The sequence below is a fragment of the Plodia interpunctella genome, chromosome 24 (genome assembly GCF_027563975.2).
Source record: "Plodia interpunctella isolate USDA-ARS_2022_Savannah chromosome 24, ilPloInte3.2, whole genome shotgun sequence".
Classification (NCBI taxonomy): Eukaryota; Metazoa; Arthropoda; class Insecta; order Lepidoptera; family Pyralidae; genus Plodia; species Plodia interpunctella.
This window is the reverse complement of record NC_071317.1, coordinates 6,102,175-6,246,353: the sequence shown is the minus strand read 5'-3', so window position 1 is coordinate 6,246,353 and position 144,179 is coordinate 6,102,175. Positions and strand designations below refer to the sequence as shown.

General features: G+C 34.0%; 2 protein-coding genes across 10 annotated transcripts; one reads left to right on the top strand and one right to left on the bottom strand.

The window, feature by feature from the left end:
• Nucleotides 1–27,261: 27,261 nt before the first annotated feature.
• LOC128680377 (octopamine receptor beta-2R) lies at nucleotides 27,262–135,786 on the bottom strand. 7 transcript variants are annotated; one of them, XM_053763474.2, is made up of 7 exons: nucleotides 135,540–135,786; nucleotides 88,326–88,484; nucleotides 84,605–84,663; nucleotides 40,769–40,982; nucleotides 38,452–38,637; nucleotides 35,444–35,705; nucleotides 27,262–33,533 (listed from the first exon to the last, which is right to left on the bottom strand). In XM_053763474.2, the coding sequence occupies exons 4-7, from the start codon at nucleotides 40,834–40,836 to the stop codon at nucleotides 32,802–32,804; spliced, it is 1,248 nt and encodes a 415-aa protein (XP_053619449.1). In that variant the 5' UTR covers nucleotides 40,837–40,982; nucleotides 84,605–84,663; nucleotides 88,326–88,484; nucleotides 135,540–135,786; the 3' UTR covers nucleotides 27,262–32,801. The 7 variants fall into 7 exon arrangements, with proteins under 7 accessions (XP_053619449.1, XP_064292871.1, XP_053619452.1 ...); XM_064436801.1 differs by lacking the exons at nucleotides 84,605–84,663; nucleotides 88,326–88,484 and adding an exon at nucleotides 134,900–134,974; XM_053763477.2 differs by lacking the exons at nucleotides 84,605–84,663; nucleotides 88,326–88,484 and adding an exon at nucleotides 111,580–111,614.
• LOC128680378 (uncharacterized) lies at nucleotides 96,388–105,643 on the top strand. 3 transcript variants are annotated; one of them, XM_053763480.1, is made up of 12 exons: nucleotides 96,388–96,484; nucleotides 96,644–96,676; nucleotides 97,330–97,365; nucleotides 98,149–98,172; nucleotides 99,210–99,239; nucleotides 99,736–99,759; nucleotides 100,288–100,323; nucleotides 100,997–101,011; nucleotides 101,180–101,200; nucleotides 101,877–102,000; nucleotides 102,773–102,915; nucleotides 103,575–105,643. In XM_053763480.1, the coding sequence occupies exons 1-12, from the start codon at nucleotides 96,403–96,405 to the stop codon at nucleotides 103,814–103,816; spliced, it is 810 nt and encodes a 269-aa protein (XP_053619455.1). In that variant the 5' UTR covers nucleotides 96,388–96,402; the 3' UTR covers nucleotides 103,817–105,643. The 3 variants fall into 3 exon arrangements, with proteins under 3 accessions (XP_053619455.1, XP_053619458.1, XP_053619457.1); XM_053763482.1 differs by having other exon boundaries at nucleotides 96,402–96,515; XM_053763483.1 differs by lacking the exon at nucleotides 102,773–102,915.
• Nucleotides 135,787–144,179: the final 8,393 nt, after the last annotated feature.

Below are 144,179 nucleotides of genomic sequence, written 5' to 3'. Positions count from 1 at the left end.
CACCTTTTTTTATTACAACATCCACACATTCGCGTCGGCATGTGTCCGACTTCGGCGATAGCGTAGAGCTGGCATTGTGATATATATGGCTTCTATAGCTAATTATTACTCGTATAGCTGTGATGGATAAAAATGGCGAATGCTATAGTTCTCATATAAACTGAATATCATAATATAATAGCATACAACTTGTGATATTAGACATTGCATGAAAAACCACAATGCCCAAGGCTGTACATCTGCATATATGTATAAATAGTTATCCGCAATACCGCCCGCTCTATTCAGCTGAAGACGCCCGCAAACACTTTAGCTTAGCAAACCTGAATGTTGCTCCACTACATATTGTACAAAATTTCTTTGAATATGTGCACTTTTTTTCCCTTCATACTCGTATTCCTCATGGCCAATTGTCGTGGTCAGTGATGACAATGATATGTGAATACACGCAACGACTTTCTTGGCACTATATTAATGGAGCTGTATGTCATTGCTTTCTGCATGAGTTTATATACCAATCTAACTGAACTGTTCGTTACGGAACTAATAGGTAGTTAAAATAAAATACTTGGAGCTAAGAATTAGATAATTATATTTTTCTTTGTCGAATCGAATCGAATGACAGGAAAAAAACAATAGAAAAAACTAGATTTGTAGTGCGCGCGCAGGAATAAAATTTAAATTGTCGTGTTCGATAGCCATTGGCTGCCGCGCGAGGGGTCGCGGGCGGGACGTGCCTAGTGTTGTGGTGTACTGGCGTAGACATATATTGTAATTTTCACCAACTGAAGGAAAACATGGCAAGGAATCCTGTTCACTGGTTGTTTATTAACTTGTGTGCGAAATGGAGAAGGCAACTGTATACCGCTCCATTAATAGTGCCAAGAAAGTTGTTGTATGTGTATTATTCGTTATGAGGAACGTTCGTCGCCATGAGTTATGAGGAATACGACTATGAAGACCACATTGTAAAATATAAAACTTTATTATGTCCTTTCTAGTATTGTAGTTTTGCGTAATTTGTCAAGATCATTTTTAATATTTCGCTACCAAATAAAATGTTTATGTTAATAATAATTATGAATGTTAAGTTCTGTTATTTGTGATTGTACATTATTAAATAAAATAAAAAACAAAATGACAATTCCACGGCGGCGCTAGTGTGCGGCCAGATACGGCCTTAATTTTCCTCATGTCATATTTAAATACCAAAATTAAAGTGGAGCATACATCGTAGCGGTTGTTCGCACCTTCCATCTCACTTCAAGTTTGAATACATTTTGAGTCTAGGTCAAAGTTAAAAACGTACATAGTTACCCCAAGGTGAGACGTGTAGCGGAACTTGATGTTAATCTCGGCATTCTCTTATTTCTTCTTTTAGCTTAATAATATTGGTGCGGTGCGGAAGCAGTGGTGGTGTAACGGTTAAGACGTCCGCCTGTGGATCGAAAGGTCTCAGGCTCGAATCCTACTCTATTCTAATATAAACCTTAGAACTCTAGAACTAATATAGACCTTAAGACAACCTGTTACTAATATTAGCGCCACCTAGCGGCTATTTGATGATCTGGTATGTTTTCAATTGTTTATATTGTTAAGATTTATCTGTGATTTTACGTTTGCTTACATACTTTTTTATATGTTACTAGCTGCGTTCCGGGGCTTCGCTTCCGTGGGAATTTCGGGATAAAAAGTACCCTATGTGTTATTGAAAGTTGTATTCTATGTCTACCAAATTTCATAACAATCCATCCATTAAATTTTGCGTGAAAGAGTGACAAACATACATACAAACAAACATATTTACATACATACAACTTTCGCATTTATAATATTAGTGGGATTTAAATCGCATTATAACTATTTGAAGTAAAACGTAAAATAAAGAAAAAAATATTTATTTCAAGCATTCCCCATAGGTAAGGAGTTAGTACCTAATAAAAATAATATTGTCTGCAACCAGTTAAAGCTATAACATAAAAAAGATACGTATACATACATAGACTAACGATCGACAATATTTTGTAAGATTATTGTATATTTTATGAATAAAAATGCTAATATTTTTCATATTTTCATCCAACTGTAATGGTTATTCATATATTTTCTTTATACATATATACTTGTAAAGGTGTATACCTCATATAATTCACCGGCAATTTAATATAAGCGGAGTACGGTGCAACCATTAGTCTCAATAATAACGCGAGAATGTAAATGGCGGGCGGCGCGTCGACGCCCGAGCACAGTATCTACAAATTGAGCTTTCGAACAGACACACTGGGACTTTTAGATGCTGCATGTATAGTTTTTGAGATAAAAGTGAGTTTTGTTTGAGAATTTTGTTTGAGTTTGAAAAGTAATTAAACGCACCTACAATTTGACAGTTGTCTATGTCATAGATATATCTCGCTCTTCTAGCTTCGGCCATTACGCTGTGTATTGTGTGCGCTATTCAAATCTAAATAAATCTCGGTTCATCCTGTGGCTACTTTTTATTTTCATCCATAACCCTTCAGGTTATGGGCCCAGCACGCTTCCACTGCGCTTATTTATTATATATTTAATATTATATTATATTTAGTATATATCCTTTCGTAAAATATCGTAATTCGCTTATTTGGCTTTCACAAAATGTAATTCCAAATTTCACAATCCTTTTGAAATGTTCACTAAATCCCAAGCATAATTTCATAGAATTTCAAGAACCACGCACATGCAACCATGTGCGTGGTCTGAGGACCACAAGTACAACTACAACTAGTAGAGCAAATAAAAATTTGCTCTACTAGTTGTTCCAAAAATGCTATCCAGTTTGAGATTCATAATCAAAATCAAAATCAAATCATTTATTCAGAAATTAGGCCTTCACAGGCACTTTTTCACGTCATATTCTAAATTAAATGATGTTTACCAAAGCTACAAACTACTAGCATTTCGGAACGACCACTGCTGAGAAGAAATGCCGAAAGAAACTCATTCAAACAGTGTTGGTCCCTATTATGCCAGAAGGGCTTACCATTTTTTAAATATAAATTTATGTATAATTTTTTATCAGTAATATAACAATGTAAGTACACAATAAAGTACATGGTCAAAAGGTATACTGAAACATATAATGATTGTGATCAAGTGCTGATGTAAGGAAAATATACATAATATATATATATATATATATATATATATATATATATATATATATATATATATATATATATATATATATATATATATATATATATGTATAATTAACCAAACAAAAAAAACTTTTAATAAAAGATCGAGCTGACCAGTTCCCCCGGCAGCACCCGTTCACGAGTAGACGCGTGAGTCAGCCATCGCGAAGCTCAACCACAAAACACAGAACGTATTCTCGACGGCCTTGTAAAATACCAAAAAGTCGATAAATAGACGTAATACGTTGGTGGTGGAGAAGAATATTGGAATCGACCATGGGACAGAAAGCGTCCAGCAGCAAGATCACAAATGAGATCGAAATACTGGCAGCAACGGGATCTTAATTGACTGACGTCTGTGGAACACTGTTTCCAAAACTGAATGTACTAACTGTTCCATCCACCCAAACTTTTGAATGCAGAAAAATACATCTCTCATATTCGGTAAGTCGGTCCTTATTACCCCCAAATGGGGCTTGTAGGTGACCAATAAGCGCTCCAGGGTAATAATGTAACTAGAAAAGCCCTAGGGCGGTAAGTAATTTAAACAAAACACTTCACATAATACTGACAATAGACATCATGCATTCAGCCCAATGACCTAAGCGGTCGCTTCCCTATTCAGCTTTGTCAAGGCGCTATTGAGCCTTGAATACGTATCGAAAGGCGAAACTCAATTTGGTTCTTGAAAAAAAAAAAAATTAAAAAGTTCTTTACTTGGTTCTTTTGAGGATGACAACCTCGGTGGCGCATTGGTAAGGTTCTTGCCACTGAACCGAGAGGTCCCGGGTTCGATCCCCGGTCGGGTCATGATGGAAAATGATCTTTTTCTGATTGGCCCGGGTCTTGGATGTTTATCTATATATGTATTTGTTATAAAATATAGTATCGTTGAGTTAGTATCCCATAACACAAGTCTCGAACTTACTTTGGGGCTAGCTCAATCTGTGTGATTTGTCCCAATATATTTATTTATTTTTCATGAAAAAGGCGGGAATAGAAAACTTTTACTTTAAAATGTTTTATTCTTGTAATGCCGATTTTTTTGTACTTACCTGACAATCGAGATGTAAAGCGGAGTGGTTAGCTCGGGTGTAAGCATCAATTGCAGCCTCGAACTATACCTATAACTGCGCTCGTGCGCCTAAATATCTGGCGCTGCAATTGATGCCTTCCAGCCCTTGGCTACTAATCTACTATTATATTGAATGCCTATATATGCCTATAAAAATCGTTCTCATGGATCTAGGTTTCTAAATTCCTATTGTACGAACTAAATATTCACAAATTAATTGCTTACTGTAGTTGCGTAAAGTTCAACAATAAACCCCCAGAAGATATAAAAAAAACTATAACTATAAAACCGTTGAAGACCAGATTTTATACTTTTTTTTAATAATAAATGTTTCTGCAGTGTTCAGGAATTTTTAAATTGTAAATTAACATAGGTAGATAATATTTTACAATGGAATGAAATGATTTAAATCACTAATATTTATTTTCAATTTATGTACCGTATATTTGTATGACGAATAAGCTGAATGCACCCCTTCAATGCAAATAAATATTTTATTTCTTTCTTACTAATTGTCCATAACGGAAAAGGGGGGGAACTGAAGGAGGCCTTCACCAAACATTTGGTTGAGCAAGGCTGAAGGTCGAAAGTAGAGAAAATGATCTCTCAGTGTACCACAACCTAAACTGGAGCATTAAATCGATACGCCTGCATCTGTTATATAATATACATATAGAATATACTCCGTTACTCTAGTGCGATAACTATGTCACAGAGCTCGAAGAGACATATTAATATGTCGGTTTAGGGGAGAGTTTTATTATTAGCGGCCCAACCCGGCTTTGCTCAACTGAAACTATAATAAACACCTAAACCTGCCGCAGGAATCACTGTATCTATTGAAAAAGCCGCATCAAATTCTGTTGCGTATTTTACAGAATTAAGCATATATATGGATAGTTGTTTTACACTATATAGTGTTTAGCTAACTGCCCGTTCTGGCAAGGCAAATTCAAATCATTTATTCAGGATTAAGACCTTCGTCAGGCACTTTTTCACGTCAATTTTAATATTACATAGTTATTTCTCACAAGCTACAAACTACTGGCATTTCGGAACGACCACTGCTAAGAAGAAATGCCGAAAGAAACTCATTTGAACAGTGTTGGTCCCTATCATGCCAGAAGGGCTTGTCATTATTGTAGTCAATGGCAAACCACTCCATTAACAGTGCCAAGAAAGTTGTTGTGTGTGTTTCATTCCACGTAACGACCACGACCCATAGCCATAAGAAAATACGACTTTGAAGTGTGCCACCTACTTTCGGCTTGTACTCAAGTACATTGTACATTAATTTATTTTCGCGAATTGTATCAATACAATTCGCGAAAATTAATTATAACGCATTTTATAGCTCACTCAATAGCTAACTTTTAAGTAACCTAACCGTACGAGTTGCAAACTGTGGCTCGTACAACTAGTATTCATACGAAGGAAGACTTGTGTTTCACGCTTAAATAAATAAATAAATATATATATTAGGACAAATCACACAGATTGAGCTAGCCCCAAAGTAAGTTCGAGACTTGTGTTATGGGATACTAACTCAACGATACTATATTTTATAACAAATACATATATAGATAAACATCCAAGACCCGGGCCAATCAGAAAAAGATCATTTTCCATCATGACCCGACCGGGGATCGAACCCGGGACCTCTCGGTTCAGTCGCTAGAACCTTACCACTGCGCCACCGAGGTCGTCTTCTTGAATCTATACAATGACGATATAATTTACGGGAGTTTATTAAACGGCCATACCTTTTATAATATATTCCAGTATATTTTGTGCGCTCCCTAAGTAAAGTGGCAGATGTAGGTGCAAAAATCGCTAGACTGAAATAGGAATGGGCGGGACACGTTTGTCGTATGCGGCCAGAGAGGTGGACTAAACTGGCTACCTTCTGGACACCGGATGGCCGCATACGAAGAGGCAGGCCCCGTACGAGATGGCGGGACGACATCGAAAAATTTCTACCTGCATGGCCAGAACTTGCTTTGGAAAGTGTGGAAAAATAAGGGGGAGGCCTTTGCCCAGCAGTGGGACACAACACCTACAGGCTAGATATATATATATATATATATATTTTAAAAATATGGACTGCTAATAAGAAACAATAGCATTCCCAAGGATGATTGAAGTCAAAGGAAATGGTCGTTCGTAAAGTTACAGCCGAATCTGTACCGGGAACATGCGGAGATGGGAGATAGAGAGAAAGAGGGAATATATTAAATACAAAAGCGTAATAAGAAATGAAAATAGTGAATTTAAGTTATGTATAACAATGGATTACTGAAACATAGGTTTATAAAATAGAGAAAAATTGACAAAACTGATGAGAAATTTTATACTTTCCACAGAAGTTTTTAGTAATATTAGCATCCGTCCCAATTAGGTTATAGCTCCGGCTATAGCTATATAAAATACAGCTATTCGTCAGTGAGTGCAAAACGCGCAATTAAGGTGGGCGGCGACACAGAAAATTAATTCTGAAGACGATCCAAGGAGTGGGAGAGAACGCCCAGCTAGCGAGAAACAATGTTTCAGAATTTTAAAAGTCGCAATCTTTGAAAAAATCACCGTCTATCAAGGTAGACTGTGATTTTTTCAAAGATAATACGATCGTCAGTGATAATCAAGATTATCACTGACGCAATAATGTATTTCTGACATTGTTAATAAAAATATGTTTGTATATTTTCCCTAAAAATATCAAAACTACATTTGCCATCTCCGTCAATAAATTATTAATATTGACACTTATCATTTTTCACTTTTTAGTTCTAAATTTAAACGATGTTTACGTTTGACGTTTTATTTAACACGCTTTGACATAATACATCTGTTTTTTATGTGTTCTCTTCAAATAAATAATAATCACTTTCGTTTTTAACATAGTCATATTTTTTCCATATTTAGGTATGATTGTAAAAAAACACTTAAATTTGAAATTTAATAATTTTGTGTATATAAACATATCCGATTTATTTTAGAAGTGAATTTCATCTAGCGGACGGTGGTTTATAACATTGCCCTAACAGCCGTTTACGATATAATTTATGGGATATTTTAATTTTAATTAACAAGATTCGCACCAGCCCTGTCGTCAGCTCAAAATAACAGATTTATTGACGAAAGCCGCTGTCAAAAGCATTTTTGATAATTTATCAAAAATAAATTTTACTTCCTAGCTTTTTTGAAATTAGGAATTTAGTATAGAGGACTCTTTCCTTTTGTATTTTTCGTGCGGGAATTTTATTATTTTTTTTTCATATAGTGTGTTATTGCTGACACTAGTGTTATAATGAATTCAAATTAACAAAAAACTGTAAATCAGCTTTATCTATACAAAGATGATTTTTATTAATAGCCTATTTAAGTGTCCCACTGCTGGGCAAAGACTATTGTGACTATTTGAAGCCAAAACAATTTTTTGAAGAATTTTCAATTGTTAAATATAAAAACAAATAAATAATTTCACTCATTGTTCAAAGATTTCAATCGATGTCAAAACCCGAATGGGTTTTTTTTTTAACAAGATTTTAAATGCCTTTTAAAACGAATTAGGTCGGCTTCACGCTTGGCCGACGTGACAGGACTGGTTTTAATGCCTTTGAAAGGTCAGGTCGACGCGAAGGACGAAAAGGGTGGTTTTCCAACCGATTTATAAATAAAACTAGAATCTAAAATAGTCTAACGAAAAATACATTGTGCTATATAAATTGACGCATAGTATCACACATTATAAATAGAAAATAAATTAGATATTTTTCTGTAATATTACGCAAAGCTCAGCGCAGATGGCGCTATTGGTACAACTAAGGTACACAAACATTGCCAATGGAGGCAAAAACGCCAATTTTCAATATTGTTGTAGATTTACGTCCAAAAATACCTTCTACGCAATCGTGGTGCGAGTTTACAGGAAAAAGGAAGCATTTAGTGTATTATCCTGAAAATAATAACACTGTTTTAGGTTATGTTCTGTATTATTTGGTCAACTGTGGTCATAAACTGATATAAACTTGATTTTCACAGAAGATTTTACCTGTATGAAGTCCATATTTTAATAAGTCTTCACGTGTGAAGTGTTCCGAGCTTCTTTTCGACCGTTTACAGGCTCGAAAATTTTACAGCGTGATGCGTATCCCAGAGTTTTCGAAGTTTTTTATCTTATGGAAAACGATTTTTCCCAATATTTTGGCACCCGAATATGCTACATTGTTGTATATTTTCACAAACGAATGCTTACATAATGAAAGGATTAATAAAGTACTGTAAAATAAACGTTTCATTGACATAGCAAAAGGCGACAAAGCTTTTGTGTACCTAACATACAGTGCTGTACTCTGGCGGGATAAATGCACAGTAATACTCCCTATTAGTGAGTAGTAATGAGAAGTGATAGAACCAAATTGAGTTATAAACGAGCAAAAAAAAAACATATAACCCGTCTGTATTTGAATCCCTATTAATACTACTAATATTATAAATTATATATATGGTTTGTGAGGATGTACTTATATTTGTTGTTACTCTTTCACACAATATCTACCTGGACAGATTGTTGTTAAACGATGTACATGGGTAGAATACAACCTGGAATAAAAATAGGGCACTTTTACCCCGAAATTCCCACGGGAGCGAAGCCGCGCCGTGCTAGTTTTAGACATAAAAACTGTGATCTAACTTTTAAATCAAATAAAATTCTCTCTAGACCCGCTAAAAGGTAGGAATTTGATTAAAACTAAAAGTTGCGTCTCAGAGTGCCGAGTCGTGATCCTATTTAGAAGGCACACTTAAAGTAAACTTTAATTGGGTTACCTGTAGACTTAACCAAATGCAGGAGTTTACATTTTCATCGACACGTATCTTCTGCTGCATGCATTCCTTGTGATGACTGTAGCATAGACGGCCTGACCTATGGAATTGCTGAAGATGACTGTTTATATGCCGACGAGTCTACGCGAATGACGTCTACGGAAAAATATTATCATAATCATCCATTTTAACGTTTCTGGCCTTCTATGCAATAGAGACAAGAAGGGGAAAGATGTTTGGCCACCTTATACGACACGACAGCTTTATGAAACATCAGATTGAAGGAAAAATCGAAGCAAGAAGAGGAAAACGAAAGCCAAGAAGGGCATTGCTAGATGAAATAAAAGAGAAGGCAGAGCTCGTGTCGTATAGAGAGGTGAAATCGGTGGCTGAGGACAGAATTAGATGGAAAATGCTCCACCGACAAGAACAAAGTTCTTAAATTAATTGATGATGATGTTTTTATATGATTACGCGCGGGCCCATTGCAGATTGGCGGGTTTTAACGACTGCAAATGCAACCGGGACCAAAACGGCTTTACGTTCCAAGCACAGTGGGAGGGGCTCAGGATAATATATTTTTGGTCGCCCATCTAATGACCGACCATTTTGAGAGCGACTTAACCACCAGTATCAGACCGAGCGCGCTTACTACTGCGCTATTAAGCTCCTTCCAAGAAGGATATGTACCGTTATACTTTATGAGAATAAAGAGTGTCAACCAAGCTAAAAAGCTATTTTGCGCGGAGTTCAGTGATATTTCTGGGACATGTTATGTGATTGTTAGGTTTATAACTTAACTGTGGATTTCATATATAACTTTAAAGAGCACAGAAACTATATCTAAGTTTTCAAAGAAGCTGGCTAGAAAATTTCTGAGTGAATTTTAGATTTAAAATGCATATAAACTGCCGTAATATAAACAGCCGTGCAAAGACGTGCGGCATCGCTAGATATTAACCTAACCCAACAACCTAACCTACAAATTTAGTCGTCATAAGAATAATCTTTTTTTAAATATACAATGCTCAACGACCTACACCAATCACTGTTCTACACCAATTACACCAACGTGTCTAACTGCGTTACAACGCAGGTAGACACAATAGACCAAAACACAGAATAGGGCTTAATACAACCACAGACAAATATTGGTGATCACAGGTACAAAAACATGATTGCGATGAAAATCGAACCCAGGACCTCTTGACGGACGGACGTATTGACCACTAGGCCACGGAGGTCGTCCCGATTCTCGAATGAAAATTAATATCGACTAAGTTAGCCCAAACTTATTTGTAAAGGAAACCCAAGGTGCCTTCAAATGAGCATGTATAGTATAATATAATTTATTATTAGAACGTCCAAATTTCAAGGCCTTCCAAACTTAGCACAAGTTGTGAAACCCTAACAATTTATTGAATATTGATCGCTCATAACTGTTACAAGGGTGTTTTGAACAAGAGCGACAGCTGCGGCATTGTCATCACAATTTTTCAAATTTTAACAAAGAGAGGAATTAATTTTACTATCTGACTTTAAAATAATTAATCTGTACTGTGATAATGTCAATTTTATGTATGATTGATTTTGGAAATGATTCCTTCCTCAAGAAAATTGACAGATTGTAATGACCGCGCAGCCGCAGCGGTCCACAAATATTATTTACAATATTTAGCTAATTAGTTTGCTTGTGTAGTAAGTTTGTTTGTTACCTCTTCACGCTCTATCTACTCAACCAATCTTCTTGAAATTTTGCATACATACAGTTTGAAATATGGAGGACATAGGGATCCCTGAAATTAAATGTTCCCGTGGGAAATTTACGCGGGAAGCCGCGGGTAAAAGCTAGTTAATTTATAAAATCCCACCGGTGTGGCCCACAATCTGTTTTCCTACTTTTCATCGTCATCCATAGTTATCAGACCATTGGCACGCATCTTCTTCATAGTCGTATTCCTCATGGCTGAGGGTCGTGGTCATTACGTGGAATTCATTCCACGAATTGTGTGTTTCAACACACACAACAACTTTCTTGGGATTATTAATGGAGTTGTTTGCCATTGCCTTCTCCATTTCACACACAAGTTAATAATCAACCAGTGCCCAGGTTTCCTCACGATGTTTTCCTTCATCAGAAGCAAGTGGTGTTCGATGAAAACTACTATACATGAGTCTGATTGGTATACAAACTCATGTGGCACGAGTAGGATTCGGACCTGGGACCTTTCGATCCACAGGTGGACATATATATATTGTGAGACAATTTTCAATATATATATATATTATATAGATAGGTAGTAGTATATTGTGTCAAAATTTTATTCGAATTTTATTGGAATTATATTCAATAATTTTATTGGAAATACAACTTTTATTTATTCATTCAAATTTTGTCATTTTTTATAATGATGTAAATTCGTCCTCCTAATTTTTAATATATATATAAGACCTATATTTGTTTATTGACGTCCTTGGAGAAAAGGCTGCGGTGAAGTTTGTTGCGCCGCTTCTTCTTCACCTGCGCTTTGGAAGCCGGCAGTGGACTTAGTTTAAGTAATTTTTTGACGTCAATAAGTGATGTATATCATCCTAAATTGAATAAAGAATTGTCAATTTAAATTTGACTGCATATCCCATTTAATTTACAAATAATGGGCAGAATGTATTAAATTAGTGTTTGAAGAAGCTAAATCTTCATTGTAAAGTGCTATGCTGTCGAACGTTTATGCTCATGGGAGTCAAGATTCTATGAACCCCCTACCGTTGTTTCTCAATTTTAGTGGCTTTTCCAGTCCAGACTAATATTATGAATGCAAAAGTTTGTATGTCTATCTGTCATGCTTTCACAGCTAAATCAGTGCCCATTAGATTTACAGAAAGCTGAATAAAAAAGGTATTATCTAAACTTGAATATAAATCATCACATATTGAGGCCAAAAATTTACATATGTAGTTACCTATACTGCCGACATCCAAAGCGAAGAAGTTGCGCAACAAACTTTAAGAAAACGCTGTTCTTTAATCTATCCATAGATCTTCATATATACATATGTCCTTGGTGCTTTCGGCTGTGGTGACCGGCGGATTACTCTTCACATTTTGTATAAGGCTGAGATAAACAGATAAGGGAGAAAAAGAAAAAGAAGAACATTTTAACAAAGAGAGGCTCTATGCGCTACATGAATAGGCAAATTCAAATTCAAATTCAAATCATTTATTCAGAAATTAGACCTTCACAGGCACTTTTTCTCGTCAATATTTATAGTTATTTCTCACAAGCTACAAACTACTGGCATTTCGGAACGACCACTGCTGAGAAGAAATGCCGAAAGAAACTCATTTGAACAGTGTTGGTCCCAGATGATGCCAGATCGGCTTACCATTATTGTTTCTTACAATGTTTTTTTTTCTTTCTAATAATATATAAAAGTACATAATGTAGGCGTTCGTTTTATAAACTAATAGTTCGCCGCGAACTGAGACCTAGCAAACACAATAAATTTTTACAAAATCGTGAATATTTCAGAAACGACTGAACCGATTTTGATGCCCCACGAACTTCAAAATTCTATTGGCATATCCTTCATACCTTATAAATTTCATCAAATTCGGGCTAACGGTTTGAAATTTATCGCGTTACAAACATACATACAAAAAATGTATTTTGCCCCAATTAGAATGTTAGACCTGGCTCGCTTCGCGCGCTTGGTCAATAAATTTTAAATCGTAGTAGGGTCCGATGATGTAAAGATTGCGATCTGATCCAACTGCTCAAGGAGGACCGGGCCATTCCGCAGCCGGAACAAAACGCGCGAAAATTTGCTCGCTACAGATAAAACTCTATAAATAGCTATTAAGCTATAGCTTGATGTTTCTTGTGTTAAAATACTCGATTGTTTTTATAAAAAACTAGCGGCCCGTTTTGGCTTCGCTCGGGTAAAAACATAATGTGTTATACTCCTAAACTTTCTCAGGATTCAAACTATATATTGCTGACAAACACATAAAAATCCGTGTAGTGGTTTTCGAGTTTATCGCGAACAGAAAGACAGACGCGACAAAGGACTTTGTTTTATAATATCTAAGGAGAAGGAAGTAGGGGTAAGATGATAAAAGTTTATTAACCTGATCCAATGGTAATAGTTACAAATGCTGGCATTCACATAAACATCGTTTATTTAACTGTGCCGCTTTGTCGCCGCAATGATTATGTAAATTTGCTGAACGACGACACTGTATGATTTCCCTGAGGAATTCCGAAGATAGTGTCTTATCTAGGCAACTATAGGCTTGTAGTCTGAGTGGAAAAGACATATCTTATTCCCTCTCTCTTCTATTGGAGTCATCATTGGCCAAACGCGTTGGAGATTGGAATTCACTGTCCTGGGAGCTTGATATAATCTGTTAATACGATCCAGTTCAGGACCTAAACTGACCTGCATCGAAAATTCGTACCATTAAGTTACTTTTAATTCGATTCTATTTCAGGGACCTAAATTGAACTGGGTTGCATTTGAATATTTCCGTAAAAGTATCTGTTGTGTTCTTTATCATTTCACACGGTTTTGTCACTCATAATTGATCCATGAAATCAGTAGGTACTACGTGCGAAATACTTACTAAATCCATGAATTTATCATCCTGGATGTATTCGCTTTAGTTAGGCTTTATCTAAACCCACCGATCAAATGTAGACAAGAAGAGTCTTTCGACAATTACAAGTTGATAATGTCGATACGAAAATCGACTAAAAAAATACCATCAAAAATTAAACAGGATTCCTTAGCCTGAGGCATTTCGGTTCACAGGCAATCTTAACCATTAGTCAAATAAAAAAAATGCTATTTCTGTTGGCAACATCGCTAGAATCACTAAAATCTCGCTCGATCGCATCAAAGGGAAACAGAAAAGTTTTGATACGCTATATTTCTCGGAAACTTTTTCTTGTTACTCAACAACTCCGGATGATGTTGGGCCATGTAACACGAGGTTAGAATATACCTAATTTAAGACAAGCAGTGGGCCAATCAGGTGACGGTTTATATTAGTCCGAATGGCAAATGGCGGACGGGTCGTCCACGAATGCGCTGGAGTGACGAACTGGATAAGTTACCTATTAGGAGTTTGAAATCTATTAAATCCTTTAAGTATAAATTAAAAGAACGAATTTTGAAAATACAGAATAATGTATGATTGCAGCATTTTTATCTGTTTATTGTAATAATTAACGTGTCATAATTTAAATTTAAGTGAATTTGATGAAATTATATAAATTATTATTATTATTATTATGTTCATGTTAGTGATTTAAATTGAAAATGTTTGATTGTGTGATTGATTTAATTTTTATATTTTATTTTTGAAAATTTGGTATTCGCGGAAGACCAGCGTGGCTCATGCTATGATCTACGACACATGCTGAGCGAAGGCTGTTTTGGTGTATAATTTTGTAAGTCAAAAATTTAACTAGTTGAATGATACATCCAAATAAACAATTTAAAAAATAAATAAATAAATAAAAGTTTGGGATCCCATTTTTTCGTATAAATTTTTTATCCTAATTCGAGTTAGGCATAATATTTTTTGACATAATAATATTTTGACATACTTATTTTTTGGCATATCTTTTAAATAAGCATAATTACAGTAATGTATTACAGTAAGCATAATTACAGTATTTTACCATAACTTTGATTTGCATAAAGCTCTATAGCTTAGGGTGCGACTGGGTAAAAAACTTTAATACAGTTTTAAAATTTATAAAATATAATATATTTAATTTAATCATAAATAAGATTTTTACAATAATGACATTAACTTAGATTAGCAAAGATAATTTATTTATTAAGTATGATTAAATATGATAATTTAATACAATTAATCATAAATAAGTTTTTTACAACAGTGATATTTTAACACATTTTTTTATTGTTGCCAAAAAAAAATATCGGCAATTCTTTAAACAACACGTTTAACGATAAAAATTATATAAATTTGTTTGATAGTCTGTTTCCTGGCCCTGCACAATCTCCCAGAACTTGAGTCTTGATTCACTCCACATTCACATAAAAAGATTTACATTTTTATAACTTCCCCCACGGCCGCCATATAAAGTGACAACTTCAATGATATACGTATTTTAAACCAGCTGTTTACCGCGGCTTCGTTCACAAGACTTACGATTATTTATTAATCAACTTAAGTATATAATATTGCCATCTGCATAGTGTACTCGAGATACGTATTGAGTTCGCCGATGCTGGCATTACACAATGTCACTGGTTGTAGAACGTCACTGACAAAAAGAATGCGATAACAATTTTATTAATGGAAACATACGACTTCAAATACGGCATTACACCCACAACCAAACTTTATTATTGACGATTATTGAAAAGCCCATAAATTAATTGATAAGCAGTTAAAAATATTGATAAATGCTTTCAAAGATAATGACTAAATAAAATCACCAAGTTTAGGACTCATCCAATGCTACATATGTAGCGACTTCTACAAACATGTATGAGATGACGACTGCACGGCGCTATGGACAAGATTTTGACGCCTGCGAGCGTTGAGACAGATCGAACATATTTATGCAGTGGACCCCTGGCGGCAATCGGCGTAAAATAAATCGCAATTTGTGATTGGTTATCATCATTTCTTATACGATTAAAATGTTAATTTTGGTAATAAATAGCCGTGTAAATCTGTCAAAATATAGTCTCATTTTCTACTACACAGTTTGAGTTTCATTTCTGCAGTATACTCCTCCAACACATACATTACTAAATGACACGAACGACGTCAACGTGCTAAAATATTTGCAAAGAAAGATTTGTTTTTTCGTCAGCTGCATTATTACGATGACTTCTTAATAAAAGTTGTTACAAAATATTATTTCTTTGTGATGGTTGAGTCTATGGTGCTTTCTAGCCAACTTAAAATATTCGTATAATGATCCAGATGCATGCAACAGTCTGTGAATTGTGATAATGACACAAAATACATCGATCTTACCTAGATTATACATATTTTTTTACAATTCTCTGATCTTGTCAACTACACTGTTCCACCACAGATCACATTTTAAATTATGTGTATACAGATATAGTTACCCCCTTATTAATAAAAACGTTATTCTCTGTTTAGCCACGGAATGCTCATTCTTTGTATTGTCTCGTTCTTTCAATGTCAAATACTCAAGAGAGAGAGAGATGGATAAAACAAATAAAAACTACTCCAAGCCTAATAAAAGAATTACTAAATGTTTATTAATAAAGCGGATAGTGTTTTTCAAAAAGCTACAAAATTTTGTTAAGACTTATAGGTTACTTACCTATTTGCTTACATAATGGTAAGTGGTCACCACCCCATATGTCTGCATGCCAGGGGTGTCACACATGCATTGCCTACTTTGTTACCTAAGATCATACCACAGTAACCTGTGAACGCGTCTATCATCCTTCAAATCGAAATTCACGAATGCTGAAGATGACATGTGAGTCCACTTCGGAATGCTATCGTGATCGTAAGAAAACAGTAGTTTGTTAAGACTAAATTTGCTTCTTGAAAATGAATCATAAGGAAACTTGTGATGTCGACCAGCTGATTGTAATAAGTGTGCAATATTAGAAGGCGGTATGTTACATTTCGGAGGCTAAAATAATATTGGACTGAGTTTTTAAAACGAGGCTTTCCGAATATTTCACTCTGGACAGACGTGGAGACGTCGCACACACGACCGACTGCGACGATTATAAATGAAATTTATTACCGTATGTTTACTAAACTGAGCAACGAACCAATCACAATTTGGGAACAGTTGATATAAAAATCTTTCGAATATAAAAAAAAATAAATAAAACACCTCCAAATAAATAAACCAAATCATGTGTACACCAAAATCATATTTAATTAAATAGCATTTTTTTATAACAACAAATAATATCACCGAGAAAATGGAACGTAAAATTTCGATTCTGAATCGCGGTGTTAAAGTTTTTTCGATTGGTTGCATAAATATAAGTTCCAATTTCTGGCTTTCGGTCCTCCCTCGAGTTCTGTCACTGACTGACCCACAGCCGTGGCCACTGACTCATTGGTGTTTGAGGGTTAACACGGGTACTTATAACAACGAACTAATGATATCTAAGACAAGAGATATCACCTTAAAATATACATGACTACACCAAACCTTTAAGGTCTCCCCGGGTAAGTTTAGTGCCCGTGTTTGACTCATCAGCTCCAACAATGTGTTGGTGGTGGACCCCGATTGTGGTAACACAAAGAGTGTTAGATAAAATTTGGCCGGGCACGTGGGCCGCCCCCCCACAGGTTGGACGACGCGTGCCCTCTCGAATATTGTCGATTGGGATGTGATGGGACTCGAGGGAGGCACCCGTTGAATAAGCTCAACGTAAAAAATGCTAAACATCACAAAAAAAACAAAACCAACCTTTTGCTTTTCTAGATTCTTATTATTTACCAAAATATTCAAGTATTACTAGGAAAAACAGTAATTGTAGGTAACTAGTTATAAAAAAAAGTGAAAATTTTTAGTTTAAGGAAACAGTTTTTTTTTGGGATGCGTAAAAGTTCCTTTTTAGGATCACTTCGTTGTCCATCTGTCAAGAATCTTGATTTGATTATTTATTTGTAAACTATGATAGACGGAATACTTCTTACAAAATTTCAGCGCATTTTTTTTCTTTTCTACATTAAAATATCTTCTTCATACATACACATATACAAGTTCTTTAAACAAATGTATGAAAAAATGGTGGATAACTTGATAAGACATGGAGACTACTTTTTTAGAAACGACTTATTTACAGCAGTGAAAAACCAGTAATGTACGTCGTATCAGCTGAGTTTGGCGAACTATGAGTGAATTTTGTATAGTCAAGATTAGATGGCAATAGTCCAGAGAAAGGTGCCATTTGAACACGCAGCATACTAGGAAGATATTCCTTATATTTACCTATGTTGTCTAAATACTGGCAATTCCAAACAAGCTACTTAATCCTCACTTGACATAACGTATCATAACTTAAGCTTTACATCTGAGCCGCTGCCATTAACATGTAGGTAGACGCCTTAATAGACAATTAAAACGATGCAATTAACTTTTATTGGTAGTTCGAGTTTAGTACATAGATTAGGCCGTTTTCCCGCAGCTACCGCGAGTTTGCCACAGGAGCAATGCTTTTTTTCCTTTACCTTATGAATAATTAATGATTCGACTACATATTATATTATTATATTAACGGGACTTAGTACGAAATAAGTTCCGTAATATATACTTTATAGGCGCAGCTTTTAACGTTATTATGTTTTTTTTTTAAATTTTTTTTGTTTTTTATTGTATCTACGCAATATAATTTCAAACAAACAAATACATTATGACTGTCTACGTGGTGTAGTGGTTACCATCCGTTATTTGACGGTCGTTAATGTTATCTGAATATTTTGTACTTGTGATCACAGATATTTGTTTTGTCTGAGGTTCATTTATTTATTTGTATTGGCCCTAATGATACACGATTAGAATAAGCGTCTGTCTATAAAGAATGGAAATCGTATATTTAATTACTTTATTTGTCATTGCAATACCAAACAGAAGATCAAGATTGGTTAATTAAGACCCAGTGTTGCCAGCAAAAGACATGTATCGTTTATATTTTACTCTTTAAAAGATAGACTGTATTTGGAAAAATCTATTTTAATATTGTCTTCGGAATGAAAAATGTGTTCAGCTATTAATTCCACGGAAGTTTTACTGCATTGTTCATTCTATGCTCATTATCTAAAGCGGGGGTCACACAATCGAGGTTATTCCCTATTTGAACACAGAAAGCTGTCAACGCGCGTGGCCAAATGGTGAATTGATATACGCCATTACGTTTACGTAACCTGCACTCAACTGCGGTGATGACGAATCGTGACACGACCCCGTTGCACTTTATACATACAAAAAACATTACGGAAACTGAAATTAAGGCCAATAATAACGCCCAGTGTGATCACTTTCTGCTAAAATATCACATTATCACCAGCTAACCGTTAGATAAATCCCCATGGTGTGTTTGGGCAGTTAGCCCTTTTTTTTTTTTTTTAACGTGTGGAAAGACCCTCGTCCCGTCCATCCGGCCACGGGAAGCCGGACAGGTGTGTGGGACTTGAACCCACTAAAACCACACGATGCCAACGCCAACCGCATTTGTGCTGGGACCATGTGCTACTCTCGCTCCACAGCCCCGGCGCGGCGGCCGCTACCATGGCGGCCTCGGCTCGGCCGCTCTCCTCGGAGCGGCCAGCGGGACGGCTCGTCAGCCTTCTACCCGCTTGGGTAAAGGCGCGCTTGGCATGGGCGCGCCTTTCTACCCGGGGGCCGTTAAGCCGGGCGACGGGAAATCCCGTTTCCGCCACCCGACCGGCCCTATTGTGGGGGCAGCAGGTGCAGGGCGTATGCCCGCCTCCTGCGCCCTGTGCGCCGGCGGCGAATGAGGAGGTCGGTTGTATCCTCCCTCTCCCTTTCCGCCGCCTCTTTGCGGAGCATTACGCTCTCCGCAAAGGCCTGCACCGCTGTCCACGACGTCTCGCTGTGGGCCATCTGTCTTACGACAGCCGGCAGGGAGAGGTCGTCCCCCACAACCGCGCGCAGCTGCGCGCGGTCTTCGTCCCAGGCTGGGCAGTCCTCCAAAGTGTGCTGGGCGTCCTCGTCAGCACATCCGTCGCAATGGTGGCAAACGGCAGACGGCTCACGCCCCGCTATTCGACACAGATACCCCCCGAAGCAACCATGGGCAGTTAGCCCTATACTAACACTTGGGAAAAATAATTATTAACGCTATTTATTCGATATAAGTTACAATATCGGGTTATAAAGCAAGCGTTGAAGGGTTCTAAAGTTGACAGGTGATTTATATGAGCTTTTGTGCGCGACTTCTCCTGCATATATTTTCAACGGGAGTTACCCTATATCCGAATCCCTATTTCAAACTAAAAAAATTCAAAAACTGGTTGAGCAGATAATGCGTTAAGAGACAACCAAATTAACAACCTTACATTTGGCATTTTCAATATTATTATTATTATGAGTTAGGATTATTATATGTTATTGTTGTACCCGTAAAATTTTAGTCATTTATTTTGTTGACACTTGTGTAGTCAAATCGTGTATTTTTCCGTTTTTTTTTTTTTAGTTTCAAACGTGACTACCCAATTTTACTAAATTGGTAAACAAATACAACTCAACATGAGAACTGTGCAGACCAGCCCTTATACAGGATTGAAGTCATTAGACGAACAAATGTCGGCGCGCTGAGCGCATATCTCCGGAACCCGAATTCAACATCCAACTTGTCTCCCTTACTCAAAACACGGTTTGATTTATAACGGTTTTTAGTCACGTTTTAAGGCGAAATATTTTTAGTTTCGTAATTTCTGTCTGTTTGTTAATTATGTAGACATAATTTGTTGTATGGATTGGTGGTGTAGCGGTTAAGATGAAGCTTGTAAACCGAAGGATTCCAGGTTCTATAGTATTTGGGGCATAGATGCTCTAACTGGCCAATCACATCAAGAAGATTTATCTAGCAGTTAGTTTATCTGTCAGATGACAAATTATAAAATTTTATCAGAAAGTGAGCAGTTGTCTCTGATCTCCCTGTCCCTGTCTAGATCTTCTCTTTCTCCCCTATTAATGCTTTGTCATTCAACTTCATGATTAATTCTGCCTCGCGATAATTATTAATTATGTCATAGTCACTTTGCCATTTAACTCGTAGCGCCTGAGCGTTTTGTTAAGGCAAAGACGTTTCTCACAAAATATACAGGCGTTGTTGGCAAATTTTCGCAACTATATACTTACAAATTGCCGGGCGCCAAAACATGTACTCTATGAACATAACCTAATTATTGTCTATTGTCTAAGTGGGGGTAATAATAACCTGCGCGCTTCTGACGTTTAAATAAAAGAGCGTAGGGCAGAATAGAATTAACCACAATGTTGACTAATGCACAGCTGTTCCCAAAAATAGAAAATTGCCTATCCCACTTGCATTTTACCCCTTTCCTGTAAGCCGCCCCTTAAAACACCACGTAGCACCCCGACAGGATAATATCCAGGTTAGCTCAGTTACACCGAATTACCCCCACCCCTTAATAAAGGAGGCGATATGTCTTTAAAATTACATGTAGAACTGACGCTAGGGTTCGCTTAATTTAATTTTGTTGTTTGATGACACGTAAATCTGGTAATTAATAAATTGGGATATATGTTGAGTTAAATTGGGTTATAACTAGCTGCGCGCTGGGGCTTCTCTTCTTGAGGCTGTTTACCCGTGGCTTAGCCCTACTAAGTGCCACCGGGAACAGTATTCTCTACGTATTAAAGTAAGATCGGGATTGTATAAATAAAATATCCATTCAGTTGGGATTGGGATTCTAGGATATCTACCGGCAAATAAATTTGTAACACTAATAAATGGAAATATGATTGGTTTTCGTAATAACATTTTGATGTTTCATTGTTCATTTCCCAAAAAAAAAAAATGAAAAAAAATGTTTTTTTTTATAATCACGTTAAATACAATGTTATTATTTACGCTGATCTTAAACTTAGCGGAATCACAGTCTAAAACTCAACCACACGTGAAAATATAATAGAGTGATCACGACAACTAAAGCTTCGAAAATATGTTTATTTCATCGAGAAACGAAATATCGAGTACCTTACCCTATTTACCGGCCATTTTTACACGATCAAAGCAGCGGGAAACATCGATTCATAGAATTTCATGCAACAAAACCGTCACAAGCAAAACAAACACAAGGTCTCAACATAATTCCATCATGCAGTCGGAAACGTTATGTCGTTACGACCCGTCATCCACTGTGACCAATCTCAAGTATTTAGTAAACATTTATAATAAATAATGTACAGTTTATCATTGTTATAATCTGCTATTTCTTCTATTTTCTACGACAAATTGAAAATTATGGGTCTACTACCCACTAAACTAGTAATAACAATATATTGATGTGCTTTCTATAAATGTTTATATTCATGTAAGCGCTGACATAACTAATGTCAATAAATTAATTCTTTCGTCGAAGCATTTATTCAGAAATTTCATAGGCTTTCTCTTAACAAGTTTCATATTTCCTAGAGTGATATCTGAAAAAGCTACAAACTACTGACAACATCCGTTCAAATTACTTTATTTATTATTTCTTAAGAACTGTACATATTTTGATTCGACTATTTATAATCATATTAATAACCGTGGAAGGTTTGGACACGTTCCAATGATACAAATATACGAGGCAATGTCATCTGACATATATAAAAATAGATATTCCGTTCAGTCTTTTTTTTAAACGGTTAACACGACACGTTTTGTAGAGGAAATGAGCTGAGTTTTTCTTTTTTTTGTTTTGTTTTTGACATTTGTTAATTTGATGAAAATGTAACACGATAAAATCATACATATAGTGAAAAATATATATTTCTTCCATTAGAAATGTACATTATCCAAGATTGCTATAGGCTATATTTTATCTCAAAGTTTCTACAGGCGCGAAGCCCCGGGCAACATCTAGTTTACTTTATAAAGTGAACTTTCTATGTGAATATTAATATTGTCGATCGATATGTAGCCATCTGAATCAGATACCTAGATATAAATTTTACCTACAAGTTTATTCTATTTCAGTAGTTTTCAATTATTCCTACGCTGGTAATGAAAAAGTTTTTGACATACTTTCTACTTAACCTCTTCTTCTTCTAAAAACCCTTTTTTCTTGCTTTTTTCTCGCAACTTGACTGAAGTCTGATGGCTTCCATGTATTTTTTTACACAAAGGCGGCTTTTAGTTCTAAAAAATCCATTTTTCAAAATATCATGAATGGACTGAAGTGGACATAAAAATGCAAAATGATCCATCAATGGATCTCCAAGATAGATTTTAGTGGACGTGGGGCTTATTTTGCACTATGGCCTAGTTTTAGACTATGCCAAATTTCATCAAAATCTACCTAGTATTTACTCGTTAAAATTCATAGTAATCTTACTAATACATGCGAAAGTTTGTAGGGATGTATGTGTGTATGTTTGGGAGTATGTATATAGTATGTTTGGGATTTGCGTGAAAAATCACGCAAAATCTATTGGACGAATGTCATGAAATTTGGTACACGGGTCGAATATAACCTGGAATAACTCAAAGGGTACTTTTTATCTCGAAAATCCGACGGGAGCGAAGCCACGGGACGCAGCTAGTAGTAAGCATGAGTAAACCATTAAAAGCACTATTAAAAACTTTTAATAATAAATAATAATAAATAAATATATATTATGACAAATTACACAGATTGAGCTAGCCCCAAAGTAAGTTCTAGACTTGCGTTATGGGATACTAACTCAACGATACTATATTTTATAACATATACATATATAGATAAACATCCAAGACAGGAGCCAATCAGAAAAATATCTTTTTCCATCATGACCCGACCGGGGATCGAACCCGGGACCTCTCGGTTCAGAGGCAAGCACTTTACCACTGCGCCACCGAGGTTTTCAAAGTAATAAGATTTTAGCAATAAAACAAGACGACCAAAATCTTGCTCGTACGAGAATAAAGGGTAAGGAATATAAATATAGGCAAATGTACGGTCGCTGGACCTCCAGAATATAAATATCTAGGGATATATTACGTCCTGTTGGTGAGATATAGTGGACTAAAACAACATACGTGGGCAGAATTTACAGCGTATTTCAGTATCGTTCTTATAATGGTTGTTTCGAGAATTTTATTATGTGCATATCCTTACATATTACAAAACAAAGTAATCTGTCGAGTCTGAACGTCTGTCTGTTCGCGATAAATACAAAAACTACTGAAGCACGGATTTTCATGCGGCATTCACCAAATAGATTACTGTGGAAGCTTTAGGTTTGTAATTTTCACCCGAAAATACTTAGTGATGCATTAGTGCCGTTTAACTTTATAATCGTAATGAAACGATTACACGATTAAATATATACAAATACGCCATTCAATGGATGCGGGCTTGATGTTGTCTTGATGAGTCTGAAATTGAGGATGACGAAGCGTGCAATGGGTAGAAGATGCAGTAGACAAGTAGTCCTTAGGCTCTGACGCTTAACGGCTAGGAGGCAACCGGGAACAAATAAATAAATAAATATATTGGGACAAATCACACAGATTGAGCTTGTCCCAAAGTAAGTTCGAGACTTGTGTTATGGGATACTAACTCAACGATACTATATTTTATAATAAATACATATATAAATCAACATCCAAGACCCGGGCCAATCAGAAAAAGACCATTTTCCATCATGACCCGACCGGGGATCGAACCCGGGACCTCTCGGTTCAGTGGCAAGAACCTTACCACTGCGCCACCGAGGTTGTCAAACACACGCGCAGATGAGACGAAAATTTTTAAATGGTTTTGTTATACTCCTTAATTCAATTAAATTAATTCGTAATCAAGTTAATTTGTGTTATACACGGAAGCGGTGGTGGTGTAATGGTTAAGACGCTCGTCTGTGGATCGAAAAGTCCCAGGTTCGAATCCTACTCGTACCATATGAGTTTGTATACCAATCTGACTCATGTACGAGTATAGTAGTTTTCATCGACCACGACTTGGAAAACATCGTGAGGAAACCTGCACACCGGTTGATTATTATTAACTTGTGTGTGAAATGGAGAAGGCAATGGCAAACCACTCCATTAATAGTGGCAAGAAAGTTGTATGTGTGTGTTTCATTCCACGCAATGACCACGACCCTCAGCCATGAGGAATACGACTATGAAGAGTTATATATGTCACACATGCTTTTTAATTAATTTTGAAAATAATAACGCGATGGAAAATTTTTGAATAGAGTTGAAATATTTTTATTTCAATTTATAAAATATAACCCGTTGCATTTTCAAAATACAATTTCTATTTTTAGTAATCCAATCGCGTAACATCCAATATTTGCTACACAAAACCTGAAATCGAGTAACCAGAAAAGCTTTTGTTCCTATAGACTGGATTTTAGTACATTTTTTCGCATCGGAGTCCATACTCGAGCCGACAAATCCTATTTAGGGCAATCGCTGTTCCTATCAGACTTGACCTATATTAACAATCTTCGTAACAGTAATAAATTGAATGATTTGTATGATATTGTCCATTTGTACATAGATATTTATATAACACATAATCCTGCCTGACATCAACCTTCCTTGGGAATGTTATTGTTGCCAGTCAGTTCGCTAGGTTTCGTTTTTGTCTCTCGTTCGAAATAAACGTGAAAATATGGAGTGTTCCTATTCTAGGACGAACCACACGCCTAAAACATGAATCCATTCTAGTCCATATTAACAATAACAATATTTAGCGCAAGCCTTTCAAGACAAGACTATGTTCCGTGAATTACAAAAGGAGAAATAAAATTATAATATACTTAAGTATATTATAATTTTGTAATGATGATTATGAATGTATAATATAATGTGAATTACAAAAGGAGAAATAAAATTATAATATACTTAAGTATATTATAATTTTGTAATGATGATTATGAATGTATAATATAATGTGAATTACAAAAGGAGAAATAAAATTATAATATACTTAAGTATATTATAATTTTGTAATGATGATTATGAATATATAATATAATAATAATAGGTATTATATTAGTAAAGAAAATATTTTTATTTTTATTTTTTTTTTTGTGTTTTTGCTACGTAATGAATAAACTTACTGGGTGCTGACCGATTATGATGAAAATTAGACATACTTTTATGGACGAAACCATAAGGAGTAATATAGGTATTTTTTTATTATTATTTTCATTTTACCTGATTGAAATCAAACCCGATGCTATTTAATTATATATTTCATTTGTATTACGATAAAAAGGACTACCAAGCGCTGCTATAGTGAAAAACCGTTTAGGACCTAAACTTACCATTACAATTGAAAAATGTCTAGTAGCCTGATGCCTTCGCTGTTCCACATTCATCACGTCAGCTCGTCCGCGTCATAAATCAAATGGATTTGCATACGAATGCTGAATCCTATCATTCTATATTATATTTTATATTAGCTGAATCTACATCGTTGAGGTATTGGGGAACAGCCTACTTGTAATTGAAGTGAAAACTTCTTTAGCGGCGCTGTGCACTTTTTGTGATGGGTGAAAAATGTTTAAACTCGGCGTCAGAATTTGAAAATTCGTAAGACGTCAAAAATGCACAACGTTAATATTCAAGTTTTCACTTCTGCCGGCGCACCCGGAGTGCAACCCGTTTTATTTTTATTTTATAAAGTTTTATTTGGGAAAATAACCTTGACAAAAGTCGCTTGAGACGTTTCAGTAGCTATTTTTTTATATAAGATGCGCAATAATAAAATGTTATCATTAACTTAAGTTTTTAATATTATCGCACTGCAATATGTTGTTTAATTCATTGTCCTAGATAAGAGTGTTATAGACACAATCGCTCATCAACATGTTTAGATCGGTTTGATTCGCGGCTGTGATGTCGTCACCTAAGACTAGCTAAAAAAAAAAATGATTTTTTAACGCTATATTTTGTCGATTTGATTTTGATTTCTAACTATCTTTGGGAATGCTGTTGTCACTTGTCTCAAAGATGGTCTCTGATGGATGGTCTAGTGATCTTGGTTAGACATAAAATCAAGACTTATCCCTCCTTTTTTGACGCAGCGCAGTCCCGGGTTCGATTCCCGGTCGGGTCCTGATAGAAAATGATATTTTCATGATTAGCCCGTTTCTTGGATGTTTATCTATATAGGTATGTATTTGTTATAGAATATATATATGCTAATATATATATATACATATATAGGTATTTATAGTTCTTGAATCCCTTATTTGCATCCACATAATGATAAGGACCCTAGTCTAGGATGGGATTCAAATGCCAAATGGATACAATATTTCGTCTTTGACCATTTTGAGGTGGTCAAGGTCAGAGGAGAGCCGTCTCGCTAAACTCAAGTTTAACTTGGCAAGTGTGCGGTGTAAATCAAATTAATCGATTTGTCACAACAGATAAAACATCTCAATTACTTTTTTCATATTTTTTTCCTATTTCATTATTTAAAAATGAAACCTCAAAATGTATGTACGAAACAATTTCCGTTTATTTTGCAAAAAAGCATTGATTACACGCACATAATTATGTTAAACACTCTGCTCGCATTCACGAAATAATTTAGACATTCTAAGCAATAATTTCATACAATAATCGCCAAAACTTAAACTTATCGTCTACCCACAAAAAGTAAGCTCATCACAAATGAAACAATATTATAGTGAAAAATATTTATGTATTACCTTTTAATTACCGCAGGCTTCGTGAAACTCGTCGTTCTTATTTTAAAAAGATTTTTAAATAAAAAAAATTAATCTCCTGACTCCAAAGTTACTGGCATCGTCTCATATGCTAAAAAAACAATTGGTTTCCAATCGGCTGAACACATATTTGTGAAACAGAGCCAAGAACTCTCTCGATTAAATACATTTTCAAATAGAAAATGAAAATATAGATTTTTATTTGAAAGATTCAGTCATTTGGTTGCTTAAATGCCACATACAGATAGACATACATGTACACATATACTTATAATAAAAACAAACACGTTGAACTAGCGTAACAAACGATATAAAACATTTTCATACAACTACCCGGCATAAAGCAACAAGATGAAAGATAAGATATCTCTGTTCCGTTTCTTCTTATGTATTTTAACACGCCTCTCTCTTTATTACATGAGCGAAATGAAATTTATGAAAATGTATTTAGTTTTCTCTGTCTATAGTTTATTCAGTCTATATGTCATACATAAGTAAGTATAATATTGTATGTCATATGTATGTCTTTCATCCGAGAGTGACATTATTTTTAAATCAATTACGCTCGAAATATGTAAATTTGGTGCAAAGAATATGCAAGTATGTATTAAAAAATATTTTTTTTCATGAGCTTATTTTTCGTGGGATTTGACTACAAATTCTTATAATTATCACTTGTGTGGCAATAAATTAATATTTACAACAGTTTATAAATAGTGATTTGATCAAGTTCTTACAATATTAATCAAATAAATATAAAATTTGAAATAACATAACAAAATTGTGATTAATGTATGGTAACTATAATTTTTAAACTATCACAGTTCAAAATATTATGAAACATAATTGCTAACTGTTTAAATAAGCCTTGTTTAAAATATTAAGTTCATATTTTTTAAAATACTAAAGATTTTGTGAAGAATTTGTTATAATAAAATTATATTACATATTAACCAATAATAATATAGTAAGAATTTGTTAATATATAATTATTATTAGTTAAAATAGGATTTTATTATTCTTTTGTCCTAAACAGTTGCTTTATGAATCATGTAAATTAAATTTTATCGCTTGATAAAATAAATATAATATACACAATAATTGTTTTTTATTTTATTAAACAATATTTCTAAAGTTTATTTTATATACTAGATATGTGAATTTACACACTATATTACGGATTTCCAAACTTATATGACAAAAACATAGGTTGAAAATGATTGTAATATTTGTTAATAAGAAATTTATATTATACAAATAATTGAATATGGAAACGTTATTGGAATATACATATTATCCACCTTTAATACCATTTGCATCGTTTTCCCTTAAATACTATTTCTTGAAGTATGACTTTTAAATATTATTTTGATTTAGAAACAAAAAATGGGTAAGTTAATATTTAATTTTTTTTTTGCTAACAGTGAATGTGTTAAATTTAACAGTTAATGTAAGTTGATACTCACATAACAATTTATTTTCGAAAATATTGTTATAAATATAAGAAATATATTACATTGAAAGACATACTTCAAGAAATGGGAACATATCTATATTAAAATTTCCGAAAAATCTATTTACTAGACATTTATCACGAAGATGCAACGGTAGATTCGAAATTCTATACTATACACAGAATCTACATTAAAATGGTTTAAAGATTTACTGTCATATTTATTATATAATATTGCTGTTTCCATTGCAGGGCACGTCCACTACGTGACGCGCAGTAATATATATTATACACCTATATATATATAGTTCTAAGATGTTTAAAGGAATAACATTTTTACTTTTTTATCATTAACATATTTTTCTCAGTCGTACAACGTAAGAGTAACAAAGACGGGGGAATCACCCATCTTATGCACTTTAAGTGTGAGACTGAGACAGGTAGATAAAAGACACACTATGACTACGCGTCACGCAAAGTACGACAATAAGTCTAGTCTTTACAATACTGTTGCTTTCAGCTAACATATAAAAAACAATATTATCACTAAGAAATCAGCTATCCATCATTCATGTTGTCTAAACATTGTTTTAAATAAATAAATGTATTATTTGAGAAATAAATTATTTTTTACAAACATGTTTAATCTGTAAGCATATTGCATCTTTCGTTTTTAAATAAAAAGTTTGCTCAATTCATTTGTAATTTGGCTATTTTATAGTATCTCAAGCAAGTCAATTTTTACTTCAAAAAGATAAACCATTTTATATAATAAAATCATTACAGCATACACCAGGGCGAAGTTTAAAATTGTTACTATTGTTATACTTTTATCTGGTAATTATTAAATAAATAAAATTTGGTAGGTCAAAATAATCTATAGACACCTTAGCACAATTAGTGGCAAATTAAATCTTGCAGAATTAAGGACACCAATTATAAAAATTTAAGACAAAATATGTACAAAGGAGAATCGATCTACTTTATCAATGCGACTGTTGAATAAAATATGTACAAGCTTCCAAAGTCGCATCATTTCTACAAATACTTCCAAGAAACATCCAGGAAGCCTAAATAACAAAAGCGTTGGACGGAGATTAAACCAAATAGACAAATAAGAAATTCAAATGTATTCTACTAATTTCGGACCTTAGAAATAAAACAAGACATGGTTAATTTTATAGAGTTAGTTGTAATATCTAAAGAATTCACAACCATTCATTATTACTTTTTTTTTACATTATACAGCCTGAGTGTGTTTTGTTTTTTGATTTATAAATATCGCAAATAAATTATTGTTTTTCAAAATTTTCGCCTCCAATAGAGAAATGTGTGGACAATGGTCAGTCAGTGTATCACGGTTTTAATATCAAAAAAATATATATTGGAAGTTTTTAATTTGGGATATAATTTAACAATGAATTCAAACGCATTTGGTGGCATGAATTTGGTAAGTGTATTATACTAAACTCCCGAATCTAGAGATGATCTTTGGGTCTGAATTTAGGTTGCTAAGCATTCATAAAACCTTATTATTTATTCAGATGTGAATTCAAATCGCATTTATTTATTTACTATATTTATAATCAAAATTATTTGCGCACACTATTTACAACAGATACTATAAATTGGCATTAAATATTTATTTTAAAATTGCTAATCTAATTTCTATGTATTCCCTCTATTTTATATAAGTTGAGCCTAATTTACTTATTTCAAAGGAAGACACATTGAATTTACAATAGCAGTTAGAATTTTATTGGAAAGGGAAATTTAGGACTGGTTACAATGTCGCATTGTCATAGAACATTCATAGGTATGAAAATTTTAAATTAAAATTATTTACGCATTTGATTAAGTAATAAGAAGTACCTTAGTCACAAACTTTTGAATTTTTGGAAGAAGGTACCATTTCTTTCATTCTAAAAATGTGTGACTGAGATAAGCGATGACGCGTCACGCAGCGGACGATAAATCTCATGTGTAAATAATTTTATATTTGTTGAAATATTTATATATTTTTAAATGGACACTAATATAATTTAGTAGGCACGGGAAAGAAGAAAAGCTTTAGCCACAATGACAGTGTTCAAAAGATAAAATAAATTATAACGCAAAATTATAAAAAATATTTTATTTAATGAAAATTTATTTTAAAATGTTATCTAAATCAATACCCAGTCGAATCAGAGTAATATTTAAATAAAATTTTTTTTAACAATATGGAAGTAAAAATTGTTTAATTTACAAAATTTAAAATTATGGAATCGAACTAAATTCCTTTAACATCTTGGAACACTTGAAGACAAATGAGATTAGTCAAGTTATTTTTTTTTTATTCTTTATAATTATAATATAACAGTTTTAATTCGACACAACACTGACACACCGAATCTAACTGGTTGTTACTTGTTATAAAGTTAATCATAGCACATCAATAATTATTTTAAAAATCGTTTTTCTATTGAAGCGTTATTTGTCCCCATATCTTTATAGTATCTCCCTATCAAAGTTTAAACAAAATATTTTAATTACTAAATGTCTGTAATAACTACTTACCTAAAGTACCTATGTACAAGTATCATTCCACCCGTGTAATTTTATATACATTAAAATGTTAGTAATAAAAATTATATTCTTTAGAAAAAACTTATAATAATATATAAAAATGAAACAAATATTTATCGGGTTAATAAAAAATAATAAAAATGAAGTTGTTGTTTTGTTTTGAAAAATTATATAAATAAAAATATATGAAGATTTTATTTAATATAAATAATAAAAAAAACTTAAACACATTGTCGGTATAATAATATGTATTTTTATACTTAAATGTATTTGATAAATATTTACATTTAATTTTTGGCCTTTATAATACAATGATTAGGCCTTTTCTACATGAAGCCTCATTTGATTCATAAATTATTATTAAACTTAATCTAATATTTACATATTTTTAAACATTACGTATAAAACGATTACATTTTCTAAAAAGACAGATCAATCTTAAAATACTTTTTAAATATATTTTTTATATCGATGGAAAAATACTATTAAATGACTTAAATATGAATGCTTTATATATTATAGATTTTAGTTGTTGACCACATCAAAATTGCGCGGCTTTTCGTTTGAAATGAAATCTTTTTTTTCGAGAACAAAACATAACAAAAAAAAAACATTCAATATTGATTTTATCTAAAATTAATAAAAAAAATCAATTGTACTACATCTCAAGTGGATAAATATTTCAGTTCAATAATTTGTTTATAAGAAGATATTAGCTTTTGCACGCGACTTTAGTGATTCGCTATACTCTCACCAGTCAGTTCAGGAAGAATTTTATAATTTTAGATTCCTATTATATTGTTTATAAATATTTGATAATAGTTTCGAAATCACACATATATTTGTTCTAATTATTTTACAATTGTTTATGATTATCTAATTTATATTTACAATATTGTTAAATTAAGAAAAATACATTTCTTTGGTTAAAATGTGATGAATGATGATGTTGTAAAATAAAAATATTTTTTCCGGATATGTTTACATTTAGTTCTAGATTGCAAATAAATAAAATAAATCTATTTGGTGTTAATTAATTCTTATTTTTTAAATTAGTTACGTAAAAGATGATCTAAAACAACTAATTAAAAATAATAATTAAAATATTATTTTCACTGACACTGAGGACGAACCTATACAAACTATAAAATGAACATGATAATATATTTACAGAGCAACATCTAAAAAAACTCAGTCACATCAACTTTGGAAATAAGTACATTTGGCCTAAAATACTTCGTTGACATTCACTAGGCCTCAGACTCGTGTCACTTGTAGATTCTTTCAGAGAGATGTCAGATCTGAGGCCCTTCTCGATGGAATAGGCACCCTCAGCTGCGCAGAGCCCCTTCGATCCAATCTCTCCATCGCATCCAAATCCGAAGCACTTCTCTTACAAAAACTACAGAACGCGCATGCCAAAGTGTTCTTAAACGCATTGCGAAAGTCTCTATTAAAATACGCGTAAATGATCGGATTCAACGCCGAATTGAAATAACCAGTCCAAAACATTATAACAGTGACCACATCGGGGCAGTCGCACGAATCGCACAAAGACGTCGAGATGTAATACAAGAAAAATGGTAGCCAACACAAAATGAACGCACCCATTATAATTCCAAGTGTTCGAGCCGCTTTGTGCTCCCTTTTCATTTTGAGTATGTTTCTATCTTTAGTTGGTGTGTTCGCGTTTATATGTAACGCTCCATTTTTATCACCAACTTCTCGTGAATGTCTGTGCATCAACATAGCGTTACCAGCTCTTGCGTGAAGCGCTTTCTCCTGTCTATTTGCTTCTTTGAATATAGCTAAATACGTGAATATCATTATTGTACATGGTATCCAGAAGGATATTGAGCTGGAAATAACGGCGTAAGGTTTGTTAACTATGAACTTGCATTCTTGTTGTTGTCTGTTTTGTATGTAGTCAGAGGTCGTGTACCAGCCCATGAAGATCGGTACGTAGGATATTGTTATCGGGCTGAGCCATGTTGCTGCTAACATCACAAAAGCCATCTGCAACAAATTTTTACATGTTAGTTTTATGTGAAACTGCTACGGAATTTCATTTGCCTTCGTAAATTTGGAAAAAAATATTAGGAATTTAGGAATTTTAATTTATAAAAATATCAGGAATTTTAATTATTTATTTATTTTAATTATTAGGAATTAGGAATTTTTCTCTATTCGCAGATCAAACGACTATTTGACGACCTCTTTGGCGTAGTTATTACCGCGCTCATTCCCTGTCTGGAGGCCCTGGGTTCGATTCCCAGCGAACTAATATTTGTACGATCACAGTTATTTGTCCGCGATTCTGGGTGTGTCCTACTCGTGCCACATGAGTTTGTATACCGATCTGACTCATGTATGGCAGTTTTCATCGACCATCAAGTGATGGTATCACTAAGTTATCCTTCACCGAAAGCACTTGCTTTCGGTGAAGGATAACTTAGTGAGAAGATCTGCATACTGGTTGATAGTTTACACTCACTAGTATGTATGTGATCGGTAGGTAGTCGTAAAAGTTATGTCATACATTTTAGGTGACTTCAATAAAATCTGAGACCTGTGTCAGCAATTAACGAACTCAAAAAGAGAGATATATCATCAAAATCGTTTACGAACTGTAATTACTAATCTAAATACCAACCATTTTCATTATTTCTAAATATAGTTTTCCCTACTAACCCCTATTTTAATTACGAGTAGGGATTTAACATCGACCTCTTAGGTCTGAAGGTTATACGAACTCGAGCTTTGAAGCCACCCATAAGCTCCCGAGCTTAGCTTTTACGTCAGTTGTTAAGATCACACGAAGATCAAAAGATTAATCTTATTAACAACGAAATCTGTGCTGAAGTCATTAATGTTATCACAATTACTGTTTTACCAACTATTTCAAAACTTTCTAATAAAATATTATACTCGTATCGTAATCTGACAGACAACTAACCTGCTATTCGTAGACAAATTTTATTGTCTCGTTAGCCTTATCCAATACTTGTAGAACACAATTTTTAACGTTATTCGATCTGTTAGATACTTCATCAGCAAATGGCGAAACAGGTATGATAGATATTATACAGTCTATTAACTTAAGATATTGTCGCAGTTCGAAATTAAACACCAAAAAATAATTAGAACCAAAAGCCTAATCATAACTTGTGCCAAATATTGTTTGAATGATTATAGGATTGATTGATATAAATATTTTATATAAGCTTATGTTCGCGACATCGTTCACGTGGTTAAGGTTACAAGGTCCGCGCCAGTATTAGATATATTTTTAAAAAACATAAATCAAACCACAATATTTTCGAACTTTGAAGAAAATTCCGAGAAATTAACATAAATTTGCAAGTTCCTTTACATTTGAACTTGAAAGGGCGAACAAACTCCTACTTAATTACTCGCTTGAGTGCAAAAACAAATTTTCTATGGCTCAAAAAGCACAGGCCCCTGTCAAAAGTTTTACTATAACTATGCAAATGCTTTTAAATTCGTGTTTTCCATTATAAATATATAGGTTTCTTTGAGAGTGTATTAGAAAAAATCTTTTGTCATATAAGTAATGTGTGAAGTTGGAATTTTTAATAAATACAAAATTTTTCACAGATCTTTCATCTATTTCAGCCGCCAAACAGCAGTGCGTGCATTGTTGTATTCCGGTTTGAAGGGAGAGAGAGGCGGTGTGATTCCAGGGTACTGTGGCAAAAGATCCTAGGCCACAAAGTGGAATTTGCAGGCATCCATAGACTGCGGTGACACTATTTACCTGGTGGACCAGTGTGGGTATTATATTTACTATACCTCATAATGATACTAAACCTACTGACATTTTTCATCTTTATAAGTCACCGCCAAAAAAATAAGTAGGCAATAAAAATGAAAAATACAAAAAATACGATTAAGTAAATGCTAACCTTTTTTGTCATCTTGATGGGATACTTCAATGGTTTGACGATGGCATAATAACGATCCACGGAGATGCAACACAAATGAAGAATCGACGTCGAGGTGAAGTAAACATCAGAGGAGTTCCAAAGATCACATATGACCTCCCCGAATACCCAAAGGCCGTCGTTGAACTGGACGCTAAAGTTGAAAGGCATTACGACCATCGCCACGAGTATGTCAGCGAACGCCAGTGAGACCACGAAGTAATTGGTGATGACGCGGAGTTTCCTGAAAGAGGTAGACAATTTTAGATTTTGATCTAAGAGGCAACGTAGAATAATATATCTTTTTTCAATTTCTGGAAGTAATTTCTTTAGAAATGAATAGTAATTTTAGGTCCTCGTTTCCTATTTGTAAGTTTTATATTTACACTGTTATGTTGTGTAAGTACATAAAATATATAACATATACATAAATAAATAATCCCTTTATATAAGCCGTGAAGTTAATAACATATTTATTTTTGAATATACTAGATAGAATGTTGTAGAATGATAGATTACATGTGTACCTACATAAATTTGAGTTTCGCATCTTTCGGTTCTGTCTACACCATAAGGTTATGTCTAAAGGAAAGTGTATGTCTTTATTATATTATCACATTCAAAAAATAATTAACTTTTTGTATTTTTAGACATACCAACGTTGTTCAATTGAATATCCTTTAACGAAGCTACTCTTCCAATCTTAGCTGATTGGCTTAGACAGAATTTGATTAATTGTCGCTTTGCATGACTCTAGGTCGGAACTTCCCAAACTGTGCTAAAATTATGACTTTGAACACATCATCATAAAGTATTTAGTAAAAAAAAAATCACAATACAAAATTCTTTTTTAAAATACTCTTTGCGAATTTTGAATCCGACGCATATGAAGATTTTTTGCTGGTCTCAGTCTGGATGGAGCCGGATAGATAAATCTATATCAAAATCTTCAGATGAAAAACTTAGCCTTATAATAAGTTATTCCCTATGCAAGAAAAAAAGAGAAATCTGAAAGTATAATACGAAATGGGCCAACATTTTATGTAGAAGGAAAAAAGTTCTGAAAACACTGTTTTAGATTGATTAATGGACTAGGATCCGAATGAAAATACGTATACTTGGGTGGCGAAAATATGGCCCAAGCACGTGTCTCAATTTCTGAAAACATTTCCATGACTTGGAAAATGAAACTATTTACAAGACATTTCATTTTCTATTCTATATACATAGGGGATATATCTCCTATACACTATGTACTATGTACATGTCTGTACATAGGGGATATTAAAGAAATTTATGGGGATTCTTTATTGGACTAATAGAAGCCAAAATTTTTTTTCCAATTTTTGTCTGTATGTTTCGTCGTTTTAGTTAGTACCTATATTATCCGGTTACTTGCAAACAGCTACGAGTATGAGATGCATTTTGCACAAAAAAAAATTACATTCAAATTGGTCATGGTCAAATCTTAATGCCGTGTAGTGTACACGTGAAAACAATGTGGTTATACGAAAAAGTCATCACACCAATTTGATTACAGCTTCAAGTTATTTGTTATCCTTTTCGGGGTGTTTTCTGGAACTTTCTTTATTTTTAGGTTATGATATACGCATATCATTACTATTTATCTACCCATTCCTAAGAAGTCTGTAATTTTCTTATCAACATAAATTGTGTTTAAAATAACCTCAAATATTTTATCATCATTATTTTTGTTTATACTTTTTTTATTACATCAGAATGTGTGACAGAGAAATCTGCATCAGAACACTCTTTTCTCTAATTTCTCTGTCATACATTCATCAGAATCAGAGTGAAATCTATATCAAAATATTCTGAGAAAAAAGCTAATCTTATATTAAGTTCATTATAGCTAAAATATACCGTTTATTAAAAAAAATACTTATTTTTAGAAACCAAATTCGTCGAAGTCACTTTCTGTAAGTAATAAAACTCAGACATATATAAAAAAACTTATTTTTAGAAATCAAATTTAGCGAAAATTTATTCGTTACTTCACTTGAGCCCCAAAGTACGTATTTAAATCCTTATTGTAAGATTACTGATATTACCGGTGACTTAGCTGAGTTGTGATTTATCCGATCAGCTCAAGGGTACACAATTAACGATCGAGTCAGGACAAAATATATCACATTTACTAGTAAATTGATACCACAACTTCTAGCTTGAATGGAAAAGTTAAATACGTTGTTTTCTTATTTGTTTTCTGATTTAAAAGTTTTGAAAGTTATCAGCGGAAAAAGTTATCAAGAAATATGAAATGCGAATATACTTATGCGAAATACAAAAATATTTTTGTCATCTAAACAAACAGTTGACTTTTCACATTAAAAAAGAATTGTTATAAAGGAACAATGGATTAATCTTAAAATAACATTTTTACAGTTAATAGGTACATAATTTCGTAGTATTAATGTTTATGAATTTATCGTAATAAATTTTAAGGGACCCAGAACAGTGCCTTGTGGAGCTCCAATTTTGTTTCAGTATATTTTTTCAAAATTTAGAGGTATTCTAAATGGAATGTAAATATCAAGCTACACATTCTAGATTTTAAACGAATGATAATAAAGAATACTCTGATTTGTATCTAAAGTTTTAGTGCTAAAGTGACTCGATTGTAAGTGACCAAAGTGTCAAACACTTGACAAAAGTCACCTCTTTTTGAATTTCTTTTTAAATTGGCTTTTGCTTGCGACTTCCATTCCGCGAATTATTTCCAATCCCGTGAGAATTTTAGTAGTAGTATACATAGCAAGATAAACATCCTGTCCAATGTCCTCGACTGTAAAAAAGAAGCTATGTATATCGCATGGGTACATATAAACCTTCCTCTTGAATAACTCTATCTATAAGAAATATCCGCATCAAAATCCGTTGTATAGTTTTAAAGATCTAAGCGTAAATAGGAATAAACAGCGGGAAGCGACTTTATTTAAAACTATGTAATGATTAATTCCTTATCTTACCTATGTCTCATGACGCTGACAATGACCAGGAGGTTCCCGAGCACTGCCATGACCACGATGAGCAGCAAAACGCTGGTTCTCAGCTTGAACATCACTTCTGACGTCCATTCTGGCGTACCCTTGTCGGTCAAGTTGCCGATGTCGGTGGCTGTGACGTTCGTTCCGTTTCTTTGATCCATATGTGATCTGTAATTAGACACACCTTTAGTATGGATTACTAAAAATATTATGAAGAAGTAAGCGTTTGTGAGTTTTTTATGTTTGAGACGAGTAATATCCGAATGTACCGAACGGATTTCAATTTTTTTTTTCACCATTAAAAAGGTGTATTGTTCAAGATTGCTATAGGCTATAGCCAATATACTGCCAATATAAGCCTACCTTAAACCTACCTACATAGGCTTTATCTCAAAATGCAACATCTGGTGTAGAAATAAAGTGATAGATGTTAATTAACAAGCAAAAACAACGAATCACAAAACCTAAAAATAATAATGGAATAACACAGTCAAGTCAGTATATATATATTATAAATATAAATAAATATATTAGGACAAGTCACATAGATTGAGCTAGCCCCAAAGTAAGTTCTATACTTGTGTTATGGGATACTAACTCAACGATACTATATTTTATAACATATACATATATAGATAAACATCCAAGACCCGGGCCAATCAGAAAAAGATCATTTTCCATCATGACCCGACCGGGGATCGCATCCGGGACCTCTCGGTTCAGAGGCCAGCACTTTACCACTTCGCCACCGAGGTCGTCAGGAGGAGGTATACCTTATAATAATAATATTTCTCAAATAGCCACTCAATTCTCGCATCTCTTTACTGGGATCCAACCCGACTAAACAATTATTCTAGTAATCACCACAGGAGCAACAATTCCGTTGATTTATTCACAACTATGAATATCAAACATCTTCACATAAATGTGGCATGAAGCTATGATAACAAAGTATATTTTAAAAGTTGTTTGCTTTATATCATAAATTACATTGTAATTTGATTTTCTATCTTCAAGTGTTTTACGTAGAAAATGTTAGTTTTCTGGTACAAGCATTACTCGCTCACAATCAACGACCGATCGAATCTTAAATTTACCGTATTTAAAAATTATTCAATGCGAAAACATTGATAAATGTGTGAATTTTATTAATCAAGTTTTACCAAGAATAGATTTAAAAAAGTTTTTCACAAATATTATATATAATGTATATTACCTACATTTAATTTGATATGCAAAAGAATAATAAACAATCGACGATAATAATTTTCTTTTCGAAATACTTTATTCAAACACAATAATAGCGGATCTAAACATCACATTGATACATAAAATATCCATTTACTTTGTACTTAATCTGATCCGAAAATCTGAAAAAGGTTATCGACTACCATCAAAGAGGAGGATTTTATTTGAGAATATCGTATTACTAAAACCCTGGCCGTATCGGGCTGATTCTGAAAAAAAAATCATTTTATTCGTATTTCTCTTAGGCGGCGCAAAAAATGTGTTCGTGTCAGATTTTTTTGAATATTTTTTTATCGATTTCTGTGTTAAAGTAGCTGCTGCAGCCCGGAGGTTTGCTCCCGTGACAATTTCGAGATAAAAAGTATATTTTGTGATATTTCAAGTTACATTCTATCCGTGTACAAATAATCAGTTCGGAATCCGTTCAGTAAATTTAAAGTAATTGAACATTTAATTATTTGCAAGTATTTGCCTTTATAAGATTCGTGGAATTGGCTGCGATCTGATGTTAAAGCTTCCCACATATATATAAATCTTTTTTACATACAAACTTAATATACAAACTTTGGAGCACAGCGAGCTTATGTAATCTATACGAATATTATATATTTAATCAAATTCGAATTAAAGATTAAAAATTGAAAGAGAGCGCAGAGCACTTACAAACTTTTGCATCTATAATATAGTTTAATTTATCGTTTAAGACATGAAAAGCTATATCTAGAATAATCTTTTATAAAGACTCCAATTACTCCTATAAAAGTCATTTCCCAACTGTCGCTTTTATAATCAGTAATATCTAAATTATTATTATAAAGAGGTAAGCGTTTGTGAGTTTGAATGTTTGAAGCGGGTAATCTCCGTAACTACCGAACCGATTTCAAAAATTCTTTCACCTTTAGAAACGTACATTATCCAAGATTGCTATTGGCTAAATTTTATCTCAAAATTCCCACGTGAGCGAAGCCCCGGGCAACATCTTTGTTAATATATCATTTGAAACATCCGAAACAAGTTCTAGAATAATCTCCCAATTCGAACTTACCTTTACCTTCTTTTTATTCCCTTTTCCTTTACGCAAGCGTTTCCGTCGGCGATATCCTGTCGGCCACGTATCATTATTACAAATTTATATCTTTCTCAAACAGCTCGCAGAGAATTTTGTTCATTTTCTTCTTCACAGCTTTCGTTTTTGAGTTTTCAAGTATTTTAATATTCATTTTCGGCCGCTATCCCGCCGACATCTGTGCTCATCTCATTGTGTTCTGTAACAATAGTAAAATGTTGTGTAGCTTTTCTGTTGAGACAATTACAAATCGTAACTTTTCTTGGACATAAACTTGTGACAAACATGTTTATATTTATTTATTTACACTTTATTGCTTTATTGCATATAAAACAATTTGTAAAAGTACAAAAAGTGGACCTATTGCATATTATTTTATATATTAAGTAGGTATATTATTAAAAATTATATAAGAAATAAAAATAAGCCCTTCTGGCCTGATAGAGACCAATACTATTTGAATGAGTTCCGGTATTTCTTCTCAGAGTGGTCATTCCTAAATGCCAATCGTTCTTTGTTAAGAAATTACCATAAATAAATAAAAAATTGATGATTGAATGTGAAAACGTGCCTGTAGAGGTCTAATTTCTATAATATTTTGACTTTTTTGCACCAAAAAAGGCACTAGCACTATTCTATGAGTTAGTATAACTAAGAAAATATGGTTTTCATCAATACAAATTTAAGTCGACTGTAAGGGAATAAGCGGTTTTGTGTTTAATTCTTGATACAGACATGACGTAAAGCAGTACGTAGGTACACAGACAGATAGACTAAGAGGTCAAACTTATAACACCCCTCTTTTTGCGTCGGGGGTTAAAAAAACCTGTAAAAGACTCCATGTCCAGTATTTTCTGACAGAAACGGACTGTGTAATGTTGACCGCACTCCCTTTTATAAATTACGGCTGTCAACTCATAATTGACAGATGTCAAACTGGAAACAGGCGGTGAAATGTCATTTTTCATGTTCAAAATGAAAATCTGTTGCTTTTTATATGAAATAAGGTAAACTTATACTTTTTTTTTAAATCAACAAGACGTTCGGAAATTGATAATAACAAAATTATTAACATACCAACATGACAAGTTAATATTTATTTATAACGATATTATTATAAAGCAATAGTTTTGTTTTTTGTTGAAATTTTCAACAAATTCAAATTTACTGGCACTTATTTTTATGGTCAAGTCTTTATCGAAACACAAATTATAAAAAACATTAAAGTATGGTGGAATGAAAGAGCATCAAATCAAACAAATACGTAATAATTTAAAACACCAGATAACATGTGTTTTTCTTAATAGGTACCTATTTCGGAAAAACTCAGATTGACAAACTCTAATCGCAAATAAAAGCTTGTAAAAATACTAAGTTTTCTATCACAGTTTCTCAATAATATACAACCAATTCAAACCATTATACGCAGAAACACAATGGTTGCACAATACTACGAATATACAACATTCATCGAGGTTGAAAATACGTCACCCATTACACAAACGTAAACGTTTTTTTGTCTCCCCATAGAGGGTTAAACTTATAGATCTTAGATTAGGCTTATGGCATACAAACATCGAACACATTGTTTGATTTTCATTGAAAAATTTGTGACGAATTTGTCACTTAAAATTATTTGCTAACAAAATAACAAATTGTTTTATATTATTTTATAGGTAAATCCTCAATTAAAACTAAACCTTAAACAATTTATTATAAGAAAATTTAGTAATAATATCAAATACTGATCGTTGCGTAATAAATAGTACCTATTCATTTATTTAATTTCAGATGTGTTAATTGCTAACACTAGTGTCGGATTTTATTTAAGTCACCTAAAGACATCTGACATGACTTTTACGATCGCATGTAGTAATAGTATATATACTATTTTTAAAACACAACAAATATAATATGAAAATAGTATTGTTACGAAACTGTTAACAATTTATATGTTTGGATATGAACAAACCCATTTTCACAACAATAATATGAAAGCGGGATTATATTTAAAACAATAGTACTAATTCCAGCACAACCGGGAAAACTCTATTTAAACTTATACGGGAGGTCAACGGTTGAATGAGTTAGTCAGATACTAGATGCGGCTAGAAACAAATAGGTATTAATAATAACTCAGCAACTTAGGGGACCCTGGGCTCCGTCGCTCAACGGATGAGGAAACCGGGAACACGCTCAGATGAGATAGAGAATAATAATAATAATATCTCACCGAAATGGAGAGACAAAATCAAAGAATGTAATTTCAGCCAAATTATGTAGGAGAATTCGTAAGTTTAGAAATTTACGATTTTTTATAGAAACAATTTTATTTAGATTACCTGCAAATTAGTTTTTCGAAAGTATGTTTCATGTTCTTATATTACTTTTATTAATAAATAAATAAATATATTAGGACAAATCACACAGATTGAGCTAGCCCCAAAGTAAGTTCGAGACTTGTATTATGGAATACTAACTCAACGATACTATATTATTATGAAGTATGAAATGAAAATAGGAATCTGTGCTTTCGTTTTTATTTTCTGAGATACAGAATGCTAAAAATGCCGCTTCTAACAATTTCAACTCTTTGTAGCCAACGGACGTACACTAATGTGCAATTTCCTATGAAATTTCGACCAATCAGAAGTCGGAATGAAGCAGTACTAAAAGTGAAGTGTGGTGATTTGGAATCTTGTATTTTCTCCCTCTCTCCCAGTCCCAGTTACATTCGTGGCTATGACGCCTCGAATTTCATGGAAACAGAGGCAACGTGGAAAATTTTACCTCTGTAAGACAAATTTTATTACAGACAGAAGGGTCAGGTTCTCTTTATAGTATAGTTGACAAGTATATGGTTTATCTGATGGTAAGCTAACACTGCAGCCCTACCGTCATCCCTTTTTGAGAAAACGATACTCTTTTTTTGCAAGCCCTAACTAATCGAAACTATTAGGGAACATAGCTGGGAGTTATTGAGATCAGATGAAATTAAAAAAAAGCTTCATAATCTAAAATATCTTCTTAATCTAAATAGTATATAAATACTTGACGACGATCCTTGGCGACATCAAGAAGTGCTGGCTTGATGTCGCCAAGGATGATATGCGTGCCTATGGTCCGATAACTGGGGATGCTGACGACTGTGCGATGTGGAGAAAGGGTGATCTTCCGTATTCGTTTCATTCATTAGTTATCAGGTCAGGAGAAGATGTCACGACATAACATGGAGGTTTGACAGCATGGTTATAAACGAATTCCCTCGAAAAACCCGTGAGTTCGACCACGTATCCTTGACGAAATCGAGAGAGAGCTATTTGTGCGAAGTGAAGACAAAAAAGTAGGAAAGCGGACACTGGACTCCGACGCCCAATGTCAGAATAAACAGACAATATGCTCAGATGAGAGAGAGAGAGAGAGAGAGAGAGAGAGAACAAGAAGGCTAAGCCTATTTAGCATACTAATATCATTATAACGAGGCAAGTTGGATCGTAGTTCGATGGTTGTTATAATATGCATGTAACTTTGCAAGTAAAACTTTGCTTTATTTGACCCAAATCGAAACTGCGCGATTGCTAAGAAGTTTGCTTTTATAGTTTACAACTGGAAAACACTCTCTTGGTTAAAAAAAAACATTACTATAAAAATAATATTGTGAGAGTTTTTGTTGTATTCCACGAATTACAGATTGAAAAACGGGCCAAGTGCGAGTTTCATGAATCAATGGTTCCGTTGCTTTGTTTTATGTACTTCCTACTAATATTATGAATGTAAATGTTCATATTCATATTATTTATTCGCCAACCAAGTGTTACCATGATCTGGCTGTTTCTGAGGATGTATGTGTGTATGTATTTTTGTTTCTCGTTCTCGCAAAATCTTCTGGACGGATTGCTATGAAATTTTTGCTACACATGCAGAATATAACCTGGAATGATACATAAAGTACTTTTTATTCCGTAATTCCTACGGGAGCGAAGCTCGGGGGCGCAGCTAGTTTGATATATGTTGGTATTTATGTATTCTTGAGAATTATTTTTTATTTACATTAATTTAGTATTTGTAATTTAGTTTTATTTTTTAATTTTAACTTATTGTTGCCTTTTAGTACATATCCTTTTAATACATTATGTAGTATATATATATATATATATATATATATATATATATATATATATATATATATATATATATATATATATAATAAGTTAAAATTAAAAAATAAAACTAAATTACAAATACTAAATTAATGTAAATAATAATTAATGTAAATAATATATATATATATATATATATATATATATATATATATATATATATATATATATATACTACATAATGTATTAAAAGGATATGTACTAAAAGGCAACAATAAGTTAAAATTAAAAAATAAAACTAAATTACAAATACTAAATTAATGTAAATAAAAAATAATTCTCAAGAATACATAAATACCAACATATATCAAACTAGCTGCGCCCCCGAGCTTCGCTCCCGTAGGAATTACGGAATAAAAAGTACTTTATGTATCATTCCAGGTTATATTCTGCATGTGTAGCAAAAATTTCATAGCAATCCGTCCAGAAGATTTTGCGAGAACGAGAAACAAAAATACATACACACATACATCCTCAGAAACAGCCAGATCATGGTAACACTTGGTTGGCGAATAAATAATATGAATATGAACATTTACATTCATAATATTAGTAGGAAGTACATAAAACAAAGCAACGGAACCATTGATTCATGAAACTCGCACTTGGCCCGTTTTTCAATCTGTAATTCGTGGAATACAACAAAAACTCTCACAATATTATTTTTATAGTAATGTTTTTTTTTAACCAAGAGAGTGTTTTCCAGTTGTAAACTATAAAAGCAAACTTCTTAGCAATCGCGCAGTTTCGATTTGGGTCAAATAAAGCAAAGTTTTACTTGCAAAGTTACATGCATATTATAACAACCATCGAACTACGATCCAACTTGCCTCGTTATAATGATATTAGTATGCTAAATAGGCTTAGCCTTCTTGTTCTCTCTCTCTCTCTCTCTCTCTCTCTCTCATCTGAGCATATTGTCTGTTTATTCTGACATTGGGCGTCGGAGTCCAGTGTCCGCTTTCCTACTTTTTTGTCTTCACTTCGCACAAATAGCTCTCTCTCGATTTCGTCAAGGATACGTGGTCGAACTCACGGGTTTTTCGAGGGAATTCGTTTATAACCATGCTGTCAAACCTCCATGTTATGTCGTGACATCTTCTCCTGACCTGATAACTAATGAATGAAACGAATACGGAAGATCACCCTTTCTCCACATCGCACAGTCGTCAGCATCCCCAGTTATCGGACCATAGGCACGCATATCATCCTTGGCGACATCAAGCCAGCACTTCTTGATGTCGCCAAGGATCGTCGTCAAGTATTTATATACTATTTAGATTAAGAAGATATTTTAGATTATGAAGCTTTTTTTTAATTTCATCTGATCTCAATAACTCCCAGCTATGTTCCCTAATAGTTTCGATTAGTTAGGGCTTGCAAAAAAAGAGTATCGTTTTCTCAAAAAGGGATGACGGTAGGGCTGCAGTGTTAGCTTACCATCAGATAAACCATATACTTGTCAACTATACTATAAAGAGAACCTGACCCTTCTGTCTGTAATAAAATTTGTCTTATAGAGGTAAAATTTTCCACGTTGCCTCTGTTTCCATGAAATTCGAGGCGTCATAGCCACGAATGTAACTGGGACTGGGAGAGAGGGAGAAAATACAAGATTCCAAATCACCACACTTCACTTTTAGTACTGCTTCATTCCGACTTCTGATTGGTCGAAATTTCATAGGAAATTGCACATTAGTGTACGTCCGTTGGCTACAAAGAGTTGAAATTGTTAGAAGCGGCATTTTTAGCATTCTGTATCTCAGAAAATAAAAACGAAAGCACAGATTCCTATTTTCATTTCATACTTCATAATAATATAGTATCGTTGAGTTAGTATTCCATAATACAAGTCTCGAACTTACTTTGGGGCTAGCTCAATCTGTGTGATTTGTCCTAATATATTTATTTATTTATTAATAAAAGTAATATAAGAACATGAAACATACTTTCGAAAAACTAATTTGCAGGTAATCTAAATAAAATTGTTTCTATAAAAAATCGTAAATTTCTAAACTTACGAATTCTCCTACATAATTTGGCTGAAATTACATTCTTTGATTTTGTCTCTCCATTTCGGTGAGATATTATTATTATTATTCTCTATCTCATCTGAGCGTGTTCCCGGTTTCCTCATCCGTTGAGCGACGGAGCCCAGGGTCCCCTAAGTTGCTGAGTTATTATTAATACCTATTTGTTTCTAGCCGCATCTAGTATCTGACTAACTCATTCAACCGTTGACCTCCCGTATAAGTTTAAATAGAGTTTTCCCGGCTGTGCTGGAATTAGTACTATTGTTTTAAATATAATCCCGCTTTCATATTATTGTTGTGAAAATGGGTTTGTTCATATCCAAACATATAAATTGTTAACAGTTTCGTAACAATACTATTTTCATATTATATTTGTTGTGTTTTAAAAATAGTATATATACTATTACTACATGCGATCGTAAAAGTCATGTCAGATGTCTTTAGGTGACTTAAATAAAATCCGACACTAGTGTTAGCAATTAACACATCTGAAATTAAATAAATGAATAGGTACTATTTATTACATATATATGTTGGTATTTATGTATTCTTGAGAATTATTTTTTATTTACATTAATTTAGTATTTGTAATTTAGTTTTATTTTTTAATTTTAACTTATTGTTGCCTTTTAGTACATATCCTTTTAATACATTATGTAGTATATATATATATATATATATATATATCTTACTATATATATATATATATATATATATATATATATATATATATATATATATATATATATATATATATATATATATATATATATATATATATATATATATATATAGTAAGATATATAAGATATATATAGTAAGAACCTCTTGAAGTGTGGAGCCCTAAAAAGAAATTGATATATAGACTGAATCGATAGTTTTAGAGAGATTACAAATGCATTAAAAGCAATACACATTGCTTTTAATGGAATGCAGATTTATCATATCGCATTAACATATCGGCTAAATGTACTTCAGTACTATTCAGCCATAATCTCAAATTGAAACATATGTTTTGTATCAAACCTATGACGTGTGATTCCGCCTTAGAATATTCTAGGCCCACGTGGACATCCACGTGAGGATATGGAGTACGACATCGTACGAGCCGTTTACGTGACACATGGCCGTTGAAAGGCAACAATGGCAGTCCCAAGAAGGCAAGCAGCGAGTTTTCAAATTACAGCTACATATTTTCAAAATTGTAATGTTCAATTTAAGCTAACTTCAGGCTTAGCTGCGTTACAGCTCCGCACGGTCGAATAGGCTGATTTGTATGTATATAAACTATCGTTAATAGATTGACTTAATAATAGTGAAAACTGTATCAAAATCTGTGGCGTGGTTTAAAAGATGAAGCTTAGAAACAGACAGAAGGGGCGAGCGATTTGTCATGTATGACATTGGTATATACTAAATTGCGATTATAGTGATAAAAAATAGTTTATAATTATAAAGCCATTTAAATAATCATTTCCACCCCTGTGCAATCATTATATTGTCAGGCACGGTGAAAAGGGACAAGTGTCAATGACCTTTCATAGCTGTGCAGACACTTTGGATAGCACAAAAGGTCATTCACGTGATTTATAATAGATAATTATTTTTATACCACATGGAGAACAAAGTCTTAGTATGAATGAAGATTATATATGATCCATATGTTTGGATGAAGCTTTGAAGTTTTGAGTTCTACACTTATAGATCGGAGAATAGACACAGGTAAGCAGGTATACTAAACTCCATAAATAAAGCTTTATACAGGTGTTAGTTCTAATTCTTTATTATTGTATCGATGTTTGTCAAGATATTTTGCTAGATCGTAGTAACCGTAAACGCAAGTAAATAGCACTTCACATCATCCATGGGGGTTAATTCTTATTTATATTACGATGCATGTGAAATGTAAAAACAGTAGCAACAATAAATTCATTGGATAAATTCACAGACGTTCGTAATTAGAGTGATCCCTAGCGCCCACACAACAGGGTTACTGGTATCGAACTCAAAACCTCCTAAAGACTATTGGGCACTTAGGTACATCAAAACAAGCAACTTTTATTCTACGACTTTTCGGGATTCGTAGTTTCTTTTTTTCATATAAAAAAATACAATCTAATTTGCGATTCTACACATCTTAACTCTATGTAACAGCCAAGCAACGCGAGACAGTACAGTAGCGTTATGTAGCGTAATCGAATATACAGTTAACGTTCTATAGAAACGACATTAAAACTAAAAAAAAAAGATATTTTTTGTATTGAATACGTTTAGACAAAAGTCGTAGAACGAAAGATGTCAGTCTCTATGTATCTTATGCGCCTTAGGAAGGTTATGCGTTAGATACCAGTAACCTTGTATATTCAATCATTAACTTTAACTAATAACAGTAAAATATGTGTACAAGTCAAACAAATGAAGTGTCATATAATTATTAGGTGTCTGACTAAATTGGTTGAATTGTGAATTACTGCTGTAACAGGACCATCACAGTAATTATTGTGATACGCAGGAATGTACAGTCGACACGACATCAGTCTATAAAATCACTGAAAACACATCGCTAGTACCATGGCATAAATCAGCCATTTTGATATATTAACTAATACCATAACTACAGTAACAAGTATTTTCCCTTACGGTGTAAACAGAGACTATTGCGTATATCAAAGAATAGAATTTATGCTTAGCTGGTTATCAGACTTATAGGTCGAATTGAAATAGGTATTACAACAATTTAGCCCACAAAGAACACTAGGAAATACCAGATGCTTTTCGTGAAACAGATAATAAATAGATAGATAATGCTACATGTTCAGTTGCTCTAAGCGGAATATATCGAGACTTGCATAGAAGTTTAAAATTTAAAAGTCGGTTACACTAAACAGCTTTAACGTTAACTTTACCAATAAAAACGCAGAGTCAACGTCAAAGTTGACTGGTGTTACTGACACTTAAACTGTAAAATCAAAAACAATGAAAATTTCTAAAACAATTTCATTAAACATTAATATAAAATGTAAAAGTATTGAATGAGGAACGAGCACAGAATCTAGATAGCTATGTTCGATTTAATATAAGACTTGGCAGAGATATCACCCATAAATATAAAGAACGTGCCTTGTGAGTGACATAATTTTAAAATCTCTAAGTCTATTCATATAATGATTTTTTTAGAGTCGTATGTAAAAATAGAACAAGCGACGTTAACAAAAAAAGAAAGGAATCGATTGGAAGCATTCGAGACGTGGTGTTGGCGGAGATTGGTGAGAATCAGCTTGAAAGGAAGAATCATCAACGGAGAAGTTCTTAACCGAATTGGAGAAAAAAGAAAAATCTCGAAACATATTGAAAATAGAAGAGGGATAATGTTAGGACACTTGATATACCACGATTCGCCTTCTTCTTCTTCTTCAACTTTTTAATCCATTAGAAATTTATGGAGGAATGGACGGGCAATAATATCTTAATCAGGATATTGTCACTTTCGAGGCTTCGAGAAATTTATATTACTTTTGACCCTTTGAAATATTTTAACGTTATATTTAATCAACTAATCTTCCTGCAATTTTATCTAGAAAAAGTGTTCTCCGTACTTATTTTTCCAGGATGAAAGATAACCAATAAATTCACACGGGCGAACCCGTAGGCAAAAGCTAGTAAATAATAACTTTTCAGCAGATACAATATCACATCATTATCTCTAGCGAGGCAAACAGATCCATTGGGTTGCGAAACTCGAAATATAAATAAAAAGATTTGAATTTCTCATTTCACGGAAATACTATAACAAAAAAATCAATGCAAAAAAAAAAAACAGTAATTTATTTACAAATTAATCTTTCGCATTATAATGTCAAAAGTAAATATTCATTATTATAATCTATGGATTCTATCTCAACAAAACAAATGCACGCGAACTTTATTCAAATGGAAGCGTCAAAAAACGTAATTCCGAGTTGATCCTATAAAATATTTAATGATCGATTAATCGTGATAGTTCAGTATAACAGACATTCACGTTTCAGCTCGTAAAGTGATTTATGCGGCCAATTATATTGTCAACAACGTCATAGCTACTATTATCGACGTACATTAATGAGTTTTTCCTTACGTTGAACCAAAGTTATTATTAAATCAATGTTTTAGGCGTAGTGCTGCTTATAAGTTTTGGCCAACTAAGTAATGTGTATTGAACTCAAGTTCCAGCCTTGAGATCAATATACATTCTTCTTCATAGTCGTATTCCTCATGGCTGAGGGTCGTGGTTATTACGGGGAATGAAACACACACAACAACTTGGCATTATTAATGGAGTGGTTTGCCATTGCCTTCTCCATTTCAAACACAAGTTAATAAGAATCAACCAATGTGCAGGTTTCCTCACGATGTTTTCCTACACCGGAAGCAAGTGGTGGACAATGAAAACTATTATACATGACTCAGATTGGTATACAAACTCATGTGGCACGAGTAGGATTCGAATCTGGGACCTTTCGATCCACAGGCGGGCGTCACCATTACACCACCACCGCTTCCTATAAAATTTAATAAAAAAATATATATAAATCTTCATTATTTTTTAAGAGAGACCCATAAAATATTGTTTGTGCTGTGTTCAATATTTACGTTTATGAAAATAATAATAGGATAGGCGGGCGCGGGTTCAATTCCCGCTCGATTCCACATTTTTTTTCATATCATTATTATTTTCAAAAACAAGTAAAAAAGCCTCGAACCCGGGACTATTCGATCCACAGGCGGGCGTCTTAACTATTACACCACCACCGCTTCATTACTAAATTTTCTTTAATTAATACTCATTGCTTAGTTTTATTGAAGACCATTGGAATTCGAATTTTTTGGCGTAAACCGAATCCATTTTGTTTTATCGTTTTATCGATTACCAATTACAAATCCTCGTTCAAACAATGATACATTTTTAATCGACAAAATTTACCTATATGAAAAATTTACACCTCTATCAACTTTGAAATGAACTTGCAGTTTTTCATAATTATACATTATTTCCTATACTTACGATGTAATAAATTTATATTAATAATAGTATTTATTTTAATTTAATTTTTGAATAACAATTTCCTTACTTATATAAATTATATATCTAAGGAAACTTTTTATTCAAAAATTATATAGTGACTAAACATATTTAAGTTTATTTACTTAACAAATTTCAAGTGAATCCCTTTATCAGTCCTTGAGTTAAATATCTGTACCAACATTCTTATCTTATGTACATAAATAAAAATCCGATTATTTATTGCAATATCATTCGCTTCCTTTCAAACTTTGTACACTACATTGTTTTCCACTAAAATCCCTACCCCGCCCCCTTGCCCCCCCCTCAAATCCAATGTCAAAACTCGACAAATACTCTCAAGGTTCCCAGGGAGTCCTTGTCATAAGAAAACAAATCCGGGAACTATTCGACCTTAATAAAAGTCCCCCCGGACGCGGATCCACAGCTGTGGGCACGGTGGGCATGTGCACGACACAAATATATTTCCAATTCTATAAAATACGTACTTATATATCAATATTTCATTTCTAACAGATATCTTACCAATTAAAGTTTTAAAAAAAGTTAGAATCAGTTCAGTAACTTAATTATGCATCTACATTTTTTTTGTGAGCTAACAAATATATATTACAAGTTTTTTAACATACCAAAAATGTTGTAATGTATATGTTTGTATTCTTCCAAAATATTTAATAGAGAATGTGAAAGGAAGACTGAGCAAAAAAATCCAACTCACTTAACATCTCTAATATGAGTAAGGTTGTGCCCGACCTTTTTTGAGAGCTGGATCCGTGCCCGACGTCCATCCATTTGAGACGTCCTTCCGAGGGTATGGAATTTCTATTGTTATGCTGGCTACGACTATTTATGAGGTATTCTCCAAATGAAATAGCTAGTCAGTAATATGTTTGGGTGACCGGAGCGAAATATATACTGGCATTTTAATTATATATATATATATATATATATATATGTGGTTCCGCCCTATAATAGAACCAACCTATATCCTCCCGCGGATGTCGTACGTGATGACTAAGGGGCACAGCCTAGCCAGGTGATAAGCAACAATATATTCCCAATGAGGGTTGACGTCAGTTAGGCGGCCGGTTGAAAAGTCATAGTCAAATCGAATGCTGACGACTATTGCCCGTCACAATTTCACAACGTGGAGAGAGCGCGCTGATGACAGCAACTACAATTAGCAAAGACAATATCATTAACTTTTTAATTATTGTGTGTCTTGGTAGACTACAAATTTTATGTTGTTCTAAACATATGATTCGCCGTGTCGACACGCTAAGAAAAGAATTATGAGTCTTCTCTTTTTAAGAATTATTATCGGAAATAAAATTAAACACATAACATGTATTTGATGGCGCCGTAAAGTGGAGACTCGTACAAATTATACCTTCCAGTAAATACCTCGTAAAGTTAGCCCAATTGACGCAGTTACGTGAAGATATTCAGGTTTTATGTTTTCACTTGTTTTTTGTTGGGTGGCGGTTTAATGTACAAGTCTGTTGTGGTTGTGGTCCATTGGTTAAGACTGCTTGTTAGTGGAGAGATGACATGAATAAATCGACTACTATAACGAATTAATGGTCTTTTTTATATTGCGTATTCGACCAAATACCATGCAGTGTTGGGCTGTATACACAGTACTAGTTGGGTATCAAATAACAGTTGCACGTGACGCAAGTAGACGTGCAAAAATTGTGCGTATGCATTTTTAACATTCTCAATTTTATCCCAATATCAAACAATATCCAGTAAAATACATAATATCCAATAAAATCCAGTAGTTTGTAGCTTGTGAGAAATGACTATTCAATATAAAAATTTCAAAGTGCATATGAAGGTATAATTTCTGAATTAATCATTTGAATTTGCAAACCACGCGATAATATACTGTCTGGTTTCAATTAGTGCTGACCACATTTAGGCTGACCGATATTGGTCAATTTGTCAATATATACATTCATTTTTATCTTTATGAAAGTCTTGCCTGTTCTGACTCCACGGCTAGAGCCGCTGGACTGATTTCGATAAAGTTTTATATGCATATAGTTAAAGACGTAAGTCCATAGGTTACATTTTTTCAAAAATCATTCCCCAAAAGTTAATAATGGATTGTGAAATTTTGTATGGAATTTATGTTGAAAAGACGAGCAAATATGACTTAGCTATCACACAAAATATATTTGTTCTAGAACTTAGTAATATGGGTAAACACATTAATCACATAAAATATAGTTATGCTGTCAGAAGCATGGATTTAATAAGTAGGTAGGTACTTCGTACTACCTACTATTAGTCAGAAGTAACTATTCTACGCTGTTTTACAGCTAGTAAGTACATATTTCAAAGGGTACATTACATAATCGTCCTTCTAATTTTTAATATATGTATAAGACCTATATTTGTTAATTGACGTCCATGGAGAAAAGGCTGCGGTGAAGTTTGTTGCGCCGCTTCTTCTTCACCTGCGCTTTGGAAGCCGGCAGTAGACTTGGTTTAAGTAATTTTTGACGTCAATAAGTGATGCATATCATCCTAAATTAAATAAAGAATTTTGAATTTGAATAATCAAATATGCTAAAAAGTCTAACCAAAAACTTGAATAATTGCTAACACTTTTATAGGAACACTACAATTCGCTTGTTAATATCAGGCACCTTTATAGAACCGATTGGCCTAAAAGGATTGATTAATTTGAAAAAAAAAATCTGAAATAATTATTTTATATGAAACTATAAAGAGTTATCTATACACCTAATAATAAATAATGATACTTTCCGGAATAAAAGATACAAAAATTCTTTAATCAGCAGCACTACCGAACGTCACAAATGTTTTGGAGCCTATGAATAAACAGGAAAAGTGTGGCAAAACAGAATGAATGAAAATGTTTGAGAGCTTAGGGCTATGGCCACGATTACAAGAAACAGCTACTTATAAAATACTTAATAAAAAAGAAGACATAAAATTTGTATATTTTAATTATCGATTTAATATAGCTAATTAAATCTGTACAACTTTAAAACAAATATATTTTTGCACGGCTCTTTGTCAGGACCTTTTTTTACATGAAAATGAACCATGGAATTAGTAAATACTCCGAAGTATTTACTAAATCCATGAAATGAAATTAAACACATAAAATACTGACTATTGTTATCAAAATGATAAGTTAGCGATTTTCTAATTTACAATTTTACTACAGAGTAAAATTGTAAATTAGAAATTAAAAATGACTGAACACGACGAAACGTTTCGAGAAAAGGTAGGCCCTTGCGCTTCGCTTGGCTCGTCTTGGTGCGGGCACTCCCGTACCCCCAGATTTGGTAAGATAATCTTTAGTGATTCTATATAAAAAATATATTTAGTTGTACTTTAAAATTAAACAAGCTTTTATATAACTCTATTTATGTTTATAGCAGATATCCTTAACCGATTGAGCAGAAATTTTGTATACAGGTTTAGTTTGGACGACAATGCGTTATTATGATAAGACGACCTGATGATGCACCCATTAACGGCTCATTAAGTTAACGGTTTACTGCATGAAATATTTTTTTTTTGTCACAAAAATTGAATGCAATAACATCTCTCTGACAACATTAAAGGTTTGTGTCACAAATGACCTTTTATGTAAAAAACTTAGTCTCAACTTTTGATGACAAGGCCAGATATTGTCATATTAAACGGGACAAAATAAATTTATTTTTTATTCCCCTAGACCTACTAGTCAAACGAGAAGACAAAGAATGGCTAGCTATCTTTCTCACTCTGTCTAGATTCGTATTAATGTGCTACCATGGATTTAATAAGGAGTACCTACTAATTCCATGTGTGCTACATTTGATTTTCTATAGGTTTAGACACTGACATATGTCAAATCTCCATACAACTTCTACATTGTCTGTTGACAGATGTCACCGTGACGGGGGACGACAGAGCGTAACGGAGCAAGGAGCTTGGGTCTTACAAACTTTGCAACCGCAAGAAATTTATATCCGCGTCAATAAAGCCGCGTCTTACTATAATGTTGCTTTTATTGGGAAAGCGGAATGATGTCGACTGTTTGTTATTTATAAATGTGAATCTTCCGTGTTTTTGATGACGTTTCAGTTTTGGTATCGGATTGAACTGAATACATACAGAAAATGATATTGATGTGTCTGTATTTTTTATCGATTATGTTTTAATGTAGCTACCATTTCTTAACGATTATAAAGTGTCCAAATTTATTTTGCTGATTATTAATTTATATCAATATCAGCAATCCAGATAGTGTTCGAGGTTCCTCCTGGTTGTTTCAGAACTCTGCAATGTCCGAAAATTTTTTTGCATAAAATTTTCATTTCTAGAATTTCATTCATAGAAATTTCATTCATAGAAAAAGCTAAGACGTTAGACCGACTATGGATATGCAAAATTCTATAAATGAAACAAAAATTTTAACAACTTTTATTATGAAAGCATTCACCAGCCTGTTTGTTCGACAGCTACATTAATTATTACATTAAAAATAATTAATGTAGCTGTCGAACAAAAATTCATCAGAATAAAAATTTGTCAACTATCCAATTGGTATTCATAACTACTTAGTGTGCCATCCGTGATCATAGATCTGTGTTTAGATTCTGTAAGAGACGTCAAAAAACTCACGTCGCATTCCGCACGCATATGGCTAATTTGCATTCTGTAAAACTCACTCGAACACTAGCGCTACACTTGCGGGTGCGTCGGCGAGTTGAACTAAACTCGCTCCGGAATTTTGACAAATATGTATGGGATGACGTGCAAATTTGCTTTCTGCAAGAAAAACGTCAAAAAACTCACGTCGGATTCCGCGCGGAATCCGACGTGAGTTTTTTGACGTTAAAGTTCCACTAGCGCTATCCAAGTGATTGCGGGGCGAGGTGGAACTCCCTAGACAATGTCGAAATTCCGCTGCTGATATCTATGATCACGGATGACACACTAAGTAGACTAGAGTATTAGAACAGAGAGAGAGAGAATATATATATGTGTATATATTGGGACAAATCGCACAGATTGAGCTAGCTCAATCTGTCCCATAACACAAGTCTCGAACTTACTTTGGGGCTAGCCCCAAAGTAAGTTCGAGACTTGTGTTATGGGATACTAACTCAACGATATGATTTTCTATAACAAATATATATATAGATAAACATCCAAGACCCGAGCCCATCAGAAAAAGATCATTTTCCATCATGACCAGACCGGGATTCGAACCCGGGACCTCTCGGTTCAGAGGCAAGCACTTTACCACTGCGCCACTGAGGTAGTAAAAATTATACATGACTAGTTTTTAACGGGCTTTGCCCGCGTAATTTTCCCACGGGAACAGTTATTTTTCTGGGATAAAAGGTACCCTATGTTCTTCTCCACACTTGAAACTACATGTATGCAAAATTTCAAGAAGTTTGGTTGACTAGATAGAGCGTGAATTGGTAACACACAAACTTACTTTCGCATTTATAATATTTAGGATATTTTCAACCAATTAATATATCTTATACAAACTGTAAAACCAAACATCGCTAAATAAAATACTTTCCTATTTAATAAACACGGAATGGTGAAAACTTTTTTAATTTGGCCTGTGGCCAATGTTGACCCCTGACCTTTCTACCGTTTTGAACGTCCATTGAAAATGATTTATGAAGCCACTCTTATAAGTACCTAGTCAATACTTTGCCCCAATTTTTTCTTAGACGTATTACTCGACGAAGGGTATATATACCCTTTATAATTAAGGCCAGTGTTATATATAATATAATACTGGCCTTAATTTGACGACCTCGGTGATAAATGCTTGCCTCTGAACCGAGAGGTCCCTGGTTCGATCCTCGGTCGGGTCATGATGGAAAATGATCTTTTTCTGATTGGCCCGGGTCTTGGATGTTTATCTATATATGTATTTGTTATAAAATATAGTATCGTTGAGTTAGTATCCCATAACACAAGTCTCGAACTTACTTTGGAGCTCGCTCAATCTGTGTGGTTTGTCCTAATATATTTATTTATTTAATTTACTGGTATGTAGAAAGAAAAAATATAAATTGCTTTTTCCCGCGATTTTACCCGCGGGTGTCGAGTTATAGCTGAAAAAGCGGTGCAAACATGATTTTCATACAAACTTTCACTCCCCGCTATAGTCATTTATTGGTTGATTTTTTATGTTTGAACAGCCTATATGTTGTAACTATGTTCATACAAAATTACATCAAAATCGGTCCAGCGGTTTAGCCGTGAAAGCGGAACAGACAGACTTTCGCATTTATACTATTAGTAGTATGCATAGTCTGTAAAAAATATAAATACGACACTTTGTAAAAAAAAATGGTTTTAAGGTTGTCAATTTTATGTTTTTATATATCTAAAGGTACAGTCGATAGCACATTAACCTACATAAATTCAGCTATACAGGGTCGCTTGATGTGCTGTAGACTGTAACCTAGCACGCTCATTTGATAGATTGTCTTCGATTCAGTTCCTTATTTGGGGAACCCTGAAGTTAGCTATACCTATCATGGCTTATAAAGTTTTTTTAACTCTTTTTGTTCTTGATGCAGTTACTACAGTTTAACCGTTTAACGGACACTAAACGAGACACAAAATAATTCAATTGTTATAACGTCTGTAGACGTAAAGCGTCCTGCAAGTACCCACTGACAGATGAAAAAGAATCGATTTTAAATATATCTATTTTGTACTAAAGATTGGACCAAACCGCACTACAGACCTACACATAATCACATTTTTATCAATTCCTATTAATTAATTAATTGCGAAAACTAAAATGAATATCACAGGCATAAATCGTACTTATTAGTTTCATTAGAAATAATTTAATTTCTATCGGACATAGTTGCCGCAATAACGAAAATACTTCTCGAAAAATGCGACTACATTTTGTATAACGGAAAACTTGACTATCTAATAATTTATTTAATCCAGTGTAGAGCAATATCTTGTGGTCTTTTTAGTTTTATTATTAACTAGATGAAGTAATGCGATGGTGGTGTAATGCTTAAGACGCCCGCCTGTGGATCAAAAGATCCCAGGTTCGAATTCTACTCGTGCCACATGAGTTTGTATACCAATTTGAGTCATGTATTACAAGTTACAAGTTTTCATAGACCACCACTTGCTTCCGGTGAAGGAAAACATCGTGAGGAAACATGCACACTGGTTGATTATTATTAACTTGTGTGTGAAATGGAGAAGGCAATGGCAAACCACTCCATTAATAATGCCAAGAAAGTTGTTGTGTGTGTTTCATTCCACGTAATGACCACGACCCTCAGCCATGAGGAATACGATTATGAAGAGATCTGTGCCCGGGCCTTCGATCCCTTGGGAATTTTGAGATAAAGTATAGCCTATAGCAATCTTGGATAATGTACCTTTCTAATGGTGATAGAATTTTTGAAATTGGTTCGGTAGTTTCGGAGATTACCCGCCTCAAACATACCAACTCACCAAGTCACAAACTCACACACGCTTACCTCTTTATGTTAATAGTATAGATTAAAAGTGACTAATTTAAATAAAAGGAAAAATGTGGCACAAGTATATAGAGGAGCACCCTCTTTACTGGAAGACAAAAGCGATCGACATTTAATCGATCTGCAACAAGTGTTCCAACTCACATATTAAGTATTCTTAGAAAGACTGTCCTTCTGCAGTTAATTAAAAGACTAGAGATAGTACTTCACTACCTGTGCACTATTTCTATTAGTCTATTAGCTTTTGCCCGCGGATTCGCCCGCGTTAATTTCCGACGGGAAGACATATATTTTCCGGATGAAAGGTAAAACTACGTACGCCAAGATTTCAATTGATTGGTTGTGTTGACAAAAAAATAAACAAACTTACTTTCCACAGTTAGCAGTTGCTTTGCACAGAGGATTGCCATAACTGTTCAGAGGCGTAACGCTGCCAGCCTTCTTGGAACCCTTCCAAGCGGCGACGAGCTGGAATCTCTTTATTATTTATGATTATGAATTTTATTAAAAAAATATGTATTTTTTTAAATGTTTTTTATAAAAAAATTAAAGTATCCAAATTACTTTCCTATACTAGTTCATCTGTCTTTGTATGGAGATTCTTTTGAAAATTAGCATAGTTCACCCCGCCATCTGATAGGTACCATATAGCCGCAAAAACTGGTGTTTTTAGAAAAAAAAATCGTCAAAATCACTGAAAATCTTTTGAACACAATATTTTACTAAAATCTATGTATAAGACCTTTATTTAATACTAGCTTTTGCTTGCGGCTCCGCCCGCGTGAATTTCTCTGGCTTTCAGTCCCCATTTTGAAAAAAGTTGCCTATATTTGAACGGGGGTCTTTAACTACTTGTCTACCGAATTCCATCAAAATCGACAGACAGACTTTCGCATTTGTAATATTAATATGGATTTATTTTTATTGTTTTTGGTGTTTTTTTTTACCCAATTAGCGACTGTTTATATTCTAATTGGCCTATCAACGGACTCCCGGTTTAGAAACTTTGGTGTGTAATCCATTTCGTATCGAAGACCATAAAGCCATAGCTACCACATTAATCTCAATAAAGCGTGGAAATGAAGGAAATCAAACCAGATTTATATGTTAAAAGTTTTCCCAATAACCATTAAATTAAATATGAATACATTTAACGCACGAGGTCGTAATTTTTCATTTGTCTATAAACTCGTTCGCTGGCCGCCTGTTACACCGTTACGTAATGTGATTTATTTGGATCGATTTCGATGCTATGCCATCGGAAAAGAGTTTCACATTTTCTAAAGATATTGAAGACGAAGTCGTTCTTTGCTTTTATACCTTTTTTATAGATCTATTTATTTACATTTAGTAGACTAATTATTCAAAATAGACAAAATGGAAAAGTAGTTTGATGGTTCCAGAGGGTGTTCTGGATTATTCTTTCATTTATCATAATTATGACTACATAAGTTCAAATTCAAATTCCAATTCAAAATTCTTTATTCAATTTAGGATGATATACATCACTTATTGACGTCAAAAATTACTTAAACTAAGTCTACTGCCGGCTTCCAAAGCGCAGGTGAAGAAGAAGCGGCGCAGCAAACTTCACCGCAGCCTTTTCTCCAAGGACGTCAATTAACAAATATAGGTCTTATACATATATTAAAAATTAGGAGGACGAATTTACATCATTATTTTTTATTGTGTAACAACATGTAGTGATAAGTATGTTATCACTACATGTTGTTACATAATCTATATATTTAAGTAAGTACTTACTATAGGTTGATAAGTATGTTCGTTCACAGTATGAAGTTCAGTTTTGAAGTCATACATCATTACCTTATCTAAACCTAAACAACTAACTTCCTCAATCATTGTTTATAAGTATATTTATCAAAAGCGATCATTTTAGTCGACTTCAAAAATTCGTTCTATTCTAAAATTAAAGATATAATAAGATTAGATGCGGTGCGTTCAGTTACACACACAATAATTTTGAGTGTATCAATTTAGAATAATTTGTTTCGATATTTCCACGGAAGCAACGTCCCAAAGACGTACTTATCTAATAGAGAATTTATAAAATTGCAAAAAATCCATCGTTTGTATAAAGTAATAAATATTATATAGTCATAAAATTTTAAATAAATAAATAAATAAATACATGTTAAGACAGTATGGTGTAAATATGGCCGGATTGATGTAATAATAGCGGGCGATGGTCGTAATAAACTGTTGAGCTCGTAAACAGCGGATTAGCTGGACTGATTGGGAGATTAAAACTAGTGAGTGTATTGGAAACAAAATCGGAGAACGATTGAATAATAAGTTTATTTGTTAGACAAATTAAAAAAAAAACCCCGACTTTCAATATTCATTTCGCTACAACTTTGCAACAACGGCTGAACCAATTTTCATGAAACATGTCTAAGAACACTCGGGATAAAATTAACTATGGCACAAAAAAAAAAAAAAAACTAATCGAAAATCGGTGACCATTTGGGAGCTACGATGTCACAGACAGATACACAGACAGACACGTTAAATTTATAACACCTACCACAAATGAATTGAAGTTATAAAAAGTTCATTAAACATTTGAGAAACACCATATCCGAAGTGGCTGGCATTAGCTTACCCATGGATTTAGTAAGTACGTACTTACTAATTCCATGAACTTACCTGCTAGAAACAGCTGACGGTTTCCAAACGATTGAACGCATTCTTAGTTATTGTTATTTTAATTCAAACATTCCTATTATAAGATTAAGTATAAGTAAGTACCTACTCTCCAAGCTTTGCCCTAACTAATCTTTGGTCTACTAACGTAATTTAAGTAAATAATTTAAGATAAGATTCCTATATACATATATTTTTTTTAACCATCACTCATATTTATTAAAAAATAAAAATGTATATAGGGATCTTATTAATATTATAAGTTGAGTGCATATTTGCAATGTCTGCAAAAAATTTAAAGTAATTTCAGATTGAACATAGATTCATATTATGCTCTCCGGGCAAACCTTCGTCGTTTTTGGACTGCGCAAATTTTATTGTTGTAATTTATTTTGGAAAAAAATAAATAAAAAAGTTATAAGTATTATTAGTTAAAGTTATATGTATTGAAACGTCAGCAACATTAAAAAAAAAGGGGTTCGTGCTAAATTCCGTTAATATAATTTATGTAAGTATAGTTATATTATAGTTCGTGGAAAATTAGATCAAAATCGGCTCAGTCGTTTGGCTGTTACGATGCCACGGACAGACACAAAGATACACAGAAATGTTAAACCTAAATAATAACGTTAATGCTGAATATATTCAGTCTTCGCGGGTTAATAAGTTATCATAATTTGGATGATAAAAGTTTGTTTACTATTTAAAATGTTATAATAGGGCTTGGATGACAATGAGAGCAATTTACATCACGTTTCTTGGTGTCAAAGATCGTTTGTTTTTTTTATTCACATAAGAATTATATAATTCTAAATAAATATCCTTACATTACATATCGTAAAACAAAGTCTTCTACCGCGTCTAGCTTTAAACTCAAAAACTACTGCACGGATTTTCATGCGGTCATCAATAGATAGAGTGATTCCTGAGGAAGGTTTAGAGGTATGATTTATTGTGTTTTTACCGGAGCGAAGCCGGGAAGGCCGACAGTAGTAAATTGCCTTCTCCATTTCACACACAAGATAATAATCAATCAGTGCAGGTTTCCTCACGATGTTTTCCTTCACCGGATGCAAGCGGTGGTTTATCAAAACAAATAGACATGAGTCAGTTTGGTATACACCCATGTGGCACGAGTAGGATTTGGACCAGGGACCTTTCGATCCACAGGCGTCTTAATCATTACACCACCATCGCTTCATACATCACGCAAGTTCATGCATAATATAAACATTTTATTTTATACAAGAAAGGTTTGCTACAATAGATTTTTTGCAATACTGTCACTGATATTGAAAGCGGGACATTCACGACCAATTTTGTTCAAATTTCAATTTTGAATGGCTGCTTTCGATGCCAATATATCGATATTAAAAGCCGTTAAAATTTTTACATCGCTTACACAACATATTGTTTGGTATACAAAATATTTTAGAAGCCAGCCATTTATTGAAAATTGTCCATTAAAATTTGTTTGTTTTTGCTGGATAGTAAAAGCATTTGTTTTAAATAATAATAGTTTTCCTATTGTTAGTTTAATTATTGAATTGCTTATTAAAATATCCCATTTACATACAGAATTACCATATAAAAAAAATATTAAATGTTTTTGTAACTTACAAAAAAAGTTATACAGTTTATTTACAATGAATATCTTTTTCTAAATCTACAACAAGAATAAAAAAGTAATATCTTCATCTAATCAGCTTTTAAATGGTCATTAATGTGATAGGTCAACATAAACAAGCGCGCACATCCACGAATATTGGAATGTTTAGATGTAACTTAACCTGCGCGCCGCCGTCTTTTAGGCAAAATGGCTTACTTTGCGTTGTTCTGTGCAGTGGTTAAAGTTAACGCGCGTTTGAATGGTGTAAACGAGCCTTATAAAATTGTTGTAAATTTACTCGAAAATCGAAGTTAAAAGCAGAGAATAAACCTCGGTAAAAGAGCGATTTTTCACCCTCTAATATGCTTCGCTTTTCTATCATAGTGTACAGTCAACAGCAAATCAAGTTATCCTGCATGAACCTCTATGGTGCGTTAGTAACGACGAGTTTACAATGAATTTGAGTAGGTTGATGTGCTGTTGACTGTACTGTATGATTTAAAGTACTATTTACTTCTATATTATCGTTACTTTGAGCTTGTACATATGTCATAGTGTTATCTTGAGAGCAGTGAGATGGCTCATTGCCTGAGGCGAAGCTTTAGTAAATGCTTACCAATATATACGGCTACCAGGAAACACTCATAGAAACGGGCACAACACAAGTAATAAATTGTATAAGAAAAAAAACTAGCCAAGTGCGAGTCGAGCTCGCGTACAATCCTTACTATATATTTAAAAAAAAGTTAAGTTTAAAAAAGTTGAATTGCTTTAAATACAAATTTTATTCTGTTTTTAGGGTTTAGTAGTTTTATCGATTCGTCATGTCTGTCTGTCTGTCACAGCCACTTTTTTCCGGAACTATAAAGTATTATACAGTTGAAACTTGGTAAGTAGATGTATTCTGTAATTGTAGATGTATTGAATGATCTATTGGTTTGAACGAGATCTAGTGAGTCGTTTTTTTTATAGGCCATAAATCTTGAACCGCAATTTATATATATATATATATATATATATATATATATATATATATATATATATATATATATATATATATATATATATATATATATATATATATATATATATATATATATATATCGCGAATAAACGCGAACAACAAGAACTTTTGTGTTATGTTACTTGCTGCTTCGGAACCCTTCATTGGCGAGTCCGACTCGCACTTGGCCGTTTTATTTAAAATTGTTTTTATCGTTAACGGTTGTGAAGTATCAATTTTTTATCGCACTCGGCTCATGAATACAGACGGTCGGACAGACGGTCGGACAGTATAGGCTTAGTAAAAGAATCGTTTTACCCTTAGGGTATCTGAAAATGACCGAGCCGCTAACAAAAGCACCTGATAAAAAATTATTGGTACTCAAAACGTATACAATTACTGTTCGAATAGAATCTATACGAATCGGTGCGCAGAATGGAATAGCTCACATAATGGGTTAATGTACTATGGTGTTAAGGTTATCTGACCTCGAGGGCAACGGAAGTTATTACATAACCTTCATATTATTTGGGACATGTGGCTAATCGGAAGCTACTTATATTTATATAGTTTTTATTGTAGAAACGTAATCTGTAGACGTAGAGTTATCCCTAGGATAGCACCATTAATAATAATAATTTATCTATTTATATTTCCAAATGTTACAAATCAAACTAATGTATAATATTCCTGCGTGCAATTCACATTATACATGGTTACTGGTATCAAACGCAAAACCTCCTAAAGACTACTTGGGTACATCAAAACAAGCAACTTTTATTCTACGACTTTTCGTGAAATAGTTTTTTTTTTCATTAAAAAAAAATACAATCTAATTAGCGATTCTACACATCTTAACTCTGAGTATTAGCCAAGCAACATGAGACATAGAGAGAGAACATAGAGTTAACGTTTTATAGAAACGACATTAAAATTGAAAAAAGGATTTCTTTTTGTATTTATTACGTTTAGACAACACTCGTAGAACAAATAATATTTTCTGGAAGGTTATGCGTTAAATTTAAATCATTTATTCAGAAATTAGACCTTCACAGGCACTTTTTCTTGTCAATATTTATAGTTATTTCTCACAAGCTACAAACTACTGGCATTTCGGAACGACCACTGTGAACTTTCTTTGTCACCTTATTACAAAAAATATCTCTGAAACTGAAATAAATATAATGTTACATTAAGTTTGGCAATAAAGTGATTTTCTGTTTTAGGCGTACTAAACAGGTGTTGCGAGAGATTATACGGAATGAAAAGTACCCTATGTCCTTCCCCATACTTCAAACTACAAAATTTGAAGAATATTGGTTGAGTAGATAGAGCATGAAGATGTAACAAGCAAACTTACATTCGCATTTATAATATTAGTTAGAATATTCAGATTTCTGTGGTCTGTTTTTCGCCCGAGTTCCCCCAGCGTTCTAGCGGTAATGATGACACACAATTGTAGGAAAACAATAATTATTCAGCTCACACTCGCTCTAGGGACGAGTTAGTGATATTGTTTTTATGAATGTCCCCTCAGGGATCGCTTTGTTGGTTTCTGATGTGTTGTATCATTTAGATTAAGATTACATTGTAATACGTTCTACTATATTTATCGTTGCAGTCAGGTTGTCAATGTTTGTTTAAATCATCATCATAGTCGTATTCCTCATGGATGAGGGTCGTTGTCACGTGGAATTAAACACACACAACAACTTTCTTGACATTGGAAAATGGAGTGCTTTGTCATTTCACACACAAGTTAATAATAATCAACCAGTGTGCAGGTTTCCTCACGATGTTTTCCTTCACAAGTGGTGGTCTATGAAAACTACTATACATGAGACAGATTGGTATACAAACTCATGTGGCACGAGTAGGATTCGAACCTGGGACCTTTCGATCCACAGGCGGGCGTCTTAACAATTACACCACCACCGCTTGTTTAAACAGTTATCTATATAATCCATCTCTATATACTTTATATCTGACACTGAAATTGGCACTGGTAGACAAATCTCTGTGATTCAAACTCTGTGTTTTGTTTCTTTTTATTGAAACTGTATTACACGCCTAGTTTTTATGTGAAGTAATAATATATATATATAAATAATAACAAAAAAAATATCCATTTATACGTACAATAAAATCGTAAGTGGGCTATGTTTGTTCGCCGCGCAAAATGTCAAAACTAGCGGACGTAATTTGATTGTGTTTTTCTCGGTTGTATAGCGGATGGTGTAACTTAAAATCTTGTGTATAAGTCTCATCGCTATATATTGCTTAATTCTCGAGAGATTGACATTGAGAATATGATAGGAGCGGACGCATTAAATTAAAGCGGAAGAAGACGTGGGCGAAAGCTAATTAAAAATAACAACGTTAAAGTAATCATTGTTGAGATTGGGTTTTTTTGGGAAAATCTGAATTTTTACTAGGTTGAATTTGTGGTCAGTCTATTGTGTTTGTCTGTCCAATTGTGTAGTATAAATTTGTTAATTTGCCAATATTCTTTATTCTTCATATTAATAACCCTGTGTCATTCCAGGTTATATTTAACCCGTGTACCAAATTTCATAACAATCGGTCCAGTATATTTTGCTTGAAAGAGTAACAAACACACACACACATACATCCTTACAAACTTTCACATTTATAGTATTAGTATGATTACGGCAAATGTGTATTCACAATTATTACAACATTCAATACGAGTACAAATTCGCGTAAGAAACGTGTGCAGAAAGATTGCCAGGTGTGTCTAAAAACTGTTCATTGATGGCCCTTATTTATATAACAGTAAAGTGTAGCGATGTATTAGACGTGAAATAATAAATTCTATAGACCACACGGCAAATAAATATGGTTCAGAGGTAGGTGTGTATTGGCATGTGTGATATTCACGCCTCAAACACTACGTCGATTTTTTTGCAAACATTACATGTATTTCTGTTTGTACGAAATAAAAACCTGTTATATTGTGAATATTTAAAATATTTCCACAAACACCAAATATTAAATAGAATGAAATCATAATTCTTTATTTATTTATGATGATATACGTCAAATATACACAAAGTTAAAATACTAGAATGACATGAAAAATTAATTTCGACTCTTTAGGATAAAAACTTGAAAGTTTCATCATTACAGAAAAAAAAATCGGATAATTGAAATTAAATAAAACCTCGCAAAAAGTGAAATTACAATCTAATTTAGTTGATAAAACTAATTATAGAATCCATAGACAAATTGAATTCTTTGTAAACAAATCGTGGGTTGAAGTTAAAATTAGATAAACGTCTTCGGCACAATTGAAAATCAATTCTATGGTTTCTCAATTCAAACTCAATTGTAATTTTTTTATAGGTTATGCTTACTTTTCACTGAATACCATTGATGATCGAATATTAGAGATTCTGCGATCTGCGATTTTGAATGAAAATGTTTATTCTCAGAATAGGAAAGCTGGCCTACAATCAACTTTTACGAAACGATTCAAATACAACTCAGTTCAATTTAAGAACCTAAAATGAATCGCATTCATACTAAAAATTAAGTTGACGGTACGAATTTGTGATGCAGATCAGTTTAGGTCGCAAAGTGGATCGCGTTAACAGATGATGGTGAGTCGCTAGATATCACTTTTTGAATTTAGCTTGATGACATGACATCAAGTAGAATATACATGCTAATTATCGGAAGGTCGTGTGAAGTGGAAATGACAAAGTTGAATCTTACCCAGGCTCTAAAGCTTCATGGTTGAGAGAGAAACCGAGAAATCAGACTATGCTCTACGTTCAAATTCAAATTCAAAATTCTTTATTCAATTTAGGATGATATACATCACTTATTGACGTCAAAAAATTACTTAAACTAAGTCTACTGCCGGCTTCCAAAGCGCAGGTGAAGAAGAAGCGGCGCAACAAACTTCACCGCAGCCTTTTCTCCAAGGACGTCAATTAACAAATATAGGTCTTATACATATATTAAAAATTAGGGGGACGAATTTATTGATATGTTAATCAGACAGCCTGATTTTATTTTCCTTTTTTTTACTTCACCCAATGTCCCACTGCTGGGCAAACGTCTACCCTGAAGTACTCAGATACTTGGCCACAAAATATCATAAAAATGTTTATCACCGTCTTTATTTTGCATATACCATTGAAGATTATATATAGAAACTAAAATGCACCGTAAGAATCATGGAGTGATGCCAATAAAGTTTAATATGTTTGTTATTTTAAAAACTAAACGTCATGCGATGAATTGAAATCGCTCTGAACGTACTATATCGTACCAAATGTTTGTAAACATACACTAAGTACTCGTAAAAGGCGGGATTTAAATAGTTATTTAAAATAACAAAAACATTATAAACGGAATTGTAGATACATGAAAAAAAATAAACTGCCAATAATAATCTATATTACTTAGCTCTGTCTTTCTGAGCGTTTTCTCGGTTTCTTCCTCAGCCGTTGAGCGACAGAGCCCAGGATCCGCTTTCTTACTTTTTCGTCTCCCCTTCGCACGGTTGTCGGCAAATAGCTATTTCTTAAACCCACCAAGTGCTGACTTGATTTCGTCAAGGACTTACGTGACTGAAATTTTGTGCTCTCACGGATTTTTCGAGGGAATTCTTTTAAAATCATGTTTTTATAATGATCATGATCTCCATGTTATGTCGTAATATATTTTCAGTGACAATGGTCTGATAACTAATGATAGAAATGTAAGACAAGACGACCATGAAGACGATGGTGAAGAAATGAAGGAAGACCATGTGAAATGTAGTAGACAAAGTAGAAAAGCCTCATGCCTGCAAAGAAACTTAACTTGTTTCGATTGTGGAGACAGAGAATGCTACAGACCTCGTAAAATCCTCAAGTTCGCTCATAGAAAAAAAAGATACGCGTATTAGAAATACATGATAAGAAACGATACAGTGTGCTGACGTGTTTGTCCCTATCATGCCCGGCCCAATATGCTACTCTGCATTGAGTTTCATATGCATGATAATCTTTTATCTAATTTGGTTGCTCGTCGGTCGTCTATATAAATAAATAATTGATAAACATATTAGGACAAATCACACAGATTGAGCTAGCCCCAAAGTAAGTTCGAGACTTGTGTTCTACAACACTGTATTTTATAACAAATACATATATTGATAAAAGATCATTATCCATCATGACCCGACCGGGGATCGAACCCGTGACCTCTCGGTTCAGAGGCAAGCTGCACAGTAGTAAACTACTAGACGTCAAATGTATAGTTTTCTTATTAGTTCGATTGTGTAAGAATTGGGCCCTAACATTGTTACAAGGTCAGTAATAAGTGTATGAAAAAGCAATTAATAATCGTTGCAGTTACATCAAAAAGCTGTTAACGTTTATCCCAGATACTATATAGGTATTTCTGAATGGAAGCGCTGACCTATTTTTTTTTTTATCACTGGCTCTGCAGCTGTTTATTCGGGATATCTTTGCCAGAGGAATTTCGGTGTGAAAATGAAATATGAAATAAAAAATACGTGTGTAGTAATATAAATAAATATATAAATATATTAGGACAAATCACACAGATTGAGCTAGCCTCAAAGTAAGTTCGAGACTTGTGTTATGGGATACTAGCTCAACGATACTATATTTTATAACAAATACATATAAACATCCAATATAAACATCCAAGACCCGGGCCAATCAGAAAAAGATCATTTTCCATCATGACCCGACCGGGGATCGAACCCGGGACCTCTCTGTTCAGAGGCAAGCACTTTACCAATGCGCCATTGAGGTCGTCTGCATATCTGATATCATGTTTTCAATTTGGTGCGGGTTCGATTTCGTGTCGTATGTGGTTTGCTGTTCGTAAGATGAATTTCGAGATTTTTTCTATATCAAGTTAGACTAATTTTGTATGAGCTTTATTTTTATTATTTTCGTTTCGTTATCGAGTGCATACTACTATATATATGTATATATTTTATCAATTGTTCTCAGAAATGTATTTCACCAATTTTAAAATCTCATGCGTGGATTAAATTAAAAAAATATATTATTTAAGCCCGACTTTGAAGCTTTACTGACGAAAACTAGACATAAATTTAAAAAAATGTTTTGGTTTCTCTTAGTTCCATAAAGACCATACATATTTTTCTCTAATATCTCCTATGTATAGACATATAGGCCACATATGACCTTATTTCATGTATACATAATAACAAAAGCCTAGATTTTTCACAAGTACTTTTGCCGGTTAAATTTTAAATTATAATATTTCTCTATGCTACAAACATAAAATTCCCTTTGTTGTCAGTACGTTGTATGCAGCTATTTACTTTCCTAACGATTTATGAAATACTACTTCAAAATTCATGAATTCCAACAAAAATTCTGCTCATTTCAAATGCAGAATACAATCCCGATATATTTAGTCTACATATTTTAATTTAAAGACAATTGTGTAACAATGAATTCAATATAAAACATTCACTCGAATAAAATTGCTAAAAGTAGAAAAAAAATGGTTTTGGCTTCTATTAGCCCAGTAGCCCTCATAATATTTTGTACATTCCTAATGTGATGGTAATAAACGTATTTGATTTTGTTTTATCTCCTATATAGGTACATTGCTTACTTACAGTTTTATTATATAAATTGACAATACCAAATGCATTGCGAACTTTGTTGATGTAAATAAAAATAATTTGTTTCCCTCGACGGTGAAACAACATTAAAAAAACTTGAATATTAACGTTGTGCATTTTTGACGTCTTACGAATATTTGATCAGGGTCACGCGTGTCCTGACGCGAGTTAAACATTTTTTACCCATCACAAAAAGTGCACAACGTCGCTAAAGAAGTTTTCACTTCAAAAAACATAAAAAGAAACATCTGCTCTGTCATTATTTGTCATAATTGACTTTTTAATTACAACAATGATTCGAATCCATTGCTCATTCGAATTCGGAACTTAAATTCATTTTGATTACGTCGACAAATGTGGTCGTTTTCAGGACAGACGAGAAAAGTTCGTAATTCCACAACTGTCGGTAGTCATATCTTGCTATCTATTGACTTTGTCTACACCGCACTAGATAAAAACGTGAACGCATCTGTAACTCTGTAGTTTATTAAACCATATATTGAATAACATAGTACCTACTCTACTAATAATATAATGATCTATATATGCATTATAATGTCTGAATAATGAGTGATTGAGAACAATTATCAACTTTGCAAGGATTAATTTGACCGCTACGCACAGTTATCTGGGCTTTATTGCTTGCATTGTTATAATTATTAAGTCGTGTACTGCAGCAGTTAACTTTGACGTTAACTTTATGCGCATAAAAATGCAAATTAAGCCGTTTTGTCTGAACGTCAGCGGTGCGCAGGTTAAAGTCAACGTTAACTCAGAAACCGGGCATTAAACTGACTTGTGCAATTAACATTAAGGGTTGTTTCATTTATATTATATAGGAATTTTATTTCACATTGCACAATTTTTTTGAACTGACACGGATGCTGAATTTGAGTCGATATACAAAGAAATTGATGTAAGTATATTCCAAAATGTTTTTGACCTAAATATACACAAACAATTAACTTTCTATACATTTAATATTGATTTGAGACGAATAAAAACTGGATAAGTTACGTAAATTGAGGGGAGGCTTTTGCCCAGGCTATTAAAAACAAGTTTATTTGTCAGACAAATTAAAAATATCCACGACTTTCAATATTCATTTCGCTGTAACTTTTGAACGGCTGGTACCGATTTTGATCAAACATATCTAAGAACAACCACAAAAAATTAACAACCACAGTTGATGAGCTACGGTGACACGTACACAGACAGACACATTTAGCGGGCAGGCACCCCACTTTTTGCGTCGGGGGTCAAAAAATACATTTTATGGTGTGCACGGCCAGTGATTCAAAAGTTGGTTGCACTAGTACAGCGTGTGTCAGGACGTCCTCTAATAGAACAATAGAAGCAGATTAGTGCATCCGTACATCGCTCACATGACAGTAGCAACGCATAACTAATTGCAAGTAACACAATGCAACCTGTAATCATCATGTGCATTCGTGGAGTTAAATTTGTTTATTTGTGATAATGATTCGCCTGCTTTGTACGACGTTGTCCATCCAACTGCTCAGCTCGATCTTTTATTAAAAGTTTTGTTTGGTTAATTATACTTATATATATTTTTTTTCCTTTCATCAGCACTTGATCACAATCGTTATATGTTTCAGTATATCTTTTGACCATGTCCTTTATTGTGTACTTACATTGTTAAATTACTGATTTAAAAAAAAATGGTAAGCCCTTCTGACATAATAGGAACCAACACTGTTTGAATGAGTTTCTTTCGGCATTTCTTCTCAGCAGCGGTCGTTCCGAACATCATTTAATTTAGAATATGACGTGCCTGTGAAGGCTTAATTTCTGATGGAATGATTTGATTTTGATTTCATTTGGCCTCAATACGGCACTGCCAAATCGGTTTGACTTCACTATAATATACAGATATAGAGTATATTTGTCTATTACTCATATAAAGCTACGAATGCACAAAGCAACATTTGACGCACAACATATTATAATCTATCTCACTCTTTACAATTGACTCGTGTGAAATAGCACATAGTCGATCTCACTCATGCAGATTGTAATGAAACGATATATTGCGCGTCAAATGTTGCCCAGTGTATCCGTTTATTTGTTAGACAAATTGAAAAACCACAGACTATCAATATTCATTTCACTACAACTTTCGAACGGCTCAACCGATTTTGATGAAACATATTTGAAAACCACCGCATTAAAATTAGCTATAAAATAAAAGAAACCGCATCAAAATCGGTACACCCGTTGGTGAACTACGGCGCCACGTACAGACAGACATATACAGATTCTGGGCACAAAGTAGGCTACGCGCTGTGACACCCTTGGTATAGGTACAGGCGTCCATGGGCTGCGGTGACCATTTACCATCAGCACCGCATGCCTATTTGTTTATTCAGTAATACGTATAAAAAAGTTAGTTAATTAGTTATAAGTGACTTCGTTTCAAAATTAAAGGTAAAAATAAACGCGTTGAATGGATAAAAATAAGTCGACCCTTATTAGGCAGAAGAATAAAAATAGGATGAGGTGTCCCAGAGGTAGGATTTTAGCAAACACTGTAGAGTGTGAGATTCGGCCATTAATTTGCTTGTCAGCCTGTCAGAATCTGTCACTGGCGCCTGACAAGCGGAGTGACGCGTTGTGGCTTTAACATTTTTACTGTTTGTTTTAATCATCGATGTAATTTCTGGTAAAATTTTCTTTTGTTTGTAAAAATACGAGTTTTATTTTTGAACTGCTTTATTTCAATCTTCCATGCTGTATTTAATGCTGGTCAAAAATATGCAATGTTCCAGCTTCTCCTTCCGTATGGATTGCAAAGATCAATCGAAGAAAAAGACTGGAGGTTATTTTGTGTCAAAAATAGTTTTTAATGTTACGTGTTTCTAGTAAGAAAAAAAAAGCTATTGTAGTAGGTATTTGGAAGTAGGTGCAACTTTTATGGTAGAATACGTGAGATTAGAAGTCGAATTTACATCAAAATACAACTAATAATAACAAATTAAAAATACAACAAAGAGAAAATCTACCTAATAAAATTATTATTTTTTTAATCAATTTCAAAATTAATTGTTCAAACTCACGGAGAAATAGGGAAGTTTTGCGAAACAATTAATTAATCGATAGTATAGTATTCCAATCTCAAACTCTTCAGAACTTTCGAGAAACACAATATTATTCCAACAACGGTACTACTTACATCATATTTATATAAAGCCACATTATATTGAGCTATTAGATTATTAAATGGTCTGTATAAATCAATAACAAAATAACTCGTATGCAGTCAAATCACGTCCGTACAAACCTTGAAGGGCAGCAAGGGCATCATTACGATCAATTTGTATGCTAAATTATATTTAATTTGTTTGTGGTCAGATTAATCAAATCAAGAGAGGATGTGGCCAATGGAGGGGGACTAATGTAATCTAGTGAATGACCTCTTATCTTGTACTGGCGCAACCGCACGGCTGCGTGCTCTTAAAGTAATACTACTTCTATAGGTTTGTATGTCAATCCATACTAATATTACAAATGCGAAAGACAGTCTATATGTTCCGCTTTCACGGCTAAATCGCTCTGGACCAATTTTTGTGAAAGAATAGTTAAAGACCCCCGTTCGAAAATAGGCTACTTTTTTCCCAAAAATCAACCCCTAAAATTCTATAATGGGGGGGGTGAAAGTTTGTATGAATATCGTCTGTTCCGTTTTCGCAGATAAATTCACGCGAGCGAAGCAAGAAATAGCTACAATCAACCGTCAGGAGCGTCCTAAAATAATATGTCAATTAATGAGAGCTAACTGGCCGAGGACCTACTGGAATGAGTGCCTAATGGCCGGACCCAGGTTTTACTAATACGATTAGGTGAATAAACTCCGCGACAAACAAAAAAAGAATGAATAAAATACACACAATCCACAGCGAATTATCTGAAGGTGAAATATATATTTATAAGTGACAGTATGTGACACTGAAACAGTTCTGGATGACGGCCAAAGTTTACCAGAATAGAGCGTGACACGGAACGGAAAAAGAGATTGCCATGTCACAGATTTATACATTTTCAAGGACTTTTTAACCCCCGACGCAAGAAGAGGGGTGTTATAAGTCCGACCGCTACGTGTGCCCGTCTGTCTGTGTATGTGGCACCGTAGCTCATCAACGGTTCTTTGAATTTTGATCCGTACCTATCTATGTTTGATCAAAATTAGTTCAGCCGGACAAAAGTTGTAGCGAAATGAATATTGAATGTCGGGGTTTTTATGATTTGTCTAACAAATAAGCTGTATTGTTTAATGCGGGGATAGTCCAGTGGTTAAGACGCGTGTGGTAGTCCCAAAACGTATAAGGTCTTGGTTATGTGAATAAATGAATATTAAATGGAATGAAACAGTAGCGTCGAGTAATGAACCAATTAATTAGAAATTGAAATAGAAAAGTTTAATCTCCACCGACGACAATCCAAAATTTAAGAGCTAGGCTTTTATCGGTGGAGCTGATTGCCAATTGTTATATGTTATATTATATTTCTGATACGACACAACGTTCTTATTTACGTCTGTCATTTAAGTGTGAGTTGCACGGTCAAATTTGACGTTGATTTTAACCGACGCGCCGTTGACGTTTGGACAAAATGGCGTAAAGTTGACGATGCGAACTACGCTAACTGTCGTGAAACATCCATCTTTGTTCCGGTAAATTCTGTGAATAAATTCTTCCTTTTCTCCTCTTCAATGATATCTGATAAATCGATAAGTTGTATAGGTTACACGACACGTTTTCAAAAGCTTTAAGTACGTATCTCTTATTAAATTAAAGATATTGTTGTTTCTTAATTTTTCGTCCAGCTAAACATTTTTTTAAACGTTTATATTTGTTTATTTTACCAACATATGTTCCCGGTTCTCGTTTAGGCAATCAACATATTAATACCACAGAATGTCGGTAACAATTAAAATGAAAATTTTAATGTTCGTTTATCATTATTTTGGTGCTTTGCCAAACAACAACGTGAGTATTATTGTGATGCTTTATGAATATTGAATGGCCAAATAGAACTCTAATAATTATTTAAATAATGCTTTGGAATTATAATAATAATGACCATACTATTAAGTGTGCAGCAAATATACCAGGCCGTAAAAAAGGATTTATTTTTTATACTATAGTATGCAGGTCGCCTGATGGTAAGCAAACACCGCAGCCCGGACACCGGTAACCTTATACTTATATTTTTGAGAAGCGATAAACTCATAAAAAGATACTATTGATAAATGTTAGTTCATATACTTTCAATAGTTCAATCAGTTAGATATGTTTAGGTATAATTAACAATTCTTGCAAATTCACAAATCGCTGCTTTAGAACGAAAGTGACTTAATTCAAAATCTCAACTTTTTGGGAAATCGCAAAATAAGATTTCATGTTTATTAATTTTTTCATAAGTTAAAGTATATTTCTGAAACGAAGTATGTTAATTGTCTTTTTATGTTTGACATGGTTTCATTAACTATTAGGCTTGATAATAATTGTCTTTTTTTCAAATTATTTTGATAAATAATATTTTAAAATAACGATTTTCAAAAACTAGTCACTATAAGGTCACCCTTTGACCGAACTTATTCTATAAGAGTTTGACTTAATATGAATTAGGTCAGTTTAATTTTAATAACTTAAAATTTATGTGTGGCATTTTGAGTAATATGTCATTTTTGTATTAAAATAAGATTAAGTTGTTTACTAATAAGTCATTTTGATAAAAACTATTTAATAATAAAACCCAAGTTTGTGTTCAAGTTATTTATTGTATTGAAATAATAACATATTTTATAGTATTGTTCAGAGTTCTGCCTGCCTGCATTTGGCATATACAAGGTATACCACTACCTCCGTCATAGCCGTTAGGTATGCATAGGGTACCCCAATTAAAGTGACTTCAGAATAATCATTTGACAGGGAAAAATAAAAAAAAACAATATAAAAAATAATAATAAATAATCAAAATAAGTGAACATTGCGGCATCGTATCAATCGCTCACGCACGAATCAGCTATGAGCCGTTAGTTTGTGGGTGTGTATCGCTATAGTGAAAGCGCTATGTGGCGATGCGAAGGGCACTGTTCATTGCACGTTTTAAATTTTAGCGTTAGTTTAGATAGGGAATTCTTTAATATTTTTATGAGGTTTCTTTGGATGAAATGACGGTTACATGATAAATTATATAAATTTGCAAAAAAAAAAAATTCAATCCAACTTCATTATCTCGGAAACTATTGATTCCAGGTATGGATTCTTGGGGGAAAATGTTCATATTAATAGGGAGATGACATGGGTTTCGGCTATATCGAAGGTAATGTTACACCTGTACAGCAGTAACAATTTGTATCAAAATAAACTCATAGTACCTAATATTCCTAAGATTGTGATAATAATAAACATAATAATTAGGTATTAATGTTTTTCTTAACTCCATAAGACCTTTTCTTGTATTTTCCGATAACTTCAGTTTTCTCGAAACACTTTCAACACAAGGCATCTTCTTCCTTTTGTTTCTCATGTTGACGCACTAGTCTTTTGTCTTCAGTATAACTGGTCTTATAATAAAATACAAAAGGTTCATTTTTGACAAACCTTAAAACGCGTATTTTACATCACCCCACAAAATCTGCTCCTTGTCATCATTGTCCTCATTGAAATTGTAGCCCCACTCGTTTTGCAAAGCTTTCAAATCTAACATAGTATCATAGCTCATAGCTAAAGAAAAATGCTGAACCTTGAGAGGTGTCCCAATTTTTAGAGCTCTTAATTAAGCTTATAATATTTATATATAAGGTGGACAAATTGGGCCCGATTTTAAGTTTTTTTTATTTATTTTTCAATGAGGGAGTGAACATTATCGTCCTCATTTTGCGTGTGCCCAGTAATAAGATATTTATTTATTATTGACCCAATGTGAAATTTCGCTATTATATAATGCATAAAATGACGTTATATATTTATTTTTATTCTGTCCTGAGCAGCCGCTGCCTGAGGGTTGTGGTTCTGTATCAGTTGATATTAAAGACTGGGAAATAAAATCACTTCCTGAATTCTTATGTTCTTGTTGATGATTCTGATCCAAGAACCTAAACATATATACATATGGCTTATATGTATATATGTTTAGGTTCTTGGATAGCTAAGAAGTTAACTGAGGAATGAAGTGGTGGTTCATTTGTAGCTAGAGAATCGATCGAGTTTAAGAAAGAGAAACTTCGAAAAGTGCTACTTTTATGTACCTCACCAGATACCTATCTGGGTCCCTTTTAGGCTCATTGATAAGTGTTACTGCACGATAAGCAGTCACTATTGTCTTTGCCAGTCTATTACAGGATACTCCTAACTGTTACTTGTGGTACAGATTAATAATTGTATTCAGTCTCAGATAGATTCTTCAGCTAAAATGTTTACAGAGGTGATTAATGATCTTCGATTTTGAAAAAATAGTTTAAATTAGTATTATACATACTTCTAATAATTTCTGGCAACGCATTCTAAAAATAAATACTTAAATAAATAAATAGTTACAAGCTCTATTAGATTCAATCGGTAAGGTTCTTCATGCATGATTTTCAAGAACTGGCGTGTTTTTATCAAACGACGCATTCGGGGAAATGTTTTTTATATTAAATTGTGTTTCCTGAAAAAGCAAAAAATAGAGTGTATGTCATCAAAAGCAGCAAACCAAATCTCAAAAATATGTGTTAATAATAAATTATGTTATGCTCTCAATATTAACCATTCAATTCGTGTTTTTATGCTTACTCTACTTCCAACCTCCACCAACCTTAAACCCGCGCTAACCTTGACAAGTCACATATGAGTAGGTATACCTACTTACCGATGTTTTAATACACCAACATGCTCAATATCAGTAAAAGTGATAGAACACATAAAATACGTTTCACAAAAGACTTTAAGTGAGGAAAAATGTCATAATGATAATCTAAACAAAACCGGAACTTAAATACTTTCAGGAAATATAAAACGAAGTATGCTTACCTGCTGCTTTTGTTAATTTACTTCTTCGTCCACATTCTTTCTTTTTCTATCATTTTCCAAAATCATGAGCGTTCTCCGTTTTATCTTTCACGAATAACAAAAAAAATCTTATGACCTAAAATAAAAAGCTTATGCCACTATTAGAATAAAATCGACTGAAATCCTATAAGGACGGTATTAACAATAGCAGTTTTAATATAAAAGTGATTTAATCCATAATAGGACAAAGAACATTAGAAAAGTTTTGTAGAAAAGTGTCTTATTTATCGTTAAGTCATGACATACAAAACAATTTTAGTAATAAAGTGACGTAAGTGCGAATAAGTCGTATATATTATGACAATATTCGGAAGAATAACGAGTTAAAACCTATTAGGTCAATTTAATTCTTACCCTTTTTTGGAATGAAAATGTCTCAAGCGTCAATCGGTCACTTTATTTGCGTTCGGTCAACGTGTTGCGCTTGCGGTTGCGGAAATATCACCAAAAGGGGCGTTGACGTTCCGACCCTGGAGCCCTCGGCGCTCAGTTAGAAAGCGACCAAAATAGAGCGTTCGTACTCTTCTAACACAGTTGGGGCAGTTTCTGATTCATTATGCGATAGAATACGATGTGTAGAGTCGTTCGATGACCTTAAGTCAATTTAAAGATTTTTTGAGTTAAGTCGGTTTCATTCTAACTAAGCGAAATAGAAAATTTATACCAAAATTTATTTGATTTTATTGAACAAAAGCTGATTCTAAAAACTTTATTACTACTGAAATTCACAATGATATATATTCTATGTGCTGTGTATTTCCAAATCACTGTTTTGTGTACCTTTCATTCAAATTCGTGTAATAGGTTTTGCGTGATTGAGTACAACATACATACATCTTCCGCATACAAATGTACGGTAATTTTGTATAAAAATTAGATAGATTTAATCTTTATATATAATAGCAGAACAGTACATACATAAATATTAAAAAAATATATAACGTTTTCTCAACAATGTAACAAATAATAGTAGTAACATATCAAAGTCCTTCAGCGAAGAATTTTAAGAAATAGAACATATTGATAAAAAATATTATAGTGATTGTGTAAGCGAGAGAGCACTAGGTGTTTTATTTAACCCCCTAGTGTAACCTACTGGTACACTTCCAAACGAAAACTAAATCTTTTCAGTTCAATGAACATTTTCCCTTCTACATTAGAAACGGACTTTAGGAAATCAACTTCAGTTTTCGACATTCATAATACAGTTGGCAATGACCCAAGGATCTGTTATGTGACTAACAATAATTATTAAACGAATTACATGGCTATTGAAAGAGTAAAGTGCGTGTGGTTATGATTTCCACTAAAACGTGGTATCATAACCACACAGAATAGTGGTTTAATTTAATTATAGATTAAAATTAAATAATACTAACATGACTACGTTTTGTATGAATCGTGACGAAATCTGTAGAAATAGAATAGAAAAGTATACCTACTTAATGACGTCGTTCATGTATGAACATCGCGTAATGAAAACCCAGCAATGTATGTGTGCCGAATCCGTAAAGTTCGGCGAACACAAAGTACTGCCTTGAAACTACAAAGCTGTTAGGTTTATTTTTAAGCTGGCTCAGGCTTCGTGATGTCCCAACCCCAAATGCAACTGCGATCACGAAAAAAACTTGTAATAAAAAGAAACAAAGTTGTATAGTATAAATTATTAACGGCTGATTAAAATTGATGAAGTCACCAAAATCTCAATTGATTATGCAAGCAAGCTCTTATTAGCCTTGCATAAGATTCAAATGAAAGTTTATGTTTAACGAATGAGAGTATATACTTAGAATATTTACTAACTTTTGCCCACGCCTTCGCCCGCGTGAGTAATTCTGCGAAAGGGGAACATAAACTTTCAACCCCCATTATAATCAATTAGGGGTTTATTTTTGAAAGAAAATCTAACCTATGTTTGAAAGGAACCCTTTAACTATATGTACCTATATAAATTTTCATCTAAATCAGTCCAGAGGTTTAGCCGTGAAAGCGGAACAGACAGACTTTCGCATGTATAATATTAGTATGGACGGGCAGAGGTGAGAAAAGGGAGGAATTAGTCTGAGACATCCTGATTAGGTCCTGTCCTGTCTGTTTTTTTTAAACCAAGACAAAGCAGAGGATAACGCATCATGCACGACAGAAATTGGACATTGCCTGATTTTTACTGGCTAAAACCACTTCTCCACGCTAATTCCACTATCAATATCAATTAGACCATCCTTTAGTGACGCGCGTACAAACATGCAGACAGACAGACAAGAATTCTAAAAAAAAAATGTTCAATTATATTTTTTTATGGACGACCTCGGTGGCGCAGTGGTAAAGTGCTTGCCTCTTGCCTCTGGGACCTCTCGGTTCAGAACCGAGAGATCCCGGGTTCGATCCCTTGTCGGGTCATGATGGAAAATGATTTTTTCTGATTGGTTCGAGTTTGGATGTCTATCTGTATTATGTATATGTGTAAAATGTATTCATTATAAAATATAGTATCGTTGAGTTAGTATCCCATAACACAAATCTAGAACTTACTTTGGGGCTAGCTCAATATGTGTGATTTGTCCAAATATACATATATTTTAATTATTAATAGTCCAATAAGACCCCCAAAATTTTATCTCCTATGTACAGATAGCCCACGTATAGTTTTATTATATGTACTTATAGATAATAAACGACGGATTTAACAACGTTTCAAACAATAGGTATCATATTATTTAAAACAATACTATATCCATATCAAAATCCCTTTTGACATCTCCTTTCATTGGTTTAGACGGCAATTTGATACAGTGCCAAACGGTATATCGATCTTCGTCTTTATTCATACGGAACCCATTTATCGGTTTTGTATTATATTATGTCTGAAGCGGTGGTGGTGTAATGGTTAAGACGCCCGCCTGTGAACCGAAAGGTCCCAGGTTCGAATCCTACTCGTGCCACATGAGTTTGAATACCAATCTGACTCATGTATAGTAAGTTTTCATCGTCCACCACTTGCTTCCGGTGAAGGAAAACATCGTGAGGAAACCTGCACACTGGTTGATTCTTATTAACTTGTGTGTGAAATGGAGAAGGCAATGGCAAACCACTCCGTTAATAAAGCCAAGAAAGTTGTTGTGTGTGTTTCATTCTACGTAATAACCACGACCCTCAGCTATGAGGAATACGACTATGAAGAAGATGTCTGCAAAATCTTTTGAACATAATATGATACCACAGACTTAATATTAACCAGAAATCATATTCTTTCACGTCAAAACAGAGCAATTATTAATTCTCTGTTTTGTCGTGAACGAATGAGAAAAATATATACCCTTTCTTATATTTTGTAAAAATTATCAGTATGGCTTTAGATTAAATTTGTGTTTGCAAAAAAATGTTATTCCTTTAAATAAAAATTAAAACTCTGAAATTTCTTTTTTTGCAAATATTTATTATTAGCATAAAACCAAGGTTGACTGGCACATAATTTAAGTGTTTTTATAAGGATTTTGTACATTTCGTAATGTAGTTAATAACTTTAAATTATAAGAGATTTTTGGGTCATTCTAATGTAATATCATTGAGATGTCCGGTTCGGATATTAAGCCCTCACTCTAATACACCCGCCCGCAGCCAAGCCGACCTCACATCGAACGACAGAGGAATATCCATACTAATACTATAAACGCGAAAGTCTGTCAGTCTGTCTGTCTGTTCTTTCATGACTAAACCGCTGGCTAAAAATCATGTATGTTCCGCTTTCGCGGATAAATACACGCGGGCGAAGCCGCGGGCAAGATCTAGTTTAATTATAAGTTACGATGTGATGCGTCTTGACGGAGGGTTTAATGAAATGAACATTAGGCAGGCCACGTCCAAAATATCCACATAGCAACAATAACACTCTTTGCTTAACTCTGACCATAACATGAGAATATTACCACAGACAATACTTAAAATGAACAGATTTTAATTATAATGGCCCCAATGGCCTTGTGGCTTGAAAAGATCTGTAAATAATCTAAGTCGCCACAGAATTTCAACTAAATTAGACTAATAGAAGTGTCGGTGTTGGTCAGTCAAGTGTTAGCTTGATATTGTCAAAGATAATATGCGTGAAAATGATCTGGGTTATAAATGACCGTAGGAAAAGGATAAAAATGAGTAGGAAAGCGGCTTGACTCTTCTTTGACCAGTCAGGACCCCAACCAATGTGGTCTATGAGCGATCACGACAATAAAGGGCTCATATTTTTATGTTAAAAGTGTTGAAATTTCATATGGTAACATTAACATCAAACTGTATGTTGATATAATAACTGTCTATCTATTGTTTTTGGCTTATATTGTGTCTCTGTGTAACGGATTCCTGTAAAAAACGTCTTTACAAATATACTGCAGAATTTAACGGAGCGTTGTTTAATTTATCAATAGGTTATCACGCACGCTTCCACTGCGTCAACCGAGACGCTCAAATGTGGGAAATGTTCGATTTTTTGTCTGTAATAAATTTCCCCAAAATTACTAAAAAATACTATAATTTATCTTCATGGTTATTAGTATAAGTAGTTATATTAACATTTGCTAACGTCAATTATTACCTCACATGACCGTAGCCTTAAAATTAAGCATGGAAAGACCGTGAGAAATTATAGGAAAAAGTGTCCCAGTTTTCGCCCGGGCGAAAATTCATCTAGTAGACGAGACTTCTATTCGCCTTATTAATCCAAACTCTGTGGTGTGTAGTCTGTCCCCAACTTGGCACGTCACCAACAGTTTGGGTTTATGTGAGTTTGTTTTGATGTGTTTGTTGAATGACAGACAGATCAATGCGGATTTATAATAGATTCGTTGATCTAGATTGTTTTACAGCTATTTTTCTATTTACATAAAAAAATATTTCTATTCAGACTTGTCTTTTTAAGCTAACAGTTAAATATTTTTTTTGTTTTGACCATAATTTTGGTAGTATCTATCAATAGGGATACAAAAATATTATTGCTCTTCAATTGTTTTTATTATCTCCAGGATCGAATGGTTAATGTTTGTACATACTTACTGATACAATATTTCGGTATAATCCCTGTTCGCATCACACAAATCCACTATTTTACACACCTGTAACAAATGAAAAGGTAATTATTGTTAATTATTTTATAGTAAAATGCTTATTATAATTGTTAGTTATATCGTAATGATAAGCTGTGTATGGTGTAACCACAGACAGATTTGCTAGGATGCTGATGTTGAGACGCTAAACTATAGGGGATTACTCCTAAGCTATAGGTGATTGAAGTCAAACCCGTGGAGTGTTAAACGTGTAGTGTTTACTATAATTTCACCACCACCTAAGCTCCAACTATAAACTATATTGACGTTGTCTAAACGTAAATGAAATCAATATATTATTAAAATATTGTTTTTTTTTTATTATATTTCAAGGTTTATTGAAAGGACATCACTAGAGATGCCGACGACCGTGCAAAGTTTTCAAAAATGTAAGAAAGCTGTGTTTATAATTTTACGCTGACATAATATCAATGAGCTATGATAATTAATAATAACCAACACAATGTCGTTCCACCAATGAGGCCTATGAAGAGCAATCAACAAGCTATCAGGCAGCCATTACTCGGATAAATGGCCTATATTTTTATAACAAAACCGTAGTTCTAATTAATTTTAATAGACCGGGTCGATTAGGTCAATTCATTTATTTTCGGCTCATTTTGTTGATATTTTGACATCAAAACCATAGCCATTAATTTTGTTAGATTGAGTTGATTAGGTCGATTTGTTTGTTTTTCAACTGATTTCTGTGAATATTTTATTTTCCAAACTGGGATGGGTTTTCGCCCGGAGGTAAATTAGACGTAAAACTATATTTGGGTGAATTTCACGACTGTTAGAACGCGGAGTGTAGCGTTTCATTGTCGCACATGTTTTTTTTTAATAAAGAATATATATTTCTAAATTAAACATTTATAAAATGAGCATTGTACCAGTACTTTACTTTTTATAAAATAAGATAATTAAATTGATTACTATGTATGGTACAATTTAATAAACACTAATGATAGCCCGCGGCGGCGTTCAAAACGCTCGTGAAATTCACCCCATTTGTTCCTTAAATTGTAATTAAGTATTTTTTTTTGTGACAGTGAAAAATAGGGAAGTCTGTAATAGGAAACTGGATACTGGGCTCCGACATTATATGGCCGAGGACGATTGGGAATGCACAACGTGCAATTATCTTTCTTTTCGCTTGTATGTAATGTGCATTTTATTATGTGGCGAATGTTGACGTCATAGAATATTACCGTCTATACATAATGTCGTATGTACGAGGCGACTGAAGGATTAATAATTTTGTTAACTGATGGCTTGTCAGCATTCCCAAAAAGAGTCACACCGTCAAATTTTACGTTGATTTTAACCGGCGCGCCGCTGACGTTTAATTTAGTCGACAATTCGTCTAATTTGTGCTTTGCGATTTTTTTGCGCACTTTAAAGTTAACGTTAAAAAATTATTATTTTTATACGGAAACGGTCGTTATAAGGAATTCTTTCCTTACAACGACCGTTTCCGTATAAAAATAATATTTTTTTTTTAATAATAAATTAAGCCATATCAATCATTTTCTGCAAAACGTTTTTTCATGACCTTGAAATTACACATGTCACTACACAACAAAGACACAAGTTTTAATACTACAGACCGTAAAATCCTGACACGTAGGCATGTATGTAATTCCCATTCAATGTAATGTTACTGAAATAGTAAGGTAGACCAAGACGAATCAGAACCACAAACTATACTATTTTATGTGGTCCAAGTTATAAGCGCGAAATTATTTATTTTGTAACACTAGCAGCTTATTTGCTAATGCGTGAGAGTCTTGAAAATTTTGAGATTTTATCAGGTCTGTTTTTAAACTGTGAAGTCTGAAGGTACAGTGACGACCTTATCATTGAGTTTTTTTCCACTCTCGGACCACGCGATTTAATTAAAAACGTTTCTTTGGCCCTCTTACCTCTTATAGCGAATAATTAATATTTTTGTTTTATCCGATTTTGCTGAAATTTTGCACAGAGTTAGACGAAACCTTCTGGAGTGACATCAACTTTTTCATTATGGTTTTGCCCGAGCGAAACCGGGACAGACATCTGGTCAAATATACATATAAAGAACTTTCAAATATACATATAAAGAACATTCAAATCATTTCCGCATAAAAGAAGAATCATGATAATTACTAATTTATTTCCCACGAGATCTTAATGCGTCGAAATATAGTATATTTTAGCGCACGCTGTCGTTGAGAAGTCCAGAACTTCCACACGGCAAATGATAAATTAGTAGATGTTAAAGGACACTTAAATATCTACAGTTGTAACGCCACGCATTATGACCTCTTTTGTCATATCGCGTGCGCGCCGGCATGATTTTTATTTCTTTCATTCTAAATTCAAAATTTTAAATTATTGTTCCACTTGATATTTTGAAATCACATTTTGACTCATTCATTACCATAACGATATCGGCACGTACCACACGTACGCTGTAATAATAATAAAATATATATATATATAATAAAATATCTTAAATTATTTATAGACCCTTGAAGGGTCTGTATTTTACTTATCAATTATACTATTATACAACTGTCTGCCTTTGCCTATTTCTACTCCAACCCTACCTGAGATTACCCTACCACCTAACACAGTAATACAGTTTTAAACAGGGATACCTGGAATATATTATTAAAGGTTATTGTCTAGGTCTCGAATATAATTAGTTAAACAAATTAAATACAGTAGACATTCCGCTCATTTGTTATGACTGAGACCGGACTCAAGAAGCAGAAAAGATTCTTTATTATGCAGTTGAACGTAAATGACGTGAATTGTTAGTGTTGGTTGGCGATTTTAGTTGTTTGTTTTATGTAATGGCCGCGCTGTCTGGTTTCGAACCATGTCTTGAATAAAAATGTTATATTACTTAAGTTTATGATCCATTTTAAGGGATTTAACATTGAAATCGGTCGGCTGTTAATAACCGATCGATTTTAATGTTAGCTCCCTTCCTTTCCATTACTTTGGCTTCTGTGTAAGTGTCCTTTATATATCCCAATGGTATTTATAAAGGATAGATCTCAGATACCATCTCACATGTTAATAACACTAGCGACCCGTCTCGGATTCGCTTGAATAAAATTGTTCACCCAAACCTTCCTCAAGAATCACATTATTTAACTCTGAAATCGTACATCGACAATCGTCCCAGAGTTTGTTAGTTTCTCGCGTTCATACAGACTGACAGATGCGTTACTACTTTTTATAATATATAAGAGTAGTATAAAAAGCCTCTATGTTGACTTTGGCAGTTTGTCTTCCGTCGGTAATCACATGTAAGTGACCCATATTTATATTTAAATTAAAACAACGTAAAAAAATCACGATTCGAGCGGGAATCAAACCCACTCTCCTGCCTAACCGAATGCAACGAATGCTAAAAACTTCCAGCAATATAAAATTGTCTTCAATTCCACAAGAGAATTTCCAATAATAGTTCGCACCATTTTCTAGATACATTAATCACTGTTCCACACTATCGGGGCGATCTCTCTATCCACCCATACCTCGACGACTTTGTAAGAAGATATCCAATGATATAACTCTAAGGTTTTATCGGAAAGCGATGATTCGAACCCGAAAAGTTACTTTCAGTTCTTTGTGTAATTTTCTTTATCATTTCTCTTTATTTCCATACGTATTACCATTTACATATTATATCCGATTGAAGTGTAGAGGTAGGGGCTTTCACAAAAGATATGGCGGGATCTCTTGGACGATATTCTTCTTATAGATTCTTCTTCGAGGGAGGCAGCAAACTGCATTCAGCAGAGGTTCTTGGAAAAGTCGGACACAACTCGAGGCTGGAGAAAAACAATCCGATTTAAGTATCCTTGAATAAGTCTGTAACCTTTATTTTATCGTCACATTATAGCTTTCTCTTTTCCTCATCCTTGATTCCATCGCCTTTCCGGTTGCTTTCGGGGTGGTGATGCCGCGAAGACAGAAGATTTTCTACAAGCTATGATTTATTATCGTTCGCTTGTCTGATATCAACGCTCCTTGCGAAAATATCATAACTTTTATTTTATCAATATTTTGTTATTGAATGTTATTGAAATATTTATTCAATTAAGTATAATTAAATGTCAGAAAACAAAGATCTCAGTATTATTGATTACAAATCAAATTTTTCATGTTCTTAAACTATTCCAATTCACCGTTTTTATTATTTTAATTTGATATAATAATTAATGATGTTATTTAAAAAATATCTTCAAACATAGATACGATTTTTTTTTTCTTAAACGAATTCATACAAATATTATAAATGCGAAAGTCTCTCTGTCTCTCTGTCTTCAAAAATCAAACCCCCAAATGATTATAATGGGGAGTGAAAGTTTGTATGAAAATCGCCTGTTCCTCATTTGCAAATAAATTCACGCCGGTGAAGCCGCGGGCAAGAGCTGGTATTTAATAAAATACTTACACACTCGATGAAAAAGAAAATAATAATGTGTAAATTACAAAATAAGTGAAAATGTTTTAAACAGACGCAAGAGCAACATTTTCACATCTAAGTAACTTGAGGCTGGTAAGAAGTAGAAACGGGGTCATGTACAAGATATTCTTTACAGTATAAACTTCAGAGCTAAAGGGGAAAACACACCACCCAATATGTGTACTTACTGACGTAATACTGAAGCGGTGGTGGTGTAATGGTTATTACGCCCGCCTGTGGATCGAAAAGGTCTCAGGTTCGTATCCTACTCGTGCCATACGAGTGAGTTTGTAAACCAATCTGAATCATATTTAGTGGTTTTCCAGACCACCACTTGCTTTCGGTGAATGAAAATATCGTGAGGAAACCTGCACACTGATGGACAGTTTCACTAGTGTGTATGCGACTACCTGCCACTAAATGGCGTAAGTCATGTCAGATGCCTCTAGACGACTTGAATAAAATCTGACACCAGTGTTAACAATAACACACTCGATATAATGTAATACTACAGTAGAATAAAATTCCATGCATTTCCGACGTGTGGTTACCGCCCTAGAATTAGGTACACTTCATATCCTCCATCCTTCTCTTTTTACATTGTCATCTGGGATAGATGACACGTTCAGAAAATTGAACAGAAGTTTTCCGAGGGGTTGGCTGCAAACTGCAATGAGTAGACATTTTTGGAGGAAGAAAGGGGAGGCTTTTGCCCAGCAGTGGGACAGGCTAGGTTCTCCGATAGATTAAATCTTTAAGGACGATCTTTTTTACTCGTCTGTTTTTAGACGCAACAGACTACATACAGACAGACATAGATATTAATTGACACCTCAAATTTATTACTCGACTGGGATTATTTTTTTTATTATAATCAATATTAGTTTCCCAACATTTATTTACCTTTACACACAATTCTGAAATATATGAACACGACACGCATTTTCACTCTTCAGGAATTTAGGTTAAAACTTGATTTGTTATCAGGTATTGGGAATCAGTTTTCCTTATCCTACCCATCCCAACGAGTCTGCATTTAAGTCTAACACATTTTTTAGGGTTTTTTCAGTACCTTTTAGTGTTTTTTTTATTTGCTTTACTTTCATGTTTTTTTTTATTTTCAGAGCAAGCTAATTTATTAGATTTTATACACAGTTTTATATTCTTTAGCTTTGAAACTAAAAGAAATATATTTTTTCTAATAATTATTATTAACGATGACTTAATAATAATTATAATAATGACTTAATTAAATAATCTGGCTTCAAAAAAAAAGTATTTTTGACATCAAAGACAAAGATTATTTAGTTGCAAAAACATTAGTTTATTTACAATGTGCTGTTAAAATAAAATTTTATCCTACATGTTTCACCGTCCACGGGTATGCAGATTTAAATGGAGAGCGTGCTATCATCCCACAAAACAAAATCGAATAAATAAAAAGACGAAATAAAATCAAATTATGACACCATTTAACACAAAAATGATGTCGAAAAATACAGCTTTAATCCTTAAAATAACCTTTAAATAAGCAGTAGAAAGATTGTCGAATGCAACTAAGTTTAACTATGGCAATAACAAACTATACGAACAAATAGCACCATTTTTCTTCACAAAGATGATACTGTACTGCTATAGCGTATTGCAGGATTGCATTCATATTTTATACTGCCAACTACAATTCTCTTGCTTGCGTGGTCAACAGTTATGAGCGCATGAAGTGTAATAGACAAACCAACAAAATATCTTAACACAGACAATGCAAGAAACAATAAATCAGTGTGAGCACTCCCTAACACGGCCTAGAAAGCATTTACTTTAAAGCTAACGAGAGAGGGGTTTTTAATCCGGAAAAAGATTTCAGTAGAATACTTACAGATTCTTGGTAAGAGCAAAATGTTAAAACATGAAGCAAAAACATTATTTAATGCTAGCTGGTGCCTGCGACTTCGTTCGCGTAGCCTCTTTGAGATCATGTAACTTTTTTTATTATGACAGAGCGCCGAGACGCCATCAACGCAAAAAAAAACAAAAGTTAAAAATATTAAAATTCGACTGTGATTTTACCAGTCGTTTACCAGTGTACGTTAACCGTATTCGGGAATGCTATTTTTGCCTTTCCATCTGCCAAGGCTGTATGTATCCACCATGTACGATATCTGCAGGAGGTGGATGAGTGGTCCTTTTTTAGGGTGGACTACAGACCAAAAGCCAAAGGGCAAACAAAATACCTGTGACAAAAAGACAAACAAAATTACCGAATTCCTTTTTACTACAATCAAGTGTGTCATTATGTCATTATAGTGTAACATTTTATTAAATTTGGTATAAAATTGTCTTATTCACCGTTCTCGCAAGATTTTGTAGCAAAATGTATTATTTTTTTAAAAGATTTTCCCGAAATAAAGATGTTTATAGAGAAAATAAATCGCAATTCTTATTGAGTTTCCGAATTCGAGTAGGACGCTTTACACTGTGAAACAAAAGTCGTAACGCTCTTTCACATACCTGTAAAAGAGCGTTACGACTGTAGACATATTGTAGATGTATTATGTTTACTAAAGTAGATATTTACAGTAGCTATCGACCGCAGTTTGAATAGCGGACAGGAGTACTTATTTTTCCGGAAGATTCCGTATGTCCTTCTGCGTACTTCGTAAAACTACTCACATGTAAAATTTCAATGAGATTGGTTAAGTAGGTAAAACGTGAAAAAGTAACAAACAAACGTACTATTGTACATATACAATATTAGTTAGGATGGTGCCATAAGGACTTAGGGCAAGCCACGAATATAGCGGGATAACATGAATGATTTCTTCCGGAGTTGGCAGCTTACTGCACTCAATACATTTTTGGAAGAAGCAAAGGAGATTTGCCCAGCAGTGGGACAATACACGTTAGAAGAATAGATATTTCTAGGTGTTTTTGAGAAAAGTTATTTTTTGTTTAGATCTTTTAATTATTTAACACATTTAAGAATGTGTAAAATTATGGTTTTACTTTTTTACGTCGCACAAAATGCTCTGTTTTTCCTAATGGTCATCTGGGAGAGAATGCTTTTAGCATTCAGTTTGCAATTTGTAATTAAGTGTGATTTTAGTTGCAACAATCTCTTTTATTAGCCTGTAGGTCTTTTCCGTCGCAACAAAATCGTCCGACCAAGTTATCAAGTTTAATAAATAAATCATCAGTCGTATCGTCATGTATAAACGCACCCTCGTTCCCCTAAGATACAATGCTTAACAAACTTTACAGAGATATAAGGGCCTATGAATAATTAACTAGATGTTTTGATCAACCACAAAATTGAATATTTAGGAAAGTCGACTCCCAAATTGGGATCTATTTCAATACGATTTAAGGTCAATATACAACAATACTTAGGCTGAAGGGTCTAGCTTTACCCTTATCGAAAAAAGGGCACAGGTAATGAAGAAAGAATTATGCACCCTGTCACTAAATTTACATTCTAGTTTCAAGACAAAATATATAAATTATATTTATTCTGTTTATACGTTTGCGTTATAGTGTTACTTTTTCGCGCAGTATTTCTAGCACAAGATTCCCAACAGCATTCCCAAAAAGGTTTGACGTCAAGCAGAGGTCGTAAAATCAAAATTTATTTTTATCGCGGTTCCTGGGCTCCGGGGTGCCACAGCCTAAATAAAACCAAGAACACGACAAGAATAAGCAAGGGGGACATACAGATAAAAATTTGTTCCCGGAAAAATAGGCTCTTAAAATAAAATTGCTGTTAAATTCTTGTAAGAAAAATTCGGCCATTAATATTTTATTACTTTCCTCATTTTAAATGTAAAAACCAACCGAAAGCTTTCGAATATTAATATAAGGATTTAACAACGAAAATGAAAAACATATTTTATATTTACCACTCCGAGAACTCTCACACGAGCGATGGAAAATATCCATTTATTGATACAAAAATTACATAATAGATAACTTTACAAGTTCTTCTTCCTCGGTTTCATTCGAGGCTGTGACGCCGCAATTTCCAGGGTGACGGTAAAAAATAACCACGGTAAATACTAAATCTATTCCAAATTTCATCGAAATTACCCTTGCGGATTAGCCGTGTGAAAGCATTGCATGCAGACATTTGTATCTGTACCCATATTTCCATAATAATCTATACTAATTTAATTAAGAAAGTCTGTCTGCCTTTTTCGATTTCACGGCTAAACCGCTGGATCGATTTTGTTGAAATTTCGTATGCATGTAGTTAAAGATTTCCGTTCAAACATAGGTCACTTTTTACAAAAATCAACTCCCAATTGCCTATAACGGGGGGGGGAGGGGGGTGAAAGTTTGTATATGAAATAAGTAATCTGGCATGGGTAACCACAATATAATTATACTGTCAGAAGTAACTACTCCACGCTGACGAAGTCGCGGGTAAACAGCTATCCAAATTAGCTACTAACCTGGACATGTAGTGGAGTATTTTGTCACGATCCAGTACCTAATTCTAAAACACACACAAAACAAAACCCACAAAGGAACCTACTTTAGGAAACGTTAATGCAGAGCTCAAATCGAAACACAACAGGTACCTAATTCTACAGCAAATAAATTGGAAAGCGTTACTAATATATAAATAACTATAATTATTTATAATATTAATAGTATCCTGCTATAATACACCCTTGAATGAACAGTGTTCGTGTTACAACGTATTTTACAGAATAGCTTCCAAGAACAGTTCGCCTATTTGTCGTGGCAATTTCTAGAATTTGATATGCAGTATTAACGTAATGCGTTACGAAAATTGTTAGCTATATAGTACTACTTAAATCGATATAGCTACGTTTTGTTACTAAGAGTATTTTAGTTTTAAATTATTATTTATTTAAATTATTTTTTATTATTATTATTATTAATTATATTTTTAATTTTTTTTAAGTTTTAAATCTTCACTACATAGTATAGAACAATGTTGCTTTCTTTCTGTCTGTCCATATGTATGCTTAGATCTTTAAAACCACGCAATGGTATGTCATGCGGGCTTTAATATTTGCAAGATGATTTTGTATAGACCGTAACTTAAAATGGCGCCTAGTGCATTTTAATTCCGAAGCTCTTTTGATGCTTTTACTTAGGAATTCTAAAGCTTTACAGTTTTCCCGTTTACAATTCGTCTTGTATTCAATCGTCCGTAAACTAAGATTATAGGAAACCAGTCCACACGTAATTGTCTCTCAAGTCAACTTCTGCGAATCTTCGTTCGTAAGTGCTAAATAAAAGCTAAATAAAAATCTGTGGTACTTACGAAAGTACCACAGATTTTTATTTAGCTAGATACCACACCGCAAATCTCGTAGGTAACGAACGACTATGCCACTTATCCTGATCCTTGCGCAAGAGGTATCAAAAAGTACTTGTTTGTTGTGCCACAAAAAAAAAAATTACTTCTGTAAACTTTTATTTGGCGCATCAAACAATGTTCAGTTTTATTCTTAATAAAAATATTATAATGACACAGATTGAGTTAGACCGAAATACCGTGACTTGTGTTTAGGATGTGGATTGTGGAGTACACAGTTTTATACTGTTTTAGTAGTTAAAAAAATTGCAAAGTAAAAAAAAAATCTGGCAAACTCGGCCAAAATAAAATAAAAACTGGCAAACTCGGCCATGGGCTAAGCTTTGCGACTGAGGAATAAAATTGGGAATATACTTAAATGAGAGAGACTAATAGAATGCAGTTTTACAAGCGTGCCATTATATTATTACTAGCTGCCCGTGGTTCTGCCTGTATCTAAAACGTACAAAAACATATTGTGTTAGTCTCTAACATATCTAGTGTTACAAAAAAACGTGAAAAGTGAATACCACTTTTCACGTTTTATTGAAGTGAAAACTTCTTAAACGGCGTTGTGCACTTTTTGCGATGGGTAAAAAATGTTAAACTCGCCTCAGGACACGTGACCCTGATCGAAAATTCGTAAGACGTCAAAAATGCACAACGTTAATATTGAAGTTTTCACTTCTGCAGCCACACTCTGAGTGCAACCCGTTTTTTTTTTTAGTGTGATAACGAACGTGCTAATATTCTTCATAATGTTCAGTTCAGTTGTTACCTACTTCAATTAATACATATACTTATGTAACTTTCTCAAAAAAGCAGAAAATAATTAAATTACTACTAATATAAATTGAAAAGAATTTCTTTTTAAATTTTATGCTACTTTTAGTATTTCATAATGATGCGGTATCTAGCCTGTATACAAATCTATGGTAAGCCCTTGTTTTTCCCTACATCTCCGCGTTTTAAGAACTGCGCTCTCCAATTTATTTGCTGTAGAATTAGCTACCTACTCGTATTGCGTTTCGATTTGAGCTCTGCATTAATAATTCTTAAAGTGGGTGGGTTCCTTCGTGGGTTTTTTTTATCTAAAAATTTGACAAAACTATATATAGGTAATTCCTCTCATAAATTAAATAAGTATCAAAGTAAATTAAAGTGTTTTATAATAAGCACTAGATCGTGACAAAATAATCCAGTACATGTCCAGGTTACATTTTATGCAAAACATATATAGGTACTTATACCTGTCAATCGGCAAACCAATGCAACGCAAGTGATGCACTGAGCTCAGTGCACAATCATTGCAATGTAGGTCATTCACACAATGATATAAATTGTCAGCCGAATGAAGTATTGTGTGATAGTACCTACATTATAACTCCTCTTAACGTCAACTATCATTCTCTTTTGATGTACAGCAAAAAAAAGGGGCTTTAACAATACTAATATTGAAAATAATATTTGCATTTTTGTTTGTAACGGATAAACTTAAAAACTACCGGACCGATTCTGATGAAATTTGGCACAGAGATAGAGGAAATCTTCTAGAGTGGTATAGGCAACTTTTTTATTATGGTTTTACCCGAGCGAAGCAGGGACAGATCTATGTTTATATTAATGACGGCTATACATTATCGGCAAACAGTTTTTTTCAGAGTGTGTATGCTAACACTGGTGTCAGATTTTACACAAGTCGCTTAAAGGCACCTGACATGACTTTTACGGCTACCCACCGCCATCTAGTGAACTAAACTGTCCACCAATGTGCAGGTTCCTCACGATGTTTTCCATCACTGGAAACAAGTATTTTGCATTTAAAACAACTCACATACAAGCTTTAATTCGCGTCGGCATCTGTATGAGTTTGACGAGTGTATTAGGCGTCATAAGAATAGCTATTTCACATTTTTTGATTAAAAATCCATGTTTTAAGCTAATTTTATGGTTCATTATGTACGATTCATTAGCGCGGATAAGAAGAAAACTGTTGATAAAAACTAAAGTTTTTTCATTAAATAACCAACATGTCTGCAGTAAGAGTATTTATATATGTCACTTTTTATTGTAAGATTTTTATATAATGATATTTTATTCCGATATATATTTAGTACTAGTATTTGCCCGCAGATTCGCCCGCGTGAATATCAGATTTATCTGCCCCTGACTGTAACATTATCTGTTTTTTTTTCCAGATTCTGTGAATTATATAGAAACGAGTTACGTTGGTAAGTATTTAGTGTTTTTTTCGAAATGGTTGTTTCAAATTATTTATAATAGGTATTTGAGTAGAACCGCATCCCCGCTCCATCTGCTTTAGCCCCGCGTATTGTCACCTATGCTCATGCTTTGTAGTCTATGTTTCTTATCGAGTGTGATATTTCTAAAATAGTCGCCTATAGGCTTCCTGTTTTAAATCCTTATATATTATCTGCCGCGCCTGTTCGCGATAAACTCAAAAACTATTACACGGATATTCATGCTGTTTTCACGAATGGATAGTGTGATAATTTGTTATGTTTTTACTAGAACAAAGCCTTTTTACTAGATAGAATTAGTATTTCTCTTTCTATCGACATAAAGTATATAAAATATTTATGTCTTTTATTAAAGAAAAAAACTGTACGTTATTTATATGAAAAAAATAATAATTATTAGTAACGACATGTTAATTTTGAATATACTGACTTCCCTTTAACAGAGACAGTAAAAAATTGCCAATGGAAACATCCTTATATTATGTAATTTATATTATATAACTGGGCATATGTAAAATTACTCATTCTATTAGCCCAATTAGGCTAGACAGTCACGTTATCAGCATATTGAGTTTTAATACATATATCAAAAAAGAAAATAATAATTTTCACTTTCTTCGCAGATAGTACTGAGAAATTCGACCTCACATACCCACCAAGTAAGTGTGACATTTAATTCAATTAATAGACAAAGAGGTAGTATTTTCTTAATTACAAAGTGATAACCATCTTTAGAACTTTAATATCGTGACGCGAATTCGTGAACATTGCGTAGTTAGTATGAGTGATTTTGTTTACCGCAATGAAAAACCAGTAATGTACACCGAATCCGTCAAAGTTTGGCGCACTGTTCAACGACATTGTGGAGCCGGCCGGCATAACATACAACAGAATTCCGAGGGCGAGTTGCACCAGTCAACTTTGACACTGACTTTGACCTGCACGGCTGACGTTTAGACAAAATGGCGTGCGTTTTTCTGCGCAAGTTAGCGTCGAAGTTTCACCTACTTTAATTATAAACGTATATTACTTAATTGCTTTAACATCAGAAGATTTATTGAGTGTTGCACCGAGAAATTTGATGTTAAAGTGCTTGCCCCTGAACCGAGAGGTCCCGGGTTCGAACCCCGGTCGGGTCATGATGGAAAATGATCTTTTTCTGATTGGCCCGGGTTTATCTATATATGTATTTGTTATAAAATATATTATCGTTGAGTTAGTATCCTAAAACACAAGTCTCGAACTTACTTTGGAGCTAGCTCAATCTGTGTAATTTTGTCCTAATATATTAATTTATTTATACATAATTACATTGCAAGTTAAATAGCTTGTAAAATTGTATACATCCACAGATTTATATATTACATACACATAACACTATCAAAACCCTAGAATAGCCGGAATTTTGTATGTTACTAACATCTTGTAATTTTTTTATATAGCTAACACATTCACACCAACTTTCTGTAAGTCATAGTTATATATATTATTATACTAGACACAGCCTGCGACTTCACCTGTGGCAAAAAGTAGCCTATGTCAATTTCGATCTTTCCAAATCTTCATACCAATAATAATCAGCTCGCAGCAATGTAATTGGGTTTTGTAGTAAAGAAGGACAAACAAACAAACTTTTATATCAATTTATGAAAAATATTTTTTAGGACATGAACTAATTAAACGGAATTAGTAAAATACATTGATTAAAAAAATAATTAATTAAATATTGCAAATAATTAAATATTATAATTAGCATTGACAAATATTTACCTGGATCGCCAGAACTTGCTATGGAGAGAAATGAGTGGAAAAAAAAGGATGAGGTCTTTGCCCAGCAGTGGAACACAACACGTACAGGCTAGATTAAATAAAAAATACATAGATTTTATTTATTTGCAAAAGCATCAGTTTACATTGTTTACAATGCGTTGTTAAAAGAAAGTTTAATCCTAATGTTTCGCCGGCTTTGGATAATGCAAATTTTATGAAAACATGCTATAATCGCACAAAACAAAAACTAAATATCGTTAATATTTTCATTAAGGTCATATTTACCTGGGTTTAACGTTAAAATATCGTTTAAATGTTAGCAATATTGTTTATTACTGATTTCTAAACAACTGATTTATGAATCAGTAATAAAGTGATAATATAGTCGAATTTTTGAATATTCTTCTACTTATAGTCGAATTCCTCTTAGCTTAAGTTGTGGCCTATATGTGGAATGTAACACGTGAAACGTTGTTAATAAAACTTTTGAAATGTAATAAAAAAATTGTATTTTTCTTTAAAGTTAAACGGTTTTATTGTAAAGAGATATAGTAATGTTGTAGATAAATGTGCTTAAAGTTAAAACAATCAAATGGATACAGTCATGGGTATCAATATGGATACATTGTTACATTTTTGAAACAAAGTAATTCGTAACTTACTCACTTTGTGAAAATAACTATGTTCATATAAAATCTTAAAAGTGCAGTGTAATAAAGGTGAATTTTTGCAGATGAAGATATGACACCGGTGATAGCCAATTGTAAGCATTCGAAAATATATTTTTAATTGTTATTTTCTTTCACCCATATACTAAGTAGAAGAACATTCATTCATAACTAGTGTTTGCCTGCGGCTCCGCCTGCCTTATTTCCCAAGGTGCCAATACTTTTCTAGGATAAAAGGTACCCTTTGTCCTTTTTTGTACTTCAACCTTCATATGTGCAAAATTTCAAGAAGATTGGTTGAGTGCATAAAGCATAAAGACGTAACAAACATACTTTCGCCTTTATAATTGTACTAGCTTTTGTTCACAGCTTCGCCCGCATAATTTTCCCATGGAAACTGTTATTTTTCCGGGATGAAAGTTACCCTATATCATTCTCCATACTTCAAACTAAATGTAGGCAAAATTTCAAGAATATTGATTGAGTAGATAGAGCGTGAAGAGGTAATAAACAAACTTACTTTCGTATTTTTAATATTAGTTACGATTAAGATAAGTTGAGATTATATTCGTGGTAAATGTTTCTTTTTAGTGACAGGACCAACGTCAGCTGAATGTAAGTATTAAAATTGTCTCATTCAATGCGACATTTTAAGCACTAAATCTTTTAATGGAGAACCTATATGTATTTGATAAGACATATTGAGCTTGCTGATAAAGTATCTGATAGCCTTGAAGTAACATACCGAACAGATAGCGTAAAAAATTGTCTTTCACCAGTAGCATTAGCAGCTAGTTTGTCTCTCAGGTTACCACAAAGTGGTGAAATATTTTCTAAAATGTAAATTCGTGTAAGAATGTCTGTTTTCATCTGAGTACTAAAATATTACTACGTTAAAATCTAACAATGAAAGGGTAAAAGTAAGTTTACATTTCCCATTATCGAGTCGATTCGCAGCTAGACGCAGCTAACCAACCACAGTGCGCCATTGTTACGTGATGACAAACACACCGCATAGTCATTGGTTCGCTGCGTCTCACTTCGTAAACTCCGATGGTCGAATCGACTGGCAAACTTTGAATTGAGTCTGTAGTTTCTTTATTGAATAAATTTAGTACAAGTAATTTTTTTTTTTCTTGGCAGATCCCGAAACCACAGAGTCGCCTAAAAACGATTCTAGTAAGTTTAAATATTTTAAAATTAAAATCTGATCAACTCATTTTTTATCCCAGTAGCGATGACTCTTTTTAATCCCCGATGACAGAAAGAGAGGAATTATAAGTTTATGTGTCGGTGTTGTATGTTAGTCCGTGGAATCGTAGCAGCCAAATGCATAAATCGAGTTTATTTTACTCTTTTTTATTTGAAAGAGAGTTTATAGAATAAAATAAATACATTAGGACAAATCACACAGATTGAGCTAGCCCCAAAGTAAGTTCGAGACTTGTGTTATGGGATACTAACTCAACGATACTATATTTAATAACACGTACATATATAGACAAACATCCAAGACCCAGGCCAATTAGAAAAAGATCATTTTGCATCATGACCTGACCGGGGATTGAGCCCGAGACCTCTCGGTTCAGAGGCAAACACTTACCACTGCACCACTGAGGTCGTCAAATTTGATCGAAAGTATTATTAGGTATGTTTGAAAAACTTGTGTTCAGCCGTTTGGAAAATGTCAGCTCTTTTCTTATATAATTATGAGAAGCCAGCAACTTCACAGTGGATAGTTTTTTTTTTTTTATATTTCTGAATTATTGTGATAAAAAATTCGGATGAGACTCCTCAAAATTTATTGTCACTAAATAAATAAATAATTGTCTTAAAATATTTTATTTTCTAGTTTGGAACGTGTCCTGTAAGTAACTACATATTTTAGTATGTTAAAAAAATACGTAAATAAAACATGTGGAAGTAATTAAAATAATTATATATATATATAAAGCATTTTTAATCAGACTAAAAAGTCACATATTTGTATATATATATACAAATTAAAATAATGTATAATATAACTGGTTCTCAGGGTACATTCCACCACACAGACGTAAGTTATTAATAACTACTTTTGTTATTGTAATTCAAATAAATTATAATTGAAGTCATCACAAGTACTGTAATGACAACAAAATAATTATATTTTTAAAAGATAAAATCTGTGGTGTTGATATTTTGTCCCACCTGGTGCTCCTGTCACGTTTGTGTGTATGAATGCGAAAAAGTCCAAAACTACTGGACGGATTTTTAAACAGTTTACACCAATAGATAGCGTGATTCCTGAGGAAGGTTTAGATGTAGGTGCCTGAGTAAATCCGAGACGGGCTGTATTGGAAATAGCCGCGTACTCTCCCTCTCTCGCTCTCTCTCTTCTCCCCTCTCATTCTGGACGAATACACGCTTTTCATCACCTCCGGACTTTTTATTACAACAGCCCTATTAGCATTTTCATCCATTAACAGGCTGCTATTTTATAACAAAAATTTAAAAGATTTTATAACTTCTTAGAATTTGTTCTTTAATTTTGCACTTACTGCTACCTCTCTCTCTCTCTCTCTCTCTAAATCAAGTCTGTCGCATTTCTCTTTCTGTTTCTTCCTCAACCATTGAGGGTCAAATCCCAGGGTCCGCTTGCCTCACTCTAACTAAAAAACCACCGTTTGAATTTTAGGTAAAAGACAAAAGTTAATGATTTTTTTAATGTAAAGGTGTTTTTTAATGTAAAGGTGGAAGAACACCAATGCCCTACTTTAAATTCGAAGGTGTGGAATATAACGAACTACCTGAAGGCCATTTGTATGAAAATAACAATGATTGTGATTCTTACCACAACCAGTGCATAAGAGACGAGTAAGTAAAATGAAACTCTTGCGCTACTGAGTGAGTGACTGACTGACAGACAACGTACAGCCGAAACTACTGGGCGTAGGAAGCCGAAATTTTGCATGTAGGTTCCCTGGGGAGTGTAGGTGAGAATTTTTGGAAATTCTACCCCGAAGGAGATGGAAGGGGTAAAAAATATTTATATGATAATTCTACACCGTTGAAGTTAGTGTAAAACTAATGAGTCAGATTGGTATACAAACTCATGTGGCACGAGTAGGGTTCGAACCTGGGACCTTTCGATCCACAGGCGGACGTCTTAACCATTACACCACCACCACTTCTGATGATGAGACAATTCAATTCAAAATTCAGAAATTATTTATTGTCTTCCACAATATAGTAACACTGTTAGACGTTATATTGTAAAACCAATAAACATTGTGAGATACTGGTGTCTGAATTTGACGACCTCGGTGGCGCAGTGGTAAGATTCTTGCCACTGAACCGAGAGGTCCCGGGTTCGATCCCCGGTCGGGTCATGATGGAAAATGATCTTTTTCTGATTGGCCCGGGTCTTGGATGTTTATCTATATATGTATTTGTTATAAAATATAGTATCGTTGAGTTAGTATCCCATAACACAAGTCTCGAACTTACTTTGGGGCTAGCTCAATCTGTGTGATTTGTCCTAATATATTTATTTATTTATTTAATTAAGCAGAGCTTGTATCTCAGTTTCTCCTACCAGATATATCACTTCTATATCTATTATTCTAATATTTTTTCATTTTTACAGACCTTTTCATCAACCTGTATGCGCATACGACACGGATTGGAATTATTGGTACGAATTCTTCAGCATCTGTCAGGTTGAATTGGAAAACTGCTGGTATAAATTTCTGCAAAGTATCAAAATGCGTGAACAGACTAGACCATTAGGTAAAAAGCTATTTATAAGTATTATAACTTTATATAAGTTTATATATGGACAAATCACACAGACTGAGTTAGCCTAGAAGTGAGTGGGAGACTTGTTGACCAATCGAGCGAGATCTACAAATCAACTGGGGGGCAAATTTTCGACTACATATTAACTGACTGATGATGCGCCCAGGATCTCTTGTTCAACTAGAAAACTTCTCGGGAAGCGGTGGTGATTTAATGGTTAAGACGCCCGCCTGTGGATCGAAAGGTCCCAGGTTCGAATCTCACTCATGCCACATGAGTTTGCATACCAATCTGACTCATGTATAGCAGTTTTCATCGACCATCACTTGCTTCCAGTGAAGGAAAATATCGTGAGAAAACCTGCACACTGGTTGATTCTTATTAACTTGTGTGTGAAATGGGAAAGGCAATGGCAAACCACTCCATTAATAATGCCAAGAAAATTTTTGAAGAAATTATTGTGTGTTTCATTCCACGTAATAACCACGACCCTCAGCCATGAGGAATACAACTATGAAGTAGAGAACTTCTCAACGGTTTACTGCACGACCATGATTTTTTTGTCATGTATTGAATTGACTGTATTATGATCTCTGTGGCGATAATAAAAACTCGTGTTAAAAGTTACTTTTTTTGGAAACTTATTTCAGAGAGATATTATTTCGCCGGCGAAGGTTACGACTGCTTGACCTTCGCCAGAATGGGGAAGATGGAGGAAGCCTATTTCGACCCAAAGAGGAACACCAGGAGATCGGCATCCGAATTGATGGAAATGCAAAATTATGTCAAACAACAAATCAAGATTAAAGGCCCGGCCAAACTCTTGAAACACCATTCTATGAAGTCAATCGCGAATGTTTTAAATGCTTATAAGTTGGCTTGCCCCCTTTAGGAATTTTTGATGTAAACATGGCAATATTCAATGCACTTTCAAGTCATCAAAATCTATTTAAATTGGATGATGTCCGTATTGGTAGATACTAGCTTTTATCCGCGGCTTTGCCCTTGTGAATTTTCTACGGGACCATTTATTTTCGGGATGAAGGTACTCTATGGCCTTCAACGGTGAAGGACTTTTCAAATTCAAATTCAAAATTCTTTATTCAATTTAGGATGATATACATCACTTATTGACATCAAAAATTACTTAAACTAAGTCTACTGCCGGCTTCCAAAGCGCAGGTGAAGAAGAAGCGGCGCAACAAACTTCACCGCAGCCATTTCTCCAAGGACGTCAATTAACAAATATAGGTCTTATACATATATTAAAAATTAGGAGGACGAATTTACATCATTATTAAAAATGTCAAAATTTGAATGAATAAATAAAATAAAAGTTGAATTTTCAACTTCAAACTACATATATGTAAAATTTCATTAAGATCGGTTTAGTAGCTATGTGATGTGAAGAGGTAACAAACAAACTTACATTATATAGCATTTATAATATAGACCAGACATGATGCATGTATCATCATGAATATAATATGGCAGAACATGTTAACATTAAACATAATTTGCAAATTTTCATCTTGAGTTTGTCCCGAGTCAATTTATAAGCAGTCAAACTTTATGGGCAGACACTTGACGATGTCATTATAAGGATGTACAATTATAGGACATATTAGGTATGTTTATGAGATAAAAATGTAATAGTATGTATAATCAAATCCAAATTTATACGATATGATACCTTTTTAAGATATATAATAGAAGGAAAGGTAGAAGTGGTCCAGGAAGGCCAAGAGATAGTTACACCAGGCAATTAAAAGAAAAAGTGGGCGTAGGGTATCGAGAAGCGAAGCAATTAGCTACGAAGAGGGAGCAATGGAAGGAACTCCTCCGACAAGAGCCTCGCTCTCAAATTACATGAAAATGATGCATATTGTTGTATATATGTCATTAAAAACACTGATATGCTAATCACAACTAGCATGGACGTGTTAAGCTGAGATCTGAAGGCCTACCACGAAACTCACAAACATGTAACACGTTACTAAAGTCCGCCCACAAGCTGTATATTATTCCCATATCGAGCACACATCGTGCAATTAAAAAGAGAACGTGTGACGCGTTTTAGGTTTCATAGTAGCCCGGGTGACTTTATACTGTTTGTCTAGAGACGACGAAGCAGACTATACTTTGAATACTTGTCAATCGGGGTATCTGGATAGCTGAGGAAGAAACCGAAGAACCGCTCAGATGACAGAGAGATGTGATATAGTATACTACTGATCTATCTCATTCCTGCAGCCTGCTCGTGTGGACCGAACATATTTATATGTTAATACTTTAATATAGCGTTATGAGGTTGAGTTATGTGGGCCATCCAGCGCATTATACTGTGCATAATAATGTGGGAAACTATGCTAAGTTTGTGGGTTTGTCCCATTTTTGTCTTCTGTCGTCCCAAGGCTGCAAGTCCTTCACATTGTTTGTTTGAAATTTGAAATTAGTTCAGGGGTAATTCAAAGGCAACGGAGAAGTTATCCCATGACGGGATACAATACAATACAATTCTTAATTGCACAAATTCATTACATAGTATACTTAAGTACAAAATGTATAATCACACATAGTATGACATTGTGGTATAGATACATTACGCAATAGGCGGCTTAACTTAAAGGATATCTTCCAGTCAACCGGGAATCGAAAAAACTTTGTTTTTTGTTTTAATTCATTTTAAAAATAAAAACCATGATATTAGTTAACGACTCAATTATGTTAATTTAAAACTTATTAATGTTTTGTGTGCAGGATTGAATTATATTATTAAAAATATTTTATAAGAAAAAGAAGTATTAAATTTAATCCGTCTGTCCTTGTTTCCACCATAACCACAAAAATTTAAACTTATTTTAGCTGATATTCACAGTCAAAAGTGGCTTTAGCCGAATATGTATAAAACAAAGTTGCTTTCCTGTCTTTCCCTATGTATGCTTCGATCTATAAAACCACGCGATCTTTAAGCGAAGCCTTCGACAAAATAAATACGTACGTATTCAGAGTACGTACATATGCTGTCAACTTATTCCGCGAAACGGCAAAAAGTATGACTGATGTTTGTAATTTTCACATAAACTTATGGAAATGGCGTCGGTCTCTGTGAATGCCGTCTGCCGTAGACACAGTTCCATAGTGAAACGTCCTTTGTTCTCGAATGTTCCTTTTTTTTTCCATTTCGCGTTGATGTCTGCCATTTGTGTTGAAGTGGTTATATTTTCCACTCATTTTCACGCCTGAATCATTTGAAATTTATATTTTAACATCTGAAAAATGGTGTAGTTTTCATTTCGAAGTAATTTCTTTCTTTCCCCCAACGACAGGAGTCCAGATAGCTGTAATAAGTGTAACATTCTCTGACGGAGGTGACGACCTCGGTGGCGCAGTGGTAAGGTTCTTGCCACTGAACCGAGAGGTCCCGGGTTCGATCCCCGGTCGGGTCATGATGGAAAATGATCTTTTTCTAATTGGCCCGGGTCTTGGATGTTTATCTATATATGTATTTTTTATAAAATATAGTATCGTTGAGTTAGTATCCCTTAACACAAGTCTCGAACTTACTTTGGGGCTAGCTCAATCTGTGAGATTTGTCCTAATATATTTATTTTTTTTATTCTGTATATATATCTCGTGGCATCGTAGCAGCCAAACGGCTGAACCGATTTTGATTTAGTTTTATTTGAAATATAATGTTATTAGCTATGTTTGGAAAACATTACTCTCAGCAGATTGGTTCTTTTCTGTCAAGACGAGGTGTTGAAAGCCACTTCGAAGAAGGATTTATAATATTTTTTTTTTTTAGGTTTTGAAAACAACCTGAGAAAGTTTTAGGTTTGTTGTGGTTTTATCCGAGCGAAGCCGGGACGTTATCCACAATAGGTAAACCGACCATGACTTAAACTCTAGCTATATCTATCAATAGGGATGACGTGTTTAAATGGATTTTTTATACATGTCATACATGCTTCGAAATAATGATGAGATTAAAAAACTCTGGAATCGAGCGAAAATATTTTCAAAAATAAGTTTAAAAGCATGTGTAACATGTGTTTAACGAATTCATTTAAATAGATGCTTGAGTATTTTCAAAAAACATATTTTTTTACCTGTAACAGTATGTTAATTAGTTGAATACCCGCTACTCTCTAATGAAAATACTGTACGTCGGCGTGAGACGTAAAGAGATGAATTGGCCAGCCGAACCGGCACGGTCTAGATAGCCCAGTGATCAAGAGCACTGTCTCGGATAGACAGGGGCGCGGGTTTAATTCCCGTTCGATTTCAGATTTTTTCATGTCATTATTATTTTCGAAGATAAGCATGACACGTGCCTCAATAGTGGGGACATTAAATAAATACCTATACACAGTGTTAAATTAAACAGTGGACGGTTATAAAATCACATACTTCAAAATTTTAATATTTGAGCGAGAATGAGAACTATTCAAAATGCCAATAATTTTTCAGTGCTGAAATTACTGTAAAATTGTCCGTATACCAACAGTGATAGTATAACCAATGTTGTCGAGTTCAAAACAGTTTACAGCGGAGATAAACTTTTAGAACAGTACATAGACGTCATTTTGCGAGCTCAGCATTTACGTCTAGATGCAATTTCAGTTTCACGAACTACAAGTTTGGTTAATTGTACCTTTTATGGTTAACTTTTGTAAATATTATGAGTGCACCTTTTAGAAAGAACTTATTTTTAACTCTGTTCTAATCCCTATATCCCTACGGCGACGACGTCTGTCTGGTAGAAGAAGACTGTACTTGAGAGCTTGCTGAGTCAGTCGCCCAGTGACCACGGGCCTTTGTAACCAGGTCCGAAACGTCTGGGAAATAAAAGAGGTATGTGCGCGTCAGGTATTAAACCTGTCGTTTAATATATAAAAGTTTAGGCCTTTGTCCATTGTTGGACAAAGGTCACATAATAAAAATATATATATTAGATTCTGTCCGATTACTGTCAACTAGATGGCGGTAGTTTAGAAATGATATCAGATGCCTTTATGACTCGAATACAATCTGAAACCAGCACGCTCAAAAGCCGCATTTCGTACTATCTTCGATTGACGCGCTCAATCTATTAGACTGCAGAATAATTAACGTGTGTTCAATAAAATGAATTCATTTGAATTCACAAGTTTGGTTAATTGTACCTTTTATGGTTAACTTTTGTAAATATTATGAGAGCACCTTTTAGAAAGAACTTATTTTTAACTCTGTTCTAATCCCTATAAATTGTGGATCTTAATAACATCCTTAGTTAATATAAAAATAAGTTTAAATATCGTGCCTGTACGCTATGAACGCTATAAACTCAAAATCTACGGGCAGGCCCGTCGTCCGGTTAAAATCAACGTCAAATTTGACGTTGCAACTCACCCAATGAAATACAGTCTTCATTGTTTTGTTTGCTAATGGCTAAACAAGCCTTCACTAATAGTTTATTTACAGAAAGTGATTTAATTGAAGTGTTCAATTGTTGTTTACATATTATCCTACTATTATTATTAAATGCGAAAGAATATATTATCAGTAAACAATACTTCTATCAACAGTACTTGAAAACAAAAAGGATTTTTTAAAACAGAAACACAGAAGCAAACTTCAATTACGACACGTAATATGCATACGTTTTACATTGACATAAAATGGATAGACATATTATGAGATATATCTATTTTACATCGCTCCTGCCACAATAAAAAAAAATATTTAATTTTTTTATATTCTGAGTAAACAGGCATGCGATCGGCTTCTCCCCCGTGGGAATTTCGGGTTAAAAAGTACCCTATGTGTTAACCAAGGTTCTACCCGCGTGCCAAATTTCATAACAATCAGTTCAGTAGATTTTGCGTGAAGACATATACATTCGCATTTATAAAATTTGTAGGATATGTTATTGTATATTTAATATTACATTTCAATCTTAATATAAAGAAAATTATATAAGACAAATGTTTTAATAGGCAGGTAAAATAAAACTTCTTCTTCATAGTCGTATTCCTCATGGCTGAGGATCGTGGTTATTACGTGGAATGAAACACACACAACAACTTTCTAGGCATTATTAATGGTTTGCCATTGCCTTCTCCATTTCACACACAAGTTAATAAGTGGTTGGTACTGGTTGATACCAGTGTGCAGGTTTCCTCACCATGTTTTCCTTCACCGAAAGTAAATTGTGGACGATAAAAACTACTATACACGAGTCAGATTGGTATACAAACTCATGTGGCACGAGTCGGATTCGAACCTGGGACCTTTCGATCCACAGGCGGGCGTCTTAACCATTACACCACCACCGCTTCAAAATAAAACTGGTTTTAGATTATTTGACAAATTAAAAATTGTATTATCATGTATTTACATAAATTAGCTCGCTATACACACATGTTTTCAGTTGTTGACTAACTATATTATTTAGTTATCTCGATAATTACGTTTTATGTACCTATCTTAATAAAATATAACCTATTCTCCGTCGAATTCTCTGAATAAAACAATTAAGTGACTACAGCACGGCTCACGATCTATTTGGCAACACATCTATGGTCATATAGCAATTGCATGAAAATTGCAGTCTTCTGAATCTCCCATACTGTGTAAAACAATGTGCGCGGCACAATAGCGGATGCAATCATATGGGTCTTTGTAATGGTAAACTGATTTAAGTACAAAACTGCGCTTTGCTCAAAACCTACTGGTCGGACTTTTGTACGGTCTTCACTAATATATTGTAACGGCGTGAATTTCGATCTCGACTGTGGATCAATATTGGCATTTCACGGTTGAATGTCAACGTCACTGTCACTTGACAGGTGTCAAGGGCGGTGTTGATATTCGTACAAAATTTGGAATGCTACGGCGACGACGTCTGTCTGGTAGAAGAAAACTGTACTTAAGAGCTTGCTGAGTCAGTCGCCCAGTGACCACGGGCCTTTGTAACCAGGTTCAAAACGTCTGGGAAATAAAAGAGGTATGTGCACGTCAGGTATTAAACCTGTCGTTTAATATATAAAAGTGAAGGCCTTTGTCCATTGCTGGACAAAGGCCACATAATAAAAATATATATATTAGATAATTAAATAGTCCGATTACTGTCAACTAGATGGGGGTAGTTTAGAAATGATATCAGATGCCTTTATGACTCGAATACAATCTGAAACCAGCACGCTCAAAAGCCGCATTTCGTACTATCTTCGATTGACGCGCTCAATCTATTAAACTGCAGAATAATTAACGTGTGTTCAATAAAATGAATTCGCTGTACAATCGAATTAATTAAACTCTTTCGCCATTGCCGTTTTCACTAAATATATATTTTACATGTTATTATTTAACTTGCAATGTATTTAAATGCGTATGTTCGAGTGGAATCTTGAAACTCCATTTTGAAACAATCATCAACCGATTGAGCTGAAACTACGTAGGTACGTTTCGTTTGGATGACAATGTATTATTATTTGAATGGATTTGTTATACATGTCACACATGCTTTTTAACTTATTTTCGAAAATAATAATGTGATAAGAAAAATCTGGAATCGAGCGGGAATTGAACCCACGCCCCTGTCTATCCTGGACATTGCTCTTGACCACTGAGCCATAGAGACCATGCCAGTTCGGCTGAATTAATTCATCTCTTTACGTCATACGCCGACGTACAGTATTTTCATTAGAGAGTAGCGGGTACTCTTAACAGCTAATCAACATACCCCACTGTTACAAGCAAGAACTTTTTATGAAAATACTCAAGCATCTATTTAAATTGGATTTGTTATACAGTCACACATGCTTTTTGATTTATTTTTGAAAATGATAATGAGATGAAAAAATTCTGGAATCGAGCGTTATTATTAATGCATTATTATAATTATAGGTTCCAGAAACGGCTTCCGACAAGGGAACTCTTCAACGGTTTACAGCAATATTTTGAAAGCAAATGAAAAAAGGCAGGTGATGAAAACATTTCCAATAAATATAAGCAAAATGTTAATGGTGAATTTTAAAATTAAGCTTCATACCAACATGTAAACAAACTCGCGTTCAATAAAACCCGTTTATTTGGTCTGAACATGTGTGCAAACAAATCCTTTACGTTATTAGAGATTCATTTATATGAAGAATTTCACTCAAATAAAAACTAGGTACAAAATGTGAGCAAATAAAACACTGAATCTTATCTATATATAATTGATTGATATATAATTGATCATTATCATGTCAAATAATTAATACAAAATCTTTTTTATTATGATCCATACAAATTATATTACATACCTTTAATGTGATGTTAATTATGATAGACTAGATGTTGCCCGAGACTTCGCTCCCATCGGAAGTTTGAGATAAAATATAGCCTATAGCGATTGCTATGTAATGTACTTTTCTTATGGTGCAAGAATTTTTGAAATCGGTTCGGTAGTTTCAGAGATTACTCGCCTCAAACATAAACTCACAAACGCTTTACCTCTTTATAATAATAGTATGATAAGTCCTGCCTGGAGACTACTGTTGCCGAACTGTCGATAGTTTAATGGATAATTATCCATCGCAATCGCATAAGCAATCGAATAAGGCCATACTATCGTTACCATGATGATACACTATCGATACAATCGATAATTTTGCTTTTTGATACCTAGCTCAGGCACCAGTTCTCCACACTGTAGGTACCTGGAAAGAAGAATAACATATATATTTATTATTACGAATAACCCATTTTTAACCAGATCAAAATATACATTATATATTTTTTTGATCTGGTTAAAAAAATATATTTAACTAGCTTTTGACCGCGGTTTCGCCCGCGTTAATTTTCCGGAATGAAAGGCATCCAATGTCCTTCTCCATACTTCAAACTACATATATGCAAAATTTCTAAAAGATTGGTTGAGTAGATAGAGCGTGCTGTGGTAACAAACAAACTTACTTTCACATTTCTAATATTAGTTAGGATACCGGTTTAGTGCGCGTACGGGACAGCTGCATCCTCACAGTTACCTCACATATTCCCGAACGCACCGTGATTGTGGTGCTGACATTGGCCTTTTAAGACTGGTCTGTTATCCATCCATTAATACAAATACAAAAGCAATTCTAGTGGACAGTTGAAATGTATTATGTTAGTATGTTATATAACTATCGCGTTTCACATTAATCTTCATTCATTCGTGACCAACTGTTAGGTGACCCTGAGTCATACATTGTGCGATAGTCTGCACTATGTCATAGTTATCGTCAAAAAATTATGTAACATACAAATGTTACAAAAATTTTTTGACGACCTCCGTGGCTTAGTGTGGTTACCACGCCCGTCCACAGTCTGAAGGAAGTGTGGTTCGATTCCCAGCGTGGGTAATATTTGTACCGCTTCTTCTTTGCTTGTGTTATAGACGCTCTTCAAAGACAACATAATTAGGTTTTCCCGGACGAGTGTTGTCTTGTGCCACGACCACATTCGGTCGGTGTCCAAAATTAAATCGTCCCGAGTGTAGGAAATGCGGGGCAAGACAGTAGGTGCTCTATTAGTTTGATCACATTATATTTACCTATTATTATATTTGATCACAAATATTTGTCTGCGATTCTGGGTGTGCTGTTGTATGGGTCTATAATTGTCTGATTCATTGTGCTATTATTTCTGAGCATGTTTCCATTTGACTCTCGATTTTCGACATTTTTTATTCCAAACTAGCCGTTCGCCCAGGCTTCGCATGGTTAAAGCCATAATAAAAAGTAGTAGCTATGTCTCTCCTGAATGTTTCGCCTATCTTTATGCTAAATTTCATCAAAATCGGCCAAGTCGTTTTTGAATTTATTCATTACAAAAAAAAATACAAATCTTTTCTCTTTATAATATTAGTATTGATGTGGGCCGTTGATTGTGGTACATTTTGGAGTTGGCAACCAAACAAATACATACACAGACACACAATCTGCGTTAATATGCTATATATATTTTTAAATCATTGATGTTGAGTGTTCAAATTAATCGTACATTACGGTTTATACAGAGCGACTTCAATATTTGTTTGCGGTAATTCCTTTTACTGTTTACAATATCAATGTTATTAACTACTTGTTAATTTTCTAAAGTCAAAGCATATACAGAAATTCAAAGCTACAAACTACTAGCAAGAGAAAATAATTTAAACGTCCCTATCTAGTTATGATTTCTCGAAATAATCCCAAAAATGATATGATATTTTTCATGAATTTATTGCCTGAATTTATGACACACTTCCGGTGAAGGTAAACATCGTGAGGAAACCTGCACACTGGTCGATTATTATTAACTTGTGTGTGAAATGGAGAAGGCAATGGCAAACCACTCCATTAATAATGCCAAGAAAGTTGTTGTGTGTGTTTCATTCCACGTAATGACAACGACCCTCAGCGGTGAGTAATACGACTATGAAGAATGATTGTCTGAATGAATTTTTTGGAGGCCTTCATCTGATGGCTAAATATATAAATCAAAAATATAAAAATGCCTGACTTATTGAAATCAAACTGCCTGATTTAATGAATTGACAACAAATTACTCGAATTTTACGAATTTTCTACAAACTTCATGGTATTTTCATTTATGGTCATATAGTTCTAGCAAATACGTGGAAAACTGCAGTAAATTCACGACTTTATGGGGTTTAAAATCCATTGTTTAAGATTATGAGTTATAGTGGCTCAAATATATATTTTCCGTAAAAAAAATCCTCTATACTTAACTGTACTCAATATAGTTGCTGTAACTATATAATAAAATCTAATAACTCTTTTTTTATTATAAATTCGAAAGTTTGTGAGGATGTGTGTATGTTTGTATGTATGTAAATTGCTGCGTCCCGGGGTTTCGCTCCCGCGGGGCTTTCGGGATAAGAAGTAGTTTACGTGTTATTCCAGGTTATATTCTACCCGTGTACCAAATTTCATAATAATACGTCCAGTAGATTTTGCGTGAAAGAGTAACAAAAACACGTCCTCACAAATTTTCGCATTAACAATATTGGTAGAATTATGGCCATGGCGTCCATCAGTCAGTCGATTTTATAAAGCCATCTCCACCAAAACCAGATATGGGATGACGTCATGCAGTAGACTGTATCAAATCAATATAAATTTTTACCTAATCCCTTCTTCCGGGCCGTTTCACGTCAAAGCATCAGAATTAAGGACCGTTCTGAAAATTCTAACAAGCCCAGTGGGCGTAAAACTGTGATGTGTTAACTTTAAAATAGGGAGAAACTTTAAAAATAGTATTTCTTTACAACAAGTTTATTTGTTAGACAAATCAAGCCCCGACTTTCAAAATTCATTTTACTACAACTTTACCACGCCACGTACACAGACAGACTGATACATACTTCCACACAGACACACCCCTCTTTTAGCGTCGGAGGTTAAAATTGCCAGTACCTGTAGTTCGTTGCCTTGAGGTAACGTGCCCAGTAGGTTGTCAGTATTCCCACGTTGAATAGCAAAGTTTATTCTCTGGACGAGATGTTGTCAAAGATGTTAAGTGCTAACCAATATTCTGAAACCTATATGGACGCCTACGATTCTGGCTTCTTGGGCTTCCATGCTCAAAGGCTGTAGAAGAAGCCAGAAAAATGCTCAGATGAGAGTGAGACAGCAACGCTCTGCTCTTTGTCTAATCAATCGAATGAAAATCCTAATCGTACTATATCACACGAAGATATGGAATGCTTGTGTCATGCTGCCTCGACATTGTCACCGATCTCGGACAGATACAGACTTGAATGCGTGAACATTGCGTAGTTTGAGTACTTTTATTTACTGCAATAAAAACGAGCATTGTATAGGTAGTTTGGCGAAGTGAGGGCGAAGTGCGTGTTTACATTTCACTTCTCACTATCGAATCGATGCGCAGTGAGACGCAGCGAACCAATCACATTGCGGTGTGGTTGTCGTCGCGTCACAATGGCGCACTGTGATTGGTTAGCTGTGTCTCACTGCGAGTCAACTCGACGGTGAGATGTAAATCAGCCAAGTCGTGTTGCTGTTCGTGGATAGTGTAAAGTCGGATTTAGAGTTAGAGTAGAACCATACGCCCATTCAGTTATTAATGCCTATTTAATTAAACACAAACGGTTACCATTCCACATCCAATCAATTAATACATCAATTAGCAAGCCCTTGGGCTTTGAGCGATTCCAATATGTCAATAATGAAGCTGCAACCGGCATTTGTCAATTTATTGAATAACATTGGAGGTTAATAATGTTTGTGTTATCGAGTGATCAATTGGACGCTATCAAAAATGGCCGTGTAACTTGAATAATGCCCAATATGAGAGGTAAATGGTAACAAATTTGCTTGTTAGCAAACTTGCTTTATTTTTATGATCGTCATCTATTAGTTAGACCATGGGACAAGACAATTAAATCAGATTTCATCACTATTATAACTATAAACGATAGTGACATAAGTGAATTGCTGTAAAACCGACTCGACTAAAGTCGTACGTATCGCAATAAAAACGTATTTTCGTATCAATAAAGGGTAGTTTTCAGGGAGTTTCAACTAGGGTTTCAACCGATGTAGCCGCGCTGTCATTACGATCCGTCAATTTTCTTGAGTAAGGTATAATTTCCTGACTCACTTATTCGCAAAATTTAAATTACCACAGTACAGATTAATTATTTTAAAGTAAAATAATAAAAGTAATAATTGTCTTTATAAAAATTTGAAATATTGTAATGATAGATCGGCCGCAGCGGTCGAAACGCTACACCTTACAACTCAAGTAAAGTAACATACTTAACGATATAACTCAAATTATTGCCAACAGCCACACGACAATGTTCATAATTCTAAGTGCTCGTTAAAATCGATCACTATTGGTCCATAACATTTACGAGTATACCAATCTGTCTCATATTTATTTATAGTAGTTTTCAACGTCCGCCATTTGCTTAAGTACATTTACTTGCTAGTCCAGGTTTCCTCACGATATTCTTCCTTCAATAGACGCAAGAAGTGTTCAATGAAATCTATTATACATGAGACAGATCGGTATACAAACTCATGTGGCACAAGCAGGATTCGAACCTGGGCCGTTTTGGTTAACTGGCAGATTGTTTTAACTATCGGACTAATCGCATTTAGGCAACAGCTACAAATTACAGTGGGTTCCACCAGTTATCTATGACTTTAACCTTTACCAAAGCGCTGCCGTCATTTAGTGATAAAATGGCGTACAATGGCGGCTAGTGCGACGCACCCTAAGGGGGCCATAACATTGACCTTAACTTTAACCTGCGTAGAACAACGCACAGTATGCCATTTTGTCGAGAACGGCGGCGCGGTTGTTAAAGTTAACGTCAAAGTTAACTGGTGCAACTGACCCTGAATATTTAAAACATGTATACAAAAACGTGAATTTATCTGCGAAAGCGGACCGGATGATTTTCATACAAACTTTCACCCCCTATTATAGTAATTTGGGGGTTGAAAAAAAAAGTAGGCGTATAAGGGGTATTTCACTGCATGCATACCAAATTTCATCATATTTGGTCAATCAGATAGACAGACAGACTTTCGCATTTATAATTAGTGTGGTTAAAACGAATAGTTATCTGAGCCAGTGAGTTGTGTTCACACGAAGGTCAAGATTAGCAATATTCGTTTCTGCCTACTTCTTTCGTTGCGGCCATTAAATGATTTTCGTTATTTGCATGACTATAGCCGCATGTAGAATGGCCATACGTTTGTAATTTTTGAAAATTTTCAAGAAATCTTTTTTGTTGTTCTACTGATATAAGTGTGTATGTTTGTTAGTCTTTCACGCAAGATCTACTGGACGGATTATTATGAATTTTGGTACACGGGTAGAATATAACCTGGAACCTATGTTAATACATAGGGTACTTTTAATCCCGAAATTCCCACAGGAACGAAGCCCCGGGACGAAGCTAGTGTTAATATATTTCTTTTTTAAACAGCTTATTTTCTTAAGTTACATATAAATATATTTTCAGAGCATCTGCTATCTGATATTGATCTATATGCATTTATGTAGCATAATAAATTTTTATCCTTACATATTAAAAAATAAATCCCCACCTGGCAGTCTGTCTGTTCGTGATTAAATCGAAAATACTGATACGGATTTCCTTTCCGTTTTCACCAATAGATAGAGTGATTTCTGAGAAAGATCTAGGTTTATAATTTGTTATGTTATTACCCGAGCGATGCAAGGACGGGTCGCTAGTAATACCTTTAAGATAGTACTCTACTCAGCCTACTTCCTCCATCCTAATAAATGAGAACCATTAGATTATATTAGCGTCCCTGTGGACTGTAATATAGGAAATAATGTGCACAGAATATTATTAAAATTGCGCCTTGCTTGTAGTAATAAACGGGATTGGCTGCTGAATTTATTTTAAGTAGGTTTATGTTTTACAAGCGCCTAAAAGGATTAATAAGAAAATATAATTAAAACTAGAAATAAAACTGATTATTTTTGTAATAAGAATTTTTGAAACTTCGCTATTAAAAGGTTTCGAATTATATGAACTGAACAAAATGATTTGAATACAAAGAATTAATATTGAATTTTTTATGTTCACGTTGATGTTCATTCTACAATCGCTGAAAACTATTTGTTTGTTAAAATATATTAAATGGAATTGTGATATTAATAAACTGTTTTAGTCTCAAAAGTATAGTATCGTTAACATCTCAAATGAATGAACCATTGAACTAGTTTAGATGAAATCTTATACTACCGAGCAGGTAAATAGGCATGCGGCCTATCTGAGTAACACCAGGGGTACCTAAAGTAAATATGTAAAGTACGATAGTAATAAAACTTAATTAATATATAATTATGTGGACAAAACTTTCTCTTTTGTTATTAAGCCAGAAATTTTAAGTATTCACTAAGCATGCTTTAAGTTTTTTCATGAATAAAAGGGCCAAGGTTAAAATTATTTAGATGCATTTAACGGGCACTTTTCACGTCAATTTTTAAATTATACGTAGCGAGCGCGAGTTGATAATACTCGTGCGCAATAAAGGGAAGATTTTCCCGCATGTATAATACTAGTTTTTGCCCGCGGTATCGCCCGCGTAAATTTCCCACGGGAACAGTATTTTTCCTGGGATGAAAAGTACCTTCCTATTCCATACTTCAAACTATATTTATGCAAAATTTCAAGAATATTGGTTGAGTAAATAGAGCTTGAAGAGGTAACAAACGAACATACTTTTACATTTATAATATAGTCAGGATTTCAAAAAGCTACACACTACTGGCATTTTGCAATTACCGGATACACTGCCGTTTGTTGATAAGTACTCCTTTTAATAGGGACAAATCACACAGATTGAGTTAGCCCCAAAGTAAGTTCGAGACTTGTCTTAAGGGATACAAACTATTAGGTTATAATATATATACTCAAATAGATAAACATCCAAGACTCAGGTCAATCTTAAAAATATCATTTTCCATGTTGATCTGACCGGGGATCGAACCTGGGACCTCCAGTCTATGATGACCATTAAGTGACTTTAAACTGATCCTTTGAATTCAATTTCATCCGCCGCCAATCGGTTCGTGCGCTGTAAAGCAAACCTAATATTATGATATCTATTAAAAATTAGTAATAACATACTGTTTATTGATCGTGTCTCCGATATTCGCTCTCACTCTAGCCTTATTGAAAATTAAGAATACTCTTAAACGGTCGAGAGAAGTATTCTCGAAAATTCCCTAGATATCTTTAGAATATTCCTAAAAAAATTCCAATATTTATTTTGGAAATATTCAGAAATTCTCCAGGCAGGAAATTTCCAAGAAAATAATATCTCAGCGGCACATTGCTATTCGTGGAATCCCGATTTCCTCTCTGACGTTGGACACCCTACACATACGTTGACAACCTGACAGCTACTAATATCGGCTGTCCCGTGACAATCATCACATACATAGCCTACCGCCGCCATTGTACAAATTTTGACAGTGTAATGATGAATAACTTCGTTTGTGGTACAAGAAATAAGAAATCTATACTATTATTATAAAGAGGTAAGCGTTTGTGAGTTTGTATGTTTGAGGTGGGTAATCTCCGTAACTACCGAACCGATTTCAATAATTCTTTCACCATTAGAAAGGTACATTATCCAAGATTCTTACAGGCTATATGTTATCTCAAAATTCCCACGGGAGCGAAGACATCCCCCGGGCAACATCTAGCCACGAAAAAATAATTCTAAATTGATGGTGATTATGAGGTGTCAATGTTTCGGTTGTTACTAATAGGTTACCTTGTCTTATTCAGAGCCATTACTGCCTCTCTCTCTCTCACACATTCGAAACTTCCTATGGGCGCCCATGTCTGAGACACGACGAAACCCAGCTGTAACAATTTAACCTAAAAATGAACATTCGGCTATGATTTTTACAACCTGCCTGACGTTAAACATCCTTAAAAATGCTACTATTACATATCAGCTGCCAAGACTGTGTTTCGATTCTGTAAGAGACGCCAAAAACTCACGTCAGATTCCGCGCGGAAATGGTTAATTTGCAATCTGTAAAACTCACTCGAGCACTAGCGCTACACTTACGGGTGCGTCGTCGAGTTTAACTAAACTCACTTCGGAATTTTGACAAATATGTATGAGATGACGTACAAATTTGCATTCTGTAAGAAAGACGTCAAAAAACTCACCTCTAAGTCCGCGCGGAACACGACGTGTGTTTTTTGGAAGATCCATTAACGCTGGTCAAGTGATTGCTGGGCTAGGTGGAACTCACTTGACAATGTCGAAATTCCGCTAACCAATTCACGTGACAAATATTACCGTCTATGATCTCAAAACCGCTCACTCCTAACATTTAAACCACCAACATCAGCATTGTTTTCTGCCTTGCGTTCAAAGCGTTTTTTGTTGGACAATTTTTAAGATTATCCTTTGGTTGCGTAAAGTGGTTTTACGTAAGATAATCTGCTTACATTGTTACTTGAACGAGTACAGTTCGTATTCTGTTTAAATGTTTTTCAACTGAGTTGTAAGAAACTTGTACAAAAAAATGAAATGAACGTTTTATTTTTTTTGAGCTACATGCATTGACAACATTTCTTCATCGTTGTATTCCTCATGGCTGAGGGTCGTGGTCATTACGTGGAATGAAACACACACAACAACTTTCTTGGCATTATTAATGGAGTGATTCGCCATTGCCTTTTCCATTTCACATACAAGTTAATAAGAATCAACCAGTGTGCAGGTTTCCTCACGATGTTTTCCTTCAGCGGAAGCAAGTGTAGTCGATGAAAACTACTGTACATGAGTCAGATTGGTATACAAATTCATGTGACACGAGTAAGATTCGAACCTGGGACCGTCCGATCCACAGGCGGGCGTCTTAACCATTACACCACTACCACCTCTTATCAATTTTTCTTGACAAATATAAGCAAATGTATGATGTATGTGTCTAAAGTAGTTAGGACCAATTTCAAATTCGTTTTTCAAAAAATTCGTTAAAATTCATAAATTTACTTTGCAGGTAACGGAGGGCACACAGGCAGGACGAGCACAGAGAGCACACAGTATTTATTGTTCAAAACTCAGAATTACAAAAACTTTATACCATTAAAATCCCAATCCCAACTTCCGATGAATGCGAAAGTAAGTTTGTTAACTCTTCACGCATTATTTACTGTACCGATTGTTATGAAATTTGGTATACGGGTAGAAAATAGCCTGGAATAACATATTATAGGGTACATTTTATTCCGAAATTCCCACCGGAGCGAAGCCCCGGGGCGCCGTTCGTATTATATAAAGAAATAATACTACCAAAAGAAGAAAATTTTGACAGTTCTACTTATAAGCTGACAGATGTCAATAGTGACCTTTTAAATTGATCCCACTTTAGGCGTTTGAGGTGTTGCATCAAACAAACCTCTTTCGTAAGTCTGAGGGCCGTGGTCATTAATCGAAATTATGCATACGTAACGATTTTCTTAGCAATATTATTGGAGTGGTTTGTGGAGAAGGCGATTGCCTTCTCCACAAACCACTCCAATAATATTGTTCAGAAAAGTTCTCCATGTCAGACACTAGATGACACTATCGTCTGAGTGCAGGTTTCCTCACGACGTTGTCCACTTTCAGTTTTATATTACACTGTAATATTACGTACACAAATTAATTAGTATAAAAGGATAAAGTTATCTGACGATATGGAAATTCACATTTTGCCGATCAGAATGAATAATATGGAAAACAAATCAATATGAAATTCAGCGCAAACAATTCTTAGGGCGGGTTGCACCAGTCAAGTCTGACGTTGACTTTAACCTGCACGCCGCCGACGTTTAGATAAAATGTCGTATTTTGCATTTTTCTGCGCAGGTTTACGCCAAAGTTGACTGGTTCGACCCACTCAGATTCCGGTACTCGAGACTGGAGATATTAGGAATTGTTTCTAATATTATATACTTAAATCAGTCATTCAATAAATGGCCTTGCTATGAATATCAAATTTTGGTTTCTATCTCAATGAAACTTTAGATGAATTTATTGTAATATAATATTCAAAACGAAGTTTATCTTTTCTAGCAATCAATATTGTTTACTTCTTATTGGGGTTTCATTTTCATATGATACATATCTTCACAAGGTTATCATAAGAGGTGATTAAGAGGCACATAGCATAGATTCTGTTTTTTTTTAAAGATTTTAATTTAGAATTTTGTTGAAATTAAACCAATTATTAAATAAAACCTATATTTTCTAAAGTCAAACATTGTTTCCACGAAGCAAATTTTCTTAAAGTCTATTTGGTTTTTGCTGTAAAATCGACACGCTGTTATCAACAGCCGAATTTTCGAAGTGTGGCCGGTACTGGAGCAGCCACTTTCGCGGACGCGCAACGAGGCACAAAAGAAGTTTTATTGTTACGACTGCTATAACAGCCGTGCGTCCGCGAAAGTTTTCAAAGGGAATTGCGAGTCACGGAGATGACAATGCTCCGTGGGATGTGTGGTGTCACACGGCTCGACTGCGTGCGGAATTCGCGCAACCGCGGCAGTCTTCATGTCCGTGACATAACAGTCAAACTCCAGGAGTGCCGCCTGCGCTGGTACGGCCACGTCTTGCGTAGACCGGCAAATTACGAAACAAATGTCTGCCTACGCCGCGCCCTGGCAGAAGAGGCAAACCCAAGAAATGTTGGCTTGATGTCTTCAAGGATGAGATGTGTGTCAATGGTCTGACAATCAGGGATGCCGATGACCGAGCGACGTGGAGACGAAAAAGTAGCATAGCAGACCCTGGACTCCGACGCTCAACGGCTGAGGAAGTAGCTGGGTACACGCTCACATGAGACAGAGACTAACAGCCGCATTTTCAAAATGGCTACACAGTAAATGTACGACTTTAAAGATTATGCCACCATTATTAACACAATTATCCCTAATTTCGATTCACACATTAAATTGTACAGTGAACTCGATACTTCGATACTCCATCTTATGGGGTGGTGATAAAGGCGAATTTGGTACGAGTTTTTAAATTCACTGTGCAGTTAACTGTACGAAAACGTTTAATTAAAACAATTCAAATCTGAATCCCTTTTTGGAGCATAATGTCTACAGATGAAAATAAACTTTATAGCGTACTTATTAGAACTTAAATTGCAATAGATTGTATAATGATAAGGAAATTATAATACTTGGTAGGTACTTTATTTCAAGTATTCACTTGGAATAGAATGCTTTTAAAAGCAAAATCCAGTTGACAAAATATTTTTTTCAGCTGATGAATCCATCCATACTAATTAGAAAAGAAATGTGTTGGTTTGTCATTAATTATCGCCAGAAAGGAATTATTACTATATATAGAACTAGGAAAGTTCAAAACCCGGTATCGTGTGTGGAAAAAAACCTAATATTTTTATTAAAAACCTAACTGGTTACGCACGAAGATGAATAATTCCTCTATCGAAATTGGTTACGAACCGTTAGTTACCTACGCGGCCGAAGGGATATTGGAGATATGAGGTAATAAAGAATATTACATAAATACATACAAGATACGCATGAAAAACGACTCATTTCTATTGTAGTCGGGTAAAAAGCTTATTGTGTGGAAATAGAATACTGAAGTGTGTCGTAGGTTACTTTTTACCGCGGGTGGAAACGCCGGCAGCAGCCAGTTATAATAAACATGTGTTGTGTTGTTATCTTAAAAGCTGAGTCAAAAATAGATTTTATTCCTGAAGTGACAATCTTTCCCAAACAAACATTTAAGAATATATTTTAATAAAACACTTTTAATTAAAAAAAATCGATTATTCAGATACATAGGGCCCAAATACTTGTTTTCGAAAAGCAACAAACTACTAGGATTTTGGAACGACCATTGCTGAGAAGATATGCCGAAAGAAACTCATTTAAAGAGTGTTGGTATTTATCACGTCCGAAGGGCTGAACTTACACATGATCAAAAATTATAAAAAACATATTATGATTGGCTATAGAGTGCAAATAAATTAATCCTACTAATGTTATAAATTCGAAAATTTTTGAGGATGTATGTGTGTATGTTTGTTGCTCTCACACAAAATAGCACAGATTGTTATGAAATTTGGTACACTGGTAGAATATAACCTAGAATAACACTTATGACACATTTTATCCCGAAATTCCTACGGGAGCGAAGCCCCGGGGCGCAGCTAGTACAGATATAAAACTCGATACAACATAGTATTTTATTTGAACCATTATTTCGAGTGACATAAACAAGGAAAGTCTGTCTCAATGGCGACATCTGAACAAATATTATTTATTAGTACAGTCGACAGCATATTATTCTGTGTTATAGCGAATTCGCTTCTATCACCTCGACATATGGGTGCTTACAAGGCAAGCAGTTGATTGTATGTCTGATACAGTGTCAGTCTTTCAGTATTAGTAGTAGATATTTGTTATTTATCAAATAATAATTTGAAAAAAAAAATAGGAATAGTTTCTAATACACTAAATGTTGGTAGGGCATTCAATTATGTTTTGTAGCGATGGCGGTGTAACGGTTAAGACGCCCACCTGTGTGTATTATATGAATATTAATGCGGTATACAGATGAAAACAAAAAAAAAAAACGAATGTAACCATTTATAGATTAACCCGAATAATCCACTGTCACAGCCTGCCTGCATTCAACGGCTATATTCGACTGTACATACAAATACAAAGCGATAAAGGATCGATATACAAACTCATTGTATAGACCGCAGCCTCCATACATATACAAACTCTATAAACACAAAATGGGGCATCAATTCAGATCACAGAATGCAGAGATACGACAAACAACAGCTGTTGTGAATAGCAAAATAATTTAAATAGCACTAGCATAGTTTTCCAACTATTTTTGTGCTATTTTATGTCATGGGATCGAAATATAAATATAGAATGTGCCAGCTGCTTCTCCCGCGCAGATTGTATAAGATAATGAAGGAAAAGGGCTATTTACTTGAAACAATTTTCGTGGGCGATGAACAAATAACCTGTCACTATTTAATCTAAATTTTACCAATAAGCCACACAATATTTGAGTTTTGCAACTCTTAACTCAGTCTACCCCGTAAGGGTTAACGACGTGATACTTTATAAGTCTGTATAAATAGGACGAATCTTATTAAACTCTTAAGTTATTATTATATTATTCGCTATAAACTAGGACCGCGGTCCCAGTCGCCGGATCTATTTATTAGAATATTATTCCTCCGGCTACTGGGACAGCTCATAAGTTGATAACAAAAACTATGGTTTCTCCACAAGACTATACCGTATCTTTATTTAAATTGATTTGTAATACATTTCTTTATTTCTGTCATCCATGACACTTGCAGATCAATAACTTCTTCAGTTGCAACTTTGTATTCTACAGTTAAATGCAATTCCCACAATACTCAATGTAGATTAGTATATGAATAATAGAAACAAGTGCATTTAGGGCTCCGCACGTCAAAAGAAGAAACGGAACTTAACGGATTTTTTTGAAATTTGTTACTTTTGCTACACTGGTATCTCCTCATATTTTTATTTATTTCTTATAAAAAAATAAAATTAAAAACATTTTAACCGAGTATGCCACATCAGGTCTTCTTCTTCATAGTCGTATTCCTCATGGCTGAGGGTCGTGGCCATTACTTGGAATTAAACATACATAACAAATTTCTTGGCATTAGTAATGAAGTGGTTTGCCATTGCCTTCTCCATTTCACACACAAGTTAATAATAAACCAATGTGCAGATTTCCTCACGATGTTTTCCTTCACCGGAAGCAAGTGGTGGTCGATGAAAACTATTATACATGAGTCAGATTGATACACAAACTCATGTGGCATGAGTAGGATTCGAACCTGGGCCTTTTGATCCATAGGCGTCTTAACCACCACCGCTTCCACACTAGGTACCTACATAAAGAATTTTAGTAACATAGTTTTCTATAATACAACGTGGACGAATAGGAATTTAGTGGCCACCATTTTCGATTTAGTCGATTGTGACTAACCTTATGCAATGGAAAACTGTAATACTCGTCTTAAACACTTATATTAATAACTGTTATAGCAGTCGATTATTCGGGAAAGTTAGTTAATTGAATTAATAATAAATAAATAAATATAAATATATTAAGACAAATCACACAGATTAAGTTCCAAAGTAAGTTCGATACTTGTGTTATAGGATACTAACTCAACGATACTATATTTTATAACAAATAGGTAAACAGGTAAAGATCCAAGACCCGGGCCAATAAGAAAAAGATCATTTCCCATCATGACCCGACCGGGGATCAAACCCGGGACCTCTCGGTTCGGTGGCAAGAACCTTACCACTGCGCCACCGAGGTCGTCAAGAATTTATATTTATATTAAATGCCATAGCTAGATTGTATTGTTTAAGTAACTGTGTATTGATTTCACGCCTTATTTACCAAATGAAATATATAAAAAATATGAATAGATATAACTATCTAGGTATCTAGATACTAACGTATCTATTATTCCAGAAAATTGTGCCATTGGATAATAGTTTTATGGAATGGATTTTTTGTTCATTGCTGGTTTCTGTTTGCGATGAAATAAGCTCACATTACACAATACACGTTCGCGTCAGCGTCTTCGTTTGCCGATAGTATAATATGTAGCCGGTATTAAATACAATTCTAAACGAAACGATAACGTAAACAGAGTTGCAACATTGAAAGGGACTGTAAAATCCCGTTCCGTGATGACTTCCATTGACTAGAATCGATTGAAGCAACTTTGTCTTTGATTGTCAGTCGTAAAATCGAAAAAAAGTGGCAAACGTGACTAATAGTATCGCAAGTAGCTAATCTTTTGTTGAAAAAAACAGCTTGAAAATTAGATCATCTTTGTAAACGTGTTGTTATTCATAAAGAAGACAAAGCATACTGTCTTTAAGCTAAAGTATTTTTTGTCACTGTCGCACTTTACGAAACTTAGCGTTGACAGAACGAGACAAAAATCACTCTAGCTTAAAGTGTGGTTCCAGGTTCGAATCCTACTGCCACATGAGGAAACCTGCACACTGGTTGACAGTTTAAGTTCACTAGTGAACTTTGACCATATTTAATGGGGTTGCCCTTTGATTCGTTTCAAAAGTGAATAAAACCTACTCGGTCATTTAGGTTATTTCGACGACCTCGGTGGCGCAGTGGTAAAGTTCTTGCCTCTGAACCGAGAGGTCCCGGGTTCGATCCCCGGTCGGGTCATGATGTAAAATGATCTTTTTCTGATTGGCCTGGGTCTTGGATGTTTATCTATACATGTATTTGTTATAAAATATAGTGTCGTTGAGTTAGTATCCCATAACACAAGTCTAGAACTTACTTCGGGGCTAGCATAATCTGTGTGATTTGTCCTAATATATTTATTATTTATTAATTTATTTATGAGCAGGTAAATAGATAAAATAAATATATCCAGGTAAATACCGTGGTATATATACTGTGATGTGGGGAAAAACGAGTCAAGTCTCTATCTCTATCTTACTTCTTTCGTCTATATTTGTGCCAAATTTCATCAAATCGGCCCAATAGTTTTTAAGTTTATGCATTACGAACAAAAAAAAGTTTATCTTTTTAATATTAGTATAGAAGTATGGATAAATATCTCGACTTGTAGCGTGTGGTTCCGCCTTAATAAATTAGCCTACTAACAGATAAAAAGCGGATAATAATATGCATTAAATAGCATTCCTATGGAGGATTAACGTCCGACAACCAGCCGGTTATAATTCACAGCAAAATTTTCAGAATTTCTAGGATTTTTTTTCCTTAAACTCTTGGCTTCGTAGTGTTAGCGTCAACTGAAACTGGCACAGCAGGTTTTTTTTTTAATTTTTTAGGCGGATAATAGGACAATTGGCGATTCCTCTGTCTGATCTGAGCGTTCTGCCTGTTTCATCCTCAGCCGTTAAGCGTCGGAGCCCAGGATCCGCTTTCGTACATTTTCGTCTCCGCTTCGCACGATCGTCGGCATCCCAAGATGTCATTTCTTAATCAACATAAAAACGTCGCGGAATAAGGGATGATAAATAAAACCATCAAAACTTTATGGATCTATTATTTTCAACGAAGCCTTTAAATAATGTCAATGTGTCAGCAGGCAGGATGCCTTATAAAAATAAGAATTTCATTTCTCCGAAACTAGATAAACCCAAACAACCCGACGAACGTGATTGGAATGGAAAATCCTCTGAAAAACAGGCAAGCCTAGTGATGGGACGTTGGATAAAACCGGGAAGTGAAGTGTATCAAGTTATAATGGTAAAAATATTAACCCGTTTTGTGTCTCAATCCCTCGTGCCGTACTTAATAACTACAGTATTTAGAAATAATGCTTGTATTATTCTGATATAGTTACAATTTATGCACAGCATAAATATAGCACATATTTTAATTTTTTTATTACTACCAAAATATAATAATTTTATTTATAAGTAAATATCCCATAAATCTATCCCTACTAGGTACAACTACGACTACGTTACAAATATAAAAGTGTGTTCGTTCGTTTCTTTTTCCCGCCGAAATAGAGCAATGGATTGAGAAGATTTTAAATCTTGAGATAGTTCAAAAGCCGAATAGTAACATAGGTAGCAATTTACCGCGGGCGAAGCATGCAGCAGACAACCAGACAACCAATCTTCACTATATACTCATTAGAATTTATCACTACAAATTCAAATCATAAGATTTCTTTTTTTACTTGGTATAAATCTATTGATTAAGATTAACCGTGTAAATTATGAGGTTCAGGTTTTTACAGGGTAAAACCCATCTCTAGTCCAGACGGAATCCATTACGAAAAATCGCTTTGAAGCAAAATTTAATAGCTTACTGTGTACACGCACGCAGACAGGATGGTAATATATTTTTATACACGGGTTTTAACATATTGTAACACTTTAATGTTAAATACAGACGTTTTATTCCCTTACGGGGTAGACAGAGCCAAGAGCTGCGAAACTCGAAGTCCATATTGAGCTTTACGGTGGGCTCTGTGTAAAGTATCCTATGTGTTAATCTAAGGTATCGGATATTTAAATACGAAATTTCATAAAACTTGGCCCAGCCGTCGTGAAAAAGAAACAAACATAGACACAAACTTTCGCCTTTATAATAGAAATTATTATATATTATATAAAATACAGAAATAATTATCAATAACTAAATCTATTTACAACACAAGTCTGTTTTCAGAAGTAAAAATGTCGCAAAAAATACTTGCAATATTGAAGAGACCAATTTAAATCTGCCATTTGTCCCTTCCGTACAATTCAATCCCTCCCTTTTAGGGTTCTGCACATCAGAAAGGAAATCTGTATTTCAGACATACAACGAAACAGTACCAAAAATTCGGTCGGATTTATCGACAAAATAACAAAACAAATAAAGCTTGATCGCTATTTTACTTAATTCAACAGATCATTATTACGTTTTTTTAAATACTCAAATTTATTTAAAACTAGCTGCGCCCCAAGGCTTCGCTCCCGTTAGAATGTCGGGACAAACAGTACCCTATGTGTTATTCCAGGTTATATCCAACCCGTGTTCAAATTTCATAACAATCCGACCAGTAGATTTTGTGTGAAAGACTAACAAACATGCACACATATAAATGTGTGTATGCGAGGATTTTCTCACAAACTTTCACATTTAGAATATTACCTACAGTAAGATGTGTATGATATTCAATATTTTGTAATCAAAACACGATTATTGAAATATTCTTTGCATCTTTCTACTGGAGTTCCATCCATTGTTTTCTCTCCATAGCTAATTCCTTCACTTCTTTAATATTGAATTTTAATTTTGACGCGATAAGCGCTCGAAAAAATCTAATTTCTAAGCACTAAAAAATCTTTGACTCTGTATGTTATGTTATATCTGTCTGTGTCTTATCATGCATAGTTTAACAAATGATTCATTTTTAACATTTTTCTTTTTTACACATAGTACGTTTTTTTACCGTAAACATTTTAACAGAACCCACCACAGGCACAAAGCCTCTCACACTTACTTATACCTAGATGAATATACACAAAATGTTTGCATAACCCTAATTATACGCTTCTGTAAACGTGATTAGGATTTTTAACTTTGGGTTCCAACATACCAAATTTAGGACGGACAAAAAAGGGACACTTCTTCGGGTGATCATACCTGGCTACACTTTGAAATGTCTAATATTTTGAAAACTAGCTTCGCCCCGGGGCTTCGCTTCCTGGAATAATACTTATCCCGAAATTCGTGGGAATAAAAAGTGTTATTCTGCCCGTGTACCAAATTTCATATTTATAAATATATATATTAGTAGGATTTAAGTAAGTACCTATAAAACAAGTAAAATATTAGCAGCTTTGAGTTAATCAGATCCAGGCTAGATTTTATCTTTCATCTTTCAAAATCCTCAGAAACATCTTATACAAATGATATTTTCGTATTCCAAGAAAATTAAATCATGTTTTCATTAAAGATTTAAAATATCGTCAAACAAATCTTGATTACCAAGAAATTATATTACTATTTATATAATGAGTAACTTTCGCAATAACATGTCACAAACATACATATTTAATAATGTAGTGTTACGCCATCGAAGGGCAATGTCATGTATATAATGTATTTTGTCATACATATTAACTTTAATTCGATTATTCACACACATGTTCAAAAATTTGTTGATACAATCAATATTTCTAGCTGAGCTGTAGCCTTTTTGTTACATGGCATAATTAGTTTTTATGTGTTTTTCTCTTTCGTATTTATTGTATACTAGCGACCCGCCCCGGCTTCGCACATGTGCAATATTATGAATATTACATAACCTTCCTCTGGAATTACTCTATCTATAAAAAAACCCACAACAAAATCCGTCGCGTAGTTTTGAAGATCTAAGCATACAATAGTTTTATACTATTTAGTGATTAATGTTTAGATTATATAGAAATAAATATTTTTTAATTTATCTATCTCTATTTAACGTCAAATTAGTGCTAATTGATGACAAATTAGTATATTCATCATCTGTTCTATATATAGACTGTCTGAAACTCTATCAGTAAGAGATGAATCAGGCCCTTAAATATTTTATATTCTTAATACCTGGCAGCTGAAAATTTATGCGTGATATTATTTCATTGCACTTGTATTATAAAATGTCCGTCAAGTTTATTTAAAACATCAACACTCACTGTGTTTACAAAAACAATAAAACGAGGTATATTTTAACCCAAAAGTTTCACACGAACACTATGTATAATAGCAGCATTTTATGCAAATCTATTTGATTTTTCACGCATGACATTGATTTGGAATACAGCTGCCTTGTCGTTAAAAAATTGACTATTGTTAAGCAATGTTTTTTTTACACATCTCTCTTCTTCCTACATGACATTTAAACGTTCCCGCTTCCGTGTCACAATTTGACATTGAGTGCGTGGAAAACAAAATGGCGCGTTGCCAAAATGGCGTCCAATTCAAGGGTTTATTGTACTTTGACATTGCTCTCAAGCACGTTTATTAAAATTAAAACCAGACGTTGGATTTTTGTTTATTTTGTCTTGTCTATTAGATGCGAAGAGTTGGTTTAATGATAACAATTAGTAATGATTTGTGTGAGCAGATTTTTTACTTACAGTGAACTGCACTTCAAGTTACATTGATCTCTTTGTGGTGGTAATAACGGAAAATTCAATGACGAATTCATTGCAAATTCGCTTAGGTTTATTACGGTGTTGACTGTACTTGAAAAATGGTGCTATTTCTATAATTTTCTTTAGAGTGCCTTTTAAATATATTTACTCGGAAAATTTGCAATGTATTATTAGAAAATGTATTTAATATGTTTTTATCAACCCATCGACTTCAAAAAAATAAAATATTTGAATTTCTCATAGAAAATCTTTCATCTCTGCATGTTCCTGGTTGCTTTCGCGAAGCCCGGGTTCAGGGTTAAAAATTTTAAAGATTCCGCTGTTATTTTACAACCGACCGACCTGTGCCTGACCTCAACTTTCCTTGGGAATGCTATTTTTGCCTATCAGCTTTCTAGGCTTTGTGTCCCTTACTCGTCTCATATGACATCCATGGGAAGATATGGAGTGCTTCTATTCTAGGGTGGAATCACATACCACCGCGAGTTGAATAAAAATATGTCAACAATATAATTAACGACAATTTCTTTTTACATGGAATTAGTAGGTACTGCGACTTATTAAATCCATGGTTTTTTATCACACGAAAAACAAATCACAGAAAGCAAAAAGGTAGGTTAAACCTAATCTTATTAATAAATTGTTTGGATTACCCAAATTTTATGTTATGTACCTGAATATAACCATACATATAAACACTTTGTGGTGACATTAAGTGTCTCTAAATTGTAAAATTACGAGGATGAAAGGGCTCACAATTAATTTGGTTCAGGTATTTTACAAAAAAGATGAAAAGAATGTCATTTCAGATGCCTTTAGGTGATTTGAATAAAATCGGATACTAGTGGTAGCAATAACACATATGATGATGGCTACATAGTATAAAAACAAGTTGCTTGCCGCTGTTTATCTGGCCCTATGTACCTATGCTTAGAACTTTAAAATTAAGTTATCTTTTTTTAAAATATATAATGTGATTCATAAGAAAGGTTTTAAGTGTATAATTTATTATGGTTTTAACCGAGCGAAACCGGACGAGTCACTTTAGTCCTAACTAGTATTATAAATACGTACGTTTATTTATTCATTTGTTTGTTTGTTACTTCTTAAAGCTCTTAACTACTCAATCAATTTTCTTGAAAATGTTCATACATGTAGTTTGAAGTATGGAGATAAATTAAAATAAATAAATAAATAGGAGAAGGACATAGGATACCTTTCAACCCGGAAAATTAACGCGGGCGAAGCCGCGGGTAAAAGCTATTGTCTTTATACAAAAAACTAGCGAGCCGAGCGGCAAACGGCACGGAGAATGAGAATTTTGGTAATACAATAAAGTCATTCAGCATTTATGATCTACCGACGTCAAGTTTGCGAATTATTCCAAATCAGGGGAAATTATTTGATAATGAAATATATCCCTATATATGTGTAAACTTGGAACGTTTCAAACAGGAATTAGGTAGTTGGTGGGTTCAGTATTTGTCCTATGACGTCACATTTTAGAAGAAAGTTGCCTGATATTGAATTTGATGGAAGCAAACACCTTATATCCTCCTCTGTTGATATAAATGATAAAAATTTATAGCTAATTGTGCAATCGCATTAATTTACTCTTAATGAGCGTATCTAGATACGTTTTTTGGGGAGGGCTAAGTTTTTTAGGGATATTTTCGAGTGTATCAGATTTATTCAAGTCGCCAGACGTGTGGCATGACTTTTATGACAATCTACCGACATCTAGTGGCAAGTAATGGAAATATACACTTTTACATATACATTTTTAGGAGTTATATTTAAGAACGACTTTTCGAAGAAACAAATTGTTTGTTGTTTTCAAATTCTGAAACATAAAAAGACGTGGAAAGTCATAAATCCGACTAAAGTTTAGCTTATTTGTTCGTATTCTTAGCGATTTGGTAAACAAGAATGTCTTGACGCTGTTGGGTCAAGTGTGAACTTTTACCAATTTTATATGTGATTATGTTAAATATTATTTACTTTACTGTACACCTAAATTACATGTTTTACCGAATATGGGAATGCAAAAATAAATAAATCGTGCATGCTCTCTCTTCATGCTCTCTCTTCATAGTCGTATTACCCCATGGCTGAGGGTCGTGGTCATTACGTGCAATGAAACACAACACGACGACTTTCTTGGCACGACTAATAATGAAACACAACACGACGACTTTCTTGGCACGACTAATGGAGTGGTTTGCCATTGCCTTCTCCATTTCACACACAAGTTAACAATCAACCAGTGTGCAGGTTTCCTCGCGATGTTTTCTTTCCTCCGGAACCAGATCAAATCTCTATCTCTCTCTAGTCCGATTCGAACTTAGAACCTTTCGATCTACAGGCGGGCGTCCTAACCATTACACCACCTACAGCTTCAAAGACGAGCATGCAACTGTTACAAAACAATTTAAAAAAATTACACTATCTCACGAAATTATATAAAATAACGTTTTTATCTAAATGTGTCTAAAATCTAAATAATACTGTCAAATTTATGCTTTTGTGATATTTAATATTGATTGGGAATTTTGTCATAATTTTTCGAAGCCATACCTACATTTATTTATTATTAAACAAAGCAGTATTTTGAATTGCTGAATCATATTAATAAAGACATACCTACTGGCAGTATCAGTGAATGACGCCATCTTGACTTATTATCTTTTTGTTTTATTTCCTCAATTTTGAGAATCATGTACTGGTTGAGATTGTTAATAAAATTGTTTGTCTTTGTCCTCATTTAGTCTATAGATGATAAAACAACAAATTGAGTGCATTGGCGTCAATTAATAATACTCGCGATGATTTCAGAACATGTATCAAAGTTATAGAAGCATTTTGATTCGTATTCCATACGACCGTATCACAAGCGTCTGTTTACTACAGAGATAAAATATGAAAAAAAAAATCTAATAATATTTCCATGACAATTTTTTTAAATAATCGTACCAATTATCTATAAGGTATAAACTATCTCAATGGTTGGAGGCTTCGGTTCGGAACAACAATATGGTGTTGGGTTCGATCCCCGGTCGGGTCATGATGGAAAATGATCTCTTTCTGATTGATCCGGGTCTTGGTGTTTATTTATATATGTATTTGTTATAAAATATAGTATCGTTGAGTCAGTATCCCATAACACAAGTCTCGAACGTACTTTGGGGCTAGCTCAATCTGTGTGATTTGTCCTAATATATTTAATATATTTATTTATATTTGATATATTTTGCAGGATGGTTCTGTAGTGTATTTGTACATACAATGTACAGAAGCTTAACTGTATAAATGTGTTAGTTCGAAAGTAATAATTCTCAAACTATCTATCTCTTTTTTGGGAAAATAATTCTGAATTCCTTCTTAGAAATATTCATTTCTGAATTCTTCTAAAAAATTAAATTTGAATTATTTTTAGAAATATTAAATTTTGAATTATTTTTAGTAATATTTCACTCTGCATTAATTTTTGGAATTTTTCTTGAAATCATGTGCGTCTATGGTTTTTTACCCGATTAAAGATCTTTTCGTAACATATACGTTGTTACGTAAACGAAACACAAATTCCGATTATGTAAAATCGTTAAAATTGAGTGAGGACAAAAATTATTACATTATCGTAATCAATGCACAGAATGCAATTTTCATCTTGAATCCATGAAAATTGGTGATCATAAACGCGTAGGAGTTATAAAATATACCTACCTAATATAGTCTCTATCGCCTCTGCATATTTCCAGTTGCGTTCGGGGTTGTGAAGCCGCGAAGCCCTGGCTCAGCCTAAAAAGAAACCTTGAAATTTTGTTTGACGCCAACCCTTCTTGGGAATGCAATTGTTGCCTACAGCTGCCTCGGCTGTGTATCCCTTAGTCGCCTTGTATGCCATCCACAGGAGGATATGGTGTGGTCCTATTTTAGGGCGGATCCTTAAACACTTGATTTGGATAAATATTAATTCATAATTAATAAAATAGATAAATCAACTTTTTATGCATTTTATTTTATTAAATTATAAAATTTTGATTAATTTCCATTGACAGTATTCAAAAATCATATATCTGTATTGTTTTTATCTAAAAGAACATTAAGGATGATATAAGGCCTGTTTTTAGAAATCAGTTTCGTCGCTTGTAAAGGAATTAATTTTGATTCTTTGATGAATAATTAAAAAATTCATTCGTAATACAATATGTATAATATTATCAAATACAAAACGGTTGAATACTCAAAAAAAGATTTCATAGTAATATAAAAACGCGAGATATTATGTTCCTATTATATACTTAGGAACCAAAGCATTTTTTTTTCATTTAAATACTTTTCAGTTACAAATACGAAAGCTTACCTTTTTCAATCCGATCAGTCCCAGAAAACCCAATGACAAATTCTATTCCACACACGACCACATCACTTTTCACACTTAAAAACTAACCTTCACTAAATTTTATAGCACACAAATATAGTTCCAATAATTTACTAAGTCACTGTGACAAAAATAGTACGGACATACGAAGAACAACTGATTTTTTTCACGGTACTATATTATAATGGGAGGTGGCGCGGTACGTGCGCGCGTCCCCGCGTTCATATTGCGACTGGCCTAGTGGCCGGAGTAAGTGAAAAAGGCGGGAAATTAAGAAGTACGCGATTTTTCTCCTTTCGACATACGGACGTGGCGTTTCGCATATCGTCGAATATTACACCTTTGCGAGATTGTTTTTTTTTTATTTTATTTGTGAATGATTTTCTAATGCAGCAAAAACTAAAGAATGAATCGTAGGCTCCATTCTTTGCAATTCTGCCTTCAATGAAAATTTGTGGACAATGATCAGTTGAGTGTATTATGCTTTTAACGGCTCCTCAGGAACACAGAACCATGTATGGATATATTCCATGATAATTTGAGACGATTTTTGTGTGCGTGTATAAATTATTTGTCATATAATAATAATAATGTATATTTTTGGCTCACTGCACGCCTTGGGCAACTGTTAGTGCAGTGAGTGACTTTATAAATGAATAAATAAACAGAGGATTGTCAGAAAATATTTCACCTGGCCAGCAATAAACGATAATTATCCGTCATTTGTACACTTTTATATGAACACTAAATAAATAAATATATTAGGACAAATCACACAGATTGTGCTAGCCCCAAAGTAAGTTCGAGACTTGTGTTATGGGACACTAGCTCAACGATACTATATTTTATAACAAATACATAATATAGATAAACATCCAAGACCCGGGCCAATCAGAAAAAGAACATTTTCCATCATGACCCGACCGGGGATCGAACCCGAGACCTCTCGGTTCAGTGGCAAGAACTTTACCACTGCGCCACCGAGGTTAATACTTATACGTGTTACCTATATTAGTGATTTTTGTATTCTGAATTTTAAATTTTCTTTCATTGTTAATCTACTACCTCCTTCTCGTCCTCATGTAGGTAAGTATTCCTAAATGAATTCTCATCAATGACGCTCCGAGCACCAAACTCCATAAAAGAAATCTTTAGATTTCGAAGATTTAGCGGACATCTACAGCATTCCCAAAGAGAGTAGAGCGTCCCTGGCGGCTGGTTGTGAAATCACAGCCGAACCATCAAATATTTAAGGTAATTGTTTATGCTGACTTCACGGCGTCACAGCCCCAAATGTAACCAGGAACACGCGAATATTAGAGAAAGAGAGAGAGAGAAAAGTCACAATCACGCCAAAACAAATCGCCGTGGATTTGTCAAAGCGCTAATCAACTAATGGAGTTTGTGCCGTGTGGCTTGGGTCAATAGACAGATGCGAGTGCTAAGGTGTACTTCCGAATTACACGTCAATGCGGTGCGTCAGATGAAACACGATCAAATTAATCTAAATATCAGATTCGCCAATTAGAGAGACTGTGAGTGTTAAGGTTCGCTTCCGATTTACGCGTCAATGCGGTTTCGTCAGATGAAACACGAACGAAATATCAGACGCGCTAATTAAGTAGTGTTTTTTTTTTAATGATTTTTTTAAATTTCACGTCATCGGGATCGATGCTTTGATACTTATTTGAAATTAATATTTTATTATCACATTAGTGACCCAACCCGGCTTCGTACGAGGTCTATAAAACTTTGAGAATAAATTTTCTAAATAACAGTGAAAACTGCATCGAAATCCATTGCGTGGTTTAGAAGAATAAAGCTTAGAAACAGACAGATGCGAAGGGCAATTTTGTTTTTTTCTATGTAGTGTTTCAAATTTTATAAGTTTTTATTTAACTTGAAATGTAACGAAGTATAAAGTTTAAAAATAAATCTTTCAACTCAAGTTTCTAGCATATATCTTCAACCGATTGAGCTGAATTTTTGTACACACGTTTACTTTGGATGACGGTCTATTATTAATTAAGCATGACCTGATGGTGCACCCAGAAACGTGTCCAGACGTGGGAACTCCTCAATGGTTTCCTGCACAGACATGATATTTTTGTCACACATGAAGTAAATGCAATAAGATCTGACAACAATAAAAGCTTGTGTCAAAAATGACATCTTACTTATTAAAGTAACAAGGTTATTTTAATTATTTGACACTCTAGAATGTTAGTTATACTTACGGCTCAGATTATATGTTACTACCTCTTGCCAGCGGCTTCGCCCGCGTGAATTTATCTGCATAAGCGGAACAGACGATTTTCATACAAACTTTCACCCCCTATTATAGTAATTTGTCAGGTTGATTTTTGAAAAAAAAAGTAGCTGGCTATTTAGCTGTGAAAGTGAAACAGACAGACAGACAGACAGACTTTCGCATATATAGTATTAGTATGGATTTAGTAGTAAACGTTTATTACTATATTTGTTATTGTGTTGTAGTGCGTCAACCGTTTAATAGATATGCCGTAGACTTCGGAATGGTACATCATAATCATCATCATCTGCAGCCCACCGTGACCCACTGCTGGGCATAGGCCTCCTTCCGTCTCCGCCAACCATCTCTGTCCTGGGCCAGCCCCCATCCAGTTGTTGCTAGCAATTTCCTTTACATCGTCGACCCATCTAGCTGTCGGATGTCCTACGTTCCGTTTTCCAGTTCTGGGGTACCGCTCAGTTACAGATTTACTCCACCTTCCATCATTCCTTCTGGCCAGGTGCCCAGCCCAATTCCATTTTAATGTCGCGACTCCGGAGACCACGTCTTGAACTTTCGTTCGACGACGTATCGGAATGGTACCTTATCAAGTAATCGAATGAGGACCCTAGGTCTGGTGAATAAACAAATTGTCATTGCTAAGATGCGGGTCAGGAATATTTAGGTTCAGTAATATGATTAACCTCTGTGAGATGACTGGGGTAGCTGGATGACATAATTATTTTGATTGTATGGCGATAATTATGTGTTCATTGCCTGAAAATAAAAACATTTAATTTTTATTTTATTTATTTATTTAAGCCCGATTTTGTCCCACTGTTGGACAAAGGCCTTTCATTTCTGCGTTCCATTGCGGTTTCGAAATATTTATTTGTTTTTAAATTGGAAATTCATTTTGTGTTTTGTGTGTCCTATTGTTTTCTGAGGGTACTTGGTGAAGAAATAACAATATAGCGGTAGAAGAACATTCTGTCGCGCAGTCTGACCAGTAGCTGACTGCCAGTCGCTCGGCCAACATGTGTTGTTGTAACAGGACCAGAAACGTTCGAGATATTATAAATTCTTACATATTATAAAACAAAGTCCCCTGCCCCGTCTGTCTGTCTGTCTAAAGTAAGAAAGAAAACATTTATTTGCCAAAAACATGCGTACGAATGTACAATCCCAAATTAGAATTGAAATAAACAATGATTTCAGTAAAAAAAAAAACATTTTTTTATGAATAAAAACTCGATATGATCATTTCATATGGCATTGTAATAATTATTCACTGCAAAATCCTATCCTTGTTTAGTTGTTTGTGCGTTAACTCTCCACGCTTTATCTATTCAACTAATTAAGTTAAGACTACGGAGAAGTACATAGGTTACTTTCATTCCAGAAAAGAGTACATTCCCAGTGGGTTATTCACGCGGGTGAATTCGCTGGTAAAAGCTAGTAGTTCATAATACTTCTAATTATCGTCATTCGTCGACACATTATCCGGTAGTTAAAACTTTTAACTGGTTCATTCCGATTCAAAATTGTAAATGAGCCCCTTTGACAAGAGTCACCATTTTAGGCGATTATATGCACATAGAATTAAACTCTGTGAGGAAATTTTACTCAGAATATTCATAGATATGAACATTTATATATTCAGTTTTTCTATTTTTTTAACCCCTGACGCCGAAAGAGGGATGTTATAAGTTTAGCGTGTCTGTCTGTGTATCTGTCTATGGCATCGTAGCTCCCAAACGGATGAAACGATTTTCGTTTAGTTTTGTTGTGTCATAAATAATTTTATCCCGAGTGTTCGTAGCCATGTTTCATGAAAATCGGTTCAGCCTTTCAAAAGTTGTAGCGAAATGAATATTGACAATCGGGGGTTTTTATTTGTCTAACAAATGAAGTTGGTATATGTTCAGTTTACTTCCAAAGATTAGACATATTAGATTAGATAAAACATAAGTATAAAAAGCAACAAAAAACTTTCATCGTATAATCATTGTCCCCAATTTCAATGCAATTGTCTAAACTTGGAACAAAACAGTTTGAGCGGCCCTTCAAAACATAAACACTCCCTTAAACATTAGCGTTAATTGCGGAAATAAATAACTGAAAAGTGGCATTCGCGTCCAGCTGTACCGATCTATTGTAGCGATCCGGGTTACTGACGTTTAGTATATAAAATTATTTGAAAATATATCGGAAATACTTGAACATAGATGGTAAATCTATGTACTTTGTAAATAGGTATTACTAAATGGGTATTTTCTTGAGCTGAGCTACTTCGCTGGTTACATCGTAAACTGCGATCAAGTCAGCCCGAATACAAGTGTTTTGGTACTCGGGACAGACGAGAAGATAAGTCTTCGATTGTCGGTAGAGGAAAAGACGATTTATTAATTAGGCAATTTGTTATTTTACACGATGACAGCGTGGAATATTTGCATAAATCTTTCACAACATTTGATGAAAAAGTGCAATACATTTAATTGAAATATAGTTCGAGAAATGGTCTGTTAAATTAGGGATACATATGACTATGCGAAGTGGAGACAAAATAGTAGGAAAGCGGACAAAGGGTCAGACACTCAACAGCTGGGAAACAACAAACCCCAACAGGTAGGAGAGGGTACAGTCACATCAACCTACCCAAATTCATTTCAAACTCGCCGTTATCGCCGCGCCATAGAGGTTGATGGAGGGTAGCTTGATGTGCTGTTACTGTATATGGTTTATAGAATTGTCAGGATTCCGTAGGTACCTACGGAGATGTACATTGCATACACACATACCATTCTACACAGTTGATAATGTCAACTTCCAAAATAACTGAACATGATATGCCATACTGTTTTTTTTTTTTTAAAACAGTTTACCCCTGCATGTGTGGGCAGGGACCTTTTTTAGTCCATTAAGAAATTTTTAGCTATTTATTTATTTATTTATTTTTATTATTACATTTTACTTATTTGTATGAGTGACTTTTTTGGCTACCTTTTTGCAATATTCCAAGAATTTTATATTTATGCTTTTGTCTTTTATTATTTCATTTAATGTTATTTTTGTAATTGTTCTTTCTATTTGAAATTCTATTTCCATTTTTTCCTTCGCGTATATAGGACAGTCGGTTAATATGTGCAGGATCGTTTGTGGTGTATCGGGGTTGCAGTTGCACGACGGATTCGTCATGCCATACTGTTAGAGTACCGAAGGCTGGTGCTCATTGTCTTACATAACTTTTCAACTCCTATCATCGATAGGTATATCCAATATAATTCGTAGGTATATCCTACACAGGTAAGTACGGAAACTTACAAGTTCTCATTTGGACAGTGTCCAAAATCTTTGGTCCGTATCGTCAGTAACCCCTAGTAGCAATTCTCCGTCGACTATACATTGTTCGCTGTCTCTAATCGCTACGAATTCTAGCTCTTTAATTGCCCAACCCTCTTATAGTCCAGGAGCGACATTGCATTTGCAATACTTTAATATTTCCAGTTTGCAAAGATGAAAACAAATTAAATTAAATACAATTGAAATTAATTACGTAAAAAAAGTAATTACGAAAATCATTGTAGATGAATTGTAAAAAAAAAAATGTCAATATTTAAGTTGAAATTCAAATTCAAATTCAAATCATTTATTCAGAAATTAGACCTTCACAGGCACTTTTTCTCGTCAATCTTTATATTTATAGTTATTTCTCACAAGCTACAAACTACTGCTTTGTTGCTCTCTAATCTATACTATTATTATAAAGAGGTAAGCGTTTGTGAGTTTGTATGTTTGAGGCGGGTAATCTTCGAAACTGCTGATACGATCTCAAAAATTTTTTCGCCATTAGAAAGGTACATTGTCCAAGATTACTCTCTTACTCTATTGTTTTTTTTTTAATTTCGAGTAAAGAACGCTTTCAATACAGTTTTTTTTAGTTATAATAATATATTACTGCATCAAGGATGTTCGCAGAGAACTGCGTTGAATGTTTTTATGCCACTATGCATAAAAGATGCACATCCCTGGTGCGCCGGGTGCGTGCGAGCGCCGACAGCGCCCTGAGCATGATTGCAAGCAGACTGGACTGTGCATAGTCAGTCACTGCTGCTCAATCTCACTTGGGATTGAGCGATAGTGATTGATACTTGCCCTTATACTGTTTTATTTTCATTATTTGTTTCATTACTATCACTAGGCTACGAACATTGTTACTGTAACGAAATGGATGAAAATCTGAAATAAATGAATTTATTATATTGGTTCGTGATATATAATTTTATTTACTAGCTGTAGTGTAAGAATCCGCTCAAACCAAATTTATACAAAATTCCACTATAAATATGAGGAGTTTATTTAATAAGCCAAGCTACTTAGAAATACATAGAAATCTTAATGACTGATGTGTTCGGGCACATCTATTTTCTTCACATTGCACGTTTATCTTACGCTACATTACTTTGTGCGTTGAATTTTTTCCTTTCAAATACTTGGTTGACTGGAAGAAATCCCTTTCTGGGATAAGTCCGCCTTTGTACGCGTTCTTTCTTTATTTCACTGCTTTCTTTGTATGTGTTTTCTTCGTGCAATAAAGAGTTTACAAACTGATGATATTAATACCAAAATAATGAATTAGTTTTCGGAATGGGAACTTTATTTCCAAAAATACAATGAGCTATGGCATACTTCTAAGTTTTCCAGTTTACGGAAGCGCTGGCATTAGTCAATATTTAGTTATATTTCTAGAAGAGGGGAAGGTGAAGCAAACAAAATCTAACTCTAACGAAACGAAACAACCAAACTTGTAAATTTACGTTAGTTTTCTGTGAGAGTCCGGACTTTTGCTGCCGAGTTCCTAGTTTGCAATCAAATTGTGAGTTTGCTTGCTTTTAGATAGGTACCTTTTCTTGATTTTAGTTTAGAAATGTTTAAATTTTTAGTTTAAATATTAATTAAATTTGGAAAAGTTTACTTATTTAGTTACGATATTATGTTGATGGGGAAAATATATTTGGAATTTATTTGAAACTACCCGCACCCCGCACCTTATCTTTCGTCGTAATTATTTTTAAAAAAATCTTACGTTTTTAATTTTATCCCCAGTACTCTCTTCTACTCAATAAAGCGCCATTTACTATCAGACTTTTTGATGAAAAATTATGTGTTAATATCATCAAATTTCACAAAAATTTGCAGCGTGAAGAAGCAACAAACATACCTTACTCACAAACTATAATATTAGTAGAATTAAAATATTCAAATATTAATTTTCAATGAAATAAGGATAGGAGCGGTGCGGTAGAAGTTTACATGTATGTCTACCTATAATGTACTTTTAGCATGTTGTAATAATATCGAATATTTTCAACCATCATATTTTGTACTCAAGCTCTTTTACTACAAACTCTATTGCATGATTACAGTGGGTGAATTTAGCAAGCAGTGGTAGATGTCTATGCAGATAATAAAAAACCGATGAGGTTTATAATGACAAAAGTGTGTGTCGGATTCGCCCTTAAAGGGTTCCATTTTAGCAAGTATATAAAATAAATATATTAGGACGAATCACACAGATTGAACTAGCCCAAGAGTAAGTTCAAGACTTGTGTTATGGGATACTAACTCAACGATACTATAAAAATATATACTATATATAATAAATGATACTATATATAATAAATGAATGTTTTATGAATTTTATTCACAATTATGTATACCCAGTTCAAGCCACCTATCCTAATAAATATTATATGTCTCCTTTTCATCTATTTCTGTCGCCAAACAGCAGTGTTTGCATTGTTGTGTTCCGGTTTGAAGGGTGAGAGAGGCGTGTGATTACAGGGCACTGTGGCCAAAGATCCTAGGCCATAAAGTAGGCAACGCACGTGTGACACCCCTGGTATTGCTGGCGTTACAATATGTAGTGACCAGTTACCATCAAGTGGATCACATGCACGATTGCCTGCTTGGTATGATAACAAAAATATTAGAGATAGTTCTGTAGTGAAACACACGCAGTTGGTATGTGTTCGTATCCCACCGCTATCACACCAATTAGTGTCAAACTAACTGCGTGTTTACAAACACTATAAGGTGACAGCGGTGAGACACAAACCCATAAAGAGAGTCAAATGTTCTACAACAGTGGAGATGAGGGCAAATTCCTCATTCAACTGTATATCCTCATTACAAGGTTACCACAAGATCCTTTTTACTGTTCAAAACACTATTTTTAAACAAGAGAGAATGAGAATTATCTGTACGTACAATCAACAGCACATCAAGTTACCCTATTTGCAATAAATTTGGTTCATGTGCCGTTGACTGTACAATAATTATTTTCTATTCAGATTTTATATTATATTATC

Bases quoted from the DNA above. Each gene is read 5' to 3' on its own strand.
- LOC128680378 (XM_053763480.1), top strand. From the start codon at position 96,403: ATGTACGATTCATTAGCGCGGATAAGAAGAAAACTGTTGATAAAAACT. The intron at 98,173-99,209 runs GTAAGTCATAGT...GAATTTTTGCAG, and splicing joins CACATTCACACCAACTTTCT to ATGAAGATATGACACCGGTG. The intron at 99,760-100,287 runs GTAAGTATTAAA...TTTTCTTGGCAG, and splicing joins AGGACCAACGTCAGCTGAAT to ATCCCGAAACCACAGAGTCG.
- LOC128680377 (XM_064436801.1), bottom strand. From the start codon at position 40,836: ATGATACGTGGCCGACAGGATATCGCCGACGGAAACGCTTGCGTAAAG. The intron at 38,638-40,768 runs GTAAAGGTAAGT...GTCTAATTACAG, and splicing joins GAAAAGGGAATAAAAAGAAG to ATCACATATGGATCAAAGAA. The intron at 35,706-38,451 runs GTAAGATAAGGA...TACCTCTTTCAG, and splicing joins GTCAGCGTCATGAGACATAG to GAAACTCCGCGTCATCACCA.